This window comes from Sphaeramia orbicularis, chromosome 24 (genome assembly GCF_902148855.1).
Source record: "Sphaeramia orbicularis chromosome 24, fSphaOr1.1, whole genome shotgun sequence".
NCBI classification, from domain to species: domain Eukaryota; kingdom Metazoa; phylum Chordata; class Actinopteri; order Kurtiformes; family Apogonidae; genus Sphaeramia; species Sphaeramia orbicularis.
In genome coordinates this window covers 5,593,287-5,721,435 of record NC_043979.1, presented here as the reverse complement: position 1 = coordinate 5,721,435, position 128,149 = coordinate 5,593,287, and the positions used below count along the sequence as shown (strand labels likewise).

Below are 128,149 nucleotides of genomic sequence, written 5' to 3'. Positions count from 1 at the left end.
AAAGAAGCTGCACTGAAATTAGTTAGTTAATAATCTTGTTATGAATTGTCTCTCAAAACTGTATTAACATCCAAATATTTATTAAAATATGCTTTAAGCAGCTGTAATGTTGCCTACATGTAACCAAATATATGATGATAATAATAATAATAATAATAATAATAATAATAATAATAATAATGATAATAATAATAATAATAATAATAATAATAATTATTATTATTATTATTATTATTATTATTATTATTATTATTGTCTTTGTTATTATTGTTGTTGTTATTATTATACTTGTTTTTGTTGTTGTTATTATTAACTAATACAAAACTGTATCAACGTCCAAATATTCATTACAATATACTTTGATCAGTTGTAATTTTGCCTGCATGTAACCAAGTCTACAACTGAGACAGGACTCATATACAGTGTTAAAAATGAAAATAAACTGTATTCAAATGAATTCGTTTTTCTCTTAGTTCTAGAAGGTTTCAGTGTAATCCAGTGAGGGCAGGGGGGACAGCCAGCAGGTGGCAGTGTTTCATGTGTTAAAACAGAGAATTGAATCATATCTTCAGTGTTTGTCCTTTTCCTGAGGTTCATCCTTCATCAGTTCTCCTTTCCCACATAAACATGTTGTCCCGGCCTTGCTTGCACATAGAGCTTTCATGCTTTCACTGAAACCAAGCAAATAAATCAGTGATTCATCCAGACGACTACATGCAGCAGACAACAGAGGTCACCTTTTATATAATCAGGCCACACAGAGCACATCTGGAAGTGATTATCTGCTCAATCATAACAAAACAACCCACAGCATTTTTTGCATGGAGGGGAATGGAAAGAGGTTCTTCTCACTTCACTCACATGGTACTGTATGAGTTACAAGAGAATCATTAACATAGGAACCATTAACACGATTATCATAAACCAAGAAATTCAAGTTCAGGTTGAGGGTCACAATGGATGACTGTTGGGATTAAAAAAAAAGAGACAAATCCGATGCAGACTGAAACTGTTTTGTTTGTTGTTTTTTCCAAACCGAAGGATCAAACAAAAAGCAAATGAATGCTGTGAAGATGAATTTATTCAGTTGATGACACATACAGGATTGACCTCAAATGACTTGATTCATGGATGTGTTCTTTCTTTTGTTACTTTTATCCAATGACATATAATGTGTGAAGCCCACGGATGTTTTAGCCTTTATGATAAACAACCAGGACACACCGATGAAGTATGATGGGTCACAATGTCACGTGACTATAAATGGTTTCCCTTTTACCTTATGAGAGAAGATTTTGTAAATTGGGGTAATGCATTTTTTTGTGTCAAACTAAGCAAAGTGAGGGAGATGTAACTTAAAGGTTCAATATGTACCTATACCTAATATGTAATATGTTCTGTGTTGACATTAAGTCTTTGTTGGAGTCTGGGAAACAAAGACAGTCGTTAGCTTAGAAACAGAATTAGCTAGTGTCAATAAATAACTTGAGATAAAAACAGACTCTGACACAAACTGGTTCTTGTAGCACTGAACCTTCCATATTGACCCTTTAGCCCTTTAAATCCTAAGCCTAAAATGGTCCATCTGGACTTTTTTCTTATTTTGACTAAAAAAAAGTTTAGAAAATATCCTGTGAGTGAATCCTTTTGCCCATTTTTCCAGAACACTTAGAACTTTCAAAATCTAGGAGTCATTTGCAATTTAGTGCATGTTATAATACTGCTAAAATGGCTTTTTCTCCAGATTCTAGTACAGGTGTGAGTGAAATTACAGTAATGACCCAATAAAGCTTATAAAGCACAACGTCTCAGGTTTCAGAAGCCGTTGGAATTTTTCCAGTTGCACAAACAGTCAAACAGTTACAGCCATCCAAACTGCATACGTACAGTGTGTGTCAGGGATGACACAGTGGGTTTTAAACAGTTAAAACAGTGATAACTCAGCTCTGGTTGATAATTATATCACTAAAACAATACCATAAAGAGGCTGAGAAAGCTCAGTGAACTGTCCAACTTCAAAAACCGCTTTGTGACTTTTATGATGCATGTTGCAATGAAAAGCAAGACGTTAACCATGTCTGAAATGACTCCTTTTTTTTTTTTTTTAACTATAAACTACACTTAACCTATTTTCTGTTACGCAGCTCTAGGCTGTGTGATTTGTGAAGAAGGCCGTTTGAAACATTTTATTCAGGAAAATAAAAAACTAACCCCACAGTCATATATAGATATAGTTCTTGCATTTTTCAAAACATTTATGAAATAATGAACTATTGATTGTTCATTATTCATCAATTCAAGTGACCACATGAAGTGCAATCATATTTCCATGTTAGATACAGTATGTGTGCTGTTTGTCATCTTCATCTTTGTTTCATTTGGCTAATGGATAATTTGAAAAGTCAGAGAATCAGGACAATAATAGTAATAATAGAAATCTCTGGACCTGCTGCTGTGGTCCTACTTCTCTCCTGCCTTCATCAACATCACTTATTTATCCATATAGTGGTGATAGTGTCTATAATAATAATAATAATAATAATAATAATAATAATAATAATAATAATAATAATAATAATAATAATAATTATTATTATTATTATTATTATAGTTCCATAGATGGTAGAGGTTTCTATTATAGGTGCTAATAACTTCAATAGTATATCCACTGTTAGTACTTGTATTTGTAATAGTAGTTTGAACAGTTATGGACATTTGTTCTAGCTATTGGTAATTATACTAGCAGTTGCACTAACAGTTGTAGTGATGTTTGCTGTGCATCCATGTGCGTGAATCTCTCTCTCTGTCTCTCTTCCTTTAACCCTCTCTCTTTAACCCCAGCTGGTCAAAGCAGATGACCATCTTCCAGGAGTTGGGGTCTGCTTGAGGTTTCTGCCTGTTAAAACAGGGTTCCCACAGGTTTCTACAAGTTAAATTTAAGAGTTTTTAAGACCTTTTTAAGACTACTTAGAAGAGGATTTAATGCCCATTTCATTTGACTCCTAGAATTTAGGAAAATGCATTTATTTACATCAGAGACTGAGTATTACATACATACTATATACAGGATTTCTGCAAAGTTTGCGATAATTGGTTTCTAATTTCAATCCAAAATGTCAGGTTGGAACAGGTGGAACTGAGTCGACTAACATTACTTTCTTTCTAGTTTGGACATTTAATAGACACATTTCATCATAATATAGCAAACAAGTTTATGGCAACATAACTTAAGACAAAGTATAACAAATGTAATACATTTTAAAGACTTGTTTAAGGTATTAAATGCAGATTTGTAAATTCAAGACTTTTAAGACTTTTTAAGACCCCGGAAAAGGAGGTTTTTAACCTCACCAGTGTCACCAAATGTTTACTCCTGGAGTATTCTGTAGGGTTTCTGTAAACTGGCTTAAGGGTCTGGTTTAGACCAGCTCTAAATATAAAGTGTCATGAGATAACTTCTGTTATGATGTGACACTATATAAATAACATCTGATTTGATTTGATACCAATAATAATCTCAGAATTTAAATTACCTGTTGTCTTTGTGGTCACACCAGCATGAGTCCTGACAGTGACGGACCATTCCTCATTTTATTGTTTGTGTACTGTCTGTACACTGCTGTCATACTGCAGTGGTTTACAGGGTTTTTCCTGCTATTATAAGGGTTACGAGCAGCGCCAGAGCCATTATGGGTCCCACCTAAAACCAAATTAACGTTTAATCACTGTGGAGAGCATCATAACGAACTAAATGACCTTTTCCAATGTAATCCTTTAGCAAAGTTTACGTTACTTTTTTGAATGTTATTAAAAATTGCTAAATTATGTATATATTTGTATTGAAAAGCACCTCTCATACATTCACATAACTCTTCCACAAACAAATGCACTTAACCCTCGTGCCCTCTGGACACCTTTACAGTGAAATGGAAAATGGAAAATGGGAAAATGGTTAAATCTGGTGGAATACAGAAAAATGGCTACTACTGTTCTTCAAAATTAAATGTTGACATTAAAGACTGTGCAGTTATATACAGTAATGGCACTGAGATTAAGTAATCTGTTTTTATAGGAAGTTAATGTGGCATTTTTGGTCACAAAGGTGTCCAAAGGGAATATCTGACACTACATAACAAATACTAATGCAATCAAATTCATTTCATTTCTAATCTTTAACATATCCAAGATTCTAATCATCATCAATGCCCCATCCCTTATGATTTATTATATGGAAAATATTTATTTTTGTAACAAATAAATAATAATTCAAATAATTAAACTGGAATGTAAAGTGTTAAAATCCTGAAAATGTTTGAATATTTGGCAATTTTCAGTAGGGCTGAAGCTATTTAAGAGATTAAAAACAAGCCAAAAAATGAATGTACATTTTTGCCATGATGGTGTCCAGAGGGTACAGAATGCATCAGCAGAATATAAAAGGCAAATAAGAGTAAAAGACACTGGGTTTCAAAAAATTAACTAATAAGAAAAGTTCTTGCTAAAATGAATGGCACATGCTGCAAAACAGCCAAAATGATCACTAAATGAAAAAAAAAAAAAGTTGAGAAAAATTTTACAAAAATGAGGTTTTCCATTAATACCTGCTACTGCTGATGCAAAATGAGGATTTTAAGTGTTAGTGATTGAGGATGTATAGGATGTATTTCTTAGACACACCATTTCATGACAGCCAATTGTTGCCCATAGATTTCCAAAAGCAGTTCTTTAGAGGAAAATCAGGGAAGCACCAGAATAACTAGAAGCACTCGGAGAGCGCAGACCTCCGCCAAGGCTGATCAGTGGCCCCCCCCCGTGGGCCCCCCCCATGCCAAGGAGGTTATGTTTTTGCCAGGGTTTGTTTGTTTGTTTGTCTGTCCGTTAGTGTGCAACATAACTCAAAAAGTTATGGACAGATTTTGATGAAATTTTCAGGGTTTGTTGGAAATGGGCCCCCCCACCCCCAATCACCACCAAAATTTAATCATTTCTTCCTTATCCCATTTCCAACAAACCCTGAAAATTTCATCAAAATCTGTCCATAACTTTTTGAGTTATGTTGCACACTAACGGACAGACAAACAGACAAACAAACCAACAAACCCTGGCAAAAACATAACCTCCTTGGCAGAGGTCACCAGGGTTAATCCTCTGGGAAATGTACAAAATGCCACATTACATTTAAGTCCGTCACCTAGCTAGCTAAGGTGAAAAACAGAACTAAATAGTAAAATATAAGGAAAGAGCAAAAACGTCTTTCAATTGTCTGCTGGACATTGAGTGGATGTACAAAACGTCACTGCAGCCCATCTAGTCTGAGCCAAAGGCCAGGCCTGGATCCACTTATCTAGCTTAGGTACAAAAACATTAGCAAATTAGTAAAAGTGTCAAGAAATGTCAAAACCTATTTTCCATTTTGACACACAGAAATAACTAAAATAAAAACACTTCAGGCCCTGTAGTACAAAATCATCGAAGTGATGAAACTACTGCTGCAAACATCTGCTGGTCACAAACATCCAAACGGTGTCGACTAATCAGATGGAACACAAGTTTACCTTCTGTATTAAGTGCAGTTTTACTCTAAAATGATTTTGTTCTGTATTTGCCAGTATATCTATACATGGATTCTTTCTATATGATACACCTTTAGTTGCACATTGCAGTGTTTTGAACCTTCTCAGCCCCTGTACTGTACCACACATTACATCTGAGTTCACACCCACAACACACAGCCAGTGCACATCTATGCATCTATTTATTTTATTTACAAATGGTAAAAAATGTCATAAAATATATCTTGCTTTCACATATATACATTTAAATGTATTTCTATGAACTACTGGACACATGTCAAGTACAGATGTGGCGACTGCATAATAGTGGCTAACCTTGAGATCTCTGATACAAGGCGGGACCTTTGACCAGTGCAAAGGTCAAACTTCATACAGACTCAGTTGTAAAGCTCCACAGAAGCTTTTTACATCAGAGGTGGTCTGGTTTCATCTCAGCAATTCTTCAATTCCTATTTGGAATCACTTGTTCTCTTATCTTTTCCATTTAATACCCATTAGGTAGATCTGAGCAGCATTAGGACCATTATTAGGAAAAAAGGAAATAATGTTAGACATGTTAGAAAAAATACAATCACACAGCCTGGACAAAAAAGATCTATGTCTGAAATTAACTAATGGTTCAGATCTTTCCACTGGATAATTACTGCAGAGATTAACAGGTTTCAGCTGACCTGTAACCCTTTAACTGATAGTGAGTAGGCTAATGGCGTTCATTTTGTCTTCTGTTTATGTAATTATACTTTCTTTTTTTCTTCTGAGGAAGACTGGAGTCACAGTCGAAACTGTCCAGCAGGTAACATCTAAAAATTATTCCTTGTCTAAATAAAAGAAAAAATGAAAAGTATGATAGTGAGTAGATTTCTCATTTCTTTAACAATGGAAAAAGTTATGTCCAGATTGATTACCCATCATGCCTAGTGCCTACAGTACAAGCCTGTGGGGTCAGTGTTATGATCTAGGGTTGGTTCAGTTGGTCAGGTCTGGCTTCAGCAACGGTATGTGTCAAAAAATGATGGAAATAAATGTTGTGACATTGCAGTCACAGCAAATGCATGTTATCATCAAAGGTGAAGGCGAAATTTATTAATTAATTAATTTTTTAAGCCAGGTCATGTATATTCATATACATTTATATTGGAAGAAAAATACTCATTATGTTACATTAAAATTTCCATGAAATTGAATTTGACAGTTAAGTGTATTTATACAACTCTTGTATAAACAGGTTTAATGCATCTGTGGGTGAACTTTTGCTTCATGTGCTTCTTAAACACAGATGTTAATCATGATTAGCCCCTTGACACCAGAATTTATATACCAGTACATTAGAAAACAAACTGGTTTTGTTTTTGCTTTCAAGCTGATGCTAAAGAAGTGGTACCAGGCACAACAAACCCTGCCCCTCATGTGTATTTTGCCCATTATAAGTAAATGGGAAGATTTTAAAAAATTCATAAAACATTTTAACTTTGACCTACCTTTCCCGAAATCTAATCACATCTATTGTGGGTCATTGGCAATCTATAAACCCAGTTCGGTATGAATTCAACCAATGGTTTTACTGCTAAAGTGTTAACAAACAAACAAACTGAACCAAAAACAATACCCCTTGCTTCCTCTTTGGGGGGGGGGGGGGGGGGTAATTAAGCGGAGATTGTTAATTTGACTATATCACAAAAAATCGACAGAAATTCGGGTATGATGCAATTTGCAACAGGTATAATGGTCAACAGTAATGAAAAAGTAATAAAACATATTTTCCCGTCTCAGGAGATGGTTTTACTAATGCTAACATTCTCAGTATTAAAATGCGTTACACCTCCTCTGCCATTGCCATATTTGTAATTGTGTAATTAACTTTCTTCCCCTTCTCTAAAAACTCTACACTTCTTTTTGGCCAATATGTTAATTCAGAGTGGTGCCCTCTGGTGGATTGGTGCCAAATGCTCATTCAAACATAATCTATATTATAAAAGCCAAGTGGCCTCTGTGTGCGTGTGTGTCCAGGGATTCACACAAAATCCGGAAAGAGCTGACTGATGCAGGTTTACATACTTATGTATTTTTGGTTGAGGATGAGACTAGTGAAAACGGCAAGTTAATAGGATCAATGTTTTGGAAAATATTAGTAATTTTGTAATACAATAGCCTTACAATCCCGTTGCTATACCCAGAACACTTTGGCGGTGACTGCTGGACAAATGCGGTACAGCATGCACGAATACACAACAGCATAAAAACTACCACACCTACAACCTGTGGATCCCATGGGTCAACGCGCTAGTGGAAGTATAAAAGACTTTTTTTAAACATCTACCTAAAGTGAACATAAATGGGCCTTAAATATGCAAAACCAATTTGTGCATGGTGAGTCACTTCGTGTCAGAATATTTAGGGGAAAATTTGTTCTTAAATATAGTCTGAAAAAGCATAAATATTATCATGACATTGTATGTCATATTCAGTTGTTTTAGAAATGGCGTCTTTCTCAGAAATTTAAAAAAATTCTGACTAAATTTCTTTCTAAAAATTTTCAGTTAAAATGTCAACTGTTTTATTCCCAAAAATAACTTTATTGTTTTAACACTTTCTGAAAATCTTGAAACAAAACTCTTTTTTTCCTGACAGTGGCCCTAATGCTGCTTTGTAGGATCTGGCTCAGACTGAAGTGTGGGTGGATTTTTGCTTTTTGTCCATCGTGAACAACAGCTACAGTCTGTTACTGGACGACCGTCCTCGACTCCACTCCATTGACGCTAACACTGTGTGTGTGAGCAGGACGAGTACAGGTACAGTAAGATGAAACTGTCGATCAGGAGGATGGTGTAGAAACACCTCTGTGTGTGCAAGCTCCGCCCCCTCTGAAAGCGAGTCAGTAACACAGCCAGCAGCAAAAAGAAAGTGGCGGTGTTCATGAGGAGGAACAGTCGGATGTAGGAGGCTGTGCTGGACAGACCCTCAGCCCCCGCCGTCGCCACCATATGAACTTCCTTAAATTTGCGTCCCTTGACAACACCCCCCTTTCTGTTTTTGCGTCCGTCTGCATAATCTATAAAAGCTCGAGAGTCTGCGTCTTCCTCCTCTGGACTGTCGTCGTATACACGCTTCGACGTCCTTTGCCTCTCCTTCGTCTCACTCAACTCAATCTGTGCAAAAATGTCAGGTAGAGTCTCTGAGAGCTTCTCCCCGAGGTTCACTCTCTTTCCCGCTTTGCCCTTGCCCTGTTTCTTGGACATGGCGAACATCTTCTCAATGGCCTCCTCTGTCTTCTTCTTGTCCGAGAACTGGAGGAGGCGCTCCGCAGTCTTGCGGAAGCTAGCACTGTTCAGGACCCGTCCCAGGATGTGTCGCTCCATCTGCTGGAAGACGGGCTTGACGTGTTGGAGGTTGTCTTCCATCACGTTGACATATTCCTCTACTTCTTCAGGTGAGCTGTCCATCACGGCTGCCGATTTCTCAAATACGATCTTCTTGCGGTCCAGCAGCACCATGGCAAACAGAGGCTTGCTGGTGACCTCTCCAGTCAGTAGGTAGATGGTGTAAGTGTGGTCCTTGGTGGCCAAGTAAATATCCACTCTCTGGTCATCGCCACGAAGGCTGAAGCTCTGAACGTCCACCTCTGGTCCAAAGAAAATGTAGGCCACCCTGGTGTGAGGGTATCGCAATGGCATTGTGACATTCACATAGTTAGAACCATTATAAGGGTACCCTCGAGGGTAATTCCAGTACCCAACAACCCCTTTGTTACTGTAGCCCGTGTCGTCCATCCAGAACATCTTGTACTTTTCCTCACCGTGAGTTACAAACGCCCCATGAACACCATCTATCTTTGTGTCCTGGAACGGCAGCTCTGTGTTGTGAAAGAAGGCGCTCATGGCTCTGGTTGGACTGTCTGGATCCAGGTAAATGTGGTCCACAAGGAGCAGGAGCTGAGGATGCAGGAGGATCAGGTTCCTCTGGAAGCTCCTGACTTTTAATTCTGGATTATAAGCAGAGCTTCCCTCCCCACGGATGAACACCATTCCGTGCCTCTCCATCACAGCTTCCACTCTGCCCTGGGCATCAGCCGCCAACCCCACCTTGTACTTCAACCATTTGGAGTCGCAGGCTTCTGTAACTTGGCCAGCCCATGGCTTAAAGCAACTCCCTGAGACAGCAGAGCCAAACAAGACCGCATTGTTCAGCAAAGTGTATTTGGGTCCATATAGTGCCTCTGTAATAAACGGGACACCGTTGGGTGCAAAGGTGAAAGTGTTCTGATCAGGGTGCTCATGTCCAGCGTTAAAGTTCCTCCACCCTTTGATCCACTCTTTGTACTTGTTTTTGTGGACAATGTCGAATATGGCACGACCTCCAAGCTTCCCAGACTTGAAGGAGAGGAAGGTGTGGTTGGTGTCTGCAGGTAAAGCGCTGCCATAGGTCACCACACCCCAGTCCTCAAAGTAATGGAGTTGGGTTGTTCCAAAATCTGAAGGAGGCTTGGAGATCAGCCCTGGGTCATACCTGCAACACAGAGGATTTAGATCAGGTAGCGTGTGGACTGTTGGTCTAATTTTAAGCTCTAGCCTACTGTCCTAATTTCCTGCCAAACCCAAAACAGACAAAACATACATACATACATACATTTACAAATAAGAATAATAGATTAGATTTATCAAGTACTTTTCTATTAATGCATACTCAAAGTGTGTACATTGGATCCATTATTCATTCACTCACACTTTCACACTCTGGTGGTGGTAAACTACGCTTATAGCCACAGTTTCCCGGGGGCATGCTTACGGAAAAGTGGCTGCCAAACCGCACCAACTGCCCCTCTGATCACCACCAAACATTCACTCGTATACACCAGTGTGAGTAGCAGCACTGGAGGCAAGGTGGGTGAAGTGTCTTGTGGCCAAGGACACAACGGCACATGACTAGGACAGAGCAGGATTTGAACCACCAACCCTCTGGTTACTGGACGATCAGCTCTACCTTCTGAGCCACAGTCCCAAATGCCCTGTGATTTACAAAGAAAGATGCAAATACAAACAAATCCTCAAAATTATCATGTGGCTTTTGCCACAATCTTTCTATGTCTGTGCTGACAATTTTCTTCCAAATGTACAGACTGACTCACAACAAAGTACAAGACATTTGTGAGAAACTGGCCAAAATAAATATGCTGTAACACACTGTGCAAAAAGTCATGTGGTTTTTTTTGTATGGTCCATTTTTTATTTTTGGAAAAGTGTTGTTGCTGAGTAAGTGCGGTTTATTGCACATATGTTTGGTCTTTGATACTTTTTATATTTTTAAACAACACTTTATTAGTTTGTTGTGTGTGTTTTGTATCGTTTGCTACTGAATCACAGAGCATTTGTCCATGTTTTGCCCATTAAGTTTTGTCGGGACATTCTGTTCCTAATAGTCAGATATGTCCTGTTATGAAACTGAGCAGCTCACCAGATGAACTCGGTGTGAAGCGTGCACCATCGCTGGCCTTTACTGGCCTGCCCTGGACCTTCAGTCACCCTGTTTTGGTGAATCAGATCTGCCAGCCAGTTTCCACTGCCATTACGCAGCACATATCGGTCCAGAAAGACCAGCTGGCTCTCTGGTCCATAGAACCAGTTGTAGTTGGAATCTGCAATGGCTATAGTCCTCTGAAAACCTGGTGAAGCCCACAGAGAAAACAGAACATCAGTGGTGTCCAAGCATAGAGAAGACAGACAGAAATACACTTTATTGTATCATAAATAATGGGTAAATCTGACAAATACAAAGCTGCACTGAATCATTCTGAAGTTTGGAGGACAGAAACACACAAAAATATCACTTGATATAAGATGTGGATTTGAAACATCACCACATAAATCTGTCAAAATGCATAATGAACTAAAGTGTCCCCCACAATCGAACCCCAATGTTTTCTGCTGCGATCCAACTCAGTTACAAACCTGGTCCAAACAGTTCAAACTGTTGTTGTTGTGTGTAATTATGTAAGAAAAACCTTGCACAATGAGGATTCTTAGAAACCAGCTATAGACACTAAAGCATGTAATTATACTAAATCATTTTTGAACAAAAAAAAAAAACATAAACAAAATGACATCTTTTTACATGAAATGTGTGTTTAAAGTATTTCTATGCCTTCCAGTGAGCTTTGGAAAAGGAGCACATTGTTAGTGGCATTCATTACAGGATTTGAAGCAATGGTATTACAGGGTAAGCATGGATTATTTGCAATGACTGAGGTGAAATGAACAGCTGGTGAACTACAGTAGGACTCTGCATCAAATACACATGAACAAAGCATGAACTAATATGCACATGAGGACACAACGCTGTAGGTCTTGATTGTTTACTATGAATGGATTTCAGTGACAAGTTTCAGTGACAACAGCCTTTACATTAGTATTTACACATTCACTGTGCAACACTGAACTTGAATGTGAAGGATAAAACTGTGGAATGGTAAATAAACCAATATCTTAACTGTGCAATGTCAATGGCTGATAATAACATGTTTAAACCAGATAATTAACTACCACAAACAGATACAAAACATTCACTTTGTGGGACTTCACACACTCCATACTGGTTTAAAGCAATGGGCCACTAAATATACATAATAACCTCTGTCTGATGTTTAAACTTATTAGGGATGAAAATTATCGATTAATTTATTAATCATTAGTTGGTTGTCCTCGTTGATCAATTAAAGATTAATTGATAAGCGGTGATTTTCCTGTGAACCTGAACTGGACCAATACGACCCCGCATATGTGTGCGTATTTGGGCCTCCTCCTGCCGGCAGGGATGTACCGCTGCCACAAATAGGCAACCTGCAGCATGTGGGACAAAAAGACAGGCCAGTCTGTGTTTCGCTCCACCATGTCCCTAAAGCGATTCTAACTCATCAATGCCACAATCTGGTTGATGACCGGCTGTCCTGGTCCTGGCCGCAGCGTTGCAGTGTGGACAAGCTGGCAGCCTTCAGACAGGTGTGGGACAGGTGGCCAGGGTGACTCCCCCCGATATTAAACCTCAGCGATGAAGCCTAGTTTAGGCTGTGGCATCTCCTTCTGTCGACACCACAAATACCGCAGCGGAAAAGCTTGCTCTATCTATCTATCTATCTATCTATCTATCTATCTATCTATCTATCTATCTATCTATCTATCTATCTATCTATCTATCTATCTATCTATCTATCTATCTATCTATCTATCCATACATCCATACATCCATACATCCATCTATGATACATTATGGAAACCGGTTTAATTACAAGGTGAGTACATTTCCTCTTAATTTTAATAAAAACGTTTTAACTTCTGTTCTTTAGCTTGTATGGTTTCTTACAAAACTGTAACTAAAGTAACTGTTTTTCCAATTACTTTCTATAAACAGTACATAAACACACTTCCAAGAACACACAGCAATCATGGCGTAGTTAAAGAGAATCTGGCCTTGTCTTCCTGTCTGGGGAGGAGAAAGCTGCTATTGTGGCTCTGGATGTGAAGCCGTCCTGGCTGATGTACAGACTCAGATCAGAGGCCATCATTTGGAGGACTGTGAAATAACTGAACCTGACATCTTACTCTGCCCCAGGTCCAACAGCATCCAGGGGGGTATTAACTACACCTATGCATACCCCATACAAAGTCAGAAGAAAAGCTATTCTCTAGTGTGCTTGAGGTTATTTCCAAACCTAATCTAATAAAACCAAGCTTTGGCAGGAGTATTCTCCTCTGGAGTAACTGGATGTGTCAGCCATTCATAGCTGAATAAACACTTGCTTACAGATTGTTGACTTGCTCTGCTTTCAGCCCCCTAAATATACCCACTTCAGTGAGAAGTGGGTCACATGAATTTTCTGCTTTTTAGAAAGCAAACAAGTGTTCCAGACGAAAGTGTGTTGTGTGATAGTTACCGGGCAGGATGGTTCTGTAGAGGAAGGCAAAGTGTTTGAGGAGCCAGGGGTGGTCAAAGTGGCTGATGGCGAAGTGACGCTGCACCAGGAACAGGTACTGAAATAGAGATCTGGTGGTGTAAGTCCCATAAGCCACGCCTTCATACAGGGAACCATCTGTCACATCCTGCAGGAGAATCATGGACTTCTCCATGATGGACAGAACCTGCTTGGTCCACAGGTAGGCCTCCTGGAGGTAACCTGGAGGGTAATAACAGAAGGTTTTACAGGTTAAATACAGAAGAAACCTCATCCTGAGCAGATAATGGACGAGCCATTATCCACCACTGGCAGTAAGGAGGTCTGGACGAACTGTATCCTGCTTTAAGACCCACCTTAAACACCATACTAAGGCAGTGGTTCCACCATCAGAGTACCCCCTACTTGGATCTAAATGCTAAGACCTCCTGTCCCACTAGAGTATTTAGTCCTAAACAAGAGCATTTAGAGGGTTGAAAAATGTAAAATGAATATCTGATATTTACGATTAGGGCTGACCTTGATCTACAAAAATAAAATAAAATTAGAGTGTAAAAATAAATCAATATGTAATATTTAATTGCTTTATTTATAGGTGTGTATTTCACGCACAGCTGGTGATAGGTGCTAGTATTTTGACCAAGTACAAAAAATAATAATGCATATTAACCAATATTGCTGTTAATCATTGACATATGCCAGGCTGCAAAAATAAAATAAAAATAATAATTTAAGTTTCATGTATGTTGAAAAAAAATGTTTTGTGTTTTCTGCATCAAAAAATATGATTTGATGCCAACATGACATTCAAAGGATTAAAAAAAATTGACAGTTATTGAGTATTTGGTATTTTTGTTTATGGCTCAAGTTGATGAATTATGAAAAAAATGTAAAATTTAAAAACAAACTGTATAAAAAAAAAGACATTCCGAAAGCGCTGCGCGAACTAAGTGCTTTCAGTGGTTTAGAAGGGCCTCCCTGGGCAGGATACTGGGAGGTTAAGTTAAAGTTGTATATTTGGATGTAGGTCTACTTTATTTACAAATGTTTGGATATGAGTGCTCAGTCTGAGTGTTAAACTCAAATGGAGTACAGCACTGGGTGACACAATTATAATTTATCAGAATACCCTTTAACATCATGATAACAGTAAATGTTGGGATATCAAATATGAGGTTGTTTCAACTTGGTGGCACATGCAATTTCCAGGGTATTCGTGCAAAGTATGAATATGGGTTACATTTTGCACATGGTTTCCATAAATCAGCAAGAAGCTTTACTAAAACTAGAATGTGAATGAAGAATAAAAGCTGCCGAAAATAAACAACATATCTTTCCATGAACAGAGACAGTAGTAGACCTCAGTACAGGTAAGGGTCTTTAACCCTCAAAGATCTAAAGGCATCTACTGATATAAAATTTTAACCAACTTTGAATGTCTAATCCTATCAATACAATGAAATAATTGAGGTCAAATGCATGTCTTTTTGAATACATTCATAGTCTCTGCAGTGAACATGGAAACATCACTGTCTTCTGCGACATTGGTTCATCAATAAAACCAATGTAGTGTGACAAATGACAGTGGCTGCAGGCACTTGACATGTTTTCTTCAATTTTCTGTATTTTGATATAATAACCTTTCAATTTTCCAAGCTTTTACAAAACATCTATACCACTGGTGTCAAACATGTGGCCTGGGGGCCAAATCCAGCCCGCCAAAGGGTCCAGTCCGGCCCTTGGGATGAATTTCTGAAATGTAAAAATTACACTGAAGATTAGGGCTGGGTAAAAAAATCGATTTAATCGATCTTACATCGATCTCATTTTAATTTTGCATAATCGATTAATAGTGGATGAGACTGATTTTTCAGAGCAGGACTGAGAGTATGCGGAACCGCAGGCGGCTCCATCTTGCAAACCCCTGGGGAAGACTTGGTCTCGCACGCGGAAAAGACGCGGTGGGGAAACCTCCTCCGCTGGAGGTCCTCTGGTCTCAAACTCGAACCTGCCGTGTGAAGGAACTGGCTGCCCGGCGAGTTGCGGAAGCTGGTTGTTCTTGGAATAACAACTTGGATCCATATACTATCACCTATGGTTGAGTATGGAGTTAGAGGAGGAGTATGACGACAATGTCCAACCGCTACGCTACCACCCCCACCCCCCCGCTCCCCGACCAACATTCACGGAGCGTGTGCATCCCCCAGCCCCGCTCCACTCCGACCAACAATCACAGATCGCACCCCCACACACACACCCCCACCCCACCCCCAGTGAGTAGAAGCCTCCAGCCGTAAAACAGAATAAAGATGACAAAGTCCATTCTGAGCCACTGTCCTGTTCATTATTTAAGAGCACATTCAGCAATTTATTGCTGAAATGTCATATTTATTTCCTTTCTAATATCAATACTGATATCAGTATTGATGTGTTGCATGACTGCAGTACTCAAATAATTAGGTTACAACTCAAAATTGTACTTTGGTATCACTAAATTACTCTCAATCAATCAATTAATACTGAATCGAATTGATATTGAATCGAATCAAATCGAATTGTGATTAATCGATTCAGAACCTTATGAATCGAAATCAAATCAATTATGGAAATTGGCCATGATACCCAGCCCTACTGAAGATATTAACAATCCTTTTAGTTCAGGTTCCACATTCAAACCAATTCAATCTCAAGTAGGTCAGACCAGTAAAATACTATAAAAATAACATATAAATAATGACAACTCTAAATTTTTCTGTTTGTAAATGTAAATTTTTTTATGTATTTACACTAAAACAAAGATTAATTTCACAAAAAATGTGAATGACCTGAAAAAATATGAGCAACCTGAAATATCTTAAGAGAAGTAAGTACAATTTTAACAAGATTCCATCTGTTACTAAATGTTTTGTGTTTGTAGATCCACTGTGATTGTAAGTTATAAATAATGAACATGTGTAAATGATAAACTGAGGCAGAATATTGTTAAAATTACACTTATTTTTTCAGTTTGTTCATGTTATTCACATTGTTTGAAAGGATAGTTTGTAGATGTTAAACCTTTTCATAATGTAAATTTACTTTTTCACTCTAAAACATAGAGAAAAGTTTGGAGTTGACATAATATAACACAATAATATATACATTTTACTGGTTTGGCCCAATTCAGATCAAATTTAGTTGAATGTGGCCCCTGAACCAAAATGAGTTTGACACCCCTGATCTATACGATCAGTAAATTAAATATAAGAAAATACCTGATTTTCACAGCAAAAATGCAAAGCATAATATTATAATATATGGTGATAAATCACTTGGTTGGTAAAGTGATTTACATCAATGGTTAAATGTAAAGAAAAAAAAATCACTTGGAATCCAATCCAATCCAACTTTATTTGTAAAGCACTTTAAAACAACCGCAGTGGACCAAAGTGCTGTAAAGAAGAATAAATAAAACAAAAATAAAAGAATAAAATACAAGAATAGATGAAAAAACATAAAAAGCTGTCCAATTTAAAAACAACAAAAAATAAAGTCACCACAAAACATAGTTCTGGGTCTTTATGGGTTAAAGCGTTATGATAATTAAGACTACGTTCACAGTTCACACCACGACCCTAAAAGACACACTGTGTACTTCAAAGTCACCGCAACCTCATGATTCAGCCTGTATGTGTGTTACCTCACTGTGTTTATTCTGAATGGAAATGATGAAAAACAGCATCACAGTAAACAAGGTGTTCTCAGTGTGTTACCTAAGGAAACCTTTAACACTCCTTCCACACATACCTTTGAGCTGTGTATGGAAAGCATGACACCACTAGGGCTGCACACGACTACACTATGCCAACTATACTCCCCTCACACACACACACACACATGCACACAAACACAAACACACACACACACACACACACACACACACACACACACACACACACTGGATCACACACATAGAGTTTACTATGAGAACAAGTGACCACATAAACACTCCAGTCTTAGTTCATTGAGCAATCTCTGGGCCATTGATATTAACTAGACTCCCCCACCCCTCCAGTGAGCCAGGCCAGTCCCCAGCGACTGTCCCGAACACTGTTTAGTTTGGGTTTGGGGACTGCTGGTCTACACAGATCGGGTATTTACTATCAAACAGGAACCTCTGGTGGGTACAAAGACCACATTTACACAAACAGAGCTCATACACCCCTGGGACAGTGAGGGCTTCAGGATGCTTCAGTCACTCTCCTCAACTTTAAACAATTATTTACAGATCAGCTCATGTCAATCAATAGCCTCAGAAATGCTGAATAAATAGGCACATAAATTAATTTGTAGTCAGAACTAGTACTTTTGGTCACTTAGGAGCAGGACAAACTTAAAACTGGCATTTTTTTTAATTTGATTCGATTCAATGTTTATTTGAGTATGTGAAAAAAATTGTAAAAATGTGAAAAAAAAAATTTGTCTGAAAATGACAAATAACTTGTCCTTTATTCCAAAACCAGCTGGAACAAAAAACAGATTAGATTAGATTTAATTTATTGGTCCCCGTGGGGAAATTCGTCTTCACTGACTGAAAACATTACAGGAAAAAAAAAGACATTACGTAACATTACAAAAAAAAAAAAAAAAAAAGTACACAAAAGTATGAAAGGATATGTAAGAAATATCTATATAAAAATAACAACAGCATAAAACAAGTCAAACGACATCTACACACAAAATGTGCACTGCAGTCTTCAACACATTTGGATCCAACTTACTAACAACTTAAGAACAATCCTGGCATCGTGTGTGTCATGATAAGCATTCGTGTGAAACAACAGTGGAACCAATGTGTAGCGGCAGAGAAATTAGGGAAACAACTCTTCAATTCTGGAAAATTGTAATAATTTTTTTTTAATCGATTTGAGTTGATTAATCAATTAATTGCTTCATCTCCAATACAAACTACTTTCTCCTAAATGTAACATTGTCATGTAGCATTGCTAAGCTGAATATGATTCCATCAGTCAAAGTTTATTTAGAAAGCGCCACATCATAACAAAAGTTATCCCGTGATGACACTTTACATTTAGAGCTGGTCAAATCAGACTCTTAAGTCTGATGGCTGAATACATCCCAGTACTGTTATACAATTGCTTATTATAAATATGGGTCTCTCCGTGAAACTGGGTTTATTTTGGGACCTGGCACTTTGCAGCTTTTTAGACCCAATAACAAAAGACAAATTTAGACATTTTCCCCCAGGATGTACCTAGGGCTGATCAAGGTTATTATCGTTAAGGAAAACTAACGAAATGATGAAAACTAGAATTGAAAAAACCTTTTTGTTAACTGAAATAAATAAAACTATAATTAAAAGAAAAAAAACAATAACTAACTGAAACTGTATTGTGTGCTTACAAAACTAACTAAAATGTATAAAAATTATGGATAAAATTGCCCTTGTTTTCGTCTTTGTCAATGTCGGATTGATACGAAAGCGATTTATTTTGCTCTAGCTATTTTAGCTAGTGGCACCATACGGTACTTCACGGTCCGTCACTTCTCGTCACTTGTCGTTTAAAGTTGTCTTCTCACGCCCACTCTACCTGGCAACATGGAGACTAAAGTTGGGAGAAAGCAGCAGAGTCCTGTATGGGATTTATTTGAATACGACGGCGAAGAAGATAAAAGATACAACAAAACTAAAATTAACACTAAAACTAAAACTAAGCATTTAGAAAAAAATGAAAACTAATACAAACTAGCAAACCTGCTCTAAAAACGGATTAAAACTAACTGAATTAGAGAAAAAAGTAAAAACTAAATAAAACTAAACAATAATGAAAAATCCAAAACTATTATGACCTTGGTGATGACCTCAGATAAATACAGAAAAATTATACACTTGCTCTGAGCCATCGCATAATTAATGAATTTATAATGAAATACTGGGTCCAAAAATAGGACCAAAATTGGGACAGGAAAAACTACCAAGGTGTCAGTGCATTTTATCTTGAAAACATGGCTTGGAATGGTCTTATATAGACCATAAATAAAGACACTGTGTTAAATTTGAGAATCCTAGTGGTTTTTCTAATCCAGACATGCAGGTTTTTCATAAATCAGCAGTCTAATTTGAGGTTTCGTGCGTAACCCATTGTGTCCACTCGTGTTACGCATGGAATCTGCCCATTTAAATACAAATAAATCGCAAGTGATTTTGCAACAGCTGTCATTTTTGTGAAACACTCTGCCTTGCATATTTACTTCGATTCCCAAAATGTACCTGGGAGAGAATAAAAAGATATTTGAAAAAATAGTAGCATGTAATTTTCGTGTCCATTTTACCTCAGTTACATCAGGGTAATCATTGCATGCAGAATCATTTGTCCACTGCTGGAATACTAACTAGTCATAATTCCAGGGGAAAACTCAGATATCACTGTTTGTGGATTTGCCTTGTGTAATACAGGGGTTGGACAAAATAATGGAAACACCTTCACCTCAAGATGATAATGCCCCAATCTATACAGCTAGAATTGTTAAAGAATGGCATGAGGAACATTCTAATGAAGTTGAGCATCTCGTATGCCCGGCACAGTCCCCAGACCTCAACATTATTCAGCATTTATGGTCAGTTTTAGAGATTCAAGTAAGACGTCAATTTCCACCGCCATCGTCTCTAAAAGAGTTAGAGGGTATTCTAACTGAAGAATGGCTTAAAATTCCTTTGGAAACAATTCACAAGTTGTATGAATCAATACCTCAGAGAATTGAGGCTGTAACTGCCGCAAAAGGCGGACCTACACCATATTAAATTATATTTTGTTGATTCTTTAAGGTGTTTCCATTATTTTGTCCAACCCCTGTAGTGTGGGTATTGGGAAAAAAACCTGAAAGAAAAAGATGGGGGAGTTCATTATAGAAACCCGGTGTCTGTGTTACATGCAGACTTTTGTATGCGCATGTCAAATAGTTAGATAAAATAGTTTCTCTTTTATCTCAGTAAATATTTATTTTAAAATAGACCCGAAGCCCTTCCAAACTTGCTTCATAACATTAGTCTACATCTTGTCTTTCCTGCTTTTAGGGACCAGTTTCATAGAAACACCCATATCTAAAAAAAATAAATAAATAAATTAATTAATTAATTAAAAAAAAATTAAGATTTAGAGTTTTATTGAGTTAAGTCACAAATGCTCTCGTTGCAGCATATTCGCCTAAGAGGTTTGTTATAGTAGTTGTTGGCTGACTAAATGCTAACTAGCAGCCTTTAGACAACCATTGTAAATTCATTTTGAGAGCTGAAAACACAACTAACGATCAGCTCAAGATTATGTGCCAAGCAGATATAAGAAACTGAAACAAGGGTTAAAAAAAAAGTAAAAATCTGAGGGTTCTTTCAGCTCTGTTTTGGGTCACACCATCTCTTTCTTTGTTTCCCTTTCTTTTAGGTCTGTGCACTTGAATCATTACCTTGTGAACAAAACATCCAGAGCAATGATGGGGGAAAAAAAAATCAGATTCTGGTTTGTCACTTCTACCCGTGCCTTTTACAAGACATGTTTGAACTGTTGTGACTGTTGTGATCTTGTAAACTCACTCATTGCTTCACTTTATCAAGAGCTGTCGACAATTATATCCCCTCAGCTCAAGATATTGTATCAAGCGTGCATTTCCTGTGAAAAGTCCTGTAGTAAATGACACATTTTATATTCCCAGAGGTACTTATATCACTTAAGAGAAAAGGGAAAGAAAAAGAAAAACAGAAAAAAAAAACTTTGTAGTCAGCATGAGTAATGACAGCAACTATGACTGAACAAAGAACAGCTCTATGTGCTGGAAGTCAAACGTCATCACAACCCAAACTCCTTGGAAATCGACATCAAATAGCAATACCACAAAATGACTCACTACATTATGGCACACATTAAAAAATTCAGTAATGCGAAACACTACACTATGACACAAACTGCGTGTCCTCTTAGTTTTTCTCTAATGTTTACAACATTTTTTCGAACAAATTTTCAATGCATGAATTTTCATTTTCCCCTAAGACTGGCCTAACATTTATTATCAAATGGTTACTTCTCATTTGAAATGGCTTAGTGATAGCTGCAAAAACTGTAAAACTACATACATTCTTTTCTATTAATGATTTTAAAAGTATCATGGAGAATGCAGTGAAGAAGGAATGTCACTGTTTTTCTTGATGCCATTATGGTTGAATAGTTGTTACTGTGTTTTATTGTTAATTGAGTATCATGTATGTGTTTTAAATTGTTTGGACTTTGTATGGCTGCTACCTTGGCCAGGTCTCCCTTGCAAAAGAGATTCCTAATCTCAATGGGATTGAATAGGGGGTTAAATGGGGTTAAATAAAGGTAAAAGAAAAAAAAAAAGAAAAAAAAGAAAAAAAGTGAAAGTTGAGTTTTGCGTGATAAGTTGTGCCAAAGACCTGTCAAAATTGCTGAACATAAGATAAGATAAGATAAGACTTTATTCATCCCACCATGGGGAAATTTCACAGTTAGCAGCGGCAAAAAATACAACAGCTAGTGCAGTTAAAAAGACCACAGACAAGTGAAAAAAAAGAAACTATGAAGAGAAAAATAAGACATTTGGTATTGGTATAAATATAGAATTAGAAATTAAAAATTAAATATTATTTACGTATTTACATCAACATCATCAACATCCTTGGACTCTAACAAGCACTTAAAAATATCATAAATTTAAATAGTTAGAGTTTTAAGATATAGTTTTGTTGAACAATAACAGCAACAAGTCACAGTTGTGGAATAATTACTAAGAAGCAGCAGCAGCAGTAAAAATAACCACAGAGTCACTAACTAACTTCAACTAAACGGCAAAAACACACTTAGATTCCTAACAATAACTACCAAGTTACACTACACAGGAAAAGAAAAGTAAAAATAGTAAAACAGCACAGTATTTGATATAACCAATGTTAACATGCAAGAAGCTCATAGTGTTGGGGAAGCCATCTTAAAACTGTGGTAAAGAAACAAGCTAATTTTATTGGAATTAAGCAATAACCATAACATTTTTACAGAGCCAAGCTACAAGCACAAATTACTAGAAAATATAAAACACAAGCATTATTCCACAACAGTAAACATTACAGTTAATGCTGATTATATAGACCTTTATCACACTTGCCAGAAATACGTTATTGTCATGGAAAAGGACTTCCTGCCAAGCATCAACACAGTGGGGAATATTTTTTGGGGCATTTCATGTTTGATGCAGGTTCTCGTGTCATTACGGTATCACAATCCAGTTATCCCCTAACCCTAGGATGTAGAATGTAACCCCGGCCCAGGTGAAATGCCCACAAAAATAGGAATGCCCAACACAGTGAGACAAAATGGATAAGAGAGCACACAATCTGTCTGATTTGCCAAATATTACATTTGGTGATGTTGCAAGGTTCATTGAAGAAAACTCTGTAGCCAAAAAGAACAAAATCAATAAAGGGTACACATTTTTCCACGTGGAATTTGTCCATAAATCTCAAGTTAAGTAGAGAATGATCAGGTTATTACTGAACTGCTGGCTAGAATGACATGTCATTCGCATGTTTACTTTATTTACTAATGTACAGTCGACCTTACTAAAGCATCATAGTCTGCTTTGAATGAAGCATCATGGCATCAATTTGTTCTGTTTAGGGTTGTCCAAGTAGAGTCTTCTATGTAGCGACAGTAATGTTACCCCAGTGCTAACCTTTTTTTCAGGTAACGTTTCTGTTTATGTACGTGTGTGTCTGTCATCTTTGTAGCAATTGTACTAGGTTTTTGTGAGAGTTAGGGTTAGTTAATAGTTACTTTCAGATGTGAAATGTCTGGTGCAGAAATACGTACTGCCCTTTTTAATCACAAACTTTGGTCCCTCATCCCGCCAGATCGCCTGAATCCATTTCTGCCTAACCTCACTGTCCAAAAGGAAAAAAATGAAAAGACAGATACGGCTGTTTTGGGGCAGAACAAGAACAACCTGGAATGCTACAAAAACTCTTGTTCTTCACTTGCGCTGTAGTTGCCCTGATAGGCGAGGAAGTAGAATTACGCAATGATTGTGCATTTCCGGTCAAAAATACAGAAGTTTTGAAAAGGTCCATTGTCAGAGCCACACCTCAGCTGTTTAACATTAGCTAACATTAGCTTCCATGCTGGTAATGATAGTAATGAAACCTTCAACTGTTACTTCAAACCATAACATGCAAAATACTAAGAACACAAACTAATTGTATTAGTATTACGCAGTAATCACACCGCAGTTTTGTTTTAACTGTTCATCTGTTCATTGTTTAATTCTTAAATGAAAATACACTGCAGCATTTGGACACAACTAAGTCACTTTCTGAACAATGAACAAGTAGCATTGCTAAATCCCACAAACAATAACATACAATCATTTTAAATCATGTTGTTACTGCAGTTCTTATTAAACTTTCAAACATTTCTCCATAGAAAATAACATTAAATCAGGGACTAAAGCATCAGGGTGTTGATAAGACAGACTGAGGACACAAGAACACAGCAGAGAACTGTGGATAAACTGTACACTGTTCTACAGGATTCAGCTTCAAGGCACAAATAAGCAAATACCTGCATCCGGAATGCACATCTGCTTTCCTCTACTTATATAAACCAAGTCTGTCAGTCAAACCCACAGAGTTTTCATGTAAGAGGCACACTGTTACTGTTAGAAAAACAAAGACATAGAGCTAAATGTCAGTCAGAGACATCTATATAAACATAAGGATATGTCCAGTGGGTTTATACATGTTTGTACAGAATCTTTTGTGCTAATGAGCTCAATGAATAGATAATACCATTTGTAGGACAAATCTAGTGCTGATGCTTGTCTTGTTACAGGTTCAGTTCAAATCAACAGATTTATCCTTTGAGGTATGCATCAAAAACCACACAAAATTCCCATGTTTTCCACATTTCCACATGTAGACATAAAGGATATGAGTTGCCACATGCTAGAATATTGGTTTCACACGGAATCCCGTTGGGTTAACAGAATTTTATTGTTTCCTTTCATGTATAGTAGACTGTCATGGCTTCTCATATTCTATTTTGTTCTGACTTTGTCTCATGACAAACTCAAAATACAGTGACATGCAGAATCTCAGTCTTGACAGCATGACAACGTATTTCTATTGAGCAGTTTTGATTTTGAACAATGAGCAGAGAATCTGTTTGTTCCTGCTCTACCTTTCTCATTCTGTGCTTCTGGTCCTGATGCAGTGTCTCAGCTCAATCCAAAACAAAGGTTAATAACACAAAACATGACTTGAATGCAAGTCATGATAAACTGAACCAACATAAACACTTCAGCTCCGGTGCTTCACACCTTACTGATAAGAAAGAAATGCAGAAGTTCAACATGATCTTAACTCCTTTCAAGTCCATCAACAAAACATATACAAAATCCTGCAAACTGCTCCAGCATTGACACAGCGAATAAACGCCATAAACAGACTTATGTAAACTCAGACCAACTGTGGAAGGAGGAATAAGGGAGTCTGTGAAGAAACGTGGGGAAGATAGAGGCATTGGTACAGACGGAGGTGAAACGATTAATCGATTAAATGATTAATTGACTTGAATCAAATTAATAAACTATTTGATTATAATTTTCCTCAATCAAAGCTTTGTTTCCTTTATTTCGCTGCCATTAAATATTGGTTCCGCTGTTGTGTTTCACATGAACACTTATTGTGACTCACATGACGCCAGGATCAACACACAGTTGTATGTCACAGTCTGCCCTTGCCGCTGTCCTCTCCTCTCCCTCACCTTTCCACACCTCATCAATCAGATCGGTTTCACCTGTCACCCAGCTGTCCCTAATCAGTGGGTCAGAATATTAGCAGGGCAGATTCAAACACCCAGTGCCAGATTGTCTTGGATTCGACCTGACTCTCCAGTATTTCTCCTGTTGCAGATCCTGCCTGTTTTGACCTCTTCTCCTCACCTCAGCCCTAGTAACCTGACCTGCCTTTCTGTCAGTGACGATGAGATCAGCGTTTTTTGGATTTTTGTGTTCTGGTTCTTGACCACTTCTCCTCACCTAAGCCCTGGTAACTTTACCAGCCTTTCTGTCTGTGACCACAATTCCTGTGTTATTGGATTTCCTGTGCCGTCTGCCTGTGATGACTTGGCGTCATCATTCACCAACTGCCATCAAAGGGTGAGCTATAGACCCAGTGGTTCTGCCTGTCATGTGGCCGAGTGGCAATGACAGCAGCTGCTGTGCTAGAGCCACAGATTCGAATCTGGGAAATTCACCTGATCTCCGATTGTCTCTACACACTACTACTGTTTAAAAGACTTTCTGATTAACACTTGCTGTTGCCTGCAAGTTCAGAACTTTCAAAATAAATTCTACCTCTTCACCAAAAGAACTGTTGTATTTGGGTCCTCCATTTCCACCACCCATCACAGTTGGATACAAATATGTTGAAGTCTGCAGTGCACATTTTGTTTTGTAGATGTCATTGGACTTATTTGTTGTTTCTCTATAGAGATTTCATTTATACTATTATTTCTGTGTAGACTTTTTTTTTTTTTTTTTTAAATATCTTTTACTTCAATACTTATTGTGGTGGTGGTTTCAGCTGGTTCTGGAATAAAGGACAAGTTGTCACTTTCACTTCTTCCAACTATTCAAAACCACTTGATTGCAGAAAATAACAGATTAATTGATTACAAAAACCAACTGCTGCAGCTCTAGTCTGTGACCACACATCTTTTGTGGAATATGGAAAAATTGATCAAGACATGAGTAACTGACTCTGAAAAGTTTTGCGGTTTGCAGCTAATAGCCAAGTTGATGTCGGACGTTTACATGTCAGAAAACTGATGGAAGAACAACTCATGTATGTTATCGGAAAACGGTATTACAGTGATGGAGACAGACTAATATTTGGATGTAATGTCATCGACACAGGGAGTAAGTGATACATACACAGTGCTGGAATGCGGGCAGGCCTCTGCACAGTGTCAGACATGATCCCTGAGTAGCTCTCCTAAACCAAGCAGTTACACTGAGACACTTGCAAATACATCATGCATTTGCAATCTTAAGGAGCTATTTTTCTCAGCCCTGCTTAGTAGGAGACTATCATCCCCACATGACGTCTACTGTAAAGCACACTTTTTCAAATAAAATAGTCTCCAAAGCCTGGAGCTCAGTCACTTTTTCCTTAGGCACAGCACAAGTTCAAATGAAGCAAAATGGTCACGCTAGAAGTCTCCTGAGTGTTCACACAGCTTTGCACCCAGTTGTACCCGCTACAAAAGGCTTTGAATCAAACCGCTGGAACCACTGTGGTTTACTGTAAACCAGCTGTCATCGAATCCACATCAGGACTGGATCAGGCTGTACAGCCGGTGCTCAGCTTCCTATGGCCTGGTCCTCTCTCCCTAAATATTAACTCCAGGAAACTGATTCAAAATACACAACTATGTGCTCATGTCGAGTCAGGAGGTAAGACTGCAGTGGAAACCTAATGCACAGTGTGACAAAGGTATGTGGAGAACAATTACAAAGGATTAAGAGCAGCGATGGAACATATCCTCAGGCCAACAGCAGAGACTAACACCATTTATGAACCAAGTCTGAACATGTCAGACATTCATTAAAGCTCTTCAACTTTTCAGATAATAAAGATATTCATCCACAGGACACTAATCTAAAAAATCTTAAACTAAAAGTAGTATTAAAACAATCATTTTATTAATTGCAATGAAAATATAAGGGATGGTTGAAAGTGCACAAAAATACAATGAACAATGCAACACGAACTAAAACTGACAGCAGCTAATATCAGCTTCATTTTCGCCCAGTGTTAATATTTTACAGTATATTTTGCTTTAATTCTACCTTTTTATAACACTACCTCTCATATATACAGTATGTACTTTATTTGTTTCAGTTGTTTGTCATTTTTCTGTTATTCCCTGTGTTAAACTGTCACGTATTACAACATTTAAACACTAAAATTAAATTTAAAAACTTGCTAAAACAAGCCAGTTCCTCAAATTAAACTAAACCTACTATATATTTGCTGTCTTTTTTTTTTTATAGCTATGCATACCTGGCTACAGCATGCAACTAGCTAATAGCTAAATCTAGAGAAGTACATCTTACCTCTATGAAATTTTTTTTTGTACATGGTCCCTGTTAAAGGAAACTAGGCAAAACTAAATTTACAAAACATACTAAAAGTAACTGAACCAAGTGAAGAAGTGGGCAGGGCTTACCAATACCCCAGGGCACAACACTGTGCCCATCCTACTCACTGATACCCTGCTTTTCAGGGATTTGGAATTTTAAATTAAAGATAATTGTACATTAGATAAAACAAAATTACTGTCCTTTTTGGGTAATTCAGTTAAACCAAGACAAACACTATTACCCCGCCCCAAAAGGAGAGGCAGGGGGTATTGTTTTTGGTTCAGTTTGTTTGTTAGTTAACAATCTAGTTGCAAAACTATTGGTTGAATTCATACCAAATTGGGCTTATTGATTGCCAGTGACCCATGTTACATTTTGGGAAAAGTAGGTCAAAGTTCACATTTTTTATGAATTAAACCCCCCCCCCCCCCCCCCCCCCCCCCTCCCCATTGACTTATAATGGCCAACATTTCAAATGTCTGTAGCAGCAAAACTATTAGCTGAATTCATACCAAATTGAGTTTATAGATTGCCAGTGACCCAGAACAGATATGATTACATTTTGGGAAAAGTTGGTCAAAGTTCCAATTTTGTATAAATTTTTAAAATCTTTTTTTTTTTTTTTCATTTACTTATAATGGGCGAAATTTCAAATGTCTACAAAAACATGAATTTTGTTTCAATTTACTTCAAACCTGGCACATATATAGATGCAATTGATATGCTGACATCAGCACACACAAACATCATGACATCAGCTGGAATCAATGCCAAAAGAAGCCACAATATGTGTGAGGGGTGGGGTTTGTTGTGCATGGCACCACTTGTTCTGCTCAAGTCTTAACTTTAAATCTGATTGTCAATCTGTAGTCTTTGAGAAATTGGTTAGAAGTTACAATTTTCAGAAATTTGTAAAAAAAAAGAAAAAAAAGAAAAAGGAATTCAGCCATTAAACTGCGCATTCCATCTGTCCTATTGGTAAAAAAAAACTGTTGAATTTGAAAAGAAATGGGTAAATAGTCTTTGAGAAAACGGTTGGATAAAAATCACGGAGGAAAGATGGGTGGACAGGGGTATAATCAAACACCAAACTTCAAAGATAAAATAGAGATAAAAACTAATGAATATTTTAAAATCAAGTAACTGTGGGGGCAGACAGCATTTGCTAAAATAAATTTGTAGACATTAACCTTGTAGACATTAATGTGGTGTGCTATTTATTACAGGTATTTAAGCTTTATAGCTGTATCCTAATCTACAAGGAAATCTGTGGAACATAGCCTTTAGAGCATACTAGATTAAATCTGTCCAGTGAAACCTAGAATAATGAATTTCTTTATTCAGTTAGTTACTTGCAGACATGGCAGAATCATCTCAAGGTTTTAACTTTACTCATTGAAGGGAAAATAATCCCACAAAGAGTTGAAATGAGTTCTCCGAAGCAGAGATGGAAATATATGATTTCTGATTAAACATAGAAAGGTTAGTGGAATACCAAACCATACCACAGTGACAGTACCGATACTTAAGGATGGTGAATCAGTGTAAAGCCCTGCTCTGCTCCAGGTTTACAGGGTTCAAAATAAGTCATACATTTTTGTGCCAGTCAAATCCTTGGACATGTTCCAACTGTCTTTCACCTCATGCAGTCCAAACACAAGAAATGAATTGACTGTTTAACTTCCACTTGAATAGTTCATTAGATGATGAGCTCATCTGTGTTCTGCAACAGAGTTTTGTCACTCATGGAGGTCGAGGAGTATCTGAATGAAAATGGTTCCTCTCCTGCATCAAATAGAGTGACAGGTAGAAAGGCTCATCCCAGAAGGTGTTCTTAGGGTCAAAGGGTACCTGTACTAAATTTTTATTGCTAGCTATTTCAAAAGATCACGTATATTACTAGCAGTTCTGTCTGGTTACTTTTGTCACAGCCTGTTGTCAAGTACACGCGAGTACAAAGTCACTGCTCCGTCAGTCAGGCATGGTCAAAGACATGTTGCCTCCTTCTCAGTGTTCCAAAAACTGGTAGGGGCCCTGACCCTGGAGTGACCAGTAATGACCCTGCCTATAATTCACGTAATAAAAACGAGCATTTATGGTGATTTTTTTACCGAATTTGTGACTCTTTTGCTTCTAAGTAACACACAAAGCACATATAATGTTATAAGCATGACCGGTAGAGCCACACTTTAATATGTATTTAATCACAAAAAAATGACAGAGTGGACTTGTACCAACAGGTAACTTAGGAAAAGAGAGACCTCAAGAACTAAGTCATTCTTTAACCCTGTAAGACCCAGAACTACTTTTTTGTTCACATCCAAATGATTTTTTTCTCTAAATCTAAATCTTTGGACATACTGCAGTTCTAGTTCTGACATTGAAGTCACCAATTGTGATGCTGTTCTTTTATCCCTTGACATTAGCCTTTCACTTTTTGTATTTTTAACGGTAATATTTTTCTTTTTTTTTTTTGGCAAACTCAGAGCATGTCGGCAAACTCAGAGCATGACTTCCAAATGATTTTGCAATATTGGATAAATCCAGTCTGTGCCAACCCCCTGCTGTGTGGTTTAAGGTATCATTGTTGTCACTGACCTTGTGTCATGTAGACCAGGCTTCCTGTGAGCAGAGCCACACAGTTGGTGGGTTGATGGTTGTGCAGATACTGGAACCCCCATCCTCGGACGTACGACTTCTCATACATAAGGCGCGAGGCGTTGCCGATCACCTGAAGGAAACGCTCCTGTTGCCCTTTGTTCAAGTACTCGTACAGGAAGTCGTAAGCAGTAGCGAAACCAACCAGAGAGTGAGCCAGCGGAACCTCATCCCATGGGGCGTCTTTGACCAGCCTGTAATCCAGAAAGAAGCATCAACATGAGGCTCACACATGTTCAACAATAAAAAAAAAAAACACATACAGTAGCAAACAGGTCATGGAGAAAAGAAACCTTCATCCTTTGACTTTAATGAGCTGCTGTAAACATGTATTCGCTTTGACAGCGAAACTAAAGATGCTGAGGAGCTCTTTATGCAACAATTACAGCTGCAGCAATAAGCAGACCAATAAAGACACATTAAAAGTGTAACATGCACAAATCCTGTCCTGTTTAAGAGCTGCAACCATCTGAGAATGCTGACTGAAGGTGTTTTGTCATGTTGACTTTGGATTAAAGGAAATGAATGTCTGATGTGGTGATGAAAACACAGATTCAATTCAGCGTTAACTGCCATGGTTGAAATAATCATGTTGAGAAATCCCTAAACTGTGCATTTCCAGTCATCCTGACATCAGGCCTGGGCAGGTCCCAGCCTTTTACGATTCTGCTGAGTGTGTCATACTGAACTGTATCTCATTGGCACTGGGTTGTCATGGGTTAGATTTCCCATATATTAAACTTTACTGCCCTCACATTTGACTCTTTTAGTGTATAAACGTAAATAAAGGCAGCAACAAAATCAGCTTTTATATCATATTTAGGCCTATATTACAAATACAGCCAAACTCAGGGAGTTAATGCCAAAAGGCAACCTGGAAAAAGTCATTCATACTTTTATTTCTAACAGCGTTAACTACTGTAATGGTCTATAGACAAATCTCCCCAAAAGCTGATTGAAAATGCAGCTGCTAGAGCTGCATCTTCTGTATTTGGTAATAAACACCTCCAAATGTGTGCACATTCATAACCTATTGCGTTCGGAGTGCTGGAATTACAAAATTTGGGTGAAACATGAAGTGAAAATCACCAGTTATTATGTAATGTAGTGTTTTTCCATGATGTGTTCTTACATGACAGGTTTATTTATTTGAAGTCAGTTCCAATAAGCATCAGCTGAGACTTATTTGAAAATGACTTCCTGTCTGGACAAGTGAACGAACTTACAGGGGAGTAAAATCATATTCTATATTTCAGTGTGGCCTTAAGGCAATAAGAGGATGACTGTAATAAAATGGATGCCAAGTCCCAGTTGGCTTGTACACTGACGTATGCCAAAGCACACACAATCACACTTATGTGTGTTTGCTCAGTTTATATAAAAACAATAAAAACAAAGGAGGCACCAGCATGCCACAAAGTAGAAGTTCCCCATCAGAACATGGTTCTTGGAGTTCAAGGAGACATAATTGAAGGTCATGAATACCACAGCTGACTGATTCTGCACGGGCTGAGACGTTCACTGACCAGAAGAAAAGTGCGGCCAAGGGGAAAACTCACAGTGTGCTCTTAAACATGTGAAAATACATGCTCAGTGGCTTTTTCCTTTCTCTGCTGTGGCGCACATACTGATACTGTGAAAAATGTCCCACAAATTGCACTAATACCACACCGTCTAAAACCCCAAGAAATGAGCTGCTGGAAAATCCCCTTTTCCTCCTGCTCAAAGGATGAAGGGAACGCAGCAGTCGCGACGCTCAATGAAAAGGATTAAGCTGTTGGACTGCCCTCCCCTTCCACATGGCGGGGGGGGCTTGGTGAACCTGTAGAGAGAGGGGATTGTCCCACAAAACACTGTTCAACTGGAGATTCAACATTACAGCACAGCTTGGAACTTGAACTCGACAAGATGCTCATAGATGCTCATCATCCTATTCTTGTCTTTTTTTTGTGTAACTGAAGATGCAGCCGGTCAATGTTCAATGTCTGTGACTATCTCTGCAATGCTGTAGCGCATTCTAAGAAAAAAAGGAAGTGTTTAACCCTCAAAGACCCAAACAGCCACTGGCAACCAAAATCATCTACTGATGTAAAATGTTTAAAAACTTCTGAACCATTAAACCTATTGATATATTGAAATAATTAAGGCAAAATGCAGTTTGTCTTTTGTTTTTTTTTATGGTCATCAGATATGTTCCATTTGGACATTCAGAGGCTCCATAGTGAACATGGCAACACCATCATCTTCTACAATATTGATTCACCAGTAAAACCCACGGAGTTTGATAAATGACAGTGGATGGAGACACTTGTTTTTATGTTCAGTTAATAATATATTTGCTGAAAAAGTCACTTTTTCTTCATTTTTCACTATTTCCAATATAATAACCCTCAACTTAATCTTTAAATTCAATATGGCAGAATACCTGATTTTCACGGAAAAAACATAAAATATAGAGGATAATATTATAATAGGCCTAAATGGTGATAAATTACTTAAGAAAGGCTAAATAGAGAGAAAAAATAATTTGTGAAGTGCCGCAAAAGTAACACTGGGTCTTTATGGGTTTAAACCCCATTGATTATATGACAAACATAGTAAGTTATTTTTCCCTTTTTCTTACATAAGAACCTATCTATCTTCCCAGGGGGCTATATTCCGCTGCTCTGAGTTCTCTTATTACATATAATCCCTCCAATTATGTTCACTTAAAACTGGACCCATTTCAAGTATTTTATTACACTTTATAATTATATTAAACCTTGAGAACAAAGAAATGCTAGATACAAGCTCAGCATGTATCTGTGTTTTTATATTTCATTTGAAGAAATACAGACTTTAGTGTTTAGATAAGTTTAGTAACATATTTTACATATCAACTTAATCACATGAAGGTATGCTGCATGGAGAAATAGTAGTAGAAGCATCAACTCTTTACCCCGTCAACTCTTTACCCGTTGGTTCCAAAAACGTCTTTTCTCACACTTCATTGTTAGTCTTTTAAACAAAAGCTGTGCAGACCTGGGAAGTAGTGACAGACTGTAATGGACTCTCAGCCCCTTTCCCACTTGCCAGGCAGAACTAATGTTCAGTGAACATAATCGAATTGTAAGGGAAATGGGGAAACAGTGCTGAGGTTGATGTCTGCTCAGTACTCAGCTGTGAATGGATGAATGCACGGATTAAACTGACTTGTTGATCTGTGTTTTTTTTTTTTTTTTTACACCATACACAAATGGTAATGCTGATACTGTTTGGCTACCAATGCCTAATTAACATTCTTCATTCACAAACCTTCTTTACAATATACTATATTGTTAGCAATAGCAAGTGTTTTGATATTTCGTTCATTTTTTTCAGTTTAAATATTTTACACTAACACTCTGCTGCGGCTACCTGGGACTATAGGACCTACAACAAATATTTGATCAGTGCATAATGTTCCAGGTCTGTCCACAAGGATGTGGAGCAGCCAGTCAGTGGGAAACAGTCACCAGGTTTTAGTTTTAAAAGCCCAAATTTGGTGTTTCTACTACTTTCCGATGCCACTAATCCATAATCTACACTGATATGAATCCTTGCAGATTGTAATGAATCTGTCCAGTCAATTTTACAAAGGCAAATACCAAATTTTTAAATTAACCTTTGAAGACCCAAAAGCATCTACTGATCTAAAATGTTTATGAACTTTTGAACAATTAATCCCATCAACACAGTGAAATAATTCAGGCAAAATGCAATTTCATAGCATTTCAGCAGCATTGTGTTTCTTTTTCAGATGCATCCATAGTGTCTGTAATGAACATGGAAACATCGTCATCTTCTTTAACATTGATTCACCAATAAAACCCAAGTAGTTTGACTAATGACAGTGATTGTAGATGCTTGATTTTGTGTTCAATTACACATTTACTTTCTGTTTTGATATAATGACTTTTTAATTTAATTTTGAATATCTAGATGATCAGTGACTTAAATACAGGAAAATGACTGATTTTCACTGAAAAATGCAAAAGATAATAGTATAATAAATGGTGATAAATCACTTGGTAATTGTTAAATGTAGGGAGAAATTCATTTGGAAGTCACTACAAAAACCAGTTCTGGGTCATTATGGGATAAATACATGAAGGGGTATATGGGCAAAGGAAAAAATAAAATTGCATGCAATTAAATTTATTTTATCCACTTGTTCACCAAAAAAAATCCATAAATATCTGTATGATGTAGGGTATTGACCTGGTTTTAAACTTTTAAACCTATTAAACAATTAAAGAACTGAAAAAGTATTAAACAGCTGAATCATTTCTGCCCCCCACCCACCCACCCACCCAAAAAAAAAAAAAAATAAACAGACTACCATAACCACCCAGCTCGGGTCACAAGTCTTATTTGATCCGAGTTCAGTGATCTGAGTTCAGAGTTCCAAAATTCCTGCTTTTGATTATTTGAAAGGTTTGTGCTTTGGCATTCGTCCCTATCTTGTCACCTGGCCTCAAGCTTTAGTCTTAACCCACATCGCAGTGTATTCAGCTCACATCTGATCTATTCATTTCCTGTTGTCGAGGGGGCATGTTCAGCAAACAGCTGCTGAACATATTTCCACCACCACCACCACCACAGACAGATTTGACCATGCATCTCTGTCCCAGTGAAAACTGAGAATACTCTGGGGTGGAATTGTCTAAGATATTTCAAAAGGGAGGGATTTAGTCTTAATACTCAGTAGGCACGGGGGTGGAATTTGGATATCAGGTACCATCTGGATTGAGGAGTTTCTGTTCTTCAGACACAAAGGAAAGATAAGCTCCAAGTACGGTGGTTTTAATGTCTTTCACAGAATTATCTCAGCAAACATAATGATCTCAACTAGACCTGCAAGTGGCAAAAACTGAAGCACCTCCACTCTAGAGCAGGACGATCTTATGAGTCATTGTTTGTTCTACAGTGAAAATATCTCTGCTCTGTAAGTGAATACAATGATCAACAGGCCACCTCAGTGCAGATGCAGCACAGCACAAGGAACACATGGACATTAAGTATCTTATTCTGCATGTATGGTACATGAGTCACTGAATACAACTGCATAATAGATAGCAGAATTTATATCCAGGACCAGTGTTGCCAACCCATGAACGTATCTATTGTCTGTCTTAATAGTCACTAGAAGTTGCTAAATGAAGTCATCACCTAATTTGCATTATTGTAAATGTGTGTAATTGTAATGAATGATGTAGGAGAGAAGAATAACATGTTTAGAACTACAAATGAACTATACTCTGTCAATTCTTGTTTTTTTTAATGTCCCTGTTTCAACTGTCCTCTATCCTCTGTCCTTTATCTGGGCTTGGGGACCCAAAAGAGACACTCTGGAGGAGTTACTTAGGTTAGTTATTTATTTGTCTATTTGTTTGTTTGTTTGTTTAGTTTTTCTCTTCATTGTCTTCAGTTTAGTTTGGTTTTTGCCCCTCGACTGAGGGGTATTGTGATAATTTTGTCATCTGTCTGTCCATTTAACGATATAATCGCATTATCTGAAGAACGCATTGACATATCTGTACCAAATTTATACTGTGAATGCATCTTGGCATGGAGCAGAAGTCTATTGAAAATACGTGACCTTGACCTACCTTTTCAAAGTCAAATGACCTTGTGCAGTTATAGTATCTGATTACTTTCAAATCTAAACATGTACTGTATGTAGTAAGGTTCTACACAAAGACAATCTAATCTAAATTATAGGGCTGTAACTTTCAACAGAATATTACACTATATTTGGCTGAGGGGTATTAATAGTGCGCAGCACTTATGATTAATCATACGGTACACTTGGGAGACTACAAGAAGTCACGGTAAAAACTTGAACATTTTTAAGCAGAACATTTTTAATTTTCAGTCTACATTAACAATTTAAATGGACCAAAAAGAGAAAATAGGGAAAACTGTCAAGGTCAATAGTAGTGATTTCTATTCAGTGATTTGTTTTGGACAAACAATTACGTGCTTTCCCACCAGAGTCTCCAAAAGTCTCTAATAACACCAGAAAAAGGGAATAGATTTGTCACAAGTTGCTTTTTTGATAAGAGTCTCTTGAAGGGTCTGAAAAATCACTAAATAAGTGTCTAAGTTGGAAACACTGATTTTTACATCTATAAACAGACCGTGGGTTTATACTGTATGACTGACCAAATAAATCATTTGGTGTCATTTCCTGTCAATGGTGAGGAAAAATGTGTGTGTTTTTGTGTTTGAGTCACTTTTTATAAAGTTGATGAAAGGTTACAAACAAATTTTAAAAGTAGCTAAATTTGTTGCGAAGTGCTTTTTGAAAAAGAGTTGCTAAGGCAGTCTGAAAAGTTGGCTAAGTGGGCATCAATATCCAGGACAACCTTTGGAACTCAACAGCTCTACTAAGTTCGTTGAGACTCGTTGATGTGGGAAAATCAAAGGATATAATCTGTTAGAATACTAACCTTAGAAATACAACTACACACTGACAACATTTTGACCACTTAGCCTACTTCTTATGTGGTCTTATCTTACAGTCTAATGTCACAGCTCACTCTGCACGCGCAAATAATCCACCACAACAACTTCTCCCCCGTCACTATTTTGCAACAGAGCCCTGAACTTTGAGCCAAGATGAGCATGAAGTTTGTAAATAAAGTCTAACCAGTCACACAACCTGGACAGTTTATTTCCCTGCATCAGAATGATATCAGAACCTACTGTGCCACCAGCATGTCGTGTAAATGAAGCAGATACATGACATTAGAATACACATTTAAAAAATTCATTACATGTGCCACCATATAATTGAGAGATTTACATCAAGTCTGATATTGTGCCTGTGGGGGCCAAAATTCTGAAACTGAGTTTCTACTTTTTATCAAATTTTGCACTGCCCCCACAGCTATTTTTACACCAGTTGGAAATCGGAATGATGATTAAGTCATGTAACTTGCATGCAGAGCCAAATCAGCTTTTCACTACAAAGTTTGACATGCAGGTAGGTACTCTAAGTTGGAAATTCCCAAATTAGTTAAAAAAGAAAGGTGTATTATTATTATTATTATTATTATTATTACTATTATTATTACTACTATTGCTTTTTACGAATAAAACAATGGTATTTTTTAAATTTCTAAATGTTTTTTTAATTTCTGCTTCCATCATATTTACTGGTCTACATCTGTTGGGACCAAAAGTCAGAACCGAACTGGGAAGGAAAGCTTTTACATTTTCTGCTCCCACTGCCTGGAACAACCTACAGAAAGAGATAAAACTGAAGGAGCTGGTCTCTGTAAAACTGGTCAAATTCATTTTAATGAATGTGAAAAAAATAAATCTCGATGTAGATGTTTTTCAAACTGAAACAGGTTCTGCTTTGAGATGCTTTTAAGGAACACTGTTGTATACTTTTAGTCCCTTTTAAGTGATTAATGGTGTATTATGCATGTTATTAGCATAGCGCTTTTATGTATGGTTTTAGAATTGAGTTTTATGATGTGTTTTATGTATATTTTTAGTGTGGATGTATGGATGAAATCTCTATTTTCTGTACCTTCTGCTACTTCTGTCTTGGCCAGGATACTCTGGTAAAAGAGACTTTTAATCTCAACGAGTATTTTTCCTGGTTAAATAAAGGTTAACAGATGATAAATAAATATATTTGAGATTTACCGTTCATGAGTTAACATGCATCTTCTTGTGGTTCACGTGATTCCTTTGGGTTTTTTTTTTGATTAGAATTATATCAATCTACTAAGTACAGTGAAGTCCAAAGTTCTCAACAATTGCTTTTACTGTCAAAATCAGAAAACTTTTAAATGTTCTGGTTCCACTGCCTGGGACAACCTACAGAATGAGATAAAAATGAAGGAGCCGGTCTCTGTAAATACAGTCAAAGTCATTTTAAATGAATGGGAAAAGTCTGGAATGTAGATTTTTTTTCAAACTGATAGAATTGGGTTCTACTTTGAGATGCTTTTAGGAACATTGTTGATTATACTTTTAGTCCCTTTCAAAATTATTAGTGGTGTTTTTAGTTTGGTGTTCTATGTATGGTTTCAGCACTGAGTTTTACAATGTGTTTTGTTTGTGTTTTTGGTGTGGATGTATGGATGAAATCTCTATTTTCTGTAACTTTTGCTGCTGCTGCTGTCTTGGCCAGGCCACCCTGGGAAAGAGAGTTTAAACTCAACAAGTAAATTTTTTGCGGTTCAATAAACATTGAACAGAGAAAACAAATAAAATCCAAACAAAAACATGATGGTTCAAGCATTGATTGTTGGACATCTAAACGTATGGAAGGAAAAATAAAAGATAGAAAATCTACCAACTAGGCTGAGCTGCCATCCTCTCCATGTAGTCCTTGGCCAGGTCCAGAGCCCCCGCCCGGTGTGGGTACAGCAGGCAGAACATGGACAGCACCCCCAGGTTGTTTCCGTACACCTCGTTCCAGCGGGCACTGTACTCTGCAGGGCTCCAGGGGGGCAGGTACTCCTCTGGGTGCTCCAGCATGGTTTCCCCCGCCTCGCGGATTCGCCTCGCCATCTCCCGATGAGTCCCAGCGGCAGCGTATTGCAGCTCCTCCACGTCCCCCCGGCTGAAAAACAGCATGGGATGGCCATCGTAGTTGCCTCCCATGAAGGGGATTCCTCCGCTGGGGTCCAATGTGGCCCCCGCCTGAGTGAGGAGGGGCCACAGCAGACTTATGAAGAAGACTGTGGGGGCCCCGCGGGTGTGGGTCCTCATGGTCTCATCAGAGAAGGGGCCGGGGCATCGCTGAAGGAGATCAGCTGAGAGGCAAAGAGGAGGATATGAGAGCTGGACCATATTGTGCACAACCTTTTCTGACTGCATTCCTTGAATAATTAGATCCAGCTGTAGTCTGATGATGCGGCCTTTCCATACCGATGTCGGCCGTTATGGAGCAGTTCGGACTCAACACCGCGCTGCCTCACACACTGGGAATCACTGAAAACCTCCACTTTCTACTGCTGGGTTTTCATTTCTCATTCAATACGAATCTTTCATATCCTGCCATACTTCAATATGAAACAAATTAAGCTATAAACCTTTAAATCTTTTATGCAATCTGGCCAAAGGATCATAACAATGTCTACTGCACAGTCACAATCTGACAATCCACAATCTGAAACAGTTTTTCTCTCGTTTAAATTTAGACAAGCTACAACCAAACTATGACATGTTTTTCTCCAGTTTTCTCTAGTTTCTGGAGGCATAAGCTGATGGCTTTGTCTTCTACTCTGACTATAAGCTTTACATTTTTGCATACTTATGATTTAATATTACTGCAAAGTGTTGTCAATAATTACAACACTCTAACTAATAATGCAATACTCACCTTCCCTCAGTGCAATACTCATTACTCACGCACCTTGTTTTAAATTTTACCTTGTATATATCCTTTATATATTGCAGATATTTGTTCTATCTGTGGTACAGAGTTGGCCTTTTGTATATTTTTTCAGTATTTCTTTATTGTTTGGTATATTGACAGTATTTTTCAGCATATAATTTTCATGTGATAGCCTAGTTTTTTAGATCTTTTTGCACTTTGAGAATCTGCTCCTAAACAGAACAGAGCTGTTAAACTGATTTTCATTGTTCCCGTAACAGTGACAATAAAGATATAGTCTATTCTATCATATTCTATTCTATATCGACATGAAGTAAACACTAGTGCACATTTTCCTAACTTTATATACATCTGTGTCAGTTGTGTTTCCATCATCCTACCTTGTCTCGATGGATTTTTAAAAATGAAAAAAAAAAAAAAGTCTTTCCACTCTAATGTAACTCTAAAGCATCTGTGTGACTCATATCATAATTCTATGCCAATAAATGTCTTCCTTTTCATAACATATGTGTATAATTAAAACCAATATTACGCTAAAATTAGACCCACACTAGTTTCTCTGTTAAATACAGATCATCTAATGTTAAATGAAGGTAGCTGATGTTAAAATAAACCTCTGTACTGTTCAATTATGTTTTAATCGCAATGTACATGTCATTTCAAACTTTTGCAAAGAGTACATTAACCTATAAAGACCCAACCATCCACCGCCAACCAAATCATCTACTGATGTAAACTGTTTAATACCTGTTGATCCACTAATCTTATCAAATATATGTAAATAATTGGTGTAAAATGCAGTTTGTCATCTTCTCATGGTCACCAGATATGACCCATGTGGACGTTCAGAGGTTCCGTAGTGAACACAGAAACACCGACATCTTCTACAACATTGATTCAGCAATAAAACCCATGGAGTCTGAACAATGACAGTGGATGGAGACACTGGGTTTATGTTCAATTAATTATATATATATATATATATATATATATATATATATATATGTACATTTTTTAAAGTCACTTTTTCCTATTTTTTTTTTCTGATTTGATCCAATAAGCTTTGAATTTACTCTGAGCTTTTATGAAAATTTACATGACCAGTACATTAAATATAGGAAAATACCTGATTTTTAGTGAAGAATGCAAAATGCAGAGGATAATATTATAATAAATGATGGTAAATAATTTGGGAAAGACAAAAGCGTCATTTGGAAGCTGTGACAAGAACAGTTGTGGGTCTTTAAGAGTTACATAAGAAACGGTATTTAAAATGTCATACTGGTATAGATAAGAGTCCAGTCATAGCTGCCGTCCAGTTGTCATATCAGAGGTGTTTAGCTGAGCTCAGATTTGCTTCCATGTCTGGTCTTGTTAACCCAGACGTCCAGACTACAGGCCCAGGGTTCCTCAACAGCCCATTACTGCACCAATATTATTCCAGTCTAGTGAAACAACTTCCAAACCAAAGTGAGACACAAGCTGGCCACCGTCTCTGCTCCGAACATGAGGGTTCCTTCCATGACCTTGGTGGAGCTCTTGGCAACGGCCCAGTGGAAAACCATTTGGTAGTGATTTAACAACATCTAGAGTCCATTCTAACAGAGTGAGCTGTGGAGGGTTGTGTTGTTCAATAAACAGGGGAGGTTTAGGCTGACCTCTGACCTGTTCCTCTCTAGGATGTTCAACATGTAGCAGAGTTGGAGAAGCCAAAAACACAACTAGACTCATTTATCTCTAACAAAATCAAAGGAATTTACTGGACAAATATTTGGATTGAACTTACAGAAGAGCCATGACTATCAAATATTTTAATGGCTGAATATGTTTTATTACAGATAGACAAGTCTGACAGATTTAAGAGCTAGTTATGGCCAAATACAAGCTGATATGACAACAGTGCAAATGTTCTATGGTTTTCAGAGGGCTTAGATGTGATCTAAACTCCAATATTTTCCCTAAATTTATGGAAGACTTGAGTGCAAGGGTGATGCAAGAAACTGTATATTTTTTCATTATAAATGTGCACAATTTCACAAAGTTAGTTGATGACTAATTTACTAGTTGACAGGTCGTTAGTGATGTCATGTACTTCAATTTAAGGAAAAAAAAATATTTTATTGCTGATTGCAACTCTTGAGTATTTAGTTATTAATTTAACAGACTTTGTTAGATACTGGACTTGTTATGCACAAAATGCACTTTTGTTTAAGGGGAAAAAAGTATTTTATTGCTGTTACAGCAAATATTTGTTGAATACTGAGTTGAAAATTTGTTCAACAAACTTTGTTATGCATTCTAACTGCTGTGCACCAAGTGTTCTTGTTGAAGGAAAGAAAAATGTATTTTACTGATAAATAAATATAAATAAGAGCCACTGTTTAGTTGTTGTTTTTTTTTAAGAGTTCATAACCTGACTAGTCATTACAATAGTTGACTAGTCGACTATTAAAATAACCATTAGTTGTAGTCCTACTGTGCACAAAAAGTTGGAAAACTACGGCAGATAAAAGTGAGACTACAGCTACGTTCAGACAGTAAGTCAAGGCATAATTTGGATTTTTTGATGAAAACTGATTTTTTTGTGTACTCATTTATATTACACATTAAATGCGACTTCTATCAGTTCTGAGTATGAACTGAATGCAACCCCGAAGTAACAAAAGAGGTCCTGATGTAATACGTGACCACACAGGCACACGCTGTGTTTACGAAAGTAAATAATGAGGTATCTCGTCTCGTTGTGTGTAGGATGCAGATTTATGACGTTTGTCGCATTTCAATGACATAAAGGTCGGATAAATGCGACCTGGCTGTTCACACTGAAGTCGTATTGCAAAATATTAGAAGTGGCCTGGGTCGGATTTGAAAAAATCGAATTTGTGCTGTTCAAACTGTCTTTAACACATTTGATACAGGTCACATATGGACAAAAAAACATCGGATTTGGGCCACATTTGCCTGCAGTCTGAATGTAGCCTTAGCTTGTGGAAAAGTCACTTGATACTCTCCACATTTATTTATGTTAATTTTCCTTAAATTACTTGGGTGCTGTTCCAAACCCTTATGTCAAGAAGACCCCGATAAATAGTAAAATGACTGGGTTCTATAAACTAGACCTTTTTTAAGTCACTATTCGATCAGTTGATCAGTACATTGGTCAGTTTACATACCCGTTTACCCATGTGCTGCTTCAAAATAGTTTCCAGGTAATGCACTGACTAAAGAGTAGTAAAGCCAATGATTCACTTCCAATATTGGCTCAGTAATTGGATACTGTTTTTTCGTGTGGATGACCTGTTAATCAGTAATCACAATACATTTTAATGATCTCTTAAGTGTCAACTCATTTATTAAACAATCATTTAAAATATGTGCTAAATCCTTTTCAAATGCACTCCACTGTTGTCTTGGACTCTGGGTAATGAAGTGTTAATGTTCTGTTTTTTTGGCTATTTAACATGTTTGAACCACAAAGAAGGGTTGAAAACAAGTAAAATCACTGTTTTCTTTAACTGTCTCTTTCAAGCATGAAATAATGTCATTGTTCAACAAGTAGGCTACTGATCGACCCATAATGCATCTGCACCTACAGTCTGAGCACATGCTTATAAAGGATGTGGAAAAATCTACTTCCTGATGATAACCTCATCTAACTTCAGATGACATCCTGTTAGTAAAAGACAGACACATTAGGCTGTTTGATTGACAAATTAAAGGAAAAACCTGAAAGAATGGCTGTTGAAAGGATGATAATGCCTAATCCACAGGGCATAAGAGCTTCCTGAATAATCTCATGAGAATAAAAAATGATGTGAAATATATGCAGCCGTTTAGAGAGAATTTTGTCCATCTTTATGGTAATGAACAGATTTGTTGTCAATGTCAAGGTGCAGTGGCAACATCATATTAAGAGAATAAATGCAAGACTTTTGCATTTAATTTCCAGATTACTACTACAGACACCAAATATATACTGACAGTATTCTTTGTTAATTTATTTTCTGTTGGTCTAAGTTGTCTACGGGTTGACATGAATGAGCCTGTAAAATCTGCACTCTAACTGTAAAATGTCGACTAGAATAATATTTAGGAGAACAATCTCAGTGTGGTTAGAACTAACTATAGATGTGTTCACCAGCAATGAAAGACTTTACTCATATTATGGTCCTTAACCCTTAAAGACCCAAACAGCCCCTGGCAACCAAAAGCACCTACTGATCTAAAATGTTTAATAACTTCTGCTCCACTAAACCTACCCATATGTTGAAAAAATTCAGGTAAAATGGAGTTTGTTATCTTTTCATGGTCATTAGATATGACCCATTTGGATGTTCAAAGGCTCTGTAGTGAACATGGAAACACCATCTGTCATCTTCTACAAGACTGATTCACCAGTAAAACCCATGGAGTTTGATAAATGACAGCGGATGGAGACACTTCAGTTTATGATGTATTTTGATGAAAAATTGACTTTTCTACAGTTTTCTTTTTCTGATATCAGCTAAAATTTGCTTAGAGGTCTTATTTATGTCTTTGTGCATAAGAAATTAATATAAGTGAATCCCCAAAGGAACTTTGTGTTGGTAAATGCAAGTTATGCAAATTTACAGGATTTCAGTTATGTTGCACAATGTTGATGGTCATATGAATTATGTTTTCAAGTCAGAAATGTCCAATTTCATCACAATTAATGCTATATTTTCATGTCACAAATGGCCAAGTTATATTTTAACTGAATTTACCTGAAAAAAAAAAATTCTATTATTTTAGATTCCCCAATTTTTCTTACAAGATTACATTCTACATATCACATGTTTTATTTTTACAGGTTGCAATCTGGAGTATGGTGCTGATCCATCCTGCTTATGTTATGCCAATACATACATTAAGAATGTCACACGTCACTTTTTAAATCAACAGTTTTCTAATAATAAGCATTTTTATAAATAAATAACAATTCTATATTGTTATTTACTCTTTAGTATGATGATAAACTATACAATAAATAATTATGATACTAGTTTTTGCACAGAGATCATTTGTGGAAACGGTGACATGGCTGCAGAGCATCAGTATGATGGGATCCGTAACAACCATGTCACATCCGTCCACTGCCACATTTTGTGTTTTTGTTAAGCTGTTATTGTTTTAGATCCACAATACTAACATTTATGAAGAAGAGGAGAATTAGCAATAGTAAGGATATACGTTTATTACTAATAAAGTACTGGTACTGACCAGATCATCATGGGTAATGTCACGTCCGTCCACCAGCAAAAATTTTCACATACACGTGCTATTCAAAATCCAACATTTCTGAAAATATAGCTTCCACTGTCAAATAATATCAGTAATCTGTGCACAAATGTATTAGCATTATTTCAACACAGTTCTATGCATTTCTTACAGCTTTTTTTTTTTGGACAAAATGGCCACTCATTTAACCCCTAAGTAAATTTTAGCCGATATAATAACCTCCAACTTTACTCTGAGCTTTTATGAACATGTACATGATCAGTTCAATAAAAATATGAAAATGTATGATTTTCACAGGAAAAAATGCAAAATACAGAGGATAATATTAGCATTATTGGGATGATTAATCATTTAAGAAAGGTTTAATAGAGGGAAAAATTCATTTGGGAGCTGCCACAAAAGTAGCACTGGGTCTTTATGGGTTAAAGGCACCTTATTACTACAGAAAGTCCACTGTTACAGACTGGAGTAGAGTATTATAGGAGGAAATCAGCATTTAAACTGCAAAAACAGCACTTAAAACAGTTTTAGCACTAGATAACTTAGTAGGTTCTTCCAGTTACAGAAGGAGGACCCAGTAGAAAGTCTCACCATAAATGGAATCCCCTTTAATAGTCAACTAATGCGTCTGGTTTCAAAGGGAAAACATGACACATTTACGTTCCCTTATCCTTTCTATTGTCTTTATTTCAACTTAATGGGAAAAAAATGTGACTTTTCCACCTTTCATTGTCCTGTTCCGGCAGACAGCTGATCTATATCAATCACCGATAGTATCGATAATCCGAAAGTGCACAAAAGTCTCCTTGTTCACATCGACCACCACGAAAAACCTGTGAACTCTGAAAGGAATAAAGGAGGAAAAAAAAGAAGAATGGGTTTACCTGTCAGAAGAGGAGCCCACGGAGACGAGTTCCCGAAGAACGAACTGTCATTTCTGTCCGGAACAGGAGCGGTTTGGCCGAAGGTTATCGATATGTGTGAAAAGTTTTTAAGGAACGAGTCAAAGTCAGAGCAGAGGAAGGAATGTGTGAGCGCGAGGGAGCGTCATGAGGAGGAGGAGGGGGGGGGCGGGGGCTTAAAGGAGACCCCCCTCCCACCACCACCACCGCCAGGCTGGGTCCGCAGGTACCGGGCCTAAGTACAGCTGCACATATCGATTGTTTTTGTAATCAATTAACCCTGCGGTATCCCGTCCAGCATGGCCCTCTAAACTACACGATCTGGTTGACCTCAGTACTCTTATTCTAAAGTCTGAAGCCCATGAACATATGCTCCCCTACAGTCTACAGAAGATGTCTGAGCCCAGGCAAAGGAATTAGAATTTAAGGGGAACTGAAATCTATAAGAAAATTTAGTGTCGAACTAACATAAAAAGCCAGTGTATCTGTTAGAGGGGTACATCTGTGGAATAATCTGGAGCAAAACTTAAAAATGTCTTCTTCAGTCTGTGCATTTAAAAGGATGTATAAATCCACTATAATAACAAAATATAGAGCATTAGAAGTACGCATAAACTAAGACATTATAGTTAATTGGTTATCATGATAGGAAGATACTATCAGATTTATTAATCATTGTATTTGGAGTAAATATTTGAGGTGGATATGTATATTATAGTTTATATTGAAAACGGTTGATTATTGCAAATCTGATTGTGTATGAGGTGACTTTAAAAAAGTGTATATGAGTGGTTTTTATGGATGTTTTGTGTTATTGTAAAAAAAAAAAAAAAAAAAAAAAATATATATATATATATATATATATATATATATATATATATATATATATATATATATATATATATATATTTATACAGAGGAAAATGTGTGTTAACAAAGCAAAGTAGGCGGATCTAGTTTGATTATTAGATTGTAAAAAGGGGGTGGGAGTCAATAAGTTATACTTCTTCCCACTCCTTTTCGAGCGCAAAAAATTGCATTTATTTATTTGTTTTGACCATGTTGTATGATTCTTTGTTATCTGATGATTCTATGTGCTCGAAATAAACTACTACTACTACTATTACTACTACTACTACTACTACTACTACTACTACTACTTACTAAGTACCAAGTGTGCGTTTTTGGCACACTTGTGGAATAATGTCAAAAAATTTTCATACAGTTTGTTTTTAATTCTTTTACACTTTTTTTCTATTTCATCAACTTGAGCCATAAATAAAAATACCAAATACTCAATAATTGTCAAATTTTTTTACCCTTTAAATGCCGTGTTTGTAATGTAAACAAACTTCTTTTTTTTTTTTTGGATGCAAAAAACACACTTTTTTTTTTTTTTTTCCAATATACAACATAAAAAGTGGATTACATGTTATTAGATTTTTGCAGCCTGGCATATGTCAATGATTAACTCCAACATCAGTTAATTTCCATTATTATTTTTGGCGCAAGGTCAAATGTTCAAAAATACTAGCATCTGTCACCAAGTGTGCAAAAAATGCACACCTATACATCAAACTATTAAATATTATATATTGATTTGTTTTTCTGCTCTAATTTGGTTTTATTTTTGTAAATCAAGGTCAGTCCTAATTATACATATCAAATGGAAGAAATAGTGTGTTTTAGGCACACTTTGGAGACAGATGCTAGTCTTGTAATTTTCTTTTGTTTACAATGTGCAAATTTTAGTTGGTGGCCAGAATTTTAAAGATCATGCAAAAATGAACAACTTTTGAATTCTAACCTTATTTAAATTGTGAAAAGTAATGTGAAGTTTTTTTTAACACAAAGTGCAAAGTGTGCCTAAAAGGTACACCCGGATACTGGAGGATTAATATATTGATAATTTTCTTCGATTCGATTAAACGATTAATTGAAAAGACAGAAAAAAATTGCAAAAAAAAATATAAACCAAATAATGTGCCCTTAACCCTTTCATGCATGAATTATGAGAACCTTCATCAATATGTTTTTGTCCTGTTTTTATTCCTCTTTAGGCATGGAAAAAATAATGCGGTTAACTTTTTTTAAAGAACTTATTTTTCATGGATTTGCAAAAATGTTGAGTCAGATGATACCATGCGATTAATTTTTGAAAGAAAGCAACGTGTATTTACTGATATACTAGGTGAAAACTACGAAATAAAAACATTTTTTATGCTGCTAATCTGATGTTTTCTAATATTTTAACATACTCTGAATACTACTTACACTGTATGTAAAGTGTCTTTGAGCACCACAAAAAGCGCCATACAAATACAATGTATTATTATTATTATTATTATTATTATTATTATTATTATTATTCACTTCACGGAGATAACATGCAAAAAAAAAAAATTGTAAAAAACAAAACTGTTAATTACAATCTAATGACAATCAGCTATTGATTTACACTCAAATGTGTTACTGCATATCAGGTTTATCAAGAACAGCCCAGTTACAGTAATGGTATGAATGTCAGTGTATGAGATGATGCATAACTGTCCACTACATGAGCTGATATGGAACTAAAACAACAAAACCCATGAATATACAAGAGAACAGCTTTGCATAGCGGTCCACTGGAGTGACCACTATGCATGAAAGGGTTAATTTATTCCAGAACCAACTAAAACAGCCACAAAGACTATAAAAGTAATAGGATATATAAAAATATCTATTTGAAAATAACAAAATTATAAAAGTATATAAATATATATCTATATTTCCTCCTAAGACCTAGGAAAGTAAAAGTTTTGGCTTTTTTTTTACATTAAATAATTGCCTTGATTGGAAGTTTGCATGATGCCACAGATTTAATATTAAATACTTTTTTTTTTTTTTTTTTAAATATTCTTTGCAGTGGGCATCTTTTTTTTTTTTTTCCTTTTTTGCCCCCCTTTTTTAAGTAAAGCTGTGAACCTCTTGTCCCCTACAGAGGACAAAAATACATGCTGGAAGAATATAAACAACAACAAACAAGTCAAATGCCATCTACAAACAATATGTGGAGTGGAGTCTTCAACACATGTGGATCCAACTGACTAACTTAAGACAGAACTAAAATACAACTGAAAAAAAAAATAAAGCCAAATGTTTTTAATGTTTGTGTGAAAGCTTAAAAGTTTAAAGGCGTAAAAGTGATGGTTCCAGTGATGTAAAGTGAGTGTATAGACATTTTCTGCCTTTTTGTCTTCATCTCTTCTGAATTACGATCCATGTCGTTTGTGTTGATCCTGGCGTCACGAGCGTCAAAATAAGGAAAAACACATGGTATTTTTAAACAGCCAAAATTTACACCACCATGACTAATCGAGAAGTTAACTAATTCCAGCAAATTTGGAGTTAGCTATGTTTCCTAAAATGATAGAGTCTGCTCACTTTATGATACTTATTAGTTGGCAAAAGAATGAAAAAGAGTGATTTGAGGGACCTGGAATCCACTTTGATCTTACAAACATTACATGAGTTATTACTGGAAAAGGCTAAGGCTATGTTCAGACTGCAGGCAAATGTGGCCCAAATCTGATTTTTTTTGCCCATATGTGACCTGTATCCAATCTGTTAAAGACAGTTTGAACAGCACAAATCTGATTTTTTTCAAATCCAGCCCAGGTCACTTTCATATGTGGTCCTCAATCCGATACATATCTGATATTTTGCAGTGCAACTTCTATCTGAATGGCCAGGTTGCATTTATCCGACCTTTATGTCATTGAAATGCGACAAATGTCACAATTCTGCATCCCAGGAGGAGGAGCGGTGGGAAAAGTATATTTACTTACATAAACACAGTGCGTGCCTGTGTGGTCACATATTAAGTCAGGACCTCTTTTGCACATGCGGGCCACTTCAGGGTCGCATTCAGTTCATACTCAAAACTGATGGAAGTCGCATTTTGTGTAATATGAACGAGCACACAAAAAAATCGCATTTCACCAAAAAATCCAAATTGTGCATTACAACCTGCTGTCTGAATGTAGTGTAATTATCGTGCAGCTAGCCTATGGAGAGTAGATAAACCTAGTTAGCCTATGTTTGTATCCATTAAACCCATAACAACAACAAAGTAATTAAGTGTGAACTACAAGAAGGAAGTAAGAGTAAGCTCAAGTCAGCCAAGAAACTGGTAAAGATTATGAAGCCTTAGCTACTCTGAATGACTGTCAGGAAAAGAACTGATTTCAGCAATCTTATGGTTACCTGACTTAACTGGGTTTGCTAATTTCATGAGATTTCTCCTAGCTGACACACAGATGATTGATTATCCTTTTTAGCAAATATAAAGGTCTGTATGTACTCTACGAGAAAAAAGAAACAAAGATGATTCTGGCTGAGACATTTCTTACATCACCAGAAACTTCATAGCTTCACCAATAAAACCCATGGACACATACGTACCACTTCCTCACATCAACCACAACCACTTTAAACTTCCAACCACACATTAGCAGTTGGACACCACACCAGAGAAATCTATTATGTATTAAATGTGTACATTTAATTCAATAGCCTAAATACACCTGTTGTTATACAGCCCAGGCTATAGAGTGAGGCTGCTATCAAAATATGTGTATGCATAAGATAGACAGGCGTGCATATTAGTCTATAGTTGTGCAAAAAATAAATATTTGAAAACTCTTGAATGAGTTCAGTCGTACGTAAAATGTATTGTGTGTATTTTATCTGTAAGAATACAAATGAATAGGTTTTGACAACAAGAATTACAAACATAAAATGCAACTTTATGATTGCGCTTTCTCCATTATGAATTCGAATTCATCAGCGTTATTCTACTGTCAAAAGTATGTCACCATACTCCATCTTGCACAGAGATCCTGCCCAATCTTGCCTTGATCTTGCCGTGGAAAGGGAACCTAAACTCATGCATAGTCTGTTAGGGATGGGAATCGAGAGTCGGTTCTTTTTGAGTCCCGGATCCCAGTAGCTCAATTCCTTTAAATCGTTTGCCTGCCTGCTTAATGATTCTGTTTATCGATTCCACCTTCATTGTGCATGCGCGATGAAGTCACAGGTACGCTGCATTATTTTGGTCTGAACATAGCCAACATGGTGTTGAGGCAAAAATGGTCTAAAAAGACAACACTAGGGCCACTTGTAACACTTGCAAAGCTTCCCTGTCTTCAAAAGGGTGGAATCCCTCCAATATGCTCCAACATTTGTCCACACAGCATGTGATTCATTTCCAGGAATGTCATGTATTGGATATGCTACTTAGCGACGCTTGTGAATGTTGCGGTAGAGTGAACGCCGGGCCCAGTTCCGGTGCGAGCAACAAACATCGTACCCCCTCAAATACATGTTTCCGAAGGTAGGAGAAAGGAAATGAGGTGCATAACAACAGGAGACAAGCTGAGCTGAGTCGAACTGGCAAAATAAGGCCTGGGAGGAATTAGTAAAGCGTCTTTAGTTTCACTTTCACTGCCCCCCCCAAACGGGCCCGGCATCATTTGTTATTCCTATTTGTACATACTGTATATGGTATATTTTCTGTGCAGAGATGGAAATATAGAAGATAGTTAATGGAAACACACCCGTTTGTACTCTTGTATTCCCTCACCCAATGAGAATTGATAAGCAAAATTGATAATGGAATCGTAAAATTCTGATCGATTCCCATCCCTATAGTCTGTAGAAGCGATGTTTCTTCTGCTCCATAAATAATGCCTGTGAAGTGGTGTCTTATTTTTGACAGTAGTCACATTGGTGAATTCATATTTGTGATGATGAAAGTGCAATCGTAAGGTTGCATTTCATATTTGTAATTCTTGATGTCAAAACTTTTTCATTCCTATTCTGACAGATAACACACACACTACATTTTATGTACAACTGAATTCAGTCAAGAGTTTACAAATATTCATTTTTTGCACAACTATATTTATGTTTGCAGACCTATAGACTAATATGCACGCATATCTGTCTTATGCATGTAAATATTTTGACAGCTTCCTTACCCCATACAGGCCCCCAGCAATGGTTGATCCATGTACACTACTGTTCCTGACTAGACCCTGGTTGTGCCTGTTAAGTTCATTACAATTTAGCTTGCAAATTATTAAAAGTTGTTGAATCTGTCAAAAAAAAAAAAAAACATAGTTAAATATGTTTAATACATTAAATACATTAAGCAATTCATAGACATTAATGTCCCTAATCCGCCAACATTAATTTAGCATGTCGCTAGCCCAGGAAGTGGAATGCTAATTAATGTAATACTAGCTCCTTTTTGAGTCACTTAATGGTAACCTGAGATAAATTTGTAAAAGTAGTGACTCAAATTTGGTTAAATATGACTTTTGACAGAGCATACATTGTATTCTTTATATTACAAGTGCAAAGTTAAATTCATAGGCCAATACAAACCTGTTGTACAGAGAATTACACAGCACTGATTAGTCTAGCAGATGACTAATCTAAACTAGTTAACTAATGTCAGCAAACATGCATATCAGATATTGGCGAGTTCCCGGTGTATTCCCCCAGCTGTGTTTCATAACATCATAACATCAATAAAGCTAAATAAAAGTAGGCTCAGGGTAACTTGTCAAAGAGCTAACAACCCATTTTTTGTATTAATTGTGACACACAATCCTTACATGGCACTAATTGGTCTAGAATGTCCAAGCTAATGTCAGCAAATGCTAGATAGCTGACATCACGGGGCCTGTTTGCTGACTTCATGACTTCTCTTTTTGTGTTACAGCAGCTACACTGTTTTAGCATTTACCATTATCCTGTAATTTGTGGTTCCAGTGGCTAAAGTTTGGCAATACATGTCTTCATTACAGCCCGTAGAAAGGTTCTGTTCAGTATAAGTGGATTTTTATCCATTTTTCTGCACTGTTTGTACCGCAAAAGAACAAAACAAATCAAGTAATATAATGAGTGGCATATCACTGTAAGTTTCATGTTTTTTTTTTCAATAAAAGTTTAACACTAATTTAGTCCATATTAATTTCTAATAAATTGTACAACAAATTGTATAGTTGGAGGGTCTACTGGACTGTATTAAGTTGGTGGACATTAGCATCTGGGTGCACTTAAGAATGTTGCTTGAATTAGCTCCTAAGACATATGGTAGCTAGCTCTGTTGTCAGTTATTTTGTCAACCCCGAAGCACATTTATAACACATGACAATACACTTAAATTCAGTCTGACAATCTTCCACTGTGTGCAAACAAAAACAAGTGTTCTTCGCATCATAAATGCAGTGTTCTTCAATTAGCCTGTGGAAGAAAAATAAAGCAGAATTGTGCTTTCAAAACAAAAGTCAGAGAAAACGTTACGTAAGAAAATTGTAGAACATTTTATTTCATTGACAGTACTTCAACACTTGAACACAGAATATAACTTTCCCTGTGTTTTTCAAGAACTTAAGACCACAAATGAATCCAACATAAGGCAAATGTGCAAGTCAAATTTTCCAGGTCAGATGAGAAAAAGAAGAGTACAATCACTACAGCTGTATGCTTAAAACACTTGCACACACAGCACAAGTAATAATTCACTTGGGATGACCAATCTCACATTGGTGCCGACAGCTTTATGCTGCTTATTACTGTTAAAATATTCTCTTTATTTGTGAGATGATGGTCATCGTAAAGGAACTCTATTTGGGAGAAACCAGCTGAGATGCAAAGACTGACACCACTGTTATTTTTTGGGGCAGGTCCAAGAGTAATTTAGCCTAGCTTAGCTCAAAAACAACATCTGAACACAAGATGTTTTTGTTTAATTATTTATTTATTGGGGGGGCTGCATTATCATTATGACGATAATGATGATGATTTGTAGACTAGCTGGAAGTTAGCATCGCCCCGGTTCCCTCAACGACAAGACAATGGCATTTCTCCATTGGGTTTTGAATTTTTGCAGAAAAAAAGTAATAGAGGAAAAAATATTAGTGATAATCCATCATATCGATGATCAGGAACATCCCCTTCCACCCACTTTTTAAGTTCTAAAGCATAAATACAGTTGCCAAAAGTAAAAAACAAACTAAGTTATCAACAAACTACTGCAGTCAAACAAGGTTTCGGGGTATTCATTAGCTGCAATCTGTAACTTCACCACTAGATATAAGTAACTTCTACACCCTGAACCTGAAGTTTACCTGAAAATACCCCCCGAACCAGACTTCGACACAAAACAACCAGTCTATCAGAATTTTCATGGCCACCGATGCTAACATTATGCCATTCCCCCAACTTTGTATCCTAGTCTAAAAACTTCCCGGACCCATGGAGATGAACTTTAATGTCAATCACAGCAACAATCTACTGTAACTGTCACAGGGTTTTCCCAAATGAAATGTTCCTTAAACAATATGGCACAACTTGTCTATGCACACCGACAAAACAACCATTCAGAAGTCGGTTAAAGCATATATCAATCTAGATATAAATGAAGCACAAGTAGTCCACATTTTTTTACACAATCACTCAAAGAGCACATGTCACTGTTGCACCGAAATAATACAGAGAACATCTAGCATAGTCTTCGTCGTCCATTAGAATTATTATCATTATTATTATTAGAATTATTAAGTGTTTCCCGAATGGTGTTTTTTGAAACAGCCAACACAAAAGACAGCACTGTGCCAGATCTTTGGCAACAATGACCTGAAGAACACCTTCTACCAAACTGACACAGGGAGGGGAACAGTAGACTTAAATGTCAGGTTTAGCGTACTAAAATGCATACAGTAAAACTAGATTTCAAAAAGAAAAACTTTACAAGTCATACAGAAATACTGACACAATGAAGGATTTTTAGGGACAAACACTCTTGTGACTGTCGCAATCTTGAGGTAATCACTTCAGGGGTACAGGTAAACGGTCACAGAAAAGTTCAGAAGAATTGTCAAACACTCTACCGTACAAAATAAAGAGAAAGGGTTCACACATGAAACAGTAAGAACACAACATCTCCTATTGTTACTGTATGTGGACACGCACACTCACACTTAATTGTGTCAATTTGTCGTATTTCCACGGTACACTAAACCACGACACAACGTTCAAATGTAGGCGTTATTACAGAGATACTGTGGCTTACATTCACATCTGAATGGGTGGAGTTGGGGGGGTGTAGTATATGTGTCCTGTGGGGGTCAGGTGGAAAACTACAGGCAAAAATGGAGGCACATTCCTCTCCTGAGGCTGAAGGGAAAGGGAGGACTTTTTTCTCTTTTTTTCTCTTCTTTTATTCTTTTTTTTTTTTTTTTCTTTTACGACATACTCTCGCACCTCTTCAGCAAAGAATCCGGAGGCCGGGGGTAGTAGCCAGTGGTGCAGGGCTTGTCGGGGGAGAACCTGGGGAACTTGTAATCCAGAGGCAGATCTAGAAAGAGCAGAGTAAAAAACAGAACAAGCTGTTGGCTTAATGAAGTGCTTCTCCTGGAAAGCGACTGCAAACAGTCAAGAGTGATTCATTATCGAGTGGGAGAGCACACTTTGTACTAAACAGCAGGTAGTAATAATCAGTGAGGCCAGAGAATGTTGGACTTACCATGTTTGATCTTTCCTTTCCTAACCTTGGCATAGAACAATCATAAATAACATGCCTGTGCTCAGCTGTGATGAAAAAGGTGACGGTTCTGAAACACAAGCCTTATGAAAGTGCTGAAATGTAATTGAAGCATTGTGGTACGTGCTAAGATGAAAGCAGAGAAGAAAAAATGTCCACATTTTTCACATTTCATTTTACGCCGTAGCATCTGTGGGTTGTAAAAGGTTAAAAGAACAGGGCCGTGGCTAAATCAATGCCAGAATGTTCAACTGGAGTAATTCAATTAAGGGCGTTTTCACAGCTAGAGTTGGTTTAATCTGGTTAAATGATGAGTTTGTAAACTTGAGTCTATTTCCCCTTGAATCAGTTTCTTTTGACACAGAGAAATCCAAGCAAACAAAAATGTATCAATACAAACATTCACTCTGCTCATTAATTAGATGAAGAACAAGAAAGTAAACACAGGAAGACGGTCCAGTGTTCAACTCTAGTGAACATTATTGTGTGAGAAACAACTGCAACTTAACATGGAGGAGCTACTTATAACTCCTACCATCAATTTAGCACTTTTGTTGCTAGATTTAAAAACTTGTCAGACACTAACAACTTTTTTTCTAAAAACACCTAGCAATAAATTTAGCTACTTTTAAAATTTGTTTGGAAACTTTTATCAACTTTTGAAAAGTGACTCAAACACTAAAACACACATTTTTCCTCTAAATGACATGAAATGATGTTCTCTGTCCCAGTCGTATAAACCCACGCTCTGTGTTTCCAAGTCAGTGTTTACAACTTACACACTTTGTTGGTATATTTAGTGATTTGTTCAGACCCCTGTAGAGATTCTTGATCAAAAAAAGCCACTAGTGAAAAATCTATTACCTATTTCTGGTGTTATTGGAGACTTTTGGCTTTTTGGATAAGTGATTTTTACGTGAAAGCACATACTGTTCTTTGTTTAAAACAAATCACTGAATATAAGTCAGTCCCATTGACACTGACAGTTTTCTCTATTGTCTCTTTTTGTCCATTTAGATTGTTAATGTAGACTGAAAATTAAAAATGTTATGTTTTAAAACGTTCATATTTTTCTGTGACTTGTAGTTTCCTAAGTGGAGTATACTGTTAAAAACCAAACCAAACTGAAGGTAAAATCTAAACAAACAAACAAATAAATAACTAATCTCAGTAACTCCTCTGGAGTGTCTCTTTTGGGATACTTTAGCCGGTCCCCAAGGAGGATGGTTGGAATTGGTACATTAAAAAAAAAAAAAAAAGAATTGACTGAGTATGGTTCATTTATAGTTCTAAACGTATTTAGTTTGTTTTTCGCTCACTTTTTGTCTCTTAACACAATGTTATTCCTCTCTCCTACATTGTTCATTACAATTATATGCATATTTACAATTATGTAAATTAGGTGATGACACAATTTAGCAACTTCTAGTGACTTTTAGGACGGACAATAGATACTTTCTTCACTGAGGAGGTAGAAACGTTGAGCTGGATATAAGAAGTGGAGGTGATTTTTATTTTAAGCATCATCATCTTGATCTTCTGAAGACAGACATGGCCATATTTAGACAAAAGTGAGGAACTGGGGAAGAGCAGGAGGTGACGGGTGAAACTCGACAAGGTAAAGCACCAACTAAATTATGGTAAAATAATAAAAAATACCCCCCCCCCCCCCCCACGCCATGGCCCTCTCCAGGATTAAGCAGTTCAGAAAATGAACAAATGAATACTTTCATTTAAACAAGAAATTTCTTTTGATGGTTTTCTTATTGTTGACCAAAACTACAGTAAAGCCATCTGTCATGAAAAAATACTATTTATTCAAGAAACAGACCTGTCACTCTATTCTAGGGTTGGCCACCCCTGCTCTATTCTATTAAATGTGGAATAAGAACACCAGAACACATATTAGAGAGTCAAAATGCAATGAATGAGACCCAGAAAAAATTACTGACTTTTCAGGCAATTGACTATTTTTGGTAATTTCCACACATTATAAGATAGTGACAGCAACAGTTACAGTGAGGATATAATCTCAGGTCGAATGGGGTCTACAGGGTCTGCAAGGTCCACTTCTGCATGAACAGGGAGTGTACCTGCTTTGTTCAGTACCATGAAGTAATGGTACTAATGTAAGGAATGATGTTCAAAGTGATAATGTGTTTGTTGACAGGTGTCTGGATCAAGGTTCTAATAGTTCTGGATTTTTCATTATAGTTTTATTTAGTTTTGACTTTTTTTTCTCTAATTCAGTTAGTTTTAATTCGTTTTTAGAGCAGGTTTGCTAGTTTTTATTAGTTCTTATTTTTTTCCTAAATGCTTAGTTTTAGTATTAATTTTAGTTTGGTTGTATCTTTTATCTTCTTCGCTGTCGTATTCAAAAAAGTCCCGTACAGGACTCTGCTGCTTTCTCCCAACTTTAGTCTCCATGTTTCCAGGTAGAGTGGGTACGAGAGGACGACTCTAAATGAAAAGTGATGAGAAGTGATGGACCGTGAAGTGTCGTACGATGCTGCTAGCTAAAATTGCTAGAGCGAAATAAATCGCTTTTGTATCAATCCGACATTGACAGAGACGAAAACAAAGGGAATTTTATCCATAATTTTTATACGTTTTAGTTAGTTTTGTAAGCACACAATACAGTTTCAGTTAGTAATAATTTTTTTCTTTTAATTATAGTTTTTATTTATTTCAGTTAACAAAAATGCTTTTTCATATCTAGTTTTCATCATTTTGTTAGTTTTCGTTTATGATAATAACCTTGGTCTGGATCAACACTTATGTTGTTGTAATGATCTAAATGCAAGTTCCTTTCACATTACGTGTGTTTTTCTTGTATTTTTATATTCACTTCTTGGATTTTCCCCCCCTTTTTGTTTTGCCATGCATGGGCAAGGAACCAAATAAATCAACCTTGATTTTCTACAAGACACTTTTTTGTTTAATTTTACAAAAGTAATAAAGTCTTGTTATGTCCTGCAATAACACACTAAGGTTGAAAATTTGAATTTCAGAATATTTCTATGAGTGCCCTATAAAGGGTTAATAGTTCTGGGGAGCAGTTGAACAGAATTCAGTTGGAACCAGGCGTTTTAGAGCCAGCATCTAGTGGCTGTCATTGGTATTACACTTCCACATACTTCCACACTGGCTTCCATTTGCAGTTGAGGTTGTTGTCCCACAACTACAATTACACAAGCTGCTACAGTTTGCATGCTTTGTCTTCAGAGTTCACCTGGTAGCTGGGATGAATCAGGTCGGATTCACATGCCCACCACAAACAAACCACTGCAGAGTTCTTCAGGGACCAGATGAGACTGTCTGCTCTACAGGATCTCAGTGTGGTGGGTTTGGTCTGCATCCAAGCAGGGATCATTGTGTTGAAACCAACCCACATGAATCGCCGCAAAGAGGAAAACAAACAAGAGTCCATAATAAAAGAAGCACCAACCGGATGAAAAAAGCAGAGGTGTGAAAACATCCACTGCACTTTTTTAGAGCTCAGATGGAACTATAAAACCTGAGCTGAAGCTAAAGTGTGCTAAAATGAATTCGCCTTCAGCAGCATATAGGAGTGAATGTTTGCCATTATTGCTATTTTTATGACTCATCTTGTTGAAACTACACAGAAACTACAAAGACAGACAACTCATTCTAGTTTGGGGCCAAATTCAGCTCAATTTGACCTCAAATGGGCTGGACTATTAAAATAATAACATATTAACCTATAAATAATAACAACTACAAACTTTTCTCTATGTTTTGTGGGAAGATAAAGCAAAAATACATGATGAATATATGTACATCTACAAACAATCTTTCAAACCATCCCTTCAAACCAACAAAATGTGAATGAAAGGAACAACCTGAAATTTCTTAAGAAAAATAAGTACAATTTTAACAATGTTACGCCTGAGCTTATCATTTACACATGTGCATTACAACTTACAGATCACAGTGGATCTACAAATACACAAAACATTTAGTAACAGACAGAATGTCGAGACATTATGACATGTACAGTTTTATACTTTTTTTACACTAAAACAAAGAGAAAGATTTGGAGTTGTTATTATTTATGGGTTATTATGATTGTATTTTATCAGTCTGACCCACTTGAGATCAAATTGGTCTGTATGTGGCCCTGGAACTAAAATGGTCTAAAATCTGTTGATATCTTCAGTATAATATTTGCATTTCAAAAATTCATCCCACAGGCCGGATTGGACCCTTTGGTGGGCCGGTTTTGGCCCATGGGCCGTATGTTTGACACCCCTGGTCTAAGCACTCTGGCCTTAACATGCACTTGGGCCTCTCGAAGTAAACAGACAACATAACCCTTGTTTGTTTCAAGAATAATCAACAGGCCTCTGCAATAACATACAGTCAAACAGTTGTGTGGTTTATGTGTAATTACATTGTAATCTGTGCCACCACAGGACGTTTGAGCACACATGTCATGACAACATAATTGGTGGCATTCTTAGACTGGTACCAAGTCATAAAAATGGAAGTTTCCTGGCATCATAAAAGTTTTTTTTTGCTGAGTAAAGCACAAAGCAGATGGGTCAGAACAAAAGTTACCAAATGTGAGACCAGACCAACATGGTTAGAGTTAAGGTTTAATGGTAGAGTTAGTCCCAAGATCAGACCAAAGCAAATGATCCCATTCAATCCACTCATTGTTACGTACATTTTTCAGTAAGTTCTCTGCCACATTGATGGTTAGAGTTAATGCCGACTTTGCCTCAACATCTGTCTTTGGCCCAGTTTAATTCCTGTGAATGTTCCTTTGTTGAAATGCTAAGATGAAGAAAATGTTTGATGTGGGAGCAGAGATTGCAAACCACTGAATGTTCAACATTCGATTGGTTTTTCACGTCTTTTTACACCATGAGTTTGTCAGAGTTGTGTTCTGTGAACCACATGGATGCATTTACAGCAATTCCATTGAAAACATATCATCTGTGCTAAGACCTTTTCCTCTTGCAACAAGACAAAACCTAAAGGAAATCAGCATTATTATGTCAGGTCTCCTGTTTTTTTCTCTCTGCTCCTGGTTTAATTTGCTCAAAACATATACCATCTTATATTATAAAAGGAAGTGCACTCTGTTTGTGTGTGTGTGTGTGTGTCTCAGGTATCACACAAAATCCAGAAAGAGCTAACTGCTGCAGTTTTGCATACTTATGTATTTTTGGTCAAGGAAGAGACTAGCAAAAATGCCAAGTTGATTGGACCAATATTTAGGGAGATATTAAAAATAATAATTAATAATAATTAATATTTAGGGAGATGGTACCCCTCAGGGTTGGGATGTGTATTTTAAAAACATGGGGCTATACGCTGTGCTGTGCCGCCCCTTTGATTCTGGAACGCAGGTCCACTGTGTAACAGTCCAGCCTGTCTCACCTCTGTTACTCCTTTGGCTTGGCTGTGGACATCAGTCAATGGTGGAAAAAAGGGGAGATCACCATCTCACCTTTTTTCAAGGATCTCTGTGTAAAAGTGGTTTGTGACTTTGGACATGAGACTGATTTGTGTCTTTGTCTTTTTGTCTAGTTTGTATTTTCAACTAGAAAAGCACTCGGAGAGCGCAGACCTCTGCCAGGGCAGATCAGTGCCCCCCCCCCCCCCCCCGATCACCACCAAAATGTAATCATTTGTTCTTTGTGCCAGTATCAACATTTCCTGAAAATTTCATCCAAATCTATCCATAACTTTTTGAGTTATTTTGTTAACAGACAAACAAACAAACAGACTCTGATGAAAACATAACCTCCGCCATTTCACTTGGTGGAAGTAATAAACTGACAGTTACCACAGGGCTGTGGCCTCATTTTTACATGGTGGCAGGAAACAATCCTGTGGTGTCCATCTTAACATCCAGTGCATCATTAAAAAGACAAACTGAATCAAAAAATGCTATCACTGTTGCAAAACTCCTCAGTAATGAAAGTATCTATCGTCTGTTCCAGAAGTCACTAGAAGTTGTTAAATGATGTTATCACCCAATTTACATAATTGTAAATGTGCATGTAATTGTAATGAACGATGTAGTAGAGAGGAATAACATCGTGTTAGAGACAAAAAGTGAGTATAAAAACACCCTAAATATGTTTAGAACTACAAATGAACTCTACTCTGTCAATTCTTGCATTTTTCCAACTGTCCTCCTTTGTCCGGGCTTGGGGACCGGCTAAAGTGACCCAGAAGAGACACTCTGGAGGAGTTACTTAGGTTATTTATTTATTTGTTTGTTTGTTTCATTTTTATCTTCTTTTTTTTCAGTTTGGTTTGCTTTTTAACCTTACAGTCCACTTAGGAGACCACAACAAGTTACAGTAAAACATGAACATTTATAACTAGAACATTTTTAATTTTCTGTCTACATTAACAATCTAAATGGACCAAAAAGAGACAATAGAGAAAACTGTCATTGTCAGTGGAACTGATTTATATTCAGTGATTTGTTTTAGATCAACAACGATACGGGTTTTCACATCAGAGTCTCCAAAAGTCTCTAATAACACCAGAAAAAGGTGATAAATTTGTCAGTAGTCGTTTTTTTGATACAGAGTCTCTAGAGGGGTCTGAAAAATCAACAAAGGGTCTAAGTTGGAAACACTGACTTTTAAAGCTACAGACAGACTGTGGGTTTATCTGACTGGGACACAAGAAATCATTTGGTGTCATTTACAGGAAAAAATGTGAGTGTTTTAATGTTTTCAAAACTTGATAAAAGTTTTCAAACAAATTTTAAAAGTACATTCACCCACATTTATTGCTAGGTGCTTTTAGAAAAAAGAGTAGTCTGAAAAGTTGCTCAATCTAGCAACAACAGTGCTAAATTGGCATCAATGAATGCCATGACCTCAATCTGTTGATACGAAGAGTGTTTAGGAAATGTAGATTTTTTTCCTAAACAAACAACTGGCCTTTACTTTCTTAGGAATTCTTTTTTTCATGCTGGCTATTATTCAAGTACTGACTTTCACCTGAGAATTGAAGGATTTCATCTTGGTTTTGACTCATAAAAGGCCATTGTGTAGGTGGAAGTATATGTACCTGCTATGTGCTCGACACTGGGGATGGCCATGGTGCTGTACTTGTGGATGCAGTGGCAGCACCAGGTCAGTTTCTGACTCTCCTCGTCTCCTCCTCCACTCTGGTGTACGTCCACAAAGTAGGAGCCCCACTGATTGGAAATGGCAGAGGGCGACTTCATGCCCTGCTCCTGTTCAGACACACAAAACCAAACCGTCAAACTGTGTACTTTAACCGGGAGATTCATTCTGAGGCAAGTACAGACGTGATGAAAGGAAGGAGTGGGGGTTCTACCCTGAGCAAAAGTCAAGGGAGTAAAGAGGGAAGGAAAGAAGACTTCAAACCCAAGCAGCTTTGAACAATATTTAGAGAACGGCGATGAATCATTATTACGGAAAAATCCCCCACTAGGTTATTCATCATTTGTACATCAGTACATTTTGGCCGATGAGCAAAACAGGATGTGGGTTTTTAAAAGGGAAGATGTGATAAGATGCAAACTTTGCAAAACTTGGAGATATCTGAAATCTTTTCGCAATAGTAAAAGACCACATAAATACCCAATCCAATCCAATTTTATCTGTGAAGCATTTTAAAACAACTGCAGTGGACCAAAGTGCTGTACAGAAGAATAATTAAAACCAAAATAGAAGAATAAAATACAGAATAGATTTAAAGACATAGAAACTGTACAAAAAAGAAAAAAAGCGCTATACAAAAGAATAAATAAAACCCAAATAAAAGAATAAAATACAAGAATAGATTAAAAAGCCATACAATTAAAAACAACTAACTAACTAACTAACTAAATAAATAGATAAATACATAGATAAATAAGAACAATAAACCACTACCTAATAAAAACAACAGAATAAAGATAGTACCTTCAAACATCTCACATGGTTTCAAAAGCCAAGGAGAAAAAAAAATACGATGATGATATATGATGATCTGCAGCAAGAATCTCAAAATGTAATATTGAACTTAACTTTGCTTTACTTAAACTGGACCTGCATAGTGAATTTAAAACAAAACAACAATTAAAAGACAAAAAACATAAAGTGCCTGCACTTGAAAACCCTCGGCCTTCAGTCCACGCCAAAGTTTTTGCACATACAGACGGATGGATGACGAACTGATGACAATACCCTGTGTTGAGGGCCGTGGGTAAAAACTAAACTTACATCACTACTCCAAACTTAAGGATTCACTAAAAAGACAAATTTTTAATATACTCTAGAGCAACAACAGCTACGATACCTGTCAGCTACTAAAGAATCAGCAATAATTTTGAGGATTGATCAATCTGTTTTTGGAGTCAAAAGTCAAAATCCAACGATTCCTTCAATAAGCCTGTTGTCTGAACATGATATTTGTGGACGTCATTTTGAGCTTTAAGGAAAAACGCTTAGTGACATTATTCACCATTTTATGACATTTTATAGTTAGAACCACTACTAAATTGATTAAGAAAATAAAACAACATATCAATTAACAGTGAAAGTAAGCGAGAGCTGTGGTTATACAAGAAGACATAAAAGTCCAAAATAAATACAATATAATCACTGCTTCTGGTCCTATTAAATATCAACTTTTTTCTTATTTGATTTTTAAGTGTTTTCAATCCATTCATGAATGCCTTAATACCAGCATGGCAGGAATTAGCAATATGATTTACATGTAAATAGACAAGGTAATGATTAATAATGTCTCTAAGTAGGACCATAAAATAATAATAATAATAATAATAACTTTATTTATATAGCACCTTTTAAAACAAAGTTTACAAAGTGCTTTGACAAACAAATAAAGGGCACAACAGCAGGATACAAGATGTAAATAAAAACAGTAAAAACACTAAAATAGAAGCAACATAATAGGAGAGATGTGTACAGCAATGCAGAAACAAGACACTTCAAATAGATTAAATGAATCGGAATAAGGAGGGCAGGGGTAATGTAACATGATGCTGTTAAATCAATGCAGAAGTAGAGGCGTGAGATAAAACAACATCATGTATGAGAATATAAACCAACAATCAAACAGGATAAGATTCAAATTTAAAAATTAAAAAATTAAAAATTAAAAGGGACAAACATCACATAAAAGCAAGTCTATAAAAGTGTGTTTTAAGAAGTGACTTAAAAGATGCCACTGATTCCGCAAGCCTTATTTCCTCGGGCAGGCCGTTCCAAAGTCGAGGGGCCCTGATGGAAAAGGCCCGGTCACCCTTAGATTTAAGCCTCCACTTTGGAACAGCCAGGAGCCCTCTGCCCGAGGATCTAAGGCTATGTGCTGGCTCGTAGGTAGCTAACATGTCATCTATATAGCTTGGGGCCAGACCCATTCAGGCTTTAAAAGTAATCAGTAAAATCTTAAAATCAATACTAAAACACACAGGGAGCCAATGGAGGGATGCCAGGATAGGAGTTATGTGATGTCGTCTGTTAAAACCAGTGAGAAATGACAAGAAAAAATGACAAGAAAACTGGGCTGAGGACATTACCTAGAGGAACACCAACAATCAGCACTACACAAAGACCTTTCTACCAGTTAAAGTAGAATAAAACCAGGCTAACTGGAGAGGAAACTGGAAAGTAGAACTGCCTGAAGGATTTCTTAAAATATCGTGGTCCTCAAAGAAGTACAGATTTGACACATAAAATAAAAAATGGTTTTCATGATCACTTATGCTGCTCTATCTGCCTTCACTGCACAAATATGTGCATGCTTAAGAATTAGACGTCTGCACTGTTACTGCCATGCACCATCAGTTCTCAAAGTATTTGACGAAATGTTGATAGATAAAAGCGGCTAATAAACAGGAAGAGGGCCTTATCTTTGAAGTTTGTATTACAGCTGATATGAGCGTATTTAACTTGTTTTTCCTGATCCCTCATTTGATTAACTCTTCCACTGCAAAAACACAAGATGTCATTTAGGGACTCTTTGCAGAAATACCACACATTTTCTAATTAATACCACAATCTTGTTGTTTTCTTTTGCTTAGAGAAGTCAAACCCATGGATAACTCATGTTGACAGAGCAATAGCTGCAACATCCAACATTTGTATGGGAAACACTATATATATTATATTGCAGCATGTGTCTGTAGTGTTTATGGTTTCTGACACAACTGCAACTTGAGATGAATTATGATATTTAGTGTTGTTCCTGTTCAAAGAATTAAAAATGCTGACATCAACTAGGGAAATCATACAATGCATCTTTAGTTGCAACCAAACTATCTGTTCATAGTCAAATTTGACTATTAAATGTGAGGTCAGATTTAAAGTTAAAATGTCCTATTGAATTAAATTTGCCATTTGTTGCATGTAACTTTGATGCGTCTGGTAAATATAGTTTGACACTCCACCTGCTAATCTTGAAATGGTCTATTTACTCTTTTGCATTCAGTCATGTTGCCACAGCAAATCTTTGAACATGCACAGTTTCAGGATAGGAGGACTGTACAGTATGTACAGTATGTACAAGAGTGGACAGAGGTAATGAGAAAGCCAGCAGGTTCTTTGCCCTCTGGTAGGTTCATCGAACTGCGCACCAGTTTCTCCCCAAAATAGGTAGGTACTGTTTTGATTTTACATAGAATTATTACTAAATAAATCATCAGAGTATCATTGCCATGTCTGGGTGCAGATCTAACACCCTGTTTTTATAACAATGGGGCATCATAGAGGTAGGGCATAACAGGAAAATGATGGCTGCATGACATCGGAAAAACCTCTCTGTAATGTGTATACTGAAATATTAAAAAAAACAAACAAACAGAAAAACATAACAGAAAATTGATAGAAATCATTGTAGAATGACTGGGGTGATTTTATAGGGGAATACATTTATAACAATGATAAAAAAAAAAAAAGGTTCAAAATGACTTTTTATTTACTTCTGGTCACAAACTATCCTCTCTTGAATTTTAATGTTGCACAGCTTGTTTCAGTGAACGAAAAAGAAACAGATGACCACTGTTACTACCCTTCTTAAGTCATGTAATAAACTGGGTGACTATATGTAAATGTGCCAAGTATCACAGTTAATACAGTCTTTTCTAGAGAGTTTTTAGAATTCAAATGCCTTTGGAGGAAATCTTTCGAATTTGTCGATACCAGAATCAGTTCATCCAATTTAACCAGCAGCAGTTTGTGTAACACTGAAGAAATATCATCATGACAATTCACAACATAATGCTGTAGCTCGTAACACTCTACATTACACTATAACATTATTAAATGGGACGGTGACTAAGGAGTTAGAGGGGGTTGGCAGTTCAAATCCCACTCCATCCTAGTCATATGTCCTGTTGTGTTCTTGGAGACACTTCAGTGTGTCACTCACACTGGTGTATGAATGCATATGAATGTTTGGTGGTGGTTGGCAGGGTCGTTTGGTGTGGATTGGCAGATATGCTTCTGCCCCCAGTCTGTGGCTGTAGTACTGTAGCAAGAGTGAACGAATAATGGATCAAAAAATGTAAAGTACTTTGAGTGCCTTGAAAAGCGATATAGAAATCCAATCCATTTGAAACATTCAAGACACTTTTAAAATGGAATCCATCTGCACATTTCAGCTTCAAATAAAGTGATCTGAACAGATTTTAACCTCCTTGAGGCAAATTCAGATAACTCTGAGTTGCCGGTGGCTGTTAAGGCCTAAGTCGTCCATCCAACTGGGCAGTAAAACTGTGGGTCCAAGCATCAGAACTGAGCAGTGTCAGAGTGGGAGGGTGAATCAGGTCCCAGATCCTAGTTCCTTTCCTAATGTGGGGGCGAGCGTTACATGATCAAGTTTTGTTGTTACCAATCACAGTTCAGCTGGAAGAACAAAAAATGAGGGATGGCTCTCACTTGTCCTGATGGTCACACTCAGTCTCCAGATGCTGGACTCCCACAAACTGTAGTTGAATTGCTATGTTGGACAGACTTATTTTCACATGCAACAGCTCACACAAATGCATCATGAAGGGCATGAGGAGGTATTAGGCTGAGTAGTGAAATGAGGCTCCCAGAGTTGGGGGTTGGGGTTGGGTTGGCGGGGTGGGAGAACGGCTGCTAAACGGAAACAGCTGCTTCAGTGAACTTACCTCAAACTTTCCCTTTTTCTCTAGCGGCTCCACTTGGGCCTCATTGGATTTGGCTGCATCGCTCTTCGGCACACCCTCCCCCTCCATTTCCTCCACGATCATCACAGTCTCCCACTTCCCAAAGCTGCTGGCAGGAAACATATCCGATCGCATGCTGTCTCCGAAATACACCACCTACAGGGTCAGAGAAACAAAGGCGACAGGTTGTTTACTTTCACACAACGGCTTTTTTAAGTGTTGTCTTTAAAACAAACTTGAGCCACATTCTTTTCAGACTCAGTAAAGCTGGCATATGTCTTATGGCCCCCCGGGGTGAACTAGACCAGACACGATGAGTCTGCAGAACTCATCACAACCTCTTTGACCATCACACATCTCATTGTCCTTCACGTCTGGAAAGCTAAGCGAGCTGAGGCAGGCTTTACTGAACGGCATTCCTGAAGTGGAGTGCAGGCGCTCAAAGCTTTAAATCCCATTTCAGCAGCCATTTGTTTCTGTTCCTCTCTAATGGGAGAGGAAATGGAGTGAGGAGTGGATATTAAAATGACAAAACACTGAAGTCTGCTCATACCATGAACAGACTTTAAGACTAGTATACAGCCTACAAAGAAAACATGAAGAAAGTGTCAAGACTGAAGAAATAACTGTCATTCAAATCTACTGAATGACAGTTGCAATAACTAATTAATTAATCAATATACTAACTGTTGATTAAATGCATAGCATGTCATTTCTGCTGCAGGAAGGTCTCAAAATGATAGCTAAAGATGTAGCTGTATGTGACATCATAAGGTAGTACTGGTGGGAAAGACACTGTACGTACTTTTGTGGCAGTTTCCAAACAAATTTTTCCCTATTTAACCTTTCTTCAAGTGACTTATTATTTATTAAATCAGGTATTTTCCTATATTTACTTTACTGATCATGTAGATGTTCAATAAAACTCAGATTAAAGCTGAGGGTTATAATACCAGAAACAGAGAAAACAGAAGAAAAAGTGACTTTTTCAGCAAATATATCAATAACTGAACATAAAAACCAATGTGTCCTTCCACGGTCATCTGTCAAATTCCATGGGTTTTACTGGTGAATCAATGTTGTAGAAGATGACAGTGTTTCCATGTTCCTACGGAGGCTCTTAACGTCCAAATGGGTCATATCTGATGACCAGGAAAAGATGACAACCTGCACTTAACATCAATTATTTCAATGTATTAATAGGTTTAAATGGTTCAGAAGTTATTAAACATTTTACATCAGTAGATGACTTTGGTCGCCAGTGGCTGTTTGGGTCTTTGAGGGTTAAAGGGAGTTGTGAAAATCTATCTGATGTGATGATGATGATAATGAGGTGATGCATTCAGATTTCATTCACATTACATGTTGTGAGGTATTTTCACAAGTACCATCAGTGAGCAAAATACAACGCAATTTACAGGCAACCAAATGAAATGGGCTATTCCGCTGAATAAATGACAGAAACATTGAAAACTAGGGCTGTCAAAATTAACAGATTTTAATCCATCATCAGGATTAATCTGATCAAAAATTTTAACGCAATTAACCCATCTGCAGTACAGAATGACTCTGAACGTAATGCATGTCAGGCAGTTTGTCCAAGAAGAGTTACTGTTGCACATGCACAAATGGGCAGTATCCAGTAGTGACAGGCAGCAGAACCAACCCATAAAGATGGAAGATGCTAAACAGCACATTGGCCCTCTGGATGGGAAATTTGAGCACAAAAAACCCCAAGACAGAACAGTCAACTGACATGACGTGATTATGCACACTCTGCAAGAAGGAGTTTTCTTTTTACTGAAGCACTTCCACCTTAAAATACCACATTAACGCAAAGCATACATTAGTCGGGGATTCTGCTAGCACTTCAGCTAACACACTTAACACGTTAAGAGCATATTTATTCCCTTGTTTCTTGAGTCTGTTTACTAATGCAAAATGAAACGCAATGAATATAGCTTAAAAATGAATGACGAGGAGACAGCAAAAGACTATAAAAACATTCTTCTAAGGAAAGTGACTGCATGAAAAAAATATTACCAATGGCCCTGTAGCTTACTGGCCAGTTTAAAAGCTTGGGAAATGTATCCAGATGCCATTTATTATTACCCAGTTATGTGTATTTATTATATTACAGAAATAGCCCATGTTTTGGTCATATTCCAATCAGATCTGTTAAAAACTGAAATTCCAACTTGATATCATTGATACTTGCTGATTTATTGTATCAATCCACTTCCTATCTGTTATAATGGGAACATTTGTCAAAGTCACACCAAATCCAGAATCAGATCCGGATCGAAATAATTTCAATACATCGGCCTATCGGCCGGTAAGCTAAAAACAAAACATGTCACTATGGTAGTGGAAAAGTGAATTACATTAACAAATCAGATGTCTGTCATCTTGTGACACCTGATTGTTCTTAAAAATAGTTTTCTGAGTTGTAAAAATGTTTATCCACCAAATTTTGACACCAGATTATTTTTTAATTGTATATAGTTTTCCTGATGTATTGTCTCCATTTTCATGTAAATAGTCATATATAGCTTTGTAATTTTTTTTTTTTTTTAAGTTTTATAAGTTTACAATGTATGTGTTCATTCTAAGTTATAAAAATTGTTAATTCAACATGGTTTTGGTGAGAAACAGTAAAGAACTAGAAAAGCACTCGGAGAGCGCAGACCTCCGCCAAGCGCAAAAATTCCCCACATAATCCTTGATACAAATCCTACATTTATTTTTTAAAATAAAATCCGCCTTCTGGATCAGATCCGGATCAGCCTTTGAAATGTGATAGAGGACCCCATTGTCAATTCCTGAGTTAAATTTCATGAGTTTTGGTCAATAATTAAGCAAGATATTGGGAAACGAAATTTTTGGGCCCATTTACCACAATGTTAACGAAAATTTCAAAGTGATCCAGAATCCAGGATTTCTTCCGGATCACCCCCAAAAGTTAATCATTTCTTCCTTATCCCATTTCCAACAAAACCCTGAAAATTTCATCAAAATCTGTCCATAACATTTTGAGTTATGTTGCACACAAACGGACAGACAAACAGACAAACAAACAGACGGACAAACAAACCCTGGCAAAAACATAACCTCCTTGGCGGAGGTAATTACATTTTTTTACTACTCAGATATGATGTTTTTTGTGTGATTTTAGGTTCAGTGTGTTAATACATGTCAAATGAAAAACATAACTGTAAAGTCCCACAGGTGTGGTTCTGGTGAAAAAAATGACACCAAAAAAGACAAGGTAAGTGGTTTGTTAAAGAGGAATATAAAGGCAAAGTCCAAAGCATTCAGACACTCCAAAGGGTTAGTGGAATCTAGAAACCTGGACCTTACATTAAGACAAACTAAATCATGTACCAGTTACCAAGACAGACATGTGAACTGTAAATCCTTTATATACATCAAAAGCAAAAGGTTGAATAAGTGCATGTGTGCATGTCAGAGTGGCCTAAATCACTGTTATCTCAGCTATAAAGAGGATGTGAGGCATTCCAGTAGCTGCTACCCCCCCCCCCCTCAAAAAAAAAAAAAAAAGCTCCACTGTGTCTCAAACTGGCCCTCCCATATGTAAACAAGCAGACAGGCTAATCGGGACTGCAGCAGGCCAGGCCTGATGGGGAGGTGGAGGTGGGGTGGGAGTGGGAGATGGTGTGTGTGTGTGTGTGTGTGTGTGTGTGTGTGTGTGGTGGCAGGAATCACATTTCCTCAAGATTTTCCCAGAAATGTCCACAGCTGGCCTCCGTACCCCAAAAGCCCTGCACCTCTCATTGCTCTGCAGAGTCTGAATCCAGTCGAGAGTCACTGGATCAGCATGATAAATACTTACAGAGGCCAAGATTCCAGCTCTGGGGCAGCGGATTACAGAAGAGAATCAGTGTGAATGGATACAGTTCTATTATCCTGAACCAGACTGAGCTCTGCATGAAGCAAAGCACCATGAAGTGAAACAGAAAACAGGCCACAGTTCAATCATCCAACCACAAACTGCAGCAGCATTAACAGCTAATTACTTAGGTTGTGCATGCATTGGTTGTTACATTTTAAAGCTGCAAATTTCAATGTTTTTTTTAGTGTGTGTGAAATTATGTAAAAACAAAATCTTACTAAAATATGTTCAGTTGTAATACTACTGATGGCCACTAGATGCTGGCTCCAAAAAAGGTTAACCTAGACTTCCACTGAACTTCTCTCTAGAAATACGAAGTCAGTACTAACACAATATACTGGTCTCTAGAGCCGAAATGATTAATCAAATAATCAACTTGAATTGATTAAAAAAGTTCTTAGCTTTGTTTCCTTAATTTTGCTGCCGCTAAACATTTGTTCCACAGTTGTGTTTTACATGGATGCATATTGTGACGCACATAACACCAGGATCAATATAAACAACATGGAGCATAGTTCAGAAGAGATGATGACAAAAAGGCAGAAAATGTCTATATCAGTGGTTCCCAACCTTTTTTGGCTCGTGACCGCATTTTAACATCATAATTTTCTGGCAAACATTCAAAACAGAGCCTTTTTTTTTGCTAAAATTAATTTGTTTTGATCATGTAATAGTTTGCTATACTACATTGCAAATAAACATTAATTTTAGACAGCATTTAGTCTATATAATGTATATTATTATGGACGGAGGCAGAAAAGCCAGGTGTAGATTACTGCACAAAGGGAGAATTTGATTTTCCTTGGTCAGGATATGTACAGTCAGTCCAGCTTGGATTTACAAGGCTGACAATTAATACTGAACAAACAATAACTCAAACTATGAATTATGAAAAAGCTGCAGCATCTGAAACTGACCACAATGAACATTTGACAGATAAACAGAACCACAGTGCTTCAGTTTCAGCTTCACAGTTTGTCATGTCTTTAATGTATGTGATTGTCTCTGTCAACTCACCATATATTTTTATTTGTAGGTTTTTTTTTTGATCAATTACTCGAAATTTCAGGTGACCCAATTTGAATTCCTGACCCCAAGGTTGAAAAACACTGATCTATATGCTCACTTTTCTTCACTGGAGCTATCACTTACTCCTTTAAACTTCCACACAAACATTACAAATTTGACTTTGTTGTTGTTTATGTCTATAGATATTTTAATATACCCTTTTATATTGTTGTTATTTCTATATAGATGTTTTTATATATCCTTTTACCTTTAGAGAAGGTTGTTTTTTGCTATTTTTTCGCTCATTCAAATAATCTTTTAACTGAATTGAATCAAAGACAATAATCAATAGATTAATTGCTTACAGGGCGATACGGTGGTGCAGCGGATAGCACTCGTGTCTCACAGTAAGAAGGTCCTGGGTTCGGTCCCAACATCAGTCGATGTGGATGGGACCTTTCTGTGTGGAGTTTGCATGACTCTGCATGGGTTCTCTCCGGGTACTCTGGCTTTCTCCCTCCATCCAAACACATGCACTGATAGGTTTATCGGTTAATCTAAATTGCCCATAGGTGTGAATGTGAGATTGATTATTTGTCTCTATATGTCAGCCCTGTGATGAACTGGTGACATGTCCAGGGTGTACCCCGCCTTCACCCATAAGTAGCTGGGATAGGCTCCAGTGACCCCTGGTGACCCTAGTGAGGATAAAGCGGGTTCAGAAAAAGAATGAATGAATAATTGACTACAAGTTGTTGCAGCTCTGCAGTATATGTATCCACAAGGTTTTACAGATATGTTAAATGTATTTTCTTCAATCATAAATTGCATTTTTTTAAATGATTGGCTTGTTATTGGAGCTGACCGAAACTAAGTAAAAAGGAAACAAAACACTGTACGCTCTTCAGTCAGACAGTCTCATTATACTGGACAAAAAATATTCCATATCTTCAAATGTACAGATGTAAAAGTCAGTGTTTTGTCTTTTGTATCAACACTAATGTAGATGGAATTTTCTTTTCCAGTGTGATGCTTGGGTGTCCCAGCGTCTGTCAAATGTCTCAGCGATTGTGTAGTTCATTTTCTGTCATCTAGCCATCACATTCTTAACATCGTGGCCCCCCGTCTCTTATCAGCTCATCACTCAGAGGAGCAGTAAAAGCTAAATCCAGGTCCAGGTAAACAGAGCTGAGGTAGCCGGGGGGTCTTAATGAGCCCTTTGTGCTGTGGTTTGTGTGGGGCCTGGGGCACAGGAAGTGGAGGGGTCCCAGAAGAAAACCCAGTTTAGACTCATATTCAGTTATTGGAGGTTGTATGTTCTTCTGAAGTTGTGAACATTTCTGCCAGAGGAATGAGGTCATTACACATGGTTTTGATGGAGGCACTAACACTCCCCAGCGCTAACCAATGATGACCACAGTCATTTGGCTGCATGTTTTACATTTCTAACTAAACTGCATGATCTTCTGAGCGTGTTTAGAAAATGTCAATGTAAATTTATTGGAATAGTGACACTGATTTAACCCTTGTCTTAACTGAGTTCATTAGATTGTTCTTTAAAGGACAGAAATGAATAGAGTTGTCTTGTATCTGTATTTTACCCAAAATACAGATACAGTCATCTGCCTTCTGTTTTTATTTTTATTTTTTCCCCTGATACTGATTTTATTGTTTTCTCTTTCTTTTTTAATTAGCGTATACATTAATTTGTGTTGTATACAGTTTTTTGACAGTTTTATTTCTCATTTTTATCTAAGCACCTTTTGTTATTGCTTGACTAATTAGTGTTCCTGCTGTGCTATACAAATAACAATTATTTTTATTATTATTATTATTATTATTATTATTATTATTATTACTAGCGGCATTGTACCCGTGGTGCCATTGTACGATAGTGCCCTCCCATGGTGCAACAGCGGGATTGCACCCGTACGACCTCCCGTGCTGCAACATCGGGACACGCATCGGACAACGGGACACGCGTCGGACAAACATACGCTGGACACAGAATGTCCATTATAGTAGGATTATTATTATTATCATCACTTTTTAATACAAGCATCTGTGCTTCTTCTCAGGCTTCTCGGAAAAAACAACGTAAAAAGCATAACAACAGGACAATGCACCAAAACAGCAAAGCAACAAATGCAAAAAGCAATGTACAAGATACAAAGAAACAAAAATAACATCAAAAGTGCAACAAGACTTAAAATCTGCATCTAAGGCTACATCCAGATGACAATGTTCGTGGTATTTTTCATAGATAGATAGATAGATAGATAGATTTACTTTATTAATCCCCAAGGGGAAATTCAAAACATGGTCACCACTATACAGAAAGAGTCACACCACAGCAACAATAAACACAGAATACAGATAGCTAAAAATAAGTTAGATTAAAAATAAAAGTAGAATTAAAAAAGGCATGTGCTCTACCAAACACACTCTTTTGCAGATTCTAAAAGTTTCGCATCCATACACGTATCGTTTCAAGAAATATCCGTGTCCGGGTGGAAATTGGAAAACCGTGTTAAAACGGTGTAATACGTATGCCACACTTATATATGGCGCTGTACATAAACACAGACAGCCGCAGGATACACTACAATCACAGAAGAATGCAGTGAGCATGCGCATGAGGTTACATCCAGGCTTTTCTTCTTCTGGTCATGTGGTACTATGGGATCATAGTTTCCAAAAAGCGGAGTTTTGCCTATCCATACGGTAACGCAAAGGCGGCGTTGTGAGATTTTTCTATTCTGGGACCCATTCTCCAAAAATACCGTTTCAGGGCACCGATAATGCCGGTGTCATTAGGACGAAAGACTGAAATGATATTAAACTTTTGCGGCTTGACATCATTTCATTGTCATGTGTACATAAAAATGCAGAGATAAAAATAACAGAAAAGATGCAAACAACTGGACCGGAAAAAATGCATTGTAGTGTTCTGCACTGTTGACACTGTAAACTGATGTGAGTTACTGTTCATTATTTCTGAATTAATTTGATGTTAGCATGGTTTCATAGTCTTCGTGTATTTTGCATGAAAACAAACAGCCAATAGAAAAGTCCTCCGAAGGCTGACTGAGGAGTTTGATACTTTGCTGCAGTAAAAGACTATGAAACATCCTCAAAGAAGCTGAATCAATGCTTCTACTTTAACCAGAGTCTTTTTTTGTTTTTTACATGAGTATGTGTACTCCTACTGGGGCAAAGAATGCACAGGCTTTTTCCACCTCTGCTGGTTGTCTGACTCTGTATGTTGTCAGCCTGGTGATGACCCCAGATGTCCAAGCACTTTGCTGAGAGAGAATTGTAATGTTCCCTGAATGCCTCTATTCAGTCCACCTGCCTTAAGTCCTGTCAGGTGAAAGTAGAGAGAAATGAAAACACAGAGCGCCTCGGGTCACCCCCAGAGAAGCGTTTAAAGCAGCCGTAAGTGCAGGTTGACACTGAATTCCGCAAGAGTTTTTCTCCACGTGGCTGAGGAACAGATGGGGCATTGAGCCGAGAGGGAGGGAGGGTGGGTGGTGATGGTGGTGGGGGGGGTGATGATGACGAGTACTCTTTGGGGCCTTGGGCTGGACTGATGCAACCGTTACTATGCCTGATTTATAACACCAGGCTTTTGAAAACTGACATATTTTGTTGTGCAAAATATTACACAGAGAATCCTCTCATACTAGACATGAACAGCAAATTCATCCAACATGCTTATCCTCTTAAGAACAGACTGAAGTAGAAATGAGTTGTCAAACCCAAAATGAGTTTGTATTTTGTATTTCCAGTTCTCTTAGCCAGAGTTCATTGGGTTTTCTGAATGGGATTCTGCTTAGATGCCTGAAATAAGAAATAAGGTCTGTTATTTGCAGAACTTTAGGAGATTTTAACATTTTGTTCTGCAACATGCAATAAGCAAGCAATTACCCTAATCAGGATTTTTTTAAGCTTTTACTGTACATGCCATGTTTTCCATCAAGTGGCTAAATGAGACTAGAATCTGTCTACTCACTGGTTTACTAGGTACTAGGGATGTAACGATGTGAAAATTTCATATCACAGTTATTGTGACCAAAATAATCACGGTTATCATTATTATCACGGTATTGTTGAAATGTGCTGAACATGTTCAAAAAGTACTTGTCTTATACATAACCTGAAATAATTTAACCAAGTTGTATTTTGAAAAAAAAAACAACAAAAAAACAGAAACAAAAAAAAAAACAGAAACAAAAAAAAAACAAAAAACAAATTAAATAATAGATACAACGTACTTTCTGTTTGCAGAAACATTCAAATATTAACATGTAAACATCAAACATACAAATGTGCATTAAAGATGGCACCTTAATGCCATTGTTTGACCATTTTCATCAAACACGGTTATCATGATAATTAGAATTTAAATGGTAATACTAACTGTAAGGAATTTTACCGTGGTTTATTGTTATACCGGTAATCGTTACATCCCTACTAGGTACATTGTGCTCTTTCCATGACCGAGACCAAGGAGATGATAGTGGACATGAGGAAGCAGAGGAACCCCCATCAGCCGCTGCTTATCCGGGGACAGGAAGTGGAGAGGGTGAGCAGGTGAGCAGCTTCAAATATCAGGGGTCCACATCAGTGTGGACCTCACCTGGACACTAAACAACACACAGGTGGTGGAGAGAGCTCAGCAGCAGCTGGACTTCCTGAGGACGCTGAGGAAATTTGGCATGTCACCAAAGATCCTCAGCAACTGCTACAGCTGCTTTGTTTAGTCCATCTTGACCGGCTGCATCACCATTTAGTTCAGCAGATCCACCATCATGGACTGTAAACGCCTGCAGTGAGTGGTGAAGACTGCGTCCAAGACCACCAGGACTCCCCTGCCCTCTGCAGAGCATCCACCAGGGCAGAGTCCAAAGAGCGTTGCCTCCATCATCTTGGACCCCACCCACCCCAAACACAGACTGTTCACACTTCTCCCCTTAGGGCGGAGGTATGGGAGTCTGAAGTGCAGAACTTCCAGACTCCGGAACTCTGTCTTTCCCTCCACCATCAGACTCTTTAACAGCTGACAGGAGTCTACAACAATAACCATACTGACCGTTTACAGTGTTTACACCTTCAACTGTCATACTGTTTATGCACCTTATACATCATACTGTTCATCTCAGACAGTCTTGCACATTTAACATCTTATTTATCTCAGGCAGTTTTGCACATATTATACACTATTTACCTCTGACAGTTTGCACAATTACCCAGATGTTGCATAATTATAAAAATATATATTTTTCTCTTAGTAATAGTAGTTTATATTTTTTATATCTTTATGCTCATTTTCTTTTGCATGCCATTCATGAATGCCACTTTGTTTTGTTTGTTTTAATTTCCTAGTTAAATGATTCTATTTCAATTTTTATGCATCTTAAATTCTCTTGGTATTCAGTGTGGACGGCAAAGTAAGATTTTCATTGTACAGGGAAAACTGTTTCTTTACTGTACACATGACAATGAAACACTTGGAATTTGAATTTCCATCTATTCTATTCACTAGTTAAATAAGGGAACAATAAGAGGTGAGTATTGGAGTTAAGAATGTGAAAACAAATTACATTTAGCGGTGGCGACACCAAGCTGCAGTTTGCTTATAATGTTTTACTTTGATTGCATTTCCACTTCAAATACCAAAGCTTCGATGCTGAAAAGACAGTTAAGCATCGTAAAGGTTTCTTTAACAGGTAAATTTTTTTTTTTTGCAACACATTTTCTGCAGTGACTGAAAAGACAATGGAACACTTTGAGTTGTTTTTTTGTTCAGGAAACCAGGACAATGTCAACTTCCAATAAGGCTTACAAAAAATACATCACAGCTGCAGCTGGGGGTCATTCTAGATACCCAGTAACACTTATTGGCAAGCCTGTCAACACAGAAACTTCCTGATTCTGCACAGAGGTGAACTGTTCTGTACAACTTCTGTAGGAAAGAATTTTCATTGAACCAGAGCAGTTCAGGCCTGAAATATCACCTCAATGCAAAGTGCTTAGCAGTGAGTGGAGAAGTCAGACCTTGTGCAGCCTTTCATGCAATGCTACAATGAGAAACCGCACTGGCCAGGCCAAATTAGTAGGTACTAGGGATGTACCGATACCGATACCAGTATTGGGTATCGGTCTGGTACTGAGTGTGTGTAGTAATACCTGTACTCGTAAAAGTGCTCCAATACAAACACACCGATACCATTTGACGGCAAAGTGACGTTCACCTCATAATGCAGCAGGTACGTAGTGGAGGAGTAATGTCAGCAGTGTGGAGATTTTTCAAAATTAAATGACAGTAGGAAAAGTAACAGTGACTGCAAGTTACGTTAAAGACACAGATGGATACGGATGGAGTGTACTGTCCGTCCTCTGCATACACTCTACACATAATTCTGTCAGTTTTTAGGGAGCTAGCAGATTTGTACCCAGAGCTATATAAAGATCATCATATTATCTTATATATAAGACTCTGTGCGGGCCCAGGTGGAGAAGCAGTACCACCAGGAACCGTGGGGGTGGTAGATCTTTTCAAAGTGTGAAAAACTACTGACATATTTATGACAACTACCCACATCAATATCAACACTGATATCCACATTAGTATTACCTCCTCTGTCGTCACTATGTTTGGTATCATTTATTTTCTTCTTCTTCTTCTTCTTCTTCTTCTTCGTCTTCTTCTTCTTCTTCGTCTTCTTCTTCTCCTCAAAAAACTTTACTCTTCTTCGTGATAATTGGCAAGCATAGTTAATTAAGAGCAGCGCCCCCTGGTGGATTGATTGAGAAATGCGCATTCCAACACATAAAATGTCAGTAGCAGCGCCTTGTTACAGCCAGACTAATGACAATGACAATAAAGCACATTTTCAAAAGGAACTAAGAACTGTAATGGGACTATTAAGTACTCATATTGGTACTCGGTATCAGCAAGTAATCAAACGTAAGTACTTCTACTTGTACTTGGTCTGGAAAAAAGTGATATCAGTGCATCTGTAGTAGGTACCCATAATAAATAATATATAAAAACATAAAAACTTCTTGAACATCTATTGCCGATCACTGGGAAAGACAACTGGAAGATATTAAATGTTTAGTACCAGGAGAGAAGCCTGATCCTCCGCCTTTTCAACTACACCACTTTTTCAGGCCCTTTTTCAGACTTAATAACCTCTCCTGTGCTGCTTCCTGCAGATGAGCCATTCCAGACAGAGACAGAAAGAGCCGAAGCCAAGTATCTTTCACTGAACTGTCTAATGGGAGGTTTAGTGGATCAGGTTCAGGCTGCGCTGAGAGCTGACGTCAGCACTTTTACCTTCTATCTGCTCTGATGTTTTTTGTTCTCAGGTTCGTCCTCTGAGATTTTTTTCCTGCTCTGAATTTGACTGATTTTTTTGAGCACACCAATGCAAAATCCTGCGACAGGCAATTTTGATTAAATACTGTGACTGTGAATACTGAATATAGACATGAATATTTTTGACTTTGACATCGTCTTTCTTTTTTCTCCTTATAACAACTTAGTTACACACAACAACATTTTTGCACACTTATTCATGTATATTTCTTTTACATATATTGATATTTGTCTAGTATTTATTGTACAAATTGCTTGTTCTAATTGTGTTTTAAGATGAATATTTAGGTATTTAGAGCTATATGTATATTTAGAGCTTACATTTATGTTCGGTAGGAAACACTATCATCCTCTACAACATTGATTCCCCAGTAAAACCCATGGAGTTTCATAAATGACAGTGGTTGGAGACATTTGTTTTTATGTTCACTTATTGATATATTTGCTGAAAAAGTCACTTTTCCTGCAGTTTTCCCTGATATAATTTCTAATAAAACAACCCTCATCTTAACTCTGAGCTTTTATGAACATCTACACAATCAGTAAATTAAATATAGGAAAATACCTGATTCTCACTGAAAAATGCAAAATACAGACATTAATATTATAATAAATGGTAACAGATCACTTAATAAAGGTTAAATGAAGAGAAAATTTCATTTGTGCCAAAAAAGTAGCACTGGGTCTTTAAGGGTTAAATACATGATTCAAAGCTTTAACCACTGATCACTGATGAAGCGACCTGGATGCTCGATATCATGTTTGGACATAGAATCTTGGAAAAGTGGTTTCACTTTAACTGCATAAAATCACATCATGTCATGTATGTCTATTTAGTGTTTTGATTTAGACCTTTAGTGATGTTGGTTAGAAGTATGGTGAGTATTTTCAGTAAGTTAGTCATAGCAGTAGCTTGGTGCAGTTCAGCCCAAAAACCTAAATAATGATGGGATGGGCAAATGCTAAATGCAAGGCTGCTGGGTTTGTGGTAGACTATGAGACAAAAAACTGTCCAGCCATCTAAATGTTGTATAACTGACAGAAAAGACATGCCTTTGCACAGTCACATTTTGTACCATACCTCACAGGGAAAAAAGTGGAGAAATTGGTAATTGGAGAAAGAATAGGCTTCATTGTATATAGGCTGGTATGAGAAGAGTGGAATGTAATACTTGGTGTGCTTCATCAGTGAACTCCCTGTGTGTTGGCTCAGCGCCCTGTGGAACGCCACGCCAAGGAGCATGTTCCAGCTCCATCACATCACTGTGAATCTCCCTGAGATGATTTATCACCATCTATCTGCTTCATCTCTTTTAGGCTCTGCCAGAGCTGGACTTCAGAGGCCGCCACAGGCCTGACAGTCGCTGCTGTAACATACGACCTCGTACCTTGGGCTCCGGTTTCCCCGTCATGGTCTTGAGCAGCTCGTGGAGGTGTGGCCAGTTGCCCTGGGAATACCAGCCGGGTTTATCCAGCGACGGCAGCCCCTCGCTCTCCTCCACGTCGTTCACTGGAGGAGGAAACACAGAGTCAGACGTCCACAGTGGCCACAGCTCAACCAGACAGCTGGAGAAGACATGACCCCCCCACCACCACCACAGAACTCACCAGAAAACACCCACAGGAAACACAACTGCACAGACAGACCGACTAATGTGGACAGACTGTGTTCAGAATGCACCCCAGGGTAGTACTTACAACATGTAGTTTGTGTCCTCCCATAAAGGGCCACGGGAATATAATAATAATAACAATAATAATAGGCTGGATTTATACAGCGCTTTTCTAGGCACTCAAAGGACGTTCAGTGTTTCCAATTCCTCAGGCAGGAAAGTATCTATTGTTTGTCCTAAAAGGTGCTAGAAGTTGCTAAATGACATCATCACCTAATTCCCATAATTGTAAACACAGAAACTACATATTATTATAACTTATTTGCAATTACTAGTTTAGCATTTACAATACCCACCTATTTACACATTCTGTGAACGACTGGTTTAGTTTAGTTTAGTTTATTAGTTTGATCCCCATTAGCTGCTGCATACCCCAGCAGCTACTCTTCCTGGGGTCATCAACAACACAAAAACAAAGCACCAACAATTTCCCACAACTCACTCAACAAACAGGATGTACATACACTCAACACAACAACACAAAACCAAAAATCAGCAACAGCACACAATACAAAACAATTACAATAATAATATCAACAACAGAAAAATAAATAAATAAATAAATAAAGTAAAAAATAAAATAAGTAAATAATAATAATAATAATAATGAAATAATAATAATAATAATAATAATAATAATAATAATAATAATAATAATAATAATAATAATAAATAAATAAATAAAAAAAATTAAAAAAAAAAATTAAAAAAAATTAAAAATAAAAAAACGCTCCACAACAAACAAAAAACAAAACCGTCTAGATGATGTCATTATAGGATATACAATAGCTCAGACAGTTATTCTTGGGTAAATATAAAAATTCTCAACCTTTTAGAAAAACTAACTGCTTGAATTTCTGAAATTAAAAATTGTGGCAATGTATTCCATGCCACCATTGCCCTGTATTGCACACTACCCTGTATTTGATTCGTCCTACAAGCAGGCAACAGGAAACGTCTGTCCTCTGATTGACGTGTGGAATATTGATGGATGTCACTGAAAAAAGTCAGTTTACTGTAAAGAAGTTCAGGTGTTTTTGTAATTATGATGTTTCTAATAAATTTAACTAAAGAGTATCTAATTCTGCCTTTAACATGTAACCAGGCCAGACGGGTGTGAGTGTCACTAGTACTTGTTCTAAATGGACAGTTTAGGACTATTCGAGCTGCTTTATTTTGCACAATTTGAAGTTTATTTAGATTTATTTCTGATGTGTTTGACCAAATGATTGAACAATAATCTAAATGCGACAGAACTAATGATTCCACTAGTGTTTTCCTTATTTGATATGGTATGCAATTCCTACATTGTTTAACAGCACCAATGCTTCTGCCCATTTTATTTAATATTTGCTTTATATGAGAATTCCAAGTCAACATACTATCAACAGTCACACCTAACAGCCTGGCCTCCGCTACTTGTTCTATGTCAGTTCCACCAACAGACAAATTCAAAACAGGGGAGTTTTTTAAAAGATGTCTTGACCCCAACACCAACTCACATTGACACTCATTTGTGGTTATGGACCATAGATGTGTAATAATCTAATTACTGTTCTTTATGTTCTTTTAGTTCTAGTTTTAGTTAATTTCTAAAAGACTAAATTCCTAAACTTCCAAACGGACTTTCATTCATTCATTCATTCATTATCTGAACCCGCTTTATCCTCACTAGGGTCACGGGGGTTGCTTGCGAAGGCGGGGTACACCCTGGACAAGTCACCAGTTCATCTCAGGGCTGAACATATAGAGACAAACAATCACTCTCACATTCACACCTATGGGCAATTTAGATTAACCAATTAACCTATTAGTGCATGTCTTTGGATGGTGGGAGGAAGCCAGAGTACCCGGAGAGAACCCACGCAGACACGGGGAGAACATGCAAACTCCACACAGAAAGGTCCCACCCCCCGTCGACTGGTGTTGGAATCGAACCCAGGACCTTCTTGCTGTGAGGCACGAGTGCTAACCACTGCACCACCGTGTCGCCCCTAAACGGACTTGAAATGTATTAATTCTAAATATTAGGCTTTTCTTAGGCCGTTTCTGTCTTTATGTAAATACTGAAGCTTAGGAAGAAACTGATGAAATGTCTCACCCTAATGATCATGTTTTAATTTAGGTCATTTCAAGTCATTTGTGGTCATCTACTTGTTTTTCTCTTGAGATTCATTAAGCTTAATGACATAATTAATGCCATAATTGACTTGCACAGACATGCTTACAGATGCTCTCCATTATGTGGACTGGAATGGTCTGAACGGTGGTGTTCCTCCAAGCACCAGTTACAGCTTATTTCTAAGATTCTACATAAGACGAGTGAGAAAGTACTACAACTACAGCTGCACGTCACTGCACACTGAACTGCATGGACAGATGTGACGTTGATGAAACATACTTAACTGAAATACCAAATGTGTCCCGCAGTTAAATTGGACTGAACATGTAATAACTGCCAATTATATGTAGTTTTCTTGTTTGGCTAAAGAATACTGTGTCACTTTTGCTGAACATCAGGCGTTATGGCCACATCTGACAGCTTCAGCCTGAACATATCCCTTCGATTGTAAAAAAAAAAAAAAAACACAAATACTGAAAACAAACATGGTAGTAAAATGTATCACGTTTCAGTCTATCATTCCAATATTTGTTGAGCTTGTTTGCGTGTTTCAATATTAATCAGTGACTACAAGCTCAAGTCTTTTTATAATATAGTCACAAATCATATTTTAAAACTCAAACTCATTGAATTTTTTGACGTAAAACAGTGCATTGGTATATATTTTTTACCTATTTAAGGATAATAATAATAACTGCTTAAGCTTAGTCTACTGGTTGATTAATTATACTGATATTATCCTTGCCATATGTTTGGTAATAATAGCCAACATCAGTAGTAAACAACTAAATACGCTGAACTAAACCAGATTTTGTTGCATGATTGCTTCTTATAAAACTGGACCCATTGATACTGCAGTGTGTTTTCAATCAGTGTTATTCTGATATCTTGGAAGGACCAACAGTTTATAGAAAGGTCATCAGTCTCATAATCTTACATCATAATCAATCTTATTTGTCAAAGGAGCTATTTTTCAGAAAGATTGTACAAAATTTGAGAGTGCTATCAAAAATGTTCCACTGATTTGTTTTAAATTGCTCATATATTAGTAGAATTACTGTACTGTACCTTTGTGGCATTACTGTACTTAGCATAAATTGCTTGGCTAGAGGACTTATTTCAGTCTGTTTTCGGCAATACTTTAGTTTCTGCTGCACTGAAGTGTTTGATTTAAGTCCATGTGAAAAATAGACTGCTGCAATCTATGCAAGTAATGAAAACACTGAAAAATGTGGACTATTAGAGCTATTAGATGATTAGGGCTCCAACTAATGACTAATTTAATAGTCGATCAGTCATTGACTACTGTAACGACCATTCAGGTTATGAACTGAAAAAAAAACCCAAAAAAACAATGACTCTTATTTATATTTATTGCAGCAATAAAATACATTTTCTTTCCTTTAACAAGACCATTTGGTGCACAACAATTAGAATGAATAATAAAGTTTGTTTAACAAATATTCAATTCAATATTCAACAAACATTGCAGCAGCAATAAAATACTTTTCCCTCCTTAAACAAAAGTGCATTTTGTGTAAAACAATTACAGTGCCTAACAAAGTTTATTAAATAAACAACTAAATACTCAAGAGTCACAATCAGCAATAAAATAATTTTTTTTTCCTTAAACAAAAGTGTGTGATGTCACTAACCACCTGTTGACTAATAAATTACTCGCCAACTCATTTTGCTGTCGACTATTTGTCAACTAGTCATTGCAACTCTACTACTTGATGTTGTCAAGAGTGTAATAATTTAAGTATAAAATGATGCGAAAATGTTTGCAGTCAGATAATAATAAAAAAACCATCATATACAGTTTAAGCCTAGAGGCAAAAACATCTGAATGTATTCGCATTGCTTGACTGTTAAAATTATATTTTGCTCATTCTGACTCATGGTTATATTATTTATGTAGTGGGTATGAATTGTATATTTTGTTAAAAAAAAAAAGTAATCTCATCCATCTTATTGTTTTGGTTCAACATTGGTTGTAACTAATAGTAGTTTGTGCTGCTGCCTGTCAAAAGAGTTTGTTAATTTCAATGAGACTTTCCTGCTTAAATAAAAGTTAAATGAATACAAAACAGAGAAAACTAATGGAAAAGTGGTAATAGTTTGGTTGCAAATGGCCTACACTTTTTGAGAGGAAAGAAAATTGTGATTCAGATTGTGGATTTTGATTCGTCCTAACAAAAAAAGGATATATGAACCATTAGACAGTTTTCCCAGACCCAGATGATGTATTCAATCACTGGACCATTTGGCCTTTGCCTCCTTTTCTTTACCTCTTCATTCTTTCAATAACTACTGAACTTTACCCAGAAATTAAATAGAAAAATACATTTGGATTTTTTCAATATTGTAGATTTCACTTCATGAAATGCCATAAAGAATGTGTCATTTATCTATGAATGGGCCCTTTGGATGTGTTGTGTCTTGACTATTATGTCGAACCCTCAGACTTTGTAAAGGGGAAGTGCAGCTGTGGACAGACGGTGGTCTGGACGTTAACTGACTCGTGTTTAAGATCAGCAACAGTGGGATAAAAGAAAAGTGTCAGTCTCACTGACAAAACCACAGTGTTTAACAGAGAATAGGCTACTGTAGGTTCAGATGGAGGTTAAATATGCTGTAAATATTGTGACAGAAGAGAGTGAAGGAACAGGGATGAGCTGCTGCACCTGTGGGAGTTTATAACACACATAGATGGTAACAGCTGGAAGGACGCTGGACTCTGAGAGGAACAGGAATGACTGGTATGTGGTCTGGATCTCAGAGAAGTGCAAACGTCCTGGGGATTTTTCACGGAAAAATACCTTCTGGAACTTAAAGTTATGGTTTCATTTATGAGCCACCCTTCTTCTTTCATGTAGGAGATAGAATGAAGCAAAGGAGGAAACGGCTTCATTTCAAGGTCACCCACTTTGACTATATAGGCTAGAGTTGAAGCGATTAATCAATTAATCGACTTGAATTGATTACAATGAATTATTCTATCACAATTTTCCTGAATCTTTGTTCCCTTGATTTTGTTGCCACTAAACATTGGTTCCGCTGTGTTTCACAAGGACGCTTATTGTGACGCACATGATGACAGGATCAACACAAACAACATGGAGCGTAGCTCAGAAGAGAAGAGAAGAGAAGAGAAGAGAAGAGAAGAGAAGAGAAGAGAAGAGAAGAGAAGAGAAGAGAAGAGAAGAGAAGAGAAGAGAAGAGAAGAGAAGAGAAGAGAACAAAAAGGCAGAAAATATCTATATGTTCACTTCTCTACACTGGAACCATCACTTACTCCTTTAAACATTTAAGCTTTCACACAAACACTAAAAATATTTTGGTTTTAAATAACTATTAGAACTTCAGATTGAGGAAGACTTCAATGTTTAAAGTCTTGCTTTGAGTTGAAATGATTAATTGATAAATCAACTTGAATCGATCAAAAAAATTATTCTATCACAATTTTCCTGAATCAAACCTTCATTTCTTTAATTTTGCTGCTGCTAAACATTGGTTCCACTGTTGCGCTTCACATGGATGCTTACTGTGACGCACACGACACCAGGATCAACACACAGTTGTATGTTAGTTCAATGTTCAGTTATAAATTAGATCCAAATGTGTTGAAGCCTGCAGTGCACATATTGTTTGCAGATGTCATTTTACTTGCTGTTGTTTATATCTACAGATATTTTTATATACACACTTGTATACTGTTGTTATTGTAATTTCTATATACCAGTGGTTCCCAACCTTTTTTGGCTTGTGACCCCATTTTAACATCACAAATTTCTGGCGACCCCAAATATTCAAAACGGAGACTTTTTTTTTTTGCTAAAATTTTTTTGTTTTTGATCACGTAATAGTTTGCTATACTATGTTACAAATAAACGTTAATTTTACATGACATTAAGGCTATATAATGTATATTATTGTGGACAGAGGCAGAAAAGTCAGGTTGAGATTACTGCACAAAGTGAGAATTTTGTACAGTCAGTCCAAAGGCTGCAAATTAATACTGAAAAAACAATAACTCAGACTATGAATTATGAAAGAGCTGCAGCATCTTAAACCAGCCACAATGAACATTTGAAAGAAACAGAACCACAGTGCTTCAGTTTCAGCTTCAGAGTTTGTCATGTCTTTTATGTATTGTGATTGTCTCTCTCAACTCACCATATATTTTTTATTAGTAAGTTTTTATTTTATTTTTATCAATTACTAGAAATTTCAGGTGACCCCATTTGAATTCCAGGCGACCCCATGTGGGGTCCTGACCCCAAGGTTGAAAAACACTGCTATATAGATATTTTTGTATATCCTTTTACTTTCATACTTTTATGGTTGTTATTTCTGCTGGTCCTGGCAAAAATGACAAGATATTTGTCATTATCTGATATTTTTCATATTTTTGCTCTTATTTTCCTATTCAAATAATCATTTAATTGAATCAAATCAAAGAAAATAATCAATAGATTAAAGAGTATTATATCACGCTTTCTTGACCACATATTAAACTTTATCCCTTTTATTGTATTTGGGCTCAAGGCAGGGTTTCATCTCTAAACCAGACCTCCACATGAACATACATGTACTGTATATCAGAGGGTACTACTGCAGTGGTTGAAGGCACCTGTGCAGTTGCTGTAACTCTCTTGTTTAGCTGTAATCCCCCTAACACTGTCTGTTTAATGTGTGGATTTCCAGCTGCTGTTGGTCTGACATATTGAGATTTACCAGGGTCTGACTCATGTGCTTGTCATCATCGGTCCAGCTCCTTTTCTGGGCTGTGGCCTCCGTTCATTCCTGCTCTGATATTGGATTTTCATTGTAAAGGTGTTCACAGTGTGTGTGGGGGGGGTATTGGCTGGGGGGGGTGGTCGCTGGAATGAGTCCCTCATGTGGACGGATTGACTTAGTGCCAGTAATAATACTGGGAACAGACAGGATGATCCGCTCCCTCTCTCTCTCCCTCTCTCTCTTCCTGAGATTTGCCACGTTGGCAGAAGAATCATCATCATCTGCTCTTCCTCTGGCCTCCACAGACTGACCACTCCTGTTTTAGCTGGAAAATATCTCACTACTATTCTGCACGTTTGGCAGAGTAAAGTTAATTTATGAGGATTTGACGCTGGAAATGTTTCACCAAGAGATTAGGGGGGTGTTTTAAAACAGTGAATTACAGCCAAGCCAGGGGAGGGGTGATATTCTGAGAGAAAACTGAATTTATGGTCATAGATGTTATAAATTTAACAGAAGAAAACATCCGAGGAGAAAATATGAGATTCAAATCATAAAGTTATGAGTAAAAAAACTGCCTTGGTTTTAGTGAAACACAGGTTTTTCAAAACTGGGCCAATTTTTTTCATGATATATGATATTATGATGGGGAATATTATTGAATTATATCCTTAAACAGGAGCTCATGTGAAACAACAAACAATAGTCTCTGAAACCCTCCAGAGATTTTCTTCACAAATATTTTCTTACATTCAGGTCACTAAACTAAATTAAATGAAATTAAAAATAATTTCCCTATGGAGATAATACAGTGAGTGAACCTTAACCTTAACCTTAAAAATAAATGCTAGTAAATACAATTAATGAGAACAAAAGCTGTTTCCATCTGTGTATTTTGAAAGAAAAAGCAAAACAAACAAAAAAATAATTTTTGCCACAATTTCGTCATCATTTTCCATGTGAACGTACTTAACAGAGGATGGATATGCCTTTTGTGAAGATTGTGATGTAACATTTAAGTCATATGACAGTAACACATGGAGCAAAGACCTCAACTCCAAAATGAGGTTAATGTTGTAATACCACAAAAGGCCACTAGATGTTGCTCCAAAAAGCCTTGGCTCTCCCTGAACTTTTCTCCCAAAATACAAAGGAACTTTTTCAGGACTCATTCTTGTCTCATCTGTTTTATTTGGACCAAGTGATCTGGTCAATCTGTACATTTTCTTCTACATTATATCACATAGAAGCTGAGATGTCTGCTGAGTTGGGCTTTGATTGACAGGTCACTAACCTGCCAAGTAGAATTTTTTTGTTGATTTAATAAGTCACATTTTCCTGACAAGACTGCAAAATGACTTAGTTCTATGGTATCTGATGAAGTTTACAGGTTTTCTGAGTCAGTAAGGGTGAGCATTTAGCCTTTGGCCCCTAACAGATGGCTCTATTTCTGTGGCTCCACCCCTTTTATTCTAATACGGTCACTTCCTGGCTATAGAAACCCACCACGGCAACCACCACATCTCAAACCAATGGCTTCAAACTGACAGTTTAGAGTGTTATGATTAGGGATGGGAATCGAGAAGCAGTTCCCAGTAGCTTGATTCCTTGGAATCGTTTGCCCACCAGCTTAATGATTCTGCTTATCGATTCCGCCTTCATTGTGCATGCATGATGATGTCACACACATGCTGCCTTGTTTTGGTTAGAATGTAGCCAACATGGCGTTGAGGCAGAAACGCTCCAAATAGATGACACCAGGGCCACTTGGAACACTTGCAAAGCTTCCATTTCTTCAAAAGGGGAAAATCCCTCCAATATGTTCAAACATTTATCCACACAGTATGTGATTCATTTGCAGGAATGTCACATATTTGATAGGCTACTTAGTGACACTTGTGAATAGCGGTGGAGCGAACACCAGGGCATCATCTGAGCCTGGTTCTGGTGCTGGCAACAAACAGCCTGCCCCCTCAAATAAAAGTTTCCGAAAGTAGGGGAAAGGAAATGAGGTGCAAAACAACGGGAGACAGAGGAATTAGTAAAGCATTGTAAGTTTCAGTTTCACTGTTCGGGGACCCCCCCCCCCCCCCCCCCACCCAAGAGCAGGCCCAGCGTCATCTGTAAATATTATTTGTGCATACTGTATATGTTATATTTTCTGTGCAGAGATGGAAACATAAAAGACAGTTAATGCAAACACACCCATTTGTACTGTTTTATTCCCTCACCCAGTGAGAATCAGTAAGAGAATCAATAAAGAATCGGAATCGTTAAATTCCTATCGATTCCCATCCCTATTTATGGTTCAGTTCATCTGTCCACTAAATATCTGCAGTTTTTGCTTCAACAGCCCACTACCACATCTCTCTGATTTTTCCTCTTTTCTTGTATGTCAAAAATGGACAGGATTAGCAACAAGCACATCAGAGGGACAGTTTAGGATGGACGTTTGGGGACAAAATGAGATGATTTGAACATGTGCAAAGGAGGAAAAGGGGATACACTGGTGGAAGGATGATCGAGATGGAGCTACCAGGCAGGAGGCAAAGAGGAATAACTAGACATGCAGAGTTAAAGGTGAGGTGAACACTCACCAAGGGTTCTGAAAGGCCTCTGCTGGGGAACCAAGGAAAAGAAACCCGGCTTCAGCGCGTTTGTGATGATGACGTCAAACAGCTCCTCAAAATCCTTCCTGTAACAGACACGGAAAAAAACACAGACCTTGGTGATGCTGTGTCAGGGACAATGCTTGAACCGCATCCAAGTCCACTTCAATTACACAAGCAAAACAAAAAAAAGACCAAGGAGAAGCTAAACAGTCTGTAGAGACGATGGAAAACATGAACTAATAAACAGTGTGAACGTGCGACGCTGTGGAGGGAACAGACTAATAAAGTAAACAGACAGAGGGCACAGTAAACTCCTCATGTCACTGGATGTATATGGACGCCACAGTATGGACAGAATGTCCCCCATATAAGGGGAGAAGAAAACCATGTCCTCCCTGAGAGTTTATACACATGTAAACCCACCGCTCTGATGTATGAGTGTCTATGTACGGCTTTATGTTTACATCCTATCATTATCATTTGTTTATGGCTTTCCAAAAGGTTTAGATTATATTATCTCTAGTGTGACAAACAACATGACTGCCATGGAAATGTGTTTAGTTTAGTCTTCAGCACAAATGATTAAAATGTGTATTTACATACTGACTCATTTTTTTCTTCAAGATGATAACGTGTGAGTGGCTGTGAGTTGCAGCAGCTCTCTCTCTCTCTTGTAATTTCCTTTCTCTTGTATTTTTCGTATTTCAAGATTCAAGATTCTTTATTGTCATTCAACATTGGTGTGATGAACAAAATTACGATCCACAGGATTGATAGTGAAATGAACATTTTAATAGAAAATAAATAAAAATAGAAAACAGAAAACAGAGCACACAAATTTAAAATAGGAAAACAGAGCAAAGTGCAGATAATTTATTTGTATATTTCTAGTTTTTTCATGTTTTGTAACTTTTGCACTACTTTTATTGCTGTTTTTTGGGCTTTTTGAATCTACCTTGGGAGACTCAATCAGACACTATTTTTTTCCAACATCATGTGCAACTATATTTTAATATGTAAATAATATGTATGTATGTAGAGAACAAGTAATATAAATAGCAGATTCTCTTTTATTTTTCATGTTTCACTCATGAATGTTTCTGTCTGCACTTCTGTTTTACTTGTGCTGCTGTAATCACTGCAATTTCCCCACAGTGAAATCAAAAAAGTCAAATCTTATCTTATTATATTTATACTATCATATTAATCAGATAATCAGTCATTTTTCTTATAGTAAACTACTTTATTATGTAATTATTTAAGTTCTAAGATGACACACTTCATCAAACACCATATTAACAATATGCAAATATATAAGTTTCCTGTGAAAGCCTGTGGAACAGACTGACAGCTGACTGTGGATGTGTTTCTGGGCTGTGGCCAGTCCACTCCTGTCAGACAACTCTGTCCGTGCTGTGTTACTTCTGGCGGCTGACCGTCACCGGCCTGCAGCCGAATGGACCAGACTGGACACATTTATCTGGATCTGGAAGACCAGGTAAGGAGGCCTGACGTAACACTGAGAGGAGGGGGTGTTTTCAGGGCTGAGCCGCCTATATGTAATACAAATGCCTCTGGGAAAGGGTTGGTTTGTAATGAAATGTAGAGCTGAAATGATTAATCAACTGGAATCAATTAAAAAAATTATTCGATTACAATTTTCCTGAATCAAAGCTTTGTTTCCTTAATTTTTCTGCTGCGAAACATTGGTTCCACTGTTGTGTTTCACACGGACGTTTACTGTGACGCACATGACGCCAGGGTGTTAGTTCCATGTTCAGTTGTTAGTTGGATCCAAATTAGGGGTATGTATTGGCAAGAATCTGGCGATACAATACAAATCATAATACTAGAATCACGATACGATATATCATGACATATCACGATACTGTTAAAAAGGTAATTTTTTATTGTTTTTTAAGATTTTTTAAAGATTTTTTAAATTATTTTTATTATCATTTATTCATTTACATTCATTTATTCATATATATTTTTAAGATTTTGTCCTGGAAGAACTGAATTACACCAGAAATACGCATACATATTAAACACATTTTTATTTGATCAAAACAGGATCTAATGCTATGTCACAAAATCTTCCTGAGTTAAAAATTCGGTTTTACAGACATTACAGTTTAAGATCCTGTTCAAATGTTCATATTCTATTAGTTCAGAACTAACATCAGAACATTATTTTTGTGCAATCCCAACAAAGGAACTAACATCTGTAAAGTAAAAAGGGCTTCTAGGGTGTTTCATATAACCATTATTTAATAAAATAGTGTTAAATTATAATAAATAAGATAAAAACAATAAAGAAAACCAAAAACAAAAATGAACCTCTGCTATATCTGCATTTGAATAAATACCTAAAAATATTGATACAGTACTTTTAAATATCGATACAGTATTGTGAAATGAAATATTGCGATATATTGCAGAACCGATATTTTCTAACACCCCTAATCCAAATGTGTTGAAGACTGCAGTGCACATATAGTTTATAGATGTCACTGGACTTGTTTGTTGTTGTTTATATCTATAGATATTTTTATATGTACTTTTATACTGTCGTTATTGTTGTTATTTCTAGATTGATATTTTTTATGTATACTTTTACTTTTTTTGTGGTTGTTGTTTCAATTGGTTCTGAGATAAAGGACAAGTTGTCTGTCATTTTCAGACACGTCAGTTTCACATTTTTACACATTTTTCCGCCCATTTAAAAAATAGTTTCGATAGGTTTATAGGTTAATTGTTTACAAAATTAATCAATAACTGTAGCTCTAGTGGAAACATCAGTTTGTAAAGCAGAAATCTGACCCTGATTCTCATCTGGATATCTCCACACATGTGAGGGTGTTGGGGGTCACAACAGGGGCTTGGAGGTGTGTGGGGGGGTTGCTTGGTGAAACAGCAGGGGAGTATGGGAAAGGAACAGCGGCAGTGACTGGGCTGCTGGCTGTGAGACAGGAAATGGTAAAGGGGGTGGGGTGTCTGAAGGCTCTGGAGACAGACTGGTCTCCACGTCCACGCCTTTACCTTGACCTCGTGTTCGCCTCTGCTCAGCTACACGGGACAATCAGCTCTGAGCACGGAGTGAAAACGCAGACCACCTCAACAGGCGAGCGCTGCGTACGACAACAGCAGCTCACAAAGAACAAGAGGGGCTAATGTTTGTTGAGCCGCAGCAGGACAGTGACTTTCTGTTTTTTCGTGGCTGTCTCGCTGCTTGATCGAGTGTGTAACAGGGCTTAGGCTACAAAAATAAACCCACAGCACACTGTGAGCACAGTCCACTCAGGGAGGGCTGCAATGCATGAAGCTGCCATGAAAACACAAAAAGAGCTGCTGACACACACCTATTGAAGTCTAATGATATGTTCACTGTTATCTCTAGCTTTGGTGGACAATATTTCAAATATGAGCAAGTTCAGGCAGACATATTAACCCATAAAGACCCAAACATCCACCGTCGACCTAAACCATCTACTGATGTAAACTGTTTAATACCTGCTGATCCAATAATCCTATCAATGCATGTCAATAATTGGTGTAAAATACAGTTTGTCATCTTTTCATGGTCATCAGATATGACCCATTTGGACGTTCAGAGGCTCCATAGTTACCGTGGAAACATCGTCATCTGTTGCAACATTGTTTCACCAGTAATCTGGTGAATCAGTGTTGTAGAAGATGATGGTGTTTCCACGTTTCCCGGTGTTGTGTTGTCGTCTCACCCCAGGATGTGTTCGCAGATGAGCCTGCAGTAGTCGCTGTGGGAGCTGGTGATGAGGAGCAGGACTTTCCCGGCGTTCTTCATGCTGTGCAGCCAGGTCTTCACAGAGTCGGAGCAGGGCTGAAGGTACCGACCTGGGTCCCTCTTCACACTGGGGAAGTACGTCCCTGCATCGTCTGTAAAACACACACACGCACACAGACAGTTAGACAGCTGCACACACTGATGCCAACTTTGCACTTCTGTTGCTAGATTTAGCAACTGTTTACCCTAGGAACTTTTTTTTTTCTCCCAAAAAGCATCTAGCGACAAATTGTTGGGAAACTTTTAGCAACTTTTTAAAAGTGACTGAATGCTAAAACACACAAATTTTCCCTCTAACTGACACAAAATGCTGTTCTGTGTCCCAGTTATATAACCCACGGTCTGTCTGTAGCTGGAAAAGTCAGTGTTTACAACTTACTCACTTTGTTGGTAAATTCCTGTGATTTTTCAGACCCTCTAGAGACTCTTATCAAAAAAGCCACGAGTGACAAATCTATCTATTCTATCTATACTATCTATCTATCTATCTATCTATCTATCTATCTATCTATCTATCTATCTATCTATCTATCTATCTATCTATCTATCTATCTATCTATCTATCTATCTACCTAATCCATCCCATCCATCCAGTGTTGATGTGCCTCTTGGTCAGGTCGCCCTCCAAAAAAAGATTTTATCTCAAGGGCCTTCCTGGTTAAATAAAGGTTAAATAAATATAAAATATCCCCTTTTTCTGCTGTTATTGGAAGCTTTTGGAGACTCTGACATGGAACACTGATCATTCTTTGTCTAAAGAAATCACTGAATATAAATCAGTCCCACTGACATTGACAGTTTTCTCTATTGTCTCTTTTTGGTCCGTTTAGATTGTTAATGTCGACTCAAAATTAAAAATATTCTAGTTATAAATGTTCATGTTTTACTGTGACTTGTTGTAGTCTCCCACGTGGACCATAAGGTTAAACATAATGTGCTGCACACTTTTAATACCCCTCGGCCAAATACAGTATAAGATTTTGTTGAAAGTTGTCCTATAATTTAGATTTGATTGTCTTTTGTAGATTTGGTAAATTTGGTGTGGAAATTTCAATTTATTCTTAGGATAATGCGATTATGTAGTTGAAAGGACATGTCGCCATTTGACCTTGAAAAAGTAGGTCAAGGTGATCTATTTTGAATAGACTTCTGCTCCATGCCAAGTTGCATCCACGGTATAAATTTTCAGATATCTCAATGCATTCTTCAGATAATGCGGTTACATTGCTGAATGGACAGACAGACCAACAGACAGACAGACAACAAAACGATTACAATACTCCTTCAGCCCGAAGTTGGCCGAGGGGTAAAAAAAACAAACCAAACTGAAGAAAATGAAGAAAAACCTAAACAAGCAAACCAGTAAATAAATAAATAACCTAAGTAACTCCTCTAGAGTGTCTCTTGAGTCACTTTAGCCGGTCACCAAGCCCAGATAAAGGAGGACGGTTATAATTTCAGACATAAAAAAAAGCCACCAATTGGCAGAGTATATTCCATTTGTAGTTTTAAACATATTTAGGGTGTTTTTATACTCACTTTTTGTCTGTAACAAAATGTTATTCCTCTGTCCTACATCATTTATTACAATTACATGCACATTTACAATGATGCAAATTAGGTGATGATGTCATTTAGTGACTTTTAGGGCAGACGATAGATACTTTCACTACTGAGGAGTTGGAAACACTGGCTGCATATTTTCCTCCAAACAGTAATCCACAGAATCAGTAGAGGGTATGGTACATTTCTACACTACTTGGCTAAACAAAGTCTCATACTGGTTTTAACAACTTAAATAGTTCAGATCCTCCAATAAATAATTGCTGAAGTGCAGTGTAAATTTTGTCGCCCATTTTTCAATTTAGTCTTAGTCTTGTGTCAAAGTCCTTATTGGTCCTAGTCATATTTAATCATACATATATCAGTTTTTGTTAGTCATATTTTAGTCGACTAAAAGTCTCAACATTATACTCTAGTTTTAGTCAAACCAGAGCTCAAGTTATTTTAGTCTAGTTTTAGTCCAAACATTTTAGAATATTTTTATTAAAATATTAAATGAATTTATTAAAATATTGATTAAATGTCATAATAACCTGGAAAAACAAATATCATGAATGAAACTGAATTGAATGAATGAATCTTCAATGCAGTGATTAATATATTTTAGCTACAAAAGTTCTTTACCCTTTAACTGATGCAGTATCTTGTCATTTCTGAAACATCCATTGGTTTGATAGAAGCATAAAGATTGGACTGTGTTTAATGGATAAACGTCATGTGGTCTCATGAGTCCAGACTGACCCTGTTCCAGAGCGATGGATGAAGTGATTACCCATCATGCCTAGTGCCTACAGTACAGGCCTGCGGGGGCAGTGTTCCGATCTGGGGTTGGTTCAGTTGGTCAGGTCTGGATTCAGCAACGATAAGGGTCAAAAACGATGGAAATAAATGTAAAATTGCATCAGCTTTACAAAATGAATGCATGAGTGTCTTCCCTAACCAAAGCTAAAGGTGGTCCACACATTATTAGAGTGAGAGGATTTTTTTTTGGCTAGGCTGTGTATCGTGCTGTGGCATCACAGTTTTACTTACTATAACTGGACTCTGAGGTTGACATGTCTGGTTTTTATAAGCACTGTCTGAGTAAAAACGAAAAATAGCTGCAAAATAGAAGTACACATCACAAAATGTTCCAATAAGTTTGATTATTTTTGTATCAGAACCATAAATCAGCCACTGCTCTGCATACTAATAAGTCCTTTTGTCCTCTGCAGACAGACATCAGAGCCCACATGCTTTCTTTTGTCTCTATTATAAACTAAATGTTTACAGACGGAGCCGAGGGTCAGCACAGGCTGCAGACTTTTCCATGAGCTGCTGGCGTTACAAGTGAACACAGTGGCCAAAAAAATACATTTAAGTAATTATTTATACAATTGCTTTTGCAACTGATGTGCTATGTTGCTCGGCAGTTTCAACAGCCATGAGTTCAGAGATGTTTAAGGCTTATATTCCACAGCATCAGTGGCTCTTCTCACTTTGAAGCGCCTCCAGCTGCCCTTCTCTACATCCTGTCAGCACACAGAGCTAAATATGGCAGCACTCTGATCTCTGTTACACAATCCCAGTCCATCTCAGCACACAAACTCTTGACCTAATGTTTTTCCCTGCAAAGCATGTCAATAAAAACCCATGAATAAATGCATAAAGTGTAAGTAACAGGCACTTGATGCATATGGATGAATAGGCTTTAAATAGAGCCCTTTTTCATGATAGGAATTGTGATAAACTGTGATCTTATGAGTGTGTTGTTACAGGAAATAAGTACTTCTGCGAGTTATCCAGAAAAACATTTTCCATGTGTTTACTGTTACAGTGAAAGTTTTAGCCAACGCTGAGATGAGTGTCGTCTCAGTCTAAACAGTAAAATGTGGGACCCTGCACATATTTGCTCCTGAGCTGCAGAACATAACCGATATGTGAGAAGTGGCGCTGCTTCTTTCACAAGCAGGGGAAAAGAGGGCTTAGGAAAACAGGGCGGGTGTGGATGAGTGGCATGTATTCATGAGCGGAGGTGTTTACCCTGGCAGTGAGCGCCCGGCGTTCAGCAGCATCACTGAGTCCTCAGACCAGACCCACAGACGGTGTTTACACTGAGACACAAACTCTGGCCTAATTCTGTTTTTTCTGCCTGATCATGACATAGATCTGTTCCACACAGGAACATTTCTCAAATTCCAGCAAAGGCCACATGGGTACGTAATGAAATTAGACTGAAAATCCAGGGCTCGGCTCAGGACCTGGATCCTACACCCTGATTTGAAAGTGCGATAGACGTTATACTGTACATCAGGGGTTTCAAACATAAAGCCCGCATAACAAACCCAGCCTGCCTAAGGTTCCAGTCTGGCCCACAGGATGAATTTGTGAAATGCAAAAATTACACTGAGGGACACCCAACAACAGGTGAAAAAATAGATGCACTGCAAAAATCAAAATCTTACAAAGTGTATTTTTCTCATTTCTAGTCCAAATATCTCATCACACTTAAAATAAGACATAATCACCTAAAGGAGTAATTTTAAGTGTGATATAATAACTTATTTTCTTATTAACTTATCTTACCAAGATCATTTTCATTTGTTCCATTGGCAATTTTTTTGCTTGAATTAAGCAAAAAATCTTGAATTTATCAAAAAAAGTCTGCCAATGGAACAAATGAAAATGATCTTGGTAAGATTTCTTGAAATAAGATTTTCAAGATCAAGTTAGTCTTTAGGTGATTGTCTTATTTTAAGTGTGGTAAGATTTAGATTTTTGCAGTGTGAGATGAGATGAGATAGAACTTTATTGATCCTTTGAGCAGAGCCTTCAGGAAATTGAGGTAAATACAGGAAATATGTGCATTGTATTAAAAATTACAAAAGTCAGAACTTAACGGCTTCCACAGAACAGAGATAAAACATGTTAACTGCAAAGGGAAGTCAGTTTAGTTTGTAGAAGCTGTTTTTTTTCTTTGTTTTAATGCCATACACATTTTCCTACATATTCTTTTTCCATGTTAATACAGAGAATGGGTGTCAACCACATTTTAGTTCAGGTTAAACATTCAGCTAAATTTGATCTAAGTGGGTCAGACCAGTAAAATAATAACCATAATAACCTATAAATAATCACAACTCTAAATTCCAAACTCCAAACATTTGAACAATATTCAGCCTGTTACTAAAGGTTTTGTGTATTTGTAGATCACAGTGATCTGTAAGTTGTAATGTACAGGTGTAAATGAGAAGGTGAGGAATACTGTTGTTCAAATATAAAAATAAAAAACTATTTATCTCAAATCGATTTTAAAAATATGTGATTATAATTTTCCTGAATCACAGCTTTTCCAAAAAAAAAAAAAAAGACTTTTAATCAATATATTCATCAGTTACCAAAATAATCGATAGCTGCAGCTCTACATTATATTACAATTGTTTTAAACACACTAACAAAGCTGCTATTGTCTGGCAAGTCATGTTCAGTTGATGCTACATTTCAGTAAAGATAGGGGAAGATAAACAACGCATGCTACGTCTGATTTTATAAGACAATGGGAAAAACCATGTCAGATTTAGTCTTAAATAAAACTGCATCAATATAGCAACACATCAGGTTTATAAATGAAAAGAGGTAAAGCTAAAAATTAGTGCTGTTAAACGATTAAAATTTTTAATCAGATTAATCACAGTGTTGCTGTGGATTAATTTCAATTCAATATCATTCATTTTTAATCTATATTAATCATGTTTCATTTAGCATGAGCAAACAGACTCAACAAAGAAGGGAATATATACGCACTTAACATGTTTGTTGCAAGATGGGTGACGCGTTAGCCAAAGAGCTAACAGAACTAACCTATACTTCACATTAATGTGGCATTTTAAGATGGGAGTGCTTCGGAGAAAAGAAAACTCCTTCATACAAACTGTGCATAATACTTTTTGTCGTCGACTGTTCCGTCTTGGTTTTTTGTCCTCATATTTCCATCCAGAGGACCAGTGTGCTGTTTACCGTCTTCCATTTTTATTATGGGTTGGTTCTGCTGCCTGTCACTACCGGATCACTGCCCATTTGCGCATGCGTGATAGTAACTCTACTTGGACAAACTGCCTGAAATGCGTTGGCAGAGACGTTCAGAGTCATTCTGCGCTGGAGATAGGTTAATTGTGTCACAATTTTTCATCAAATTAACCATGAAGATGGATTAATCTGCATTAATTTGTTAATTTTGACAGCCCTACTAAAATATAGATGAGGAAACATGTTAACGAGAAAAAAAGTCATTCAAAACCTATTCGGGTGCTGCTTTAGTCTTGCATGGCCAATCCCCCCTTCATTAGGGTGGTTTCAGGGTTGGAGACCGATGCCAAACCAGCTTAGAGGTGGATTAGCCCAAACATCTACACTATCAGTCATGAGCTCTGGCAGGCTCAGTGTCTGCTGAGGGGAAGAGCGACACCCAGTGGTCAAAGTCACCCACCATTCTGCACCTTTACAGATTGGAACTACAGGGGTTGGACAAATTAATGGAAACACCTTAAAAAATCAACAAAATATAATTTAATATGGTGTAGGTTCGCCTTTTGCGGCAATTACAGCCTCAGTTCTCTAAGGTATTGATTCATACAACTTGTGAATTGTTTCCAAAGGAATTTTAAGCCATTCTTCAGTTAGAATACCCTCCAACTCTTTTAGAGACGATGGCGGTGGAAATCAACGTCTTACTTGAATCTCTAAAACTGACCATAAATGCTCAATAATGCTGAGGTCTGGGGACTGTGCCGGCCATACGAGATGCTCAACTTCATTAGAATGTTCCTCATGCCATTCTTTAACAATTCTAGCTGTATGGATTTGGGCATTATCATCTTGAGGTGAAGGTGTTTCCATTATTTTGTCCAACCCTGGTACATCTACATGGACCTCCATCAGTCCTGGTTTCATCTATAGCCTGTCTGTCCACGGGAGTGGATCTCTCCTTCACTGTGGTTCTCCCTGAGGTTTCTCTTTTTCCCACTGGGTTTTTGGAGTTTTTCCTTGCTGAGAAGGAGGGCTAAGGCAGTGTTTTTCAACCTTGGGGTCAGGACCCCATGTGGGGTCACCTGGAATTCAAATGGGGTTGCCTTCTGGTAACTGATAAAAAAAAAAAAAAAAAAAAAAAAAAAAAAATTACTAATAAAAACTATATGGTGAGTTGAGAGATAATCATAATCCATAAAGACATGACAAACTGTGAAGCTGAAACTGCAGCACTGTGGTTCTGTTTATCTGTCAAATGTTCATTGTGGTCAGTTTCAGATGCTGCAGCTCTTTCATAATTCATAGTTTGAGTTCTTGTTTGTTCAGTATTAATTGTCAGTCTTGTAAATCCAAGCTGGACTGACTGTACATATCCTGACCAAGGAAAATCAAATTTTCCCTTTGTGCAGTAATCTACACCTGGCTTTTCTACCTCCATCAATAAATATACATTATATAGACTAAATGTCCTCTAAAATTAATATTTATTTGCAACATAGTATAGCAAACTATTACATGATCAAAAAATTAATTTTAGCAAAAAGAAAAAAAAATTCTCAGTTTTGAATGTCTGGGGTCGCCACAAATTTGTGATGTTAAAATGGGATCACGAGCCAAAAAAGGTTGGGAACCACTGGTCTAAGGACAGGGCATGCCCACGACATTAATCCATTTCCTTCTTCTACTGTTTATGTGACTGTTGCTTGTTTTCATACCCAATTTTTTTTTTTTTATGTTTTTATGTTAAATACCTGTTGTGAAGCACATTGAGTCTGCCTTGTGCATGAAATGTGCTCTATAATTAAGTTGAACTGAACTGAATTGAAGTCAGTACTGCAGTTCGGTCTGATGTTTGGTTTTGACCATTTTACACCAGAGCTCCCAATACCTTAGATGGGTTCAATAAAGAGAAGACCTAGAGTTTAAAATGTAGTTTTTGTATGTTATAATATATGACTGAGGTGTAAAGAAGCAGATTTGTTACCTCATGGAAATTTAACTCAATGAGACCCTGAAAAGTAGAAGTTTTGGCTTTTTTACATTAAATATGGTCTTCATTAGAAATAGAATGATGCAACAGTTTCTTTAAGATAATTTTTGAAAATCATTTTATTGAATGTCCTTTGAAGTGGACTAAAAAAAAAAAAAAAAAAAAAAAAAAAAAGCTGTGAAACTCTTCTCCCTGACAGAGGAAAAAAATGCACTGCAGGGTCTCAGGAAGTTAAACCTCAAAATAAACTGAAAATATTATACATTTTAACATTCACTCTAATAAATCTTCATGGTTGTACTACAAACCCTAACTCTTACAGTTTTAATTCAGCTATTTCTGTTTCTCAGACACTTTTTTTTAGAACTAATATTGTTTGTGACTCAGGTGTGTTTGTTCAGACTAAACAGTTTTCTGATAAAAAAGACAAAAATCCAGGCACTTAGTTGGAAAAATTGTAAAAAGCCCCTATTTCATGAGGGCCTGTAGATTATTTCTTAGGGGCTGGAGTTAAAAACACACCAACATGTGTTGGAATGCGCCTTCTTCAGGGTGTTACAAAGAAAGAGGAAGACACTAATTTATAGTCATGGACTGCAGGTGTGGCAGCCAGTGAGACAACAGCAAAAAGTTTTTCAGGCACTAAGTGGGAGTAAGTAGCCACTCTTGTAGTTAGAGGACAGAATATGTAGAAATGAGTGAGAAAAAAATTAATAAATAAATGAAATAATAATAATAATAAATACATAAATACATAATAAAATAAAGAGTTTTCTGACTTGCAATTTCCAATGAAATAAAACTCCACTATTCTGCATTTGCACTGGTATAAAGCACCGTTCTGTTATCTTGCAAGAATATTTGATATGTATAGTTGGTTTTACTTAGGGGTATCTAGAGTTATGCTTGAAGTGATTGATATGCTAACCACAGGAAGCAAATGAACACATATTTGTGCTCCAGCAGAACAGACACTTGTGTAAAAAAAAAAAAAAAATAGTTAAAAAGTATTCTGCTGCTCTCCAAATATATTTTTGGAACTTTGTGTAGAAAAACTTGAAAATACATTGGAATAATTATCTACTATATTTACACAAAAAGAAGAAAATACAAGCCTGAGAAGTTTTGGAATCTGCATGAAGTTTTGAAGCCTGAGAATTAATTTATTTTTGAAGCAACTTGATCCTGAAGTGAATGTACAGACGACATGGGAAAGTACAATAGGACAACTTAAACAGCCACATCCAATTACACCAAGCAGTTCTTAACCCATAGAGACCCAAACATCCGTCAGCGACCAACACCATCTACTGATCTAAAATGTTTAATCCCAAGGAATGGGAATGGCTGACCCAAACCTGTCCAGGAGTCGCTCATACAGCCATTAATCCTATCAATGCATGTCAATAAATAGTGTGAAATGCAGTTTGTCATCTTTTCATGGTCATCAGATATGACCCATCTGGACGTTCAGAGGCTCCGTAGTGAACATGGAAACACTGTGTATTCATGAGGGGGGTTATAATTTAAGGGGGAAAATTAACTTTAAAATTCACTTCATATGCCCAACTAGGAAGGGTTTTTGTGTTTCTGTCAGCGGGGTGAGACTGTGGAACAGATTCAATATAGAGTTAAAGCAGTGTCCACGCATGAAAGAATTTAAAAGGAGGCACAAAGACACAATTTTTCAGAGGTACAGGGATGAGGGAGGTGTTGGGATCACTGGGTGTTATAAAAATGTACAAGTATGTGGTATGTGGATGTATATGTATGTATATATAGGTGTGTGTGTGTGTGTGTGTGTGTATATATATACATTATATACACATACATGTGGGGGTGGGGGTGTATAGATCTGTGTATGAATATGTATTTACATGTATGTTTATTGCATTATGTGTTTATGTAAATATTATATTTGTTCATAATAATATAAAGCCAGAAACCAAATTATTTAATAGTAAGTATCAGTCATATTATGGTATATAGTATAGATACGATTAGACTAGGAAGGTTATTATTGTTATTAATTATATAAAGAGAAGGGGTTCGGAGTATATAAGTTGCAATTTTTCTCACTCCTTTTCAAATATGTATAATATGTCTTAAGTTTAAGTGTTTTGGTTATTTATTTTCTTCTGTTTGACACTCATATTCAAAATAAATACATCAATCAATCAATCAACCGTCATCTTCTACAACACTGATTCAACAGTAAAACCCATGGAGTCGCATCAATGAAAGTAGATGGACACACTGGGTTTATGTTGAATAAATGAGACACAAACAACAACACCAGTCATTTTTTCCTCAGTTTTCTCTGCTTTTGATATAATAACCCTCAACTTTAAAATGAACTTTTAAGAACATCGTTATGATCAGTAAATTAAATACAGAAAAATACCTGACTATACTGATTACATACAAATATAGAGGATAACATTGTAAATAAATGGTGAAAAATCACTTAAGAAAGGCCAAATATAGGGAAAATTTAATTTGGGAACTGACATAAAAGCAGCAGTGGGTCTTTAGGGGTTAAAAAGGACCGCTGTGGTAGAAGTGGAAGGACTCAAGGACCATGGACAAGCTGCCATCATGTGGTGGAACACAGAACTAACATGAGGAGGCAAAGGAAGGCAGTAAAACACTCCCACCAGAAGATGGCGAAAAATACCAATAATCAAAAGCTGAGACTCCACTCAGGATCCTTTTAAAAAAAAAAACAAAACCTTGAAATGATATGCAGATCTGTGAGTTTTGTGTAAACATCTGGTTCTCATTTTTCCAACAAATTCGTTCAGAAGTTTAATGTGGTCCACAGTCCATTTCACCTTGGGTTAAACAGTAGAAGCAGGTCAGTCACATCAGCGTTTGTGGGCCGGTCCAGTCGTCCTTTGGGAACCTGCAGCAGCAGAGCTCGTACTGCCTCATTACCCACAGGCAGGGAGGTCATCTAAAGGGGGGTTGAGACAGCAGCGCCGCCAGCAAAGTCCCATGTCACAGCTCATATGTGTGTGAAGAGGATAAACAACCAGCTGACCTCCAGGCCACCTTTGGTGTTACGTTTGATCAAATACAATGCTGCGGAAGCTGAATGATGCACCAAGTGGAAGGACAGGCTCCTGATGCAGCAAAACAGGATGTGAACTCTTACAAGTGGTGAGACAAAGGTGGAGACAGACGAATATAGTGGTTCCGAGACCATACAGCCGACAAGAAGCCCCAAATATGCTTCTAATCTTGGATGTTTGATGGACAGGCCTATCAGCCAATCACAATTAAGTCAAATGGTCAAATCCTCTAATGCTGCAGCTATTGATTATTTTTGTAATCGATTAACCTATTGATTATTTTCTTGGATTTGATTCCATTAAATGATAATTTGAATAGACAAAAACATAAAAATAAACGGTAAAATGTGATAGAAACATGTCTGAATATGACGAACAACTTGTCCTTTATTCCAGAACCAACTGAAAGAACAACCACAAAAAGTATGAAAGTAAAAGGATATATAAAAAATGTCTATGTGGAAATAACAACAATAACAACAGTATAAAAGTATATAAACAACAAACAAGTCCAATGACGTCTACGACCAGTATGTGCACTGCAGTCTTCAACACATTTGGATCCAGCTGACTAACAACTAAACATGGAACTAACATCCAATTGTGTGTTGATCCTGGCGTCATGTGCGTCACTATAAGCATCCATGTGAAACACAACAGTGGAACCAATGTTTAGTGACAGCAAAATTATGGAAACAAAGCTTTGATTAAGGAAAATTATAATCAATTTTTTTTTTTTTTTTGCTCAATTTGAGTCGATTTATCAATCAGTCGTTTCAACTCTAAGCAACACTTTAAAAATCAAAATCTTCCTCAATCTGAACTTCTATTAGTTATTTAAAATGATCAAATTAGTGTGTGAAATAAAACACAATTTATTTATTTCTATTTTATTTATTTAACCTTTATTTAACCAGGTAAGTTAGATCAGAACTGATTCTCATTTACAATTATATTGCAATTAATTATATTACATTAAGTCACATTGTGAATCGAAATAAAAGTTAATCAAACTAATCTGACAGATCATAAATACAGGGGTAACAAAATAAGTGACACATCTGACTGTCTTAAATGCCTGTTACCTTAGCTCCTCCCTCCTCAAGGTCCTCGCCTCAACTCCTCTGGTGGGAGGAGCCAATGTAAGGGTTTAAAGTGTAATCAAATAAGTGTATTATAAAAGGGAAGTGGACTGTGTGTGTGTGTGTGTGTGTGTGTGGTGTGTGTGTGTACGTCTCGGGCATCACACAAATCCGGAAAGAGTTGACTGCTACAGTTTGACATACTTATATATTTTTGGTCAAGGAAGAGACTAGTAAAAACAGCAACCAATATTTTGAGAGATATTAGTAATTTTGGAAAACCATAGCCTTAGGCCCAATCCTAATTCACCCCTTTGCCCTCCCCCTTTGCCCTCCCCCTTGGGCCTTGCACTTGACACTATTCCTTGAAACGGAGCTTCAAGCCTTAGGGGTTGAAACACTCTCCTATGAAATGGGAAAACCCTTCACAACCTGTGCCGTCATCAGCGGTCATCGATGCTGCTATTAACAGATGCGAAAACTGTTTCCTAAAGTTTTCATCATGCCGTCAGCAGCTGTAACCATCTCTGTTCCATGGGCTTTGGTCATCTTTTTGCGGTTATCAACTATAAACTGCATTTCTGCGATTTATAACACATTGAAACGGCATTAAATGGTCGATCAAATGATTAAGTTGTTTATGATGAAAATTCATAATTTGTGTGTTTCTTTCATCACACTGTTGCATTCTTTAGTTGTGTTTACCTCTATCTATCCAATGATTCAAACAGAATTATGGGAAATTTCTCCTCCCCCTCCGTTTCTAGTATGGTCCTGAAATACATCTGTTTCGAGGGCTATACAGCTTTAGCCCCTCCCCTCCGTTTAATCGAGAATCGGACAATACTACCCCTTCATGTGTACGTGCAAAATGGAGGGGTAGGGGTAAAGGAAAGGGCCAAGGGGTGGATTGGGATTCAGCCTTACAATCATCATGTTGCTAGGCCCAGAATGACTGCTGGAAAAATGCAGTACAGCATGTGTGAATACACAACAAATATCCATGCTGGGGGACCAGGATGTTGCCCCTCTGGGTTGGGATGTGGATTTTACAAACCCCCCTTTGCGCATCCCCCCTCAGTATTGACGATGATGAAGTCCAGGATCCAGAACTTGTGGTTCCCCATGGTTCAACGCACTAGTTTCTTTTAATTGATTCAAGTTGATTACTCTATTAATAGTTTCAGCTCTAGTTTGTTCAGAAAAAACTTTGCATTTTGCTCTGCTCTGGTAAAGACAACTGAACTAAATCAGGAACAGTTGTGTCTACTCTGAAGTAGATCAAACACTAAACACACCTGATTTGTCCAACCTATTACTTTGTCTCATAACGCAGAGTGCACTGGGACAGGAGTAACATGTGATCAGTCTACAAACCCTGTATATATGAGCCCTGTGCAGCATGGGCTTCAGTCAGCGCTGGTTCACTATAGGATGTGTGTGGTTGAGTCCAGGCTCTGGCTGTGAATATAGGCCTGTAGTGCCCTGAGGGTTCCCAAGCCTGTGGCCGGCCAGGCACAACCGGACATCTGGACAGCTACCCGGTGTCCAAGCTACAGACAGAAAGAGGCAGAACTACGCCAGGCAGCAGCTCAATCTCCCTCACACATCAAAGTATCTTGACAGGATGCACAAATCAACAGTTGCAGTGAAAATTAGGGCCGCGCACAGGAGCGTTTCACAAACAGCCACACCAAATGTGATGAGGGGCCGCAATTTAGACACACACTGGTTTCCTTTATCGCCCAGTTAATCAGCAGGGAAGATAAAGGCCATCAAAACAAATACGAGAAAAAAGATGCATTTGTCCATTTTCTCATTATACTTAATGTGCAAAATCACAGCATCAAGCTCCGTATATACGCACAACTCATGGAGAGGATGTTTGAAAGGAAGCTATAATCTGTGTGTTTTCTCTTAAAAAGGCATCCAGACAAACTGTGTTTTCCAGCACCTGTTGGAACCATGTGGAAAACACTAGCTAAACAGCCTATTTTGTCTGTGGACTTTACTTTTTTTAGCAGCTTCGCCACAAATTGCTGCATCATGTCCGTCATGGTGAAAGGTTTTTTTTTTTTGTTTTTTTTTTTACTTTTTCTTTGGTGGGTGACCAAAGAAAAGAAGAAGAATCTGGAATTGCAACCAGTGTTAACAAAAACAGTTAAACTCAATGAAAACCTTGTCAAACTGAGGCGTTCTGAGTCCAAAAAATCTATGCATACAGTCATGAATAACATTTCATTTGCTCTTGTTGGAAATATGCAGCTACCAAGGAGGTAAAGGCCTGATGATGGTTACAGTTAGTTTAGATTTAAAGTATAAGGCTTAAGGTACATGGACACGGATGTGCACATGTAAAGCACTCAAACACTTCATTCTCTTCCTTTATTGGTGCTTGATATAATAAGAAAACTTGTACAGTTCTTATTTTATATGACTAATCTATATGAGAAGTCTGTCGGACATGATTTACTTTATTTAAGGATTTCTTAGGTACACTGGGTTTATTGTTCCGCAGTGATATTTAGGTTCTCCACATGATTCTTCATCAGTGCATCAGGCCCTGCCCTCACTGTAGCCAACAACCACAGCCTGAAAATGACAGAGGAACTGGACAGATTTGGTAGCAAAAGAAAAAACTGAATTATTTCAGCTGAAGGAAGAAAGAATAACGTTTACTGAAGACAGGTACTTTGTGATCACTGCAAAAATCAAAATCTTGCCAAGTGCGTTTTTGTCATTTCTGGTCAAAATATCTCATCACACTTAAAATAAGACATAATCACCTAAAGAGTAACTTTTCAGTGAGATATAAGAACTTATTTTTAGACAATAGATCTGGAAAATCTTATTTCAAGAAATCTTACCAAGATAATTTTCGCTTGTTCCATTGGCATAAGCAGAAAATAACCAGAAAAAGTGTTGGATTAAGCAAAAAAAAAATCTGCCAAAGGAACAAGTGAAATTCAACTTGGTAAGAGTACTTGAATAAGATTTTCAAGATCTATTGTCTAAAATTAAGTTCTTATATTTCAGTTAAAATTTACTGTTGAGGTAATTATGTCTTATTTTAAGTGGATGAGATATTTCAACTAGAAATGAGAAAAATACACTTGGCAAGATTCTGAGTTTTTTCAGTAATCGCCTCTCCATTGGACATCTGCAAAAAACTTTACTGATATTTGCAAAATGTCAAAAAAGCAGACGTGTAATGTCAGTTTTTCCATTAAATCACAAACGCGATGATGTGTTTTTTTATCGTGAGATGACATGAGAAGTCATTCAATAAACATGGCGACGAACGTAAATATGGTGTTGATTTACAGATATATTCATTATTATTATATATTATTATTATTATTATTATTATTATTATTATCATTATTATCATTATTATTATTATTATTATTATATATTACCCCTCTATCTTGTACTAAATAAAAAAATGATTGGGTTTCCTGGTGTGTCCACACATACCGTGACATGTTTCTTTTTCTTCACTTGTTGTAACATCCGTCAGCATCAGTTTTTTTTTATTCACTTGACTCTAGTTGCGAAAAAAGGTCTTCTATTGCAGTTTTGCGTGATATACCGTTTGCGCTACGCCCAAAAAAACACCTCTTGCTAGGGCAAAAACTTTTAATTGAAAAATGAGACTTTTGGGGAAATTGTCGTTTTTCCATTAAATAAATTTTTATGCACAAGTCATATTTGCGCAATTTGAGGGTCAATGGAAAAGCGACTATTGATATACTCAGTGGACTGTGCACATGCCATAAGAATAAAGTTTAACAAGTTGACGTGTTGTAACAGAGTTTAGTTGAAATAAAATGAAGATCAATCAATCAATCAATCAAAATTTTTTTATATCACACCACATCACAACAAAGTTATTTCATGACACTTTACAATAACAGCTGGTCAAACTTAAGCAATCAGATATCCAACAGAATCTGCCTTGACCAGTTGGGATAAAATTGTTTGATAGAAATGAAGTTGGTTTCACTAAAGGTTACTACGATTGAATAACCATGAAACAGACATCAGTTCTCTTTTTTTTTTTTTTTTTTTTTTTTTTTTTTTTACATTGTCTTTATATGTAAATTTATGTTTCAGAACTGTAAAACTGTCTAGTTGAGTAATTATCATTTATGTTTCATAGTAGATTTAATGGTTAGGCCAGATTGTACCCTAATTCATACTCTTACCTAAAAATATACCGTATGTCTGGGTTTTTAACCGAGGACACAGTCATCCTATGTGTCATCAGGCCGACTGTATATGAATCACTGTACACATCAAAGATACGGTGGCAAATGAGATGGTTAAAAAAAAAAAAAAAAAAAAAAAAAGCAAACACTGAGTAGTTTCAGGAGATGACTGACATCGTACAGAATCACTTTCCTTTAGGAGAACAAAACTTTAATGAAAGCAATGCAAGTCAATTTAGCTGTGAACGATCCCCATTCTCAAATATTTCCTCCTCTCATAAAGAATACTATTGAAGCAGAGAAACAGGTGACGGGACAAAGAACAATGGCAGCTGAGAGAGAGAGAGACAGTGGTTTTTGGACACGCTTTTGCACATCGCTGTGGGGGACAGTGACGCCAGTTGACTCCCCTTAGAGCAAAAGTGAGGGACACTGCAATCTGTCATTATACAAAACCAGAGCTATATTTAGTCAGAGCTATCTTAAGAAAACTGAGGATTTAGTCTTCAGGTCTGATCTCAGGAGGATCATCTCTTGGATAAAATATTGTAGATCAGATCGTACTGTAGGGAGCTAAAACAAAGGCAAATACAGAGAACAGCTGGCTGATGATGCTTGAAATAGTTAAGTTGCCCTTCATTTTAAGTATATTTAAGTTCCTGTGAATGGCTCAGTTCTGCTGACTCATGGAACAATAGAGAGGACAGTTACTGAAATGTGTAAAACCCCGAGCAAGTCCGGTCAGGTGTGTTTTAATCACAGGGGGGTTTTTGGCATCTGGGTGATGAATGAGCCTCCATCTCAAGGTGCAATCTCCTTAAACAATAGCTTCCACCAGGATCACACTGTGAGCAGACAATAACATTCTGTTGTTGTTGCTTTATCACTTAACTTGTCTCCTTGCTTATTTTTAGTTCTGTGACATTACATTTTTATCTACAGTAGTGATTTGTTTTCTCTCAATATAACCCCCCCCCATATCTACGCCGTCCATGTCCCCTCCACATGTATATTATCCGTTTGCGGTAGCAGTGACCACGTCTTTTGGTGTGACGTAGCATTGGACTGCAGAGTGAGGTTACTGTAGCACAGGCCATGAAGTACACACAGTAGTAGAGCCTCATTGTCTTACTGGACCTTTGAACATGTATATATAGGCCAAAGTAGTTCTGGTTCTTGAAGCGGTTTCCTTTCAGACGTCTTGAAACTGTGGTGCCAACTAATAAACCAGCCCATGAGTCCACAGGTTTTGGAGCTATTTTCATCAAGGATACACTGTTAAGGACTTTCGGATTTTATTTTCATTCTCATTCATCCTTTATTTATTTTAGTTTATTATTTTTACTTTGGTGCTCAAGTCAGTCCAGTCTTCTTACTCTTTTTTTGTCTTACTTTCAGGCTTTTCCTTAAAGGTGTGGGAGACTTTCGTGACCAATTTTTCATCAGATCTGTAAAACCTCAGTCATAGCCTAAGTATCATGAATCTGTAAGTCTTTCTGTGATTGCTCACCTGAATCTCTTGCATTATGGTGAACAATTTTGTCGTGCCATCCACCATAAACAAAACCATTTGTTTACAAACCAAGCCGGGAGATCTCTCGGGCATCTTTGGAATTTTGTCGCGACAAACATTGTGGGAAAGGGAGATTCGCACAGCAACCTGACAGTGGCAGCGCAACCATATGATATTATATGGATGAAACATGACACGAAAACGGCTGAAATGCGGAAACAGTGGGAGAAATATGCATTGAGGGAAGAGAGCTCCTGCCGTTTCTGCATCGTGTCTGTTCCAGCTGCTGCTGTCAGTAAAATTTTATCAATATTATGCCTTGACTTATCATTTATATTTATATACATGTGCATTACAGATCAGGTCTACAAAGGCATAAAACATTTAGTAACAGGCAGAATATTGTTAAAATTGCACTTTATTTTCTTTAGACATTTCAGGTTGTTCATGTTTATTCAGGTTACTCACATTTCATTGTTAAAGGATAGTTTGTTAATGTAAATATTTTCCTAATTTAATGTTTTTGCATTAAATCAAAGAGAAAAAAAAGGTGTTGTCATTATTTATAGGTTATTATGATATTATTTTTGAGTTTGATGCCCTAACTTGCACTTTGCTAATTTGTCCCGCGGGCCAGATTGGAACCTTTGGCGGGCCGGTTTTGGCCCCCGGGCTGCATGTTTGACACCTGTGCTTTAGATATAAGTTTTGAAGTATCTAATGTCCTTCTTTATTTCTGTCATTATTCTGCTCTGATTAAACAGTACTGGAGGATTAGTCCAGTGTCACTATTTTCTCCATATTTTATACCAGTATGTCATTGCCTACCGACAGCTGCCTACCATGAAATGTTCTTTTGCTGCTGCGCCACAGTTCAACATAACAGCCCCTTCACAAATTCAACATGTTGTTCACACCCACATTAACATATAACTACATTGTAGTATTATTATAATTAACCTGAAGGGCTATTGTTTCTCAGAATATAAGCACATTAAACAAGCTCTTATAGTGTAACCAGCTTTCATCCGACTCTAAGTAATCCTGAATGGTTTGGTCCAGTCTAAAACTCAATGAAACTGAGAAACGTTATAGTTCCATTCAACAGCCCTTCCAGACTCCTGAGAAAACCTGATCCAACCCAACAAACCACCTTGTTTATTTGATATTGTATAAGATGGGCTTCAGCTGTTATTGTTATATGCAAAACACAAATTAAGCTTATCACGAACCAGATCAAAACCGGACATTACTTCAAAATCATTTAGAAAGTCAACATAACACTGAGCATTCCTTCCCATATGATGTGTTTCAGCACATCAACTCATATACATGTATTGCAACGTTGTAAAGAACTGATGATTGAACCTCAAATCCCATAAGCTCATTTTGCCCTGGTGTTTACATGCACCTCTTTCCTCAGAGACAGGATGGGTGAAAGTAAATTTTGGCTTTCCTGAACACAATTTGGAGCAAAGTGGGATGATGTCCTGGGCCCTGGGTCCGGGTGCTGCCCCTCCCGGGTGGGGGGGGAACCCAGCACGCGCCGGGGTGTCTGGTGGCCTGGACTTGCCGCTGCAGGAGTGGGCGGGTGCGTGCCCAGGTGTCTGGCTGGTGCCTGGGAGTCCTGGGGTGGGGGAGTGTGTTGTGTGTGTGTGTGTGTGTGTGAGGAGGAGAGAATGTGTGTGAGTGTGTGGTGTGCACGCGTTTGTGTGTAGGGGTGGGTGTCGGTGTGTGTTGTGTGTGAACGAGTGCTCATGTGTGCATTAGAGTATGAATGAGGGATTGTGTGTGCAAGTCTGTGTGTGCGTGTGTGGGGGAGCTGATGGAGCAGGTGTGTGGGTGTGGATGTACATGTATGTTTGGTGAATGAGAGAGGGTTGTGGTGTGGTGGCGGTGGGGGAGGGGGCTGCAGGTGTGCCTGGGGGGTTGTGGCCCCTGTGGGGGGTGTCGCTGGGGGTTCTCTCGGGGTGCGTGGTGGGGTGCGGCCGTGGTGGATTGGGACCTGGGGCGGGGCGCTGGTCGCTGGGTCTCGTGCTGCGGGTGGCACTGTGCCGGTGATCGCTGCATCCCTAGTGCATGTAAGACTGGGGAGGTGTGGAGTGTGGTGGGTCCCCGCGCCTGTTTGGGACGGCTGGTCCCGGTCCGTGCTCCCTCGACTGCATAGGATGATTGAGTGTGTGAGTGGCCTCTGGGGGGGTGGTGGCTTTCTGGCTGCGGTCGTTGGGTGCCCGGGTCTCTGGGCTACCCCGCTCCTTGGCGGCCCCTGCCTGGGGACGGGTACTGGGGAACGGGGGTGCCGAATGCCGGCTGGCTCGTCTTCTGGGAGGAAACTTCCTCCCAGTCATACTATCCCCAACCCCTGCCTCCCCACCCCCCTCACGCAAAGCACGTAGGGTCTTGGGGAGGGTGCACATCCGAGGGGTACGGCAGGGGGGGTCACTAAAATGGCCTCCCTCTGTGGTACCCTGGGGTGGCTAACTCTTCAATTTTAATTACACCCACCCACAACACAACACACAGAAACACTAACACCACACATTCACTTTTGGGGGGTGGGCTACGTGGCGCCTGGTGGGCGTTACCGTGCCGTGGGTGGGCTGCCTGTGTGGTGTCGCCCTCAGTGGTGCGCAGTTATGCTCCTCAATTTTAATTGCTTGCATACACACCTCACACTTCAAAACACTGATAGGTGGGGAGGCGAGGAGGGGGGTCTTCCCACACCCCTGTTTCCTGGATGCCGTCTGGGGCGGGGGGCCCTGGGGAGGGGGGCTGGAACATTGGCTTGGGGCTCACCTGGCTGCATTGCTGGGGGTTGCCGCCCTCTGATGAATGATGTGTGCGCATGGGGATTGTGGTCGGGGGGGGGGGGCGCTGGGCTAGCTGCTCTCTTGCCCGCCGCAGGTCGTGTTGGGACCGGGAAAGATGTGTTGCGGCATCGGGGGTGTGGTGTTGCTGGCGGGGTGGTGGACCGCGGTGGGGTTCCTGGCGGCTGGTGTTGCCGCCCTGGGCTGCGGTTGGTGCTGGGGCTGCGCTCGGGTGCCGCGCTTGGGGGGACTCACAGCAGTGCTGCTCGCTGCTGGGGGGGGCAGCACTCCGGATACGCGTGTCTGGTGTGTGCAGGTGGGTGTGCAGGTCAGGGGAGGGCTGTTGATGGGTGTGGGTACATGTTGGGTATGTGTGTACATGTAGATGTGTATGTGTGGGCGTGCATGTGGGTAGGTGGGTGTATGGGCATGGGTGGAGGTGTTTGTGTGTGTGTGTGGTGTGTGTCTGTGTGTTGTGTGTGTGTGTGTGTGTGTCTCTGTGTGTGTGTGTGTGTGTGTGTGTGTGTGTGTGTGTGTGTGTGTGTATGAATGGTCGAACATGTGGGATGGGTGGTGTGTATGTCTGGGAGTCAGTGGGTGTGTGTGCCGATGCTTGTGTGGGTGAGTGGGGAACTGGGGTGTGTGTGGGGTTTGGGCTTGGTGGGATGGGGAGGTGGGCCTCCGGGCCCCAGGGCGCTTGGCTGTGGCATCGGGGTGCGCACTGGCCTGCAGCGGGTGGCGGTCTGGGCCGGCCTGGCCACCCGGTGTGCTGGGTGGGACCCCTGCCTGGGGACGGGTGGCTCCTGGGCTCGTGGGGCTCGGGGACCGGCGCCTTGCCTGCCCCTGGCGGCCGGCCCCCGGCGGGGGGGTGGTGTCTGGCATTCCTGGCCTCCTGGGGCCTGTGCTCGGCTGCTGTGGGGCCTCTGGTGGGGGCCTCCCTCGACCATCTTCGGGGCGGGCACACTGTTGCCTCTCGGGGGGGGGGGGGGGGGGCAGGCTGGATCCCCCCTCTCTGTGGTGTCTGCTGGATGGCCAGGTCTTGGGGCCTCTTGGTCGGTCCCTGATCCTTGGAGGGAGGCGGTTGCGGTTGCATGTCTGTGTTCTTCACCTCAGTCTGTTTGCCTGGTTCACTCTGTCACAGCAGATGAATGTGAACAACTGATGTTGTGTGGATTTGTTTCTGGTATTATCTGTTATAGGTATTATTTGTGTGAATGTGGTATACGACATTTTGTTCATGCTTTCTTATATTCTTCATTTCATAGGTCTTATGTCTCATTGTTGTGTTTTTTTGGGGGGTTTTTTGTTTTGTTTTTTGTAGTTTTGTTTGTTTGTTTTTTGTTTTTGCTCTCTCTCTTCTGCCCAGTTTACTCAGTTCTGCTTGTAGTTATTGTCACCATTATAATTGTCTCCGTGGTTGTTGCTGTTTGTATTGTTGATACTTTCTTGTGAGGGTCTTCGCCACCTTCTTCTCTCTTGTTCTCTCCCCTTCTTCTACGCCCCCACCCCCCATGTCAGGTCCGGCATTGAAATGTGGTTCAACAAAACTCATAATAAACACAGTAGAATATCAAAGGGCACTTCATATACTTTGTGAAGTTACCCTTGGCAAAGCAAATTTGTTCAGCACCAAAAGGAACCAGACTACCATTCTGCTGTTAGGACGCTGGACAAGACAAACAGGAAAAAAAAAAAAAAAAAAAGTAGTGTGAGATACTCCCTGGTAAAATGTCCAAATAAAAGAGGATACACAAGCAAAGGTGTTAGAAAAATGGGCAACGATGACTGGGAGTACAGTTGGTTTCGGCTGCTGCCTTATCGGTACAGACAGCTGCCTGTCAGCCAGCTGAGCCCATAAAAAAATGAAAAAAAAAAAAAAGAAAGTCAGACATAACACTGAGCATTCCTTCCCAGATGTATGATGTGTTTCAGCACATCAACTCATATAATATATTGCAACGTCGTAAAGAACTGATGATTGAACCTCAAATCCCATGAACTCATTTTGCCCTGGTGTTTACATGCACCTCTTTCCTCAGACAGGATGGGTGAAAGTAAATTTTGCCTTTCCTGAACACAATTTGGAGCACAGTGTGATGAGAAAATCCTGAAGAGAGAACCACGGAGCTTTAGGCCACTCATCAGTTCTCACACATTCATGAAATGTTGAAACTGGCACAGAAATCATCTGATGACCACGTTCATGTGATTCATAAAATGCTCATATCTTGCCAATCGCAGCACGGATTTCATCATGGATTTCGTCATTTAAATCACGCCCTCGATATATTCTTGGTTCTGAAAGCCCAACCCATGGAGTTTACGACACGGAAATATGTAACATGATCAAGAAAAGAAACTCCGACACCGAAAAAGAAACTGAAACATGTAGTCGATCCAATTATCCGCAGGCAAAAAAATGGCATCATAGAAGATCAGAAAACTGAACCTGCTGCCATAAACAGCATTATCATCTATGTACAAACTCCAGCTGAGGGACAAGTTATGTGTATAGTGTATACACTAGTAGAGCACATATTATAATCCCCAAAAATACTCAGTGTTTCCAACTTCTCAGTAGTGAAAGTATCTATTGTCTGTCCTAAAAGTCACTAGAAATTACTAAATGACATCATCACCTAAGGCAGGGGTGTCAAACTCATTTCATTTCAGGGGCCACATACAGCCTAATATGATCTAAAGTTGGCCGACCGGTAAAAGATATAAATACCGTAAATTCTGGACTATAGACCGCACCTGAATATAAGCCGCAGACCCTAATCTTAGAAAGAAAATCAATTTTGTACACGTATAAGCCGCGCCGGTTTATAAGCCGCAGGTGTCCACCAGTGGTGATTTCTCATAGACTGCAAGAGAAGCCCGGCTTCCCCTTTCATTACCAAAATTAAATGGTTAAATATGTTCGGTTGTGTTGACATTTCATTGACTACACGTGTTAGAACACGTTCATCTCACAGACGAGTTCGTTCAGAATCAGCTTTATCCCAAATCATCAGACTCCATGTTGTTCACTTCTCATACATTCCCGTTGTGCTGTTTCCTCATACGATCTATGGTCAATGCATTTCCCCGTTGAAGCCTGGCTTCTTTGGGAGTCTATGGGACCGAGTGGAACCTTTTTTTTCATTGCGTCAAAACTGAACGGTAATTGAATAAAGGTTTTCTTTGAGTTCAAATGAAATTCTTCCCTGTATGTAAATGGGTCTGATATGTGTGAGCTTGCTGTCATGTCTATAGGTTGATTCGTTGTTAATATGATGATTAAAAAACAAAAGACAAAAAACAAGGCAATAAAAGGATAGTAATAAAAGCACATTTTCTCTTTCTTTTTTTTTTTTTTGTCGGTGGACTTATTGGGGTTTCCTTTGGATTCGCGCCGATATGGGATTGACTTGCTTTTGCGCCGGCTGTGGATTCACGGACTTAAAATGACTTGAAAGACACTTGAAAGTGAACAAATTTTTGTTTTTCGTTAGAGTAGGACTTTTAATTTATTTTTAAAATATAAAGATTTAAAAACAAGTAATTATGTCTGTTGTAATATCATTTTCATTTAACATTACGCACGACGTGCAGTAGGGACGAGATGCCACGGTACTTGGCACTGTGCTGTGGTACCTGGTACCGACCCGTGGTACCGAGCTGAGCTGTGTTACCGAGCCATGGTCCCACGGCGCCATGGCACCTGGCACCGAGCTGTGGCACGGAGGTGCCGCGGTGCACCGAGGATGCTGTGGCACTGCGGTGCCACCGAGGTGCTGCGGCACCACCGGCACCTCGACCGAGGTGCCGCAGCACCGAGCCGTGGTACCGGAAGTGAGCCACCGGCGGTGTCTGTGCCTCAATATGCACTCGCTGTCTCTCACAACGTGCACATTAATTCTGAGATGCTTTAAATTTATGACGGTCTCTGGAGAGCTTTATTGGGTGTTTTCATTCGGAGTTTTGTTTTGTATAATTGTGAAACAATATTAACATTTGAAGGTTTACTATTTTTCCTTAAAAGTTCCACTTTTGTGTGTGTTAATATTAACTTTATAAAGGTTAAGTTGTTAATGTTATCCATTCCTGCATACCTGGTAACAATAGACAGATTCTTCCCTGGGGTGTAACAGGCAATAAGGGAAAATCATCGTATAAGCCGCATCGGAGTATAAGCTGCAGTGTTTAAAGTGTGGGAAAAAAGTAGCAGCTTATAGTCCGGAATTTACGGTAATAGCATAAGAACTGATAAATAATGTCAACTCCAAAGTTTTCTCTATGTTTTCAGTGAAAAAGTAAAATTCCATGATGAAAATGTTCAACCTACAAACCATACTTGAACACAACATGAACAAATATGAACAACCTGAAAATTCTTTAGAAAAAAGTGCATTGTTAACAATATTACGCTTAAGTTGATCATTTATACATGTGCATCACAACTTAAAGATTTAGTAGCGGGCAGAATATTGTTAAAATTCTTCATATTTCTCTTAAGACATTTCAGATTGTTCATATTTGTTCAGGATATTTATATATTTTGTAAAAGGCTAGTCTGTAAATGTAACTTTTTTTTCTAATTTTACTTTTCTTATACTGAAACAGGAAAATTTGTAGTTTTAAGTATTTATAGGTTATTACGATAATATTTTACTAGTCTGACCCACTTTAGATTGAATTGACCTGAAATGATTTTAACATCCTTGATTGTTAATATCCTCAGTGTAATATTTGTATTTCACAAATTCATCCTAGGGGCCAGATTGGACCCTTTGGCGGGCCGGATTTGGCCCCCGGGCTGCATGTTTGACACCTGTGACTTAAGGGTTTGTCTCCTTTCTGTCCCTACCTGTCCCACTTTCATAGACTTTGATTCCTAGAAGGATCTATTTTATGATGCCATATATTGATCTTCTCTAACTATTTAAACCTCCAGATGCTGACATCACCTTGCACCAGCAATATTTCCTAAAAATCACATCAAAGCTTTTATGCAAGTTTATCAACTTCTATATCATTCATACATATAATACTTAAATAGCACCTTTAATACATATCCAGCTCCATATAATGACCAAACATGACCTTTGAGATGAACTTATTTGAATATCATGTTGGAAAATACAGTAAAAATCATTATGTTGGACTTTTAAAATCTAAAAGAACATTCTTGCTAGATTCTAGATTCCATTGCTTGAAATATGTTAAATATACTATATTTATACAGAAAATATCAAGCTTTAGAATCTACGAGGAGGGCAAGATGCTTAATGTTAAGTCAGACTAAGAGGGTTTAAAATTATACGTTACATGCAGAACTGAATGGAACATTCCAACTGATCACCTAAACATGTCTTTTTTTTTTCTTTTCTTTTTTAAATCAATGTTTGTTATTATGATCAGAAGTATTTTAGTTTTATTTTTAGTTCAGTAGTTTTTTTTTAGTTTAGTTTTATTTAGTTTAATGAAACTCCTTTCCAGTTGAGTAAATCATGTCGCTATTAACACAAAAGAGTTCCAAACTTAGTATTACAGACATTATCAGGCTAAAGGGATCCATTTTGGAGATGCTTGATATTACTGTTTTGGTTCAGCAACTGAGTCATGCATCACTGAATATGGTCCAAAATGATTTTCTAGACATAATTTATGCATTTTACTGAGCCAGACACACCTATTTAAAACATAAATCCAAAGTGGGCAAAAACAGATGGGACACCTGAACATGTCCTTTGCATAATTGTAAATGTGCATGTAATTGTAATGAACCATGTGTAGGAGAGAGGAATAACATTGTGTTAGAAAAAAAAGTGAGTATAAAAACACCCTAAATATGTTTAGAACTACAAATGAACTATACTCTGTCAATTCTTGTTTTTTAAATGTCCTAATTCCAACTGTCCTTTGTCTGGGCTTGGGGACTGGCTAAAGTGACCCCAAAGAGAATTAGTTAGTTATTTATTTGTTTGATTAGTTTTTCTCTTCGTTTTCTTCAGTTTGGTTTGGTTTTTAACCTTACGGTCCACTTAGGAGATGACAACAAGTCACAGTAAAACATGAACATTTGAACCAGAGCATTTTTAATTTTCAGTCTACAATAACAATCTGAATGGACCAAAAAAAACAGTAGAGAAAACTGTCATTGTCAGTGGGACTGATTTATATTCAGTGACATGTTTAGATAAACAACAATAAATGTTTTCACATTTAAGTCTCCAAAGTCTCCAATAACACCAGTAAATGTAGATAGATTTGTCACTTTTTGATAAAGAGTCTCTAGAGGGGACTGAAAAATCACTAAATATACTAACAAAGTGTCTAAGTTGGAAACACTGACTTTTAAAGCTACAGACGGACTGTGGGTTTATATGACTGGGACACAGGAAATCATTTGGTGTCATTTACAGAAAAAAATGTGTGTTTTAGCGCTTGAGTGACTTTACAAAAGTTGCTAAAAGTTTCCAAACAAATTTTAGAAGTAACTAAATTTGTTGCTAGGTGCTTTTTTTTTTTTTTTTTTGGGGGGGGGGGGGGGGGGGGGGGGCAACAAAAGTGCTACTTTAGCATCAATAAAAATGCTACCAAAAAGCCCTCAGGCGTGTAGTGGTTCAGCTCATGTCAAACATGCAGCCCTGCTTCCCAGATTGTGTTCTGGACTAATTTCTTTCTTCAGTTTAATGATTCAGATTAATCAGACCCAGAAACCAGGATTCAAAACGACCTAAATTGGTGTAAAGCTAAAACCCCACCCTTCTTTTAAATTTTGTTGTACATGTGTATAATGACAATAAAATTCTTTCTATTCTTTTCTGTTCTGTTCTGTTCTGTTCTGGACCAGTACCAGCCTGAGATTCTGACAGCGGAGATTCTCAAAAAAACACCTGAAACTTGTCAATTAATGATGCCAATAAATTCAGCTCCTGCCCATTAACAACTCCTTGGAAACCTGAAATACACATCAGAGAATAAAAATTTAACTGTGTATTGTCTGTGTTCTGTATTTATTATTTGACAAGGATTTAACTCTCAACTCATAGACATCTGTGCAGACAGTTTGTAGATCATCTGATGCAAATTGCAAAATTAAAGAGAAATTTATATTTTAAAAAATTATGTTAGGCCTGTTAACTACAAATCAGTTGAAAATACCAAACCTATTGATGAGAATGTTACATAACACAGTCAATGCGAGATTGATATGATATTTTTTCATTACATACATACAGTTTATATGATGTGCAGCTGCATTTGCTTAAATGCCAGAATTAGTCAAACAATTCCCATCATATTCATCACAGTGACCTGTTGAAATGTGGGATATTATCTTTTTATTCCAAGTGATAACCTCCAGAGCTAAAAAATGAAGCCATCCAGAACCAAACCCTGCACTTCTTTGATCCTCTTCAGTTGGTTCCAAACAGGAGTTGATGGCATTTGACCCTCCCAAAGTTAAACAGTAGAATTATATAACCTTTATCTGTTTATTATCACTTGTATTAAGGCTAAATACTTGCTCACAGTACCGAGGGTAGCCACAATTCTACCTGTGTTGCCATGGCAACGCTACATGTTACTTGTAGAAAAAAACATCCTATTCATCCACGTAACAAGAATATCAGCTAAAAGCTCAACAAAACACATTGTCGGAAAGCACAATCCAAATAAGTACTTACTCCCTTCAGAAAATCGTGATTATGCAATGCAATGCATAATCAAACAAATAGTGCACATTATGCGGGGGTCCAGATTTTTTTCAAAAAAGGCATATATTCACAGCAATAATAGTATATTTTCACGCAAAATTCACAAAATATGGGGTGCTAGCATGATTTCATAATCCCCACATTTTTCTGCACAAAGTTTAAAAAATATTCCATTGTAACTGACACGGGCAGTGATGTCATATGCAATGCTCAACGTCATCAGCTCCCATGTCCACGGAAGGTAAACTAACCGTGAACCTCAGAAAAATCCTGCAAGATGAAAAATACAGCTCATTTGCCAACAAAAATATCTGCAAAGGACAAAGTAAACTAGTACTCGACGTCCTATGAAAGCCGGTTCATACTATTTTACACCCCATGCAACTGCACGTTGGAACACAAGAGAAAATCAACGCTGGTTTCTGCTGTAATGATAATGTTATATGAACATAAAGGCTCTAATAGCCTTGAAACAGATGGCCTGTTCTACCTCACTTTTATGAAGTAGGAAGCAATTATTTTCTTTGTGACACTTGTGACTCAGGAATGTTAAAACAATGTTTGAGCCATGATTAGAAAATAAAGAAGAGCTAAAACTCAACCACCACTTTCTGGGATGTAGTGGAGGCTTACTTCTGTATGTTTGCTTATCATAGGATGTAGTTAGACATTTTTTCATTTAGTAGTAGCCTACTTAGAACAGGGTGTCGGAGAAGAATCAGAGTTCTTTTTTTTTTTTTTTTATTAAAACACATGTTTTTCCACTTCCCGCAAATTTTCACAGCCTTGTGCATTTTTTCCAAATTCCCGCAATTTCACCGCCTAAAATCACATAAAACCCCCGCATATTCCATCGCATGATCAAATGGTAAATGTACTGAACTTAATAGTGCATTTTCTATGCCTTAATGGTGCCCAAAGCGCTTTACAATTCCTCACATTCACCCATTCACACACACATTCAACACCAGAAGGTGGCTGCTGCCATGCAAGGCGCTGCCAGGCGCAATTTAGGGTTATTTAGGCCGACCCTTTGGTCAAAGGACGACCTGCACTACCAACTGAGCCACAGCCGCAAGATCAAGGATTTTTGCTCATATGATCAAGATTTTTGCCGCAGTTTTCTGGAGGGACTGTTAAATGGTCAAATACCGAAAAACAAGCTAACAGTCTACGACCCGCATATGACACGAATTATTCCATAAAACAGACCAATGAGACAAACTCTGCAGTGCTACACTAACAATAAGCAGATCAAACAGTACGAGGATTATTTCTCTACCGATAAAACTCACTGAACAAGACAAAGAATAAAAAGAAAGTTTGCATTATGGTGCAATGATTATGACTTTTGTCTGATCTGTGCTGTTTTCTGATTCCTGAAACTTGGTTTTGTGAATGAAGCTTCTGCTATCGGCCAGTCTGTTGGTTTGTGTTATGTTGAAATAATTCAGATTCGAAACATTGATCAAGGGTTTCACGATATGCTATCAACTACAATTATTAATTCCAATTATGTGGTCTATGTGGGCTAGTCTGCGTATTAGGTCAGCTAGCACTAATCCAGTTTTTCAACCTTGGGGTCGGGACCCAACGTGGGGTTGCCTGGAATTCAAATGGGGTTGCCTGAAATTTGTGGTTATTGATTAAAAAAAAAAAAACATAAAACTTACTAATAAAAAATATATGGTGAGTTGAGAGAGACCTTCACAATACTAAAAAACATGACAAACTGTGAAGCTGAAACTGAAGCACTGTGGTACTGTATATCTTTCAAATGTTCATTGTAGTTGGTTTCAGATGCTGCAGCTCTTCATAATTCATTGTTTGAGCTATTATTTTTCAGTATTAACTGTCAGCCTTGTAAATCCAAGCTGGACTGACTGTACATATCCTGACCAAAGAAAATAAAATCCTCACTTTGTGCAGTAATCTACACCTGGCTTTTCTGCCTCCGTCCATAATGATATACATTATAGACTAAATGTCATCTAAAATTAATGTTTATTTGCAACAGTATAGCAAACTATTACATGATCAAAAACAAATTAATTTCAGCAAAAAAAAAAAAAAAAAGTCTCAGTTTCGAATGTCTGGGGTCGCCAGAAAGTTGTGATGTTAAAATGGGGTCATGAGCCAAAACAGGTTGGGCACCACTGCACTAATCAGTATGTTTATGAACTGTGTGAACATTTATCAAGTAGCCGAAACTACTCAGTGATATTTAACGTAACATGTTAGTATTGGTGTCGGTCTGATCAGTGCCTTTTTGGGAGTTAGCGGTAGCATTAGATTGTCAAGTGCCACCCCTCCCCAGCTGCACCCTTTTGAAACAAAAATGTCACTTCTGTCTCCAAAACCAAGATAGTGACAGCCAAAATGCAAAAACTTGAAGCTGCAAAACAGCAGGCCACAAAGCAACGTGCTTGTGGGTGGCTATGTCGGCCTCTTTTATACATTTTATGGACGATCCCAGCCCGCTTCATTCCAGCGAGGACAGGACAGAACAGGAAAAATAAGTTACAAGTGACATAACTGAACCTTATCATTAGGAGTCAGACATAATACAGATTTATTTTGTCATATTACTACGGTCAATAAAGCAAATAGGCATATTGAAACTCAGTGAACCTTAATAACTGCAGTAGACTGGACACATTCAGAAGGGAAGGTCCTGTTTTACTCACTCACTGCAAGTTAACCTGATAATAAAATCAACCTTGTCAGCCTGTATAGAAGAGACTGCGACGTAAGAACCTCTGACTGTAGCAAACCCTATGGTGTAACCTCATTGCAAATACAAACAAAGGCATTAAAACTCCACTTTCCCTTTTCCAGACTAATCAGGTCTAAGTCTTGTGGCACAGATGACTTCACAGTCTAACTTAAATCTTTATGACGCTGTAAAAACATGGCTACAGTTACTATGTCAACATACTAGCGGTATATGTATATACTCACTTCTTGACAAGGCCACTGAAGCCAACAGCATGTTTAGTGTATAGGAACACGTATACAGACACAAAATTAGAATCACCACAGAGACGGAAGCAGCAAAACTACAGGATCAGGAGTGGGACGTGGATTTAGAGGTGGAGTCGTTAAATGTAAAGGACTCAGACAACAGGTGTCAGAAACTCATGACAATTACCATAAATATGTGGATCTAAACACATCGGCAGTTAAATCAGTGGTGGAAGCTGAGGTGAATGAGTGGTCGGAGACGTGGTAGATTTGATGAGAGCACTTTGGTATTTTTTGCAGCTTAATACCATGTTTGAGAATGAAATTGCTGACTTTAAAGCTGCCTTATTTTGGATTTGCTGGATTACCATAAAAACCAATACACATGTCAGTCACTGAGGGTTGTCCCCTGTTTCACTGAGAAAATTAAGCTCCACTTTTTTAGATGCTCCACCTTTCATGGGAGATTTCACCGAGCCACATGTGTGTGTATTGCTAATAAAATGCTCTTAGGTCTATAGTATTTCAAGCGAAACCAAATCTAGTGGTTGCAAAGATTTAGTGAAAATGTCAGATGCTATTTAATACTTTCCATCATTTCACTACTTTTCATTCCAGCATCTACCGGTTAGAGTCGCTTCCCTTCAAACTTGTGTCACATCAATTCTGTGCCCACATACTCTGTTTTGGTTTTCTTTCTCAAAAGGCACAGGGAAAGTGGCTTTGGGGTCCTCCCAGTAATTACAGCACAGAGGAGGGGAGGCCGAGGTCACCTAACCAGTGGTCATTACAGATTAGTGGACGTTCCCTGTCGCTGAGTCAAGTCCTCGGCTGGACTGACCATTGACACGCCAAATGTTGCAAAAATAACTGTGTAATATAAGGTGGTTGACTGAGCATCAACTAAAGAAAGTCCTTGAATTACTGACCAGGATCTGACCGTGCTAGTTAGCTTGAAATCTAGTAAAAAAAATTGCTAACCGTTTGGTTGCACACAAGTATTTCATTGACAGATTTTCGTGAGCCAACCAGGAAGTTAGCATCACTCAGGTTCCCTCAGCAGAACAAATATTAGCAGCCTGACCACAATCAAGGTCTACATGTATATTTGCATCAGTTATTAATCAGTATTGATAAAAGATCCCCCCAAAACCATTCCCAAAATGTTTCTTTGGCCATCTTATTACTAGGTCTTGCAATCGTCCAAATTTGAAGAAAATCAGATAAAAACTGATTAAATGGTGACCCAATGAGTGAAAACGTGCAAAATTTTATTGTTATAAAAGAGCAAAATTATTGTACATAATGTTTCGTAACACAATAAATAATTACTACTCAACTCCTGTGTCTTTTTTATTACAAAATCACACATCACATTGCTTTCATTTACTGATCATTTTGTTGAACAGCTGTTTGATTATCAATTCTTATTTTCAATATTAAGACAATCAACCATTTTGTTATGAAAATCCTTCTTTTACAGCCCTTTAATTGTAATAATAGAATGGGAACCTGTTATTTAAGTATCATTATGACTAAATATGCACAACTAGACAGATGTTGGTATGCTCCCTGGCTGCAGAAAATTTGGTAACAATGTGGCAAACAGATGTTTACGTCGAACCGCATGTTTTCAATGGCGTTGTTCACCAAATTCATGTAGTGTCTGTAACACCAAAATACTTCCATCAATAATATGCATATATGCCTTATAGATATATTGTTATAACTTGTTCACAAACGTTTCTTTACTCCTTACCAGGAAGACTTAGTTACAGATCTAGAGGTGCGACCATGTGGTAAGCCAGATTTCCATTCCAATTTTAGAGTCCGTACACCAAGTAGTGTCCGTACACCATATCAAAATATGTGGGTCTAATTTTATTGTTTCTGTCAATATATGGAATTTTTCAGCACGCATGCTTTGGACACGACATCTATGCAATAAACAATGCATGATTATCCTGAGTGCTGAAACATTTGTATATCTTTGCAGGCATTAAATATGGAGGCTATTAGGCTGGAGTGTCCGTACACCCAATAATTTCTGATTTGACAGGGGCAAGCCTGCAAAATTTTTAGTAGACACCATTATACAAAAATATTTGGACTTTAAAAGAGAAATATCAGACAAATAAAATGGCCTGTCTGATTTTTGATAGATAATTATTATTTTTATCTATATGTGCACCCCTTCTGGTACCCTTGATTGTGATCAGGCCGTCGATTTTTACATTGACTTTTGGATAAATGCAGAAATCACCATTGTGG

At 37.7% G+C, this 128,149-nt stretch overlaps 2 protein-coding genes across 4 annotated transcripts; both read right to left on the bottom strand.

The window, feature by feature from the left end:
• Positions 1–7,391: 7,391 nt before the first annotated feature.
• On the bottom strand, positions 7,392–46,044 carry dse (dermatan sulfate epimerase). Of its 3 annotated transcripts, none has more exons than XM_030127948.1 (6): positions 45,904–46,044; positions 38,714–39,176; positions 30,316–30,569; positions 13,495–13,734; positions 11,022–11,229; positions 7,392–10,076 (listed from the first exon to the last, which is right to left on the bottom strand). In XM_030127948.1, exons 2-6 carry the CDS (start codon positions 39,130–39,132, stop codon positions 8,330–8,332), a joined length of 2,868 nt encoding a protein of 955 aa, XP_029983808.1. In that variant the 5' UTR covers positions 39,133–39,176; positions 45,904–46,044; the 3' UTR covers positions 7,392–8,329. The 3 variants fall into 3 exon arrangements, with proteins under 3 accessions (XP_029983808.1, XP_029983809.1, XP_029983806.1); XM_030127949.1 differs by having other exon boundaries at positions 38,714–39,162; XM_030127946.1 differs by lacking the exon at positions 45,904–46,044 and adding an exon at positions 45,743–45,832.
• A 7,229-nt stretch (positions 46,045–53,273) lies between these two features.
• On the bottom strand, positions 53,274–114,471 carry LOC115415550 (5'-nucleotidase domain-containing protein 1-like). Its single transcript, XM_030129148.1, has 7 exons — positions 114,256–114,471; positions 94,881–95,092; positions 91,126–91,223; positions 81,379–81,500; positions 67,665–67,838; positions 62,585–62,753; positions 53,274–55,333 (listed from the first exon to the last, which is right to left on the bottom strand). Exons 1-7 carry the CDS (start codon positions 114,469–114,471, stop codon positions 55,221–55,223), a joined length of 1,104 nt encoding a protein of 367 aa, XP_029985008.1. The 3' UTR covers positions 53,274–55,220.
• Between the last annotated feature and the right edge of the window lie 13,678 nt (positions 114,472–128,149).

What these genes read in the sequence shown, in the direction of transcription:
- dse (XM_030127946.1), bottom strand. An exon ending in CCTGGTCTACATGACACAAG is followed by an intron (nt 13,735 to 30,315) that starts GTCAGTGACAAC and finishes ATTACCCTCCAG; the next exon opens with GTTACCTCCAGGAGGCCTAC. An exon ending in CTTCACACCGAGTTCATCTG is followed by an intron (nt 10,077 to 11,021) that starts GTGAGCTGCTCA and finishes TCTGTGTTGCAG; the next exon opens with GTATGACCCAGGGCTGATCT.
- LOC115415550 (XM_030129148.1), bottom strand. Translation starts at nt 114,471, where the DNA reads ATGCAGCGATCACCGGCACAGTGCCACCCGCAGCACGAGACCCAGCGA. An exon ending in ATCTGCGAACACATCCTGGG is followed by an intron (nt 91,224 to 94,880) that starts GTGAGACGACAA and finishes TGTCTGTTACAG; the next exon opens with GAAGGATTTTGAGGAGCTGT. An exon ending in CGGGGAAACCGGAGCCCAAG is followed by an intron (nt 67,839 to 81,378) that starts GTACGAGGTCGT and finishes CTGACCCTGTAG; the next exon opens with GTGGTGTATTTCGGAGACAG.